The following is a 144,179-nucleotide window of genomic DNA, read 5'->3' as shown; positions in this document are numbered from 1 at the left end:
GAGGGGTAGTGATGTGGTGTGGTGGTGATGGGGGGGTGGTGGGGGGTGGTGATGGGGGAGGGGTGGTGATGGGGGAGGGGTGGTGATGTGGTGTGGTGGTGGGGGGGGGTGATGGGGGAGGGGTGGTGATGGGGGTTGTGGTGATGGGGGAGGGGTAGTGATGTGGTGTGGTGGTGATGGGGGGGTGGTGGGGGGGGGGTAGTGATGTGGTGTGGTGGTGATGGGGGGGGTGATGGGGGGTGGTGATGGGGGGGGGTAATGGGGAGGGGTAGTGATGTGGTGTGGTGGTGATGGGGGGGTGATGGGGGAGGGGTGGTGATGGGGGGGTGGTGGGGGGGGTGATGGGGGAGGGGTAGTGATGTGGTGTGGTGGTGATGGGGGGGTGGTGGGGGGGTGATGGGGGAGGGGTAGTGATGTGGTGTGGTGGTGATGGGGGGGTGGTGGGGGGGGGTGATGGGGGAGGGGTGGTGATGGGGGGATACAGCAACTTGCTCTATTACCATAGTACTACAGTATTCCACCTTCGACTTTTACGAACGACTGGGTGTTTAAGGTTAGCGATTTGTCGTATTATCTGGGCCGTATAGCAAATGAAAAAATGCAATTACTTTACGATGCAAGTAAAAAATTTGTGTTTTAATATTTACGTGTTTTTATTTTTTTGTATTATTTAGGGCCCCTTTATAACATCATGCTATAGGCCCCACACTAGCTTCATCCGGCACTGGGAGAGGAGAACACGGCTGCCAGGTGGCCAGGTGTTTGCAGAATAATCGTCGTGACGATTTCCATCGCGACGTTCGTCACAAAAGCCCCTAACCTCCCCCCACACGCGCCGAGAGTTGTCCATCGACTCATTTCACCTCGCCTGCGTGGCACGAGTAGATCGATCGGTGATGTCGATAACAAACCGTCGTGAAGAGTAGGCGAGGGGGGGGCCTTGGGCAGGTCTTGTCGCGAGAACGGAGGATGACTGATGGTGAAGAAGGTTTTGGAGTGGCGGCCAAGAGAATGGAAACCCGCCTGATAGGAAAATCGTCCGCCAAGGAGATGGAGCGATTGAAATCAGCTCGTGTGCAGATGCTGTGCGCATTGTTACCATCACTAGAGATGGTGGTGGTGAACATTTACACTATGAGATCTCTTTTACCAGTGGCAAAATATAATGGTAGGTTTTTACCCTTTTAACTGGTACAAAACTGACACCTTTATTCAAGGCATCATGTTTGCAATGACCACAACACAAGTAGTCAATATAGCAAACAAAAAGAAGCAACTCTGATAAGGATAATAATATGCACTGTCCTTGAAGTTGATTGGCCCACACCCGAGACGGCTTTCTTTAGAGCCTAGTCCCCATTGGTGTAGGGCAAGTGCATATTATTATTCTTATCAGAGTTTCTTCTTTTTGTTTGCTTTATTGACTACTTGTGTTGTGGTCATTGCAAACATGATACCTTGAATAAAGGTGTCAGTTTTGTACCAGTTAAAAGGGTAAAAACCTACCATTATATTTTGCCACTGGTAAAAGAGATCTCATAGAGTAAATGTTTACCCCGAACTCTCAATACTCTGATATTGCACTGTTTTTGAGTTGTACGCCTTCTGGTGTCATCTGACCCTACACCAATGGGGACTAGGCTCTAAAGAAAGCCGTCTCGGGTGTGGGCCAATCAACTTCAAGGACAGTGGATATTATTATCCTTATCAGAGTTGCTTCTTTTTGTTTGCTTTATTGACTACTTGTGTTGTGGTCATTGCAAACATGATGCCTTGAATAAAGGTGTCAGTTTTGTACCAGTTAAAAGGGTAAAAACCTACCATTATATTTTGCCACTGGTAAAAGAGATTTCATAGTGTAAATGTTTACCCCGAACTCTCAATACTCTGATATTGCACTGTTTTTGAGTTGTACGCCTTCTGGTGTCATCTGGCCCTACACCAATGGGGACTAGGCTCTAAAGAAAGCCGTCTCGGGTGTGGGCCAATCAACTTCAAGGACAGTGCATATTATTATCCTTATCAGAGTTGCTTCTTTTTGTTTGCTTTATTGACTACTTGTGTTGTGGTCATTGCAAACATGATGCCTTGAATAAAGGTGTCAGTTTTGTACCAGTTAAAAGGGTAAAAACCTACCATTATGGTGGTGGTGGTGATGATAGTGCTGGTGGCATGGGAAAACTTTCATTCAACAATCGATTGACCATGGCTGACAATTATGATAGTCGATCCACTGCTGAATGAAAGCCTTCCCAGCAGTGGATGGACCCTGACCGGCAATGGTCAATCCGCTGCCCACTTCCACGCAGCAGTGGATGGACCATGACCACCGCAAGCGTCCACGCAGCAGTGGATGGACCATGACCACCGCCAGCTTCCACGCAGCAGTAGAAGGACCATGACCACTGCTAGCTTCCACGCAGCAGTGGATGGACCATGACCACCGCCAGCTTCCACGCAGCAGTAGATGGACCATGACCACCGCCAGCTTCCACGCAGCAGTAGATGGACCATGACCACCGCTCGCTTCCACGCAGCAGTGGATGGACCATGACCACCGCCAGCTTCCACGCAGCAGTAGATGGACCATGACCACCGCTCGCTTCCACGCAGCAGTGGATGGACCATGACCACCGCCAGCTTCCACGCAGCAGTAGATGGACCATGACCACTGCTAGCTTCCACGCAGCAGTGGATGGACCATGACCACCGCCAGCTTCCACGCAGCAGTGGATGGACCATGACCACCGCCAGCTTCCACGCAGCAGTGGATGGACCACGACCACCGCCAGCTTCCACGCAGCAGTGGATGGGCCATGACCACCGCTAGCTTCCACGCAGCAGTGGATTGACTGTGGCTGCTGCTACTGCTGCGGACGAAATTGATTAAACGAATAACTTTTGGCTCCATTTTCTAATGAACGTCGTGTAGTTTTGTGTGTGTGTGCGCTACGGACGTTACATTTCCTTGCGCTATGACGAACGCTGTTCTGCAACAACCTCGGAGCCAAACGGCCACTCGCGCGAGCTGCGTCGCTCTCCGCTGGAGCGCGGCCCTCTGCGAGTCAGGCGCGAGTCAGGTTGGGTCCGGTCGGTCGGGTGGACTTCGCTGTGACTCAGCCACAATTTCCGTCTCGTTTGGGCGAGAGCGGTGAGAGGAGGGTGGGGGCCCGCGGTGGCTGCGAGATGTCAACTCCCTCGCCTGGTACGCAGCAGGTGGTGGGTTCGATCCCGACCCTGACGCCTGCTGCTGTATGTTTGGACGTAGGATTTTTGTGACCGATATTATACATTTTTGTTGTATATTTTGTGGGTTTACGCTCCAACACACCGGTGTGCTATACTAGTAATTAATTGGCACGTTTTGTTTACGTGACAAAACTTACTGATTGTGAATTACAGTATGTATATTTAGAGGTTGCATGTTCTCCCCGTGGTCGTGTGGATTTTATCTCCGGGTCCTCCGGTTTCTCCCCTCCACACTTAGAATAAACATCACCACCCGTTTAGAGCATTAAGATTTCCACGTGATGATAAGCCACTTCGATGAGCTATCATTTGTGGCCGGGTCGCTTGTGGAAGAAGAAAAAAACCCAGTATCGCTCAGTATGCCTTAGCTGGTAAAATAAAAAAAATTGTTTGGTTAAATATATCACGGGACGGGGGTGGGATGGAGAAGGGGGCAATTAAGGAGAGAGAGCGAGAGAGAGCGAGAGAGTGGGAGCAACGGAGAGTGCGGCAGAACGAGCTCTTTTTATTTAGAAATTTCAGGGGCTCATTAAATACAGCCGAGCAGTTGAGCATCATCGAGAAATGACCTTCAAAGGCAATCAAAATCAGATGCTGAAGTGATTTCCCACCGAGAGTACATTGTGTTTTAGTTATCCCGTGTTACCAGCAATCACCAGACAGCATTCCATCACAATCGTAGCTCACAGAGTATAATAATAATAAGAATGATGATGATGATAATAATAGCCAGTCACGGGAGACGTGTTACCAACCTTCAACAAGACTGGCACGGAGTGTGCGTGCTGGGTTACCCAAGACCGGTTCCAGATCTACCTCGCCGTAGATTGTTAGCCGTCGCCAGGAATCGAACTCGGGTTGCCGGAGTCATGCATGTACGTATGTATGTATGCATGTTGTATGTATGCATGTTGTATGTATGCATGTTGAACTTCTTTCGCGCTGTACCTAAGCCAACCGTGCTAATCGGAGGTCTGGGGACAGTGTGGGTTCGCGAACCGTTGCGCATGGGTCTTCAACCAGAGTGTATTTATATTCTTAGGTTTTTTCGGTAAAGTCACGTAGGTAAAAAATTAAAATTAATAAAAGTAAAATAAAAATAAAATAAAAATCACGACGTTTCGGAGGCAACACAAGCTTCCGAAGACGGAAGAAGACGGAAGCTTGTGTTGCCTCCGAAACGTCGTGATTTTTATTTGATTTTTTATTTTACTTTTATTTTATTAATTTAAATTTACATTTTTTACCTACGTGACTTTACCGAAAAAAAAACCTAAGAATATGAATCATTGCAGTCACGAAAGCTTCAAATCTAGAACAGAGTGTATTTGTATAATTTGGGATTGGACCGAAGAAAATGGTAACAAAACAACTTTTTTTTTAATGTATATGAAATGTTTTTTTTTGTGCGGCTATTGTCGGCTGGGTGTTCCACGCCGCCGCCGCCGCTTGCACGGGAAACTCTGATTAGCTCTCATTCTGTTCGTGTTTTTTTTTCTCGGAGCCTGCGAAAAAAACGAAGCCGGGACCTTTCCTTGGTTCCGGCTCGGTGCCGTAGCGCACCAACAGTCGGCTCACGTCATTGAGTCAGCAGCCAGTCGTTGTGTCTATTCTACACAATCACAGTGCAGTGGTATTCATCTCAGACAACCTGGGGGAGAGGACGGGTGGGGGTGGGCGGTGTCGCAGGCGAACTTCACAGCTAATATTTGCAAGCTAAGCGATAGGCACCGCGGGCAGCATTCGCTCGAGGGACACCGGCATCTTCCAAAGCTCGGCCTCGTCCCTTCCCCGAGACGAACTCACGCAGCGCACTGTTGGCACGGCACGGCATCCCCCCCCCCACCCCCCCATGGTGCCAACCAACCAACACAACAGGGCGACTCCCCGTCCAATTCCCCCCCCCACCCCTCTTCGTATCCCCCACCCCTCAGGCCCTCGGGCCCCGATGCAGTTGCACCTCCTGGCACGCTCTCCCCGCACCCAGCTCTAGTGCCTCCGTTGCATCGGAGGATCGCGAAGCACTCGCGATCGATGCCCCCCCCACGACCCCCTCCCGCCCCCCGCTCGCGACGGCTGCCGGCGGCGCACCGAGCGTCGACCCCCGGACACGAAGGGCGGTGACGCAGCCCGTGCGCTTTGATCCTCGCCACGCCGGCGTGGCGCTCACCGCCGCGGCTGCGTTCGTCCCCGATGCATCGTGAGCCTCATGCGGCACCGGGCAGAGCTTCAAGTGAAAAGCCCTGCTGGTGTTCTTCACGTACGTGGCCTGGCCGCGTGTCTGGTCGCCGTGGCCTAAGGCGGCTAGGAGATGTTAACTGCCTCGCCTGGTGTGCAGGACGTCGTGGGTTCGATCCCGGACTCGACCCTGACGTCTGCTGTAATATTTAAGTTTGCGAGTCTCATACTCTTAGTTCTTTCGGTAAAGTCACGTAGGTAAAAATTAATAAAAAAGAAAATATTGTTTTATTTTTTTTTATTTTAATTTCATTTTTTTACCTACGTGACTTTACCGAAAGAACTAAGAGTATGAATCCTTGCAGTCACGAAAACTTCAAATCTAGAATTTGCGAGTCTCCTTCCCGGTGGTCGCGTGGAATTTTCTACGGGTCCCCTCCGGGTTTTCCCATCCACATTGAGAATCAATGCGCGTTTAAAAATAGTTGGCTGCTGTACATTTCCGCGTAATGATAAGCCACTTCGTTGAGCCATCATCTGTGATAGCCAGGTCGCTTCTTAAAAAGAGCTAGATAGCTCAGTGGGCCGTACCTTGTAAAATAAATCTATTTTATCGTTTAAACATATAGTCGTGAGGTTTGTATCCGTGGATACGGGAGCCACCGACCTGTAGGGTCATTGGAGACGTGGGTTCCGGGGAGCATGAGGACGACGATGCTACGCGTCTTCAATATGATTTGGGGTGGATCCTCGTTCCAGGACCATTATCTGAGAGCGCGGTTCCTTGGCCCCGGAGATGAGGGCCTTCGTCACGGTGGCTTGGGTCGCTACCCTGCAGACCGGGAGAACGTCGATCGATCTTCACTCGTCGGGTCGATGATGCCATCGAACCCGAGTGGGGGGGGGGGCACGTGCAAGCTGACATATTCCACTCCAGGATGCGCTCTGAAGAAGGGCCATTTTCCGAAACGTCGCCGGTTTTATCTATATTTTGTTCCTTTAAAGGTCACGGTGCGATTAACAACTGTATTGAGGTCATCGTTGTTCTGATTGTGATTCGTGCAGCGGTAGCATCGCCAACGTAACGTGCCATCCTATCCCGAGTGAAGCGCTCTAACCGCAGTGCCGCCCGGCCAGGCCTCTACAGCATTCCTCATCACAGCTGTAATCGAGGCAACTAATCTTGATAGTAAATCTGCTGGGTACACATCGCTACCGCTCGCAAATTGATCCCAGCAGCAGCGCACACTCGCACGTCAGTCCGGCTAATGCGTCGAGGCATTGCCCCGAGGTTGACATTGAGCGATAATTATTTTTTTGTTCTTCAATTATTTCCAATTATCGCGTGAAACGATTGGCAGGGAATCACCGTGGGTTTCCAAATTCGACCGAACGCGACTCGAGCGAGCCTCCCCCACCGCGTGTCCCTGGGCCTGTGAGGGGCATCTCACCGGGACGTTGTGACGTTGGCTGGTGAGGTGGATGCCTGTACAGTGGTGGCCTGACCAGGCAGGCGCGTGGGTGCTAGTGGCCTGACCAGGTGGGCATCTGCGCAGTGGTGGCCAGACCAGGTATGACCTCTGCGTGGTGGTGGTCTGGCCAGGTGGGACCTCTGCGTGGTGGTGGTCTGGCCAGGTGTGTGCCTGCGCAGTCGTGGCACGGGGCTCAAGCAAACCAAGTAAATGCCCCGGAGGGCCCAAGCAGCTCAAGGGGCCCTGATTTCATGAAAGAAAAGAAAAGATATGGTTGCGAAGCAAATATCAGCTGTAATTTAAATCCTCATAAAGATAGCAGGGAAATTAACATAAAACTGCAAATGTATCTCTCTCATCCCTCACTTGTCCGTATCTCTTCAGTCGTCTAACTCCGCGTGTGTCCCTTGTCTGGCATCTCTCTCATCATTTCACCGAATCTCTCAGCCTCACCTGAATCTCTCTTCTTTTACATCCTTCTTGTCTCGCCACATCTCAAATCTCGCGTCGAGATCTCTTCTGTCAGCTCGCTAGGGGTTTATAAAGCAAAAGTGGGGGGTGGAGGGGGAGGGGGGAGCTAAAGCCCCTCCCCCCCTCCCACCTCAATAGGCCAGCACCACCACTTCGCCTTACGGGACATGGGGAAGCAAAATGAGCAGCACTTAACATTCCCCAGCTGCGAAGCGATGCCACCCACGCCAACTGCGCTGGGGCAAAGCCATCGGACAATGGTATCTGGCATTAGGTTCCAACAGCCTGCGCTTAATGCACATTAAAGCCATTAGCTCTGCACGTAATAACGCAGTAATAGCAACAATGTTGCTCTCCCCCACCACCACCACCCCAAAGTTGTATTCCAAATGGCACACCCGTAGTAATGTCGCAGATTGCTAGCTGGCAGTGCACTACCCTGTGGTAGAGAAGAGCCCCGGAAGATGACGTACCAAAAAAAAGACGCCCTTTTGAAGTCATATGAATCAGCCTGCTCATTCGCCACACATGGGGGTACCCTTATGATGTGTTTATTGTGTGTAAAATATCAGTCAAACCTTTATAATTGAACTTTCATGTTTTATTTTTTGATGCACTGATTTGTAACCAGACTGAGGGTGGTCATCTACTCTCTGAAGTTCAGACCTCAGTTGAGTCAGGAAGGCTGATACCTGAATTCGATCCCAGGATCTTGGTAGTGCTCACTGTTATAAAATCGTATTAGTGATCCATCATTCATTGTGGCGAGATGTCAACTCCCTCGCCTCGTATACAGGAGGTCGTGGTTTTGATCCCGACCCTGACGCCTGCTGTATATTTGTAGTTTGCGTGTCTCTCTCTCTGTGGTTGCGTGGACTTTTCTCCGGGTCCTCTGGTTTTTCCCTCCACATTTAGAATCGTGCGTTTAGAATATTTTGCTGCTATAAATGTCCACATCATAAGCCACTTCGTTGCGCTATCATTTGTGGCCAGGTCGCTTCTGAAAAATACCTACCATAGCTTAGTCAGCCTTACCTGGTAATTTTTTTTTAAGTTTAGTTTTTATTTAGTTTAGCTGGATTATGGCCTCCCCAAGCCAGTGACATTTCTCACGGTCTTGCGGTGCAACGACCCATCCGGCTGCTGCACATGTGTTGAATGTATATTTTATGTACGTTGAACTCCTTTCGCACCGTACGTAGCCAACCGTCCTAATCGGCGGTGCGTTCCCTCCTTTGACTGCCACTCTGTCATGAGCCGCGACCGTCACTGCTACGATCATTGCGACTGCGTGAAACTACACACGCACTCTATTGTAAGTAATATACGCCTGCAGATAGATGTGTTTCATTACAATAATGTATTCGGAACAGCTGGGAAGGTCTTCTGCCAATTGTGGACGATTAACTTGGTCATGATATCAGCATGCAGCTCGGTGTTCCGTCGATGGGTGCACATCTGTTGGGGTCTTTAATGCCAAGCAGTGGCTCGTGAAGCTGCATCACTGACTTCTATTACAGATGGCTCACGTCTTTAAGATAGCTCTGAGTGGCTCAACGGGTCAGAGACCCTGAGCCGGTGTGCACCGCTGGGAACCTGGGTTGGAGCCCAGACCGTCATCCGCGATTAACCGCACGCGTTCCCAAGTGCAAAGTGATTTGATGGTCTGAGGCCCGGTAAGCAAATGGCTGTACAACAAAAAAAAACACCTTCACTTATTTGACTTCATTGGGATAAATTCCAGCTCGAGACACCTTTTTTTTGGTTGGCACGATTGACATTCTGAAGGCGCTTCTTTGAGTTGTCGTTATTCACACTCTTTGCGGGGGGAAATGAAAGTGTGGCTACATGGGCCGATTACAATTCCTTCGGAACAAGCCCCGTGATTTCATATTCACGATGGGGCCGTTCTCTGACACACGGTGATGCACTGCTAGCTCACAAAGAGTGCCTGAGGGAAGACTATTCGACTTAGGCCCAAGACGCCAGTCGTATCATTGATGTTGGTGAGTGGGGGAGAAGCGTTTTGTGGGTTCGAATCCAGGTTTCAGCCACCCAATGACTGAACTGGGTTCTGAAGTTCACAGAGTAGATGGCCACCCTCAGTCTGCTCGCAAATGACTTGCAGACAAAAAAAACACGTTTTTAAGTTTGATTGATCGCTCACTTCGAACTTATTACGGTTTTAAGGCTTGACTGATAATTCTACGGCAAGTGTACGCCCCTATGTATGGTGAACAAGCAGGACTACATATCCAAATGACTTCACAATTACGTCGGTTTTTTTTATCAACTCCATCTTCTAAGGCAGGGGTGGGGAACCTTTTTTCTGCCAAGGGCCATTTGGATATTTAAACATCATTCGCGGGCCATACAAAATGATCAACTTAAAAATTTGCCCGTTATATTTGGTCAAACATTTAATTAACCCGCCCCTAATGTGATGGCTGGAACTGCTTCTCTCTGGTGAGGCGTGTGATGTTAGCTGGTATTGATGATGATGTTGCTACTTGCAACTGCTTTTCCAGGTTTGCTCCTTGGCAGGGCCAGACCAAATGATTTCGCGGGCCTTATACGGCCCGCGGGCCGGACGTTCCCCACCCCTGTTCTAAGGGCTGTTGCCCAACACAGGGTGGTGCACTGCTCGCTCGCAAGAGTCGTTTGAAGGGACAACGTCTTCGACTCGTGTGACACAACGCCAGTCGTGCAAGTGGCATTGGGGGGAGGGTTGCAAGAAGCGATTTTTTTTTTTGCTCGAGCATTAACGAAAGAATGGCTCGTGTTTAGACACGCTGCTTCGAGGCCACAGATACAAACCTGCCACCGCAGGTTCTGCAGGGAGTGGCCCCTTCAGACCGCAGCGGCACGGCCAGGAGCTGGGATAGTGTCGTGGAGTCAGCGGCCACATTCGTTGCATCGTTGCGGCGATCGAAAACGCGAGATTCGTGTTGCTTTTAAGATTCAACGCGACGAATTGTCGCAGAGGCTTCAAAAACAACGTGCGGCCGATTCGAGAGTTTGAAAAATATCGGTCCTCTGCACGTGTGCTTGGAGCCTCGAATTGGCTCGTGAGTTACAGTACAATCGGAATCTTTCTTGAGACTGGAGGAGGAGAAACCCGATGAGCTATGAAGCTCTTTTTCACAGCTGTCCAGTCGGGGCGGCTCAGCGAGTGACAACAGCAGATCCAAAACAAACGCGAGAGGAGTGCAACACAGAGAATGGGGCAGGAAAGTCACTAAATATAAATAATGAATACATTACTCTTTGGTTCTTTCGGTAAAGTCACGTCGGTATAAAACACCGAAAGAACCAAAGAGTATGGATCCCTGCAGTCACGAAAACTTCAAATCTAGAATGAATACATTCATTATATGAGTCCGATTTATCAAGCCTGGGCAAGGCAGCAAAAACAACAACAGTCCCAGACCTCATTCTTTGGTTCTTTTCGGTTAAGTCACGTCTAAAAATAAAATAATAAATTAAAATAACTTGTTTTTTTTAGTTATTTTAATTTATTATTTTATTTTTAGACGTGACTTAACCGAAAAGAACCAAAGAATAATTCCTGCAGTCACGAAAGATCCTAAATTAAGATTAGTCCCAGACCTCACCAAGACGGGGGGGGGGGGGGTGCCTGAAGAGACCTCGGTTCTGCTGTTGCTCACACGTGGATCGACTTCTGAGCCGCGATCACCAGCAGCCGGTGCCTCGAGAGGAGTGCGCCAAGACGCGCCGCATCCTGGCCATGCTTCCGCTAACACCGGGGACAAAGTAGGGCCTTCTTCGCAAGCTACGAACGTGAATGCGCGTTGAGATTCTTTCGCGCCAGTACGTGGCCGAGCAGCGTGCTCATCGGTGAGACCCACTGAGCTACGTAGATATTTTTCTGAGACGCGACCTGGCAAACAAATGATAAGCTCAATCACGTGGAAACGTACAGCGGCAAAATACTCGTAACGCACGTTGATTCTGCAGGGAGAGAGACACGCAAACTGCAAATATACAGCAGCAGGCGCTAGAGTCGGGATCGAACCCACGACCTCCTGCATGGCAGGCGAGGTAGTTGACATCTCCTAGCCACCGCGGTGGGATGTTACCCCACACTGCCCAAAACGTTTACCACGTGTTGTTTAATCGTCACCCATGGCTGAGATTCACTGGCTAGTGATATCTGGACCGATCATGTGCTCCTCCACCGCCATCACAAAATCAGAATCTTTATTCATACCGGAGGTATCCGATGAGCTATAAAGCAATTTTTCACAGACATCCAGTCGAAAAGGTGCAGCCCTGCGAATTGCTTTAACTCGCTCCACCTGCTGGTGGAAGGGCCGCCACTATAGAGAGAGCTCCAGAGAGCCCCTCGAGAGATTAATTCGGCCTTCTCTTCCACGTGAAAGAGGTAGGAGCGCCCACACTTTATCCCACCCACACGATACCTGCCCAGATCTCCAGCAGGGGCGGGTCAGAAAGTTACAACAATAAACGATACAAAAACACGATAGGAGAGTGTAAAGTATAGGCAAGGTCAACAGATAATCTAGATTTGAAGTTTTCGTGACTGCAGGGATCCATACTCTTTGGTTCTTTCGGTAAAGTCACGTAGGTATAAAATAAAATAAATTAAATCACGACGTTTCGGGCGCAACACAAGTGCCCGTCATCAGGTGGGACAACCACAGCAAGAAACAATTGCTGAAGTGGGCTAAAGGACTGCTTGTAACACGAGGCTATATAAGTAAGAGAGGGGGGGGGAGGAGCCAGGGAGGAGAGATAGAGAGGGTGGGGGTGGGGTGTGGGGTAGGAGGAGTGGAGAAGTGCAAGAACCAGCAAGTTACTTTGCCGAAAGAACCAAAGAGTATGTAAACAAATAACTTAAAATAAATATAAATAAAACCTTTTTTTTAGGTAAAGCCCAACTGAGCGATGAGCTTATTTTTCCGAAGCAATCTGGCCACAAATGATAGCTCCACCACCACCACCACCACCCACCAACCCTGCTTCGCTAACTCCGCATTATAATCAGGGTGCTTAAAACATATTCTCGCGTGCCTCATGGGATGATGGGTGGGTCACGCAACAAATCAGCTCGCAGTGACAGTCGCCACTCAAACCTGTTGGGCTGCGAGGTGGTCAGAGGTACAGCAAGAGTGGGTTTCCTCTACATATGCACAGACGTACGCGACCTTTCTTGTCCCTTCAATAATTAAACATTTCCCCCCGCGATGTAAAAAAAAAAATTCCATCAACAAAAATTCATTCTCAACAATTTAGACAAACATCCTCCCCCTTGAGTGACCCCCGCCGTGGAAGAAGCCTTCATCTCAGCAGTGGACTGACACACATGCGTCGAATATTTATTCTAAAATGTGCATGCTGTTCACACGCAACGTGGATATCTCAGCATTGGCGACGCTCGCCGCGAGCGACGACACGGGCTGGAGGCCAACGCAAAGAGCGGTGCACCGTGCGTTGCGACAGTGCGGGTACAGTGCTTCTATGGCCTCTGGAGGATTATTCCGTCAGCCGGAGGAGGAGGAAGGAGAGACGAGAGAGGGGCCGTGGCCCCCTGCTCTCACTCGCACCGCCGTGCCTCCTCAATTCCCACGTGGATGTCACTGCTAGGCAAGGGTGCTGCATCATGTCCGGGATCATCATCCCCTACCTCCCCCCTCTCTCTCATCTTGCTACATCTCCTCGTCCCTCAGGGCACTCTTACGAGATCACAGAGGCTTTAAGCGCGAATAACGACAATGATCGTAATAATAATGACGATAGTTTAATGTTCCGGAAAGTAATACGGTATATTTTTTTCGGGGGGAGGGGTTTAATTTTTTTTTAAATCATAAAAAAAATCATTTTCATAACGACGTCTCCCATTATGTTCGGCCATCGTAACATTTTTTTGTTCCCTGTGCGACCGAATGGAGGTGGGGGTGGTTGTTGGCTCATGCCACCGCAGGGGTTTCCTGAGCTTGTTGCTCTCCCGAGGGCGTTTTTTCTGCTGCTTCTTGTTTTCCTTTCGGGCTGCTACCAAACCGCGTGCTTTGCCGAACGATTCCCCGATGTTTCTCGCCGAGATTCTTCAGCAACTGAGCCTGTCGGCTCTTTCTCTCTCTCCGTTTGTGCAAGGATGGGTTTGTCGTTGTTTAAAGAGCATTTTTTGATTACGGGAAAGGCTTGCCCAACGCGGTTGTATCGAACGCGTGTTTTGGCTAGACACGGGTTTACCTAATGAGGTCTGTTTTATGGAACACGGGGATGATGCTTCGGCTATACGCGATTTGATGCTGCTAGGATTTTCATCTCTGTGCCGTGAGTGCTGCGTCCGTTGGAAGGTGTGAAATTATCCGACTGTGAGAGCGATTTATTTTGCATGTTTTTTGTGTGTATGCGCATGTCATAATGCGCCTGTGCCAACGGTGACATTAGTAGGGGGCACAGTTGGTGCATCTGCCAGTCATCTCAGTCAGCCAACCCATGGCACCTGCTGAGTCTGTCCCGTGACCTCCTCCTGCCAGCAGCGAGCCTTCGACACTTCACGTGGCCTCAAAGTGCACCTAGCCTGGCACAGGCGCCGCGGTTGACGCCGCCGTCACTTTCGGTAAAGTCTACGTGACTTTACCGAAAGACCCAAAGAACACTCGAGCAGGCAACGGCGCAAGGCAACCGTCCACACGCTGCCGCACTCAACTAGCCGTACAGCTGTCGAGGACGTCACTCAGACGGGCTCCCAGTTGGCGAATCATCAACGCGCTCGCGGACGACGGCACAAAGCCAACGTGCAATTGCCGCACGCATCTAGCCAGCCGTCCACTCGTCGACGGAGATGGACGGAGGGGGAGACGGCGAACCGTGAACGTTCAAGTGGCAGGGCCAGGGGCGCACCGTCGGGCGTTAGCGCCGCGGTGTGGGAAGACGAATGGAGACGTGGGGTGGCTTTGTGCGGAGGTGGAATTGTAAAATAAAGACATGGAGGGCTACTCCGGCATCCTTTAGTACAATAACAAGGGTGGAATAATGTAGGTTTAGTTAAACAAAGAGGGCGACTCGGGCATCCTTTAGTACAATAACAAGGGTGGAATAATGTAGGTTTAGTTAAACAAAGAGGGCGACTCGGCATCCTTTAGTACAATAACAAGGGTGTAGATATTGTAGATTTAGTTATACAAAGAGGGAGGGGGGGTGGTCATTTCTGACCCAGGAAGGCAACGCCGATGTTCTCCCGTGGCTGTGAACCACGTGACCGAAAGCACGTGGCCTACCACGCCCGCAGACGTTCAATACAAAAGTCTAAATATTAACAGAAGACATAAACGTTGATGTATGTAAATACATCATAAAAAGGCAATCTATGTCACATTCATGAATAATATATTTCTAAGTTCATGAATATATTTGTTGTGTTTATATTTAGTCTTTTGTACTGTACGTCGATCGTTGCCTTTGGTAGGCCACGTGCGTATGGTCACGTGGGACACGTAGCTCCTGCATGTGTGTGAAGACAAGAGCTTTAGTCGGAGGAATGTGACCCCATAGCTGTCAATCTATATGGTTTACACCAAGGCGTGATTATAATATATATTGGGGGGGACACATCCTCCCCAATATTCAAATATTCTCAAAATGTCCCCCCCAATACATTGCTATAAAATAGATTTATGTTTATATGGTTATGGTTGTACTTTATGAATCCCTAATCTCTGCCATTACACACAATGAAACAAGAAAAGGTAAAAAAAAACAGAGCCATCTAATACAATACACTATTATACATTATTGTAAAAAATAAATAAAAAGTCCATCCTATGCGTTAGTGATTTTTTTTTATTTTAGGCAGGAAATGGCAGGAAATTAGTTTTCAAATTTAGATTTTTTTTTTTTGGGGGGGGGGACCCCCAGACCCCCTGGAAATTGTGCCCCCCCCCCCCCAATGTTGACTCCATGGCTACGGCCTTGGTTTACACCGTATTCTTGTACAGGTAAATTGAGTTTTCAGGTCCATACGGCGTAACAGCCATTTTAATAATAGCAAAAATATATATTTGCGTTTCTCCCTTGCGATGGGACTTTGTAGGATGAACGTTGAGATTTATAAGAGCACGGGGTGACCAATAAGGGGCCATCCATTTAGTCCGTACGCATGGAGGGGGGAGGGGGGTTAACCCAAATGCGTATGCTTGCGTATGGGGAGTCTACTGACAATGTACGCATAGGAAACGGCGAGGGGGGGTGGAGCCTCGATAAGAATTTGTCTACATTGGCCTTCAAATGAGCCACAGTTCAGTTTCTTCAGCTGTCAGACAACAAGTCCTGCCGGGAGAAGTGGGACTGTGGGAGAGGTGTCACTCGTGTGCCACCGTGCCCCTGACTGCAGCTATCACGCAGCTCAGCAACAACAGCGGCCAAGGTACGCGACTTAATTATTTAATGCAGCCGGCGGTGACTATCTGTCTGCTTAAACACGTTAATATTACCAATCCTTGATCGTTTCTGCGTGGATTAAATATCGGCCGTTCTATAGGATTCGGGGGGGGGGGGGGGTGCGTCAGGCGAACGTACGCAGGTGGAGGGGTCAAGTTTTGACAGATTTTTGCGTACCTACTAAATGGATGGCCGCTAAGGTCTGAATTGGTCTGTAATAAGGTATGAGCCCCAGTTAGTTCCAGTGCAAGTCGCCAGCGAAAATCGGCCCCCCTTCAGTGCAAGCGGAGACGGCATTCCGCAGAAGTTACCAACTCCGAACTGTGGCTCCAGAATTCTTCCATCGCAACGATGATCAAGGGATGCTTCCGTGGTCCGTAACGTTTAGCACACTGGCCTTGCAATCCAGAGGGAGCCAGTTCGATCTTCCCGTGCGGCAGTTAAAGCGGTGATGCAAGTTTCCTAAATCTCCTCCAATGCCTCTGTGCACCCAGCAACATCAACTAGTTCATATTCTTAGGTTTTTTCGGTAACGTCACGTAGGTAAAACATCAAAATTAATGAAAATAAAATAAAAACAAAAATCACGACGTTTCGGAGGCAACACAAGTCTCCGTCATCAGGTGGGACCGTCATAGCCGAATTAGCTGCATCAAGTGATGTTTTACCTACGTGACTTTACCGAAAAAACCTAAGAATATGATTCCTTGCAGTCACGAAAGCTTCAAATCTAGAATCAACTAGTTCACCAGAGAACAGTTCGTCGAGTGCGGCTTGTATGTATGGTGAACTTCTTTCGCACCGTGCATAGCCAACCGTGACAATCGGAGGTGCGGGGGAAAGACAACACACTGAACGCTCAAAGGAGTTCAAAAAAAAATCATTTTCAATCGAGAGAATTTAAAAGCGCATTTGCTCCCAGTGGCTTCCTAACATCGGAACGGAAGAGCGTTCCAGACGGCCGCAGAAGCGCATCTGAAAGCGCGCGATGCGGTGACCGCCGCCCTTGTTCGATGGTCAGCCAGAAGCCTCCGCCGCTGCGACGATGAGCGGAGTTCCCGTGATGGGTTATGCCCCGTGGTGAGATCAGCAGCGATCCACCTTGATCTATTTGCCTCGGGGTGATAACAGTTCTACGAAACTGATCCTACGGTGGTCGCTGTCTAGAAACAACAACGGAAACATCACCTTGCTAGCGTTCCACATCACCTCTCTCCTGCGTTTCTCGTGAATGCTAACGCCCTGATATTTCATTTCGAGTTGTTGACTGTCGTAGAGAGAGAGAGACGAGAGAGGTTTTATCCTTCGGATTCTGGCACCAGTGGCTTCGGGGTGGTGCCTGTCTTAATCCCCCCCACATCACAATGATCAATGACCACCCCCCCCCACCATCTCCTCCCACCACTCCCCCCACCACCACCACCCCCCACCCGCTGTTCTGCGCGTGCGCCCGAGGAGCTCGGGACGGTGCCGAGGAGACGACAGCGCAAAATAAATAAATAAACAAACCCTCTCCCTTCAATCTGCGCGCTCCATCCTGCGCGAACAGCGAACGGAAACATTTAAATCGCACACGAACACGCCAGGACGGCATCGTCATCCAATCGCCTCTGGCTCGGAAGCCGTCGGACGTGGCGGCCTGCGCATTGACGACGTTGCCGCAGCGTGATCATTGACGGTGGTGACGATTAAATGAAAGCGGGGTGGTGGTGGTGGTTCTTGGGGGGGTAGGGTTGAGGAGTGCTGCTGGTGGTGGTGGGGCGGGTGAATAGACGGAGGCTTTCATGTGAAGGGAAGAGAGGAGAGAGAGAGGAGAGGGAAGGGAGGGAGGGAGCATCTCTCCGCTGGCTTTACGTTGCGCGGTCCCGTCGTGCCGCGCTCCTCCCCGAACGGTGCACTGCACGGGCAGGGAGACAGCGGAGTCTGCCGCCGTGTCCGCGTGCCGCCCAAGGATGGTGCGGCAGGGTGCCGGTGGAGGCCGCTACGAGGTGAGAGATGTTCATCATCATTATTATTATTACGACGACGACGATGATGTTGTTGTTTGCTCGCTGATCGATAGCTCGGCTCGTTCCGTTCGCCTGGGCAATCTTCTTCGTGCCGTCGTTGCGTCTCGTGGCGTAGGTGGGCGGATGAGGATGTCGGAGGGGATTGCAGGGTGGGGATAGCCGTGCATGAGTGTGGGCCCCTCAACTGCGTTCGCGCTAATCGATTGCAAATTACAATGCACGGGAGAGGGTGAAGGCGCAGCCCCTGCAATGTCCTTGATCACGCCACTGCTTGCACCGTGCCCACCACTAGAGGGAGCTCTAGAGAGCACGTATACCCCACCACACGTGACCTGCCCATTGTCTAACTGGTGTGCCATTGTTCTGCTGCTGGGTGGACACGGGGGGGAGGGATTTTTTCAGCTGCCGCGCCGGGACATCGTGCGGACAACGTTTCCATTAGGAGCCAAGTTGCGCTGTTATACAACTACAGCATTGCCCAGCAACAATAAGTAAATTCATTCTTGATTTGAAGTTTTCGTGACTGCAAGGATCCATACTCTTTGGTTCTTTCGGTAAAGTCACGTAGGTGAAAAAATATATATATAAAATAAGTCAATTAAGTCACGACGTTTCGATTGCAACACAAGCAATCATCATCAGGTGTGACAACCACAGCTTGTGTTGCTTATGAAACGTCGTGATTACATTTATTTATTTTTATTTTATTTTTTTCACCTACGTGACTTTACCGAAAGAACCAAAGAGCAATAAGTAAATTATGATTATTCTGACACGTGGTGGTTGCGTGCGTTGACAAGTTTCTGGAACTTTTGCATGCTTGATGCCAATGAGTGGTCCGATCTTTGGAATGCACCGTTACATCGAGGTGTTAACTCCCTCACCTGGTATACAAGTGGTCGTCGGTTCGATCCTGACGCCTGCATATTTGAAGTTTGCATGTTCTCCCCGGGGTCGCGTGGAATTTTCCCCCGGGTTCATCCGGTTTTTCGCTCCACATTTAGAATCAACAACACTTGTTTCGAGTGTTTGGCGGCTGTACATTTCCACGTGATAAGCCACTTCGTTGAGCTATCATTTGTGATTGCCAGGTCGCTTCTGAAAAAGATCTATATAGCTCAGGGTGGGCCTTACCTGGTGAAAATAAAAAATAGTTTAGTTTTTGTGACCTGGCCGCGTGTGATGAGCCCAACGAAGTGGCTTATCATCATGTGGACATTTATAGCAGCCAAATACAGGTAGTCCTCTACTTACGATGGAGATGCGTTACGACGACTCCATCGTAAGTCAAAAATATCATAAGTCGAAGATGGCCTCGCCTACCCAGGAGTCTTAAAGAATGTTGATAATTTAGCAAAACAGAGCAATTTACAGTACCGTACTGTATGTAGTTATTAATTACAATACTGTATTGCACAGTTAAAGTACAAAAAAACAAGGTACATTTTTAGCCTACCTATATGAACTGCAATTTAATAGAAAGTTTTTTTCAGGAAACAATCCTATCTGCTATAAAAAAAAAACGTTTAACATGCATTGAACGTATCATATCGTGGTAACCATGAAATGAAATCGCTAAAGCTACGTATCATACATGCATTGGACGTATCGTAACGTATCATATTGTACTGTACTCACCAAGATTCTGTCCGTCGTCTGTATACTTGAACGATGTTAGGTTGTTGATGGCAATTTTGTCGTATCGCTATCACCATCGTAAGATCGGACCATCGTAAGTAGAGGACTGAGGTCTACCTACCTGGTACTCTAAAAGCATGTTGATAATTGTGGAGGGGGAAAACGTGAGGACCCAGAGAAAAATCCACGCGACCACGGGCGTCAGTGTCGGGATCGAGCCCCCTTGTTGATTTCATCATGCTCCATAGAGAGGGCGCGTGGATACGTTCACTTTTAGGTGATTTGGCTCGTATGCACGGAGATTTCCAGGGGACACGTTTGGTTTATTGTAAGCAGATCTGCACGATGGTGTAGCTTTACTCTGCTCTCTGGCCTTGCATGAGTACCTGCTGTGGTGCACTAACATCAGCACTGGGAAGACAAAGGTGGCCGAGCGTGGTACGCCGGTCACACCCATCCCATCATGCGCCGTGCTGGCATCCATAGCAGCTCGCTTACAGCACTTGCCCCAACAGACTATGCAGGATATACAGGTGACCTTTTGTCATAGTTTGTATATACCGTACTGTACCGGCATTGGGGAGCGGTGGTGCATCGGTTGGCGCACTGCGCTACGAACTCAACCGCCCTGCGTTCACATTGCCAGCCACGTCTGTCATTACTATCAGTGGCAAGTGGTATCAGAACCATTTCTCGGCCTCCCTTATGTACAGTGCCGGACTAAGCTAATGCGGGGCCTGTAGTATATGTTATGAAGGTGCCCTAAATAAATAAATAAACACGTAAATATTAAAACACATTAATTCATACCTTGCGTAGTAAAGTAATTGCATTTTTTTATTTGCTATACAACCAGATAATACAATACATCGCTAACCTTAAATACTCAGTCGTTCATAAAAGTTGAAGGCAGTATAGTGCTATAGTAATAACGCAAGTGCAGAATCACTGAATCGGAATTGATAGCTTGAAAGCGTTTAGCGAGAGGCCCTTGAAAGTCCGGGGCCCGTAGCCTATGTTACTTGTGCTACTAGGATAATCCAGCACTGCTTAGGTAAACTCAGCCTTAAATGAGTCCCTGATGCGGTGTGTAAACAGCATCTAAATAGGTGCTCGCTAAGAGCAATTTCCGCAGCGGGCAATTGCTGTTATACTGTGTATATGTCTGTGTCATTTCTAAATATGTGCCTATGCACGCACTTCCATCGACAATGCTCGTGGTACAGTGGACATCATCATTAACCTTGGCTCTCTCCAAAGTCTAATCGGCTCAACCACGCGTGCGTGCGTGTGTGAATGCGCGCATGTGTGCATGAGCTCGCGCATTCATCCGTTCGTTCACCGGCGCCGATGAACAGAGGGGAACACCCATTTCCAGATGCACGCTTCCGAGAGGACGGACCGACGGGGTAGAGATGGAGCGGTGAAATCGGCGCGCATCGCGGCGGCTCGGCTCGGTTTCCACCCGGCAGTGGATCGACCTCAACTGCCGACGGTAGCGGCACGGCGCAACTTGGTTTAGCGCTGGGGAGCGATGCTGGCGGTGCGGTCCTGAAACCCCCAGACTCCGGACCCTCCTTGCCCCCCGCCATAGATGGGCTGCCGAGCAGACCGAGCGGTGGGTGGCGATTGCACCACCGTGCTAGTCGGAGCGTGCGAAACGGTGGCTTAGGAGATGTTAACTACCTCGCTTGGTGTTCGTGGGTTCGATCCCAACCCTGCTGGGCAGACCGAGCGGGTGGGTGGTGGGGTGGGTGGTGGGCACCGCCGCTTATCTGTGGAGGGGATTTGTGGTTTAGAGCCGTCCCGGTGAGCACTCTCGAACCGAGGATGACCCGCCCGAGAACATCGGCGTGGGGCTTCGTCAGGAATTGCCAGAAATGAAATCCGTGTGAAGACGCGTGCGTGCGATGGGCGTGCTGCGTTGCAGTTCTAGCCACGCTGTGCCACGGGCCTGCTCCTTGCAGCATTTTTTTGGTGATTGGGTCATCGATGCCCGGGATGGTGCCGTGGTCGTAGTGGTTAGCAAACGCTGGACTCGCAACGCAGAGGTTTTGCCCGTTCGATCTCCCGGCACGGCAATGAAATTGATCAGCCGCCGCGTTAAATCCCCAACACCACCTCGGCCCAGCCAGCAGTGTCAATGGGTTGCATCGCAGTGAGTCGATGGGCAGGTCGCGTGCAGTGGTGTGAAGTGTGGGTGCTCACACCTCTTCCGGGACGCCTGGCCACCGTGGAAGAGTAGGCCAAAATACACTCAAGGTGGGGGGCTTATCCAGAGCTGCTTCTAGAAGAGGGCCTTTGCAGGGCTGTGCCTTTATTTAAAAAAAACCCAGCCTATGTGCAATATACGGTCGAGATAATGCGATGGAATCAAAGCGTGTGACCTCTGGATTGCAAGTCGGGTGGTGCCGCCCGTTAACACCGCGGCAGGCAGTGGCAGCGTTGGGCCTGTAAACAGCCACTGCCCTTGGCCTCGTGAGGGAGGGAGGGTGGGGGTAGGGGACCGATGGAGAGAGAGAGAGGTGTGACAGAGAGAGGAGTGAGTGAACGCGTGGTGAGGCGGACGTGGGGAACGGGGCGTTTCGCGCTTCGCTGCGCTATGAACCCAGCGGGCCCCGAGTCCGATTCCTGCTCACGGCCAACAACACCAGTAGCGATGATCTGAACCGGTCCTCGGCCTCCCTTAGGTTGACTCGGCACTCAAAAGGAGTGTCTGGCGCGGTGTGTAAACATCGCCGCGCAGGGAGACAAAGGCGGCCGGGCGTGGTGCTGTCCACCCACCCCCTTCCTGTGCCGTATCGGCCTTCATAGGGGTTGCTCTCTTACAGCACTTGCCCCGACAGTCTGTTAAGGCTATACGGGGGATCTTTGTCTTTGTTGGGAGGGGGTGGGCATGAGTCTGTTTGGGTGCTGCTGATGCTGCAATGGGGTCTGGCTCAGAATCAGAAAATGTATTGATAGTGGAGGAATCCGATGAGCTATAAAGCTCTTTATCACATGTCCAGTGGGGGCAGTTAAGAACGTCACAACAACAAACAAAACAGAAACACGATGGGAATGCAAAGTACAAGAAAGGTAAACAAATCACCCACTAATCCATCCCCATCCTACCAGGCAAAGCCCACTGAGGTGGTAACTTCTTTTTCAGAAGCTACCTGGCCACAAATGATAGCTCAACGAAATGACCCGTCATTTGGATATTAATAGCACCAAAATAATCTTAAATAATGTCAATTCATGTTCCTAAATGAGGAGGGAAAATCCACGCGACCACGGGCAGAGAGACGCAGACTCCAAATATACAGCGGTTGTCAGGGTCGGGATCGAACCCACAACCTCCTGTAGACCAAGCGAGGTAGTTAAAATCTCCTAGCCACCGTGATGATGAGAGAGAGAGAGACGCAAATTCCAAATCTACAGCAAGTGTCAGGGTCGGGATCGAACCCACGACCTCCTGTAGACCAGGCGAGGTAGTTAACATCTCCTAGCCACCGTGATGATGAGAGAGAGCAACGCAAACTCCAAATCTACAGCAGACGTCAGGGTCGGGATCGAACTCACTATCCTCATGTATACCAGGCGAGGTAGTCAACATCTCCTAGCCACTGTGATGATGATGAAAGAGAGACACGTAAACTCCAAATATACAGCAGGCGTCAGGGTCGGGATCGTACCCACGACCTCCTGTAGACCAGGCGAGATAGTTAGCATCTCCTAGCCACCGTGGTGATGATGATGAGAGAGAAACACGCAAACCACAAATATACAACAGGCGTCAGGGTCGGGATCGAACCCACGATCCTCCTGTAGACCAGGCGAGGTAGTTAACAATTCCTAGCTATCGTGATGATGAGAGAGAGAGAGAGACGCAATATCCAAATCTACAGCAGGTGTCAGGGTCGGGATCTAACCCACGACCTCCTGTAGACCAGGCCAGGTAGTTAACATCTAGCCACCATGATGATGATGAGAGAGAGACACGCAAAATACAACTATACAGCAGGCGTCAGGGTCGGGATCGAACCCACGACCTCCTGTATACCAGCCGAGGTAGTTAACATATCCTAGCCACCGTGATGATGATGAGAGAGAGACACGCAAACTCCAAATATACAGCAGTTGTCAGGGTCGGGATCGAACCCACGACCTCCTGTAGACCAGGCGAGGTAGTTATCGTCTCCCCACCACAGCAACATCCTAGGGCTGGTGGTAGACAGCACGGCTCTCTCTCGATTGCATCTCCACCGCAGCAGCCTGTACACCATGCGGGGAAGAGACAATCACACCACCGTGGCGCCCCTTAAACAAGTAAAGTAATCAAGTCCCTCTTTGACGCACCCGGGCAGGGAGCTCGCTCTCCATCGCTCCGCTTCATAAAGGGGGTCCCAGGCGGAGGATGCGGCAGTCCGGGTGGGTGGGCTGCCGAGTCTTGGGGGTCACGCCATGGGATGGGAGGCTCGCTGGGAAGTGGGGGGGGGCGGGGTACGGTGGGTGGCTGGAGCCAAGCTGGACAATGAGCCTCTAACAAGGATGTTGCTGGGCAACGTGCTTCGCCTGCCCGTGGGTTTTGTGCTCAGCCAAAACAGTGTCGTTATTCTTAGCCTGTCTGGTGGCCTGCAGGAAGGAAATGTATCGCGCGGTGTTATGTAAGAACGGTGGAGAGGTTGCGGCGGCAGTGGCTGTTGGCTCGCTGCGCTATGAACCGGGCAACTCGAGTTCGATTCCTGCCCGGGGCTAACGTCAGTGCAGGGTGATTACATGAACAGGTCCTGGTTAGCAAGGCCGTCATTATAATATATATTGGGGGACACATCCCCCCCAATATTCAAATATGCTAAAATTAAATAATTGCTATGCTATGTGAATAAAAACAACAATTTGCTAAGCCTTGGCCACAATATCTGGACTTCTCTTCATATAAATCAATGCATAGATTTATGTTTATATGATAGTGGTTATGGTTGTACTTTATTAATCCCTAATCTCTGCCATTACATACAATGAAACAATAAATGGTAAAAAAGTTCAAACAGAGCAATGTAATACAATACACTATTAGACATTATTGTAAAAAATAAATAAAAAGTCCATCCCATGTGTTGGTCAATTTTTTTATATTTTAGGCAGGAAATTCTTTTAAAATTCGATTTTTTTTCTGGGTTGGAACCCCCCAACACCCTGGAAGATTTGGTCTCCCCCAATGCTGGTTAGCAACATTCATTCCCACTTCATCGACCGGCACGGTGAAGCACTGTACGGTCAAAAAAATTCCCCATGACCGCACAACTGTCGGGAGACTTTCATCCAGCGGTAGAGCCAGGCGCGATGTCCCCCACCTTATCGACACCGTGTTCATTCACAGCACTCTCATCTCTCTTCGCACTGCTCTGTCCCTTCATTGCCCCAAGTTCCCGCAACGTTGCCCGCTGCGAGAGGCGCCACAGACTCGTGTCCGTGCTTGCTCCGTGCTACGATGGCCGCTCGACGTTTTTGGCGCCGCTGTGGCCTCCGTGCTCCGCAACAGCCATCTGAGAGAGGTTGACAAACTTGGACATAGCGCTCACGTTTTTTTATTTCTGGTTCTGTTTGGTTACATTATTCCCCCCCCCCCCCACCAAATCCCCTTTCGTCTATTTTCTTCCTCTCTTTTCTTAAATGCACCGCTCCCGATCGTTACCCCTTCCCGTGGTAGGGCAGCGACTCCGGACGCCCACCGGTCGACCCCTCGCTTTCAGGGCGGATTGCGCCGATCTTTATCGCGCGTCATACCGGCCGTTTCTTTTTCCCTTCCCCCTTTTTGAAATCTACTATGTATTCTGGTTCCTGAATGACGAAACTTTTTTCCCAACGGCGATAAACGGCGCGAGTGGTGACTGGAGCCCGATGAGCGCCGTGCCCGGCACGACGACCTCCCCCCCCCACCCCAACACCGTCGAGTTCACCGTGGTCACGTGGGGCACCTCTCGACGTTTTCTGTTTGCGTGTGCGACGTAAAAAACTTGAATCGCGTCATTGGAGGTGCGCGCTGGTGGGAACCGTGCGCGACGCGGCCGCCGAGAGCTCAGCGCGTGCGGCCACGCGACCCCCCCGCCCCCCCCCCCCCCTAGCGCTTGGCCTCACCACCAGGCCTCACCACCAAGATCCTCGCGCGTCCCTTGCGCGGTGAAATCCCGCGAAACGGCGCGGAGTTTTACGGGTCCGAAATCTGCCTTGGCACAGCCCTCGACCACCTCGCAAGCTTTGCCAGTGCCTCCCGCCGCGTCCTCCGCCTGCTCATGAGTTCCATCGGGTCCCGGGGTCCCTGTAATTGAATTGGCATCGCCTCCCAATAGGCTCTGTTTGGTCGTGCGCTGGCAGCTGGCTGCGCGGATCGTCCGTGGAGCTCCCGAGGTGCTCGCTTGAGCCGCGCAGGCTGCTGAGGTAGAGATGCAATCAAGAGAGAGCCGTGCTCCGTTTGGCTTTACGATGGCTGTCCACCACCAGCCCTAGGATGTTCCCGTGATGGAGAGATGTTAACTACCTCGCCTGGTATTCGGGAGGTCATGGGTTTGATCCCGACCCTGACGCCTGCTGTGTATTTGGAGTTTGCGTGCTCTCCCCGTCGTCGCGTGGATTTTGACCCGGATTTTCCACTTTTTCTCTCCCCATTGAGAATCAACGTGCGTTAAGGGTGTTTGGCTACTGCTCTGCATTTCGACGTGATAATAAGCCACCGCGTTGAGCTATCATTTGTGGCCAGGTCGCTTCTGAAAAAGAGCAAATATCGCTCAGTAAAATAAAAAATGGCTTAGTGTAGAAACCAACACCACTGCGGGGTTCGTATTGTTGTGTGCATGGCCACAGCCGTGCCACGCTCGGGGTGCCTGCCGCCGCAACGTCGTCCTGCCCGGGCCGCCCTCTCCGCACGCCCGTTGTGGCCTCCCACCGCTGGGCAGTACAGCCACAGGGCGACGCAACCCAGTGGTCGTTGCAGGAACTTGCGGTTCGAGTCCAGCGACCAGCCCCCCCCCTCACCCGGTTGATGGTGCGGGACGTGTTAACCGTAATCAGGCGGCGCCATGTGCTTCACGGCGGACGGCAAACTTTGAACAAGAGTAGCCCCCCCCCCCTCGCCGCGTATTGGCGTCACGGTTCGAAACTTTCCCGAATTTCCTAAAATCCCCGCAAATGATTTAATGGGGTTGAAACCACACCGCAGCATCGCCCCCCCTACCCCCCCCCCCCTGTACTCGTCTGTGAAATGCAGCACCTACACCAAAATCGTCGCGCTCTACGAACGGCACGGATGCCAAAATCTGCTAAATTAATGTCACGGCGTGCGCTTTGCGTACAGAGGTCTTCAGGGACACGGCGTCAGACAGAGCCGCAGCGAGTCCGGCCTCACTACGAGCCGGTGAAGGGGTGGCCACTCCCTCTTCGGTGTTCAGTGTTCCCTTCCTACTCCTCGCGCCCCCCTTCCCCCAGCCCCCCACCCCCCGCGTCTCGCGGTAGCTTTGCGTTTTAACCTCGGCAGGGAATAGAGTGGTGCGAGATTGAAGCACTCGAACGGGGAGCATCGCAACCGTCGCCACAAATCTGCGCCGCCTTGGCCGCCGCGACAGGTCCTCACTTGTCACCATGACACAAGACCCACCACCCCACCACCCACCGCCGCTTCACCCCGCGTGCGTCCATAATACGTGACACGGCTCTCAACGCTCGGCGCCACCACGGGAGGACACGCGCCGACTCGATGGTGGTGGGGGGGCAGTGGCATCGGTGATGACGAGCAAGGTTGCAGAGGTCGTAGGGATGAGCTCAGTAGTAAACTTTCTGCAACGTATTCTTGGTTCTTTCGGTAAAGTCACGTAGAAGGGAAATAATAAAATAATATAAATATAAAGAAAAATTTCTTGCTGTGGATTTCACACCTGATGATGATTGCTTGTGTTGCAGTCGAAACGTCGTGATAATTTTTATTGTTTTATATTTTAATATTTATATTATTTTATCATTTCCCTTCTACGTGACTTTACCGAAAAAACCAAGAATATGAATCCCTGCAGTCACGAAAGCTTTAAATCAAACTTTCTGCAACTTGATACGTGTAAATGATCGTTTAAAAGATTTGTTTGAGAATGACGCGCGTGACCCCGCCACCCCCCCACTACTGTCGGGACCGCCGCTGCATTTGCAGGCGATCAAAACGAGGGTCGTACGGCGGAACTCCGGATGCCCACGGCGATATTGGGAACCAACGCGGGTTCTGTGCGATCCTCATTACACCGACGTGGAGGTTATTTTTGTGATCCGCGTAAAAATGTATATCTGCGCCGATCACGGTATGTGCCGTGGATTATTGGAGGAACGATCCGCGCAAATCCATTAATCCCTCAAAAGTGGCGGAATTCGGCGGAAGCACGACATCGTGGCTCGCGGCAAAATAAACCATTTTGAGGATTACGCGATCGCGACATTTGCTCAGACGCAAATGGCGCAAAACTTTTGCCGTTTTTAGACGTCACGCGCAAGTCTTACAAGTTAAAATAATATCTATTTTCCACTAAACTAGCAGCCACGCATGCCCTTTGGACGTGAACGTCGTCCGTCCGCCCGCCCGACCGACCGACGTGGTTGAGGAGGAAACGCAGCTGGGCGCACTGGGACGCGCAGCAACCCAAGGAGGTAATCCAGGCAGGAATCCAGCCAGCAAAGCTTTTTTCTCACTAAATTAGCATAACAAAAGTACGTCGAAATAAAATTGGGAAGTAAAATCGTTCGCGGTTTGCATTGCAGGCGCGACTTATTCGAACGGAAAATTTTGGCCATGCGAGCAGTTCGACACGCATATGGAGAGTGTAAAAAACCGAATTTAATCGGTGAATGGACGCATCGTTTTTTTTTGCCCACATCATCATCATCACGGTAATCGCCACCCCCATCGCTGTTAGTCCATCGCAGTAGAATAACCATGGCGACAAGATGTACATTTACATACAAATTGTCAACTCAGACTTGTTCCCCTTCTCAGTTTAAAATTTTTCTTCTCTCGGAGTGAACGGAGTGGAACGATTTGCTATAAAACACCAGCTGGCTTGGGTAATGAAAGGTAATGAAAGATGATAACAATAACTACCAACAACGTCTCAAACGGTGGAAATTAAATTAACCTCTCGGTCGTTGTTCAATGCGGCGTGGTTCCGTTTCATCTTCGCGGGGGGAGAACGTTTTGAATATTTGATGTTGTTTGCTAGTTTCTGGAGACATGTGCCCGCCAAGGGGCACTTGGCAGGGCAGAAGCAGCAGCCAGGGCGCCACGGTGGCGAGATGTTAACTATCTCTCCTGGTATACAGGAGGTCGTGGGGGTCAATCGCGACCCTAACGACGCCCGTATATTTGAAGTTTGTGCGTCTCTCTCCCCGTGGTCGGGTGGATTTTTCACCGGGTCCTCCCGTCCACATTTAGACTCGACGTGCGTTTCGAGTTACTTGGCTGCTGTACATTTCCACACGGCGATAAGCCATTTCTCAGTGGGACCTTACCCGGTAAAATAAACTTTAAAAAAAATAGTTGTAAAGAGTAAATAGAGCATCATCCCGGCACTCCGTCACCTCGCACCTCCCTATCACCCATCGCTGGCACGGCTTGCCCGTTATGTCAAGCACGTTGCGACCGCTACACGAGCTCGTGACCGCCCCCGCCGCTCCGCGTGCATCCCCTTCCCCCAGCCCCCGTGTTGTCGCGCCACCACCGTGCGGGCGAGTCCGTCTTGGCGGGGCAGGATCGTTCGGCGGCTCCGGCGGCGCCGACTCATCGCGCGACAGGGCCGTGGTCGGTCGCCGCGTCGCGGGCGTGCTTTCAGATGCGCTGCTCCTGCGGCCGTCCTTATGATATTTATGAATCCACTGGGTGCTTTTAGATCCAAATTGAAAATTCATTTTTTTAGAACTGCTTTTTGTGTTGAGTTTTGTTGTCATCCCCCCCCCCCCAAGTCCGCACCTCCGATTAGCACGGTTGGCTACGTACGGTGGTGCGGAAGACGTTCAACGTACGTACGTGCGGGTGGGGGGGGTGCGGGGGGGGACCGCCGTGACAGATGTTGTGCCGCGACGAGACGCTGGCGCCGCTGGTCGCGCGCTAGAGCCGGATACGGCTGCTGATGGAGCGCAGTGCCGGGGAGGAGATGGTGGGCCATAAAACGAAGGGTGCTCTCAAGGCGAGGCTGCCCGTCAATCATCGCAAGGTGACGTCGAGTTTGCCGGAAATGTTAACGGAATTTTTTATTTTTTACGGAGGGCGGTCGGGTGGGGGGGGGGAAGCATAAATCTGAGCGGGATGCTGGAGCGGTGTTCTGGGCCTGGGCAAAGGGTTGAGATGGCTCCGCTGGGACGATGCGATGGACATAACGTGGTATCGTTGATAACGATGATAGGTGTGCCTGGAAAGGTATAATAAGCTTGTTAGTCGTTGTGTTTTTTGATATACGAATATTTTTTTTGGTTTAACATGTAGGCTTTCGCGACCAATATCATCCATAAGAACGTGCCAATTCGTCACTAGTACAGCACACCGGTGTGTTGGAGAGCCAAGCCACAACATTTACATTGTAAAATTTACATTCTCAGAATTAGGGTTCGAATGGGGTGGGGTGGAGGTGGGGTGGAGGTGGGGCGTCCGGGCTCGCTGCCCTCCCTCGGTACGGGGTCACGATCGGGAGCAGTTTATATAAGGGGGGAGTGAAAGTATCGTTGTATTTTGTAGGTGTCTTGCAGGTATATTGCGTATCATCACCCAGACGGAATGCTGCCGCTGTGGTGGTGTTGTTCATGGTTTGAGCACTGAACGAGCCGAGGGACCACTGCTTTCATTCGAGTGAAACAAAAATGTAACAAACAATACATATTTGTATTTTACCAGGTAAGACCCGCTGAGCTGTGTATAGCTCTTTTGCAGAAGCGACCTGGCCACAAATGATAGCTCAGTGAAGAAGCTTTTGTGGAAATTTACAGCAGCCAAACACTCTCAACGCGCGATGTCGATTCTTCGTGGGGAGCGATAAACCGGAGGACCCCGGAGAAAAATCCACGCGAGAGAGAGAGAGATGCGCAAACTCCAAATATACAGCAGCAGGCATCAGGGTCTGGATCGAATCCACGACCTCCTGTATACCAGGCGAGGGAGTTAACATTTCACTACCGTGGCACCCTTTCCCCACCTGTCCACCAAGCAATACGAAGTGCGCGGTGGGGTAAAGTATGGATAATCCCACTTCATCCAAGATTTCTGAACAGTGTGGAAAAGTAGGCCAAAGCACTCCTCCAACAAGGGGTTCTCCCGTCAGGTCCCAGGGGAGGGACTCCCTTCCGCCAGCAGTGGCGTGAGCAAGCGATCGATCGCAGGGCTGCACCTCGACCCGTTTGTCTGTACGGTAATCTGTACAGTCCTCGTTTTTCTCTACGGTAATTGCCGTATTTATAAAAAAAAAAACGTCTCACCGCTGCCTCTACGAAAAAGCGGTGGCTTGCTCCAGCGTGGCGGTGGCACCTGATGCATTTATTTTTTACGGCTCCGAATTTGCCAGCTGCCTTGGCGGCAGAACAAACCGTTTTTATTGGTAATTGCCGCCTCGACCGATACACGCGGCCGTGAATTATTTAGCGCTTGGCTGCGCTCTCCCGGGGCTGCGCTAACTTTTAAGGATAACAAAAAAATAAGTAGATAAAAAAAAAATATTCTCTCCCGGGGAAAAATAAATGGACGTCGCCTCCTTTGCACCGCGCGACCAATTTGAGTTGTTGACGCCAGGCCGAGCGTTGCAACCCCCCCGCGAAGCTCGAGAGGAGCTCGGTAGATTTTTCCACTGCGGAAGCCGAGCCGAGCCGTGCCCAAGACGGACACCAGGAGTTTTGTGGCAAGACAGAAGAGTCTCTGTCTTTGTCTTTCCGACAGACCTGTTCTTCACCTGAGGACGGCTGCTTGTATTGTGGCCGAAACGTCGTCGTGAGAATTGTATTTTATTGTTTTATGTTTATTATTGTATTATTTCCCTTCTACGTGACACTACCGAAAGAACCAAGAAGATGAATCCCTGCAGTCACGAAAGCTTTACATCGATAGACAGAAGAGGTTAGGGCTTATGTCCGAGTGCAGGGCCGCCGACAACCGTACGCTTGTTGAACTTGTGTTGCGCCACCCTACGCAGCCAACCGTGCCAATCGGAGGTGCGGGGTGGGAAGGGCAGCAGACTAAACACGAAAAGCAGTGCTCAAGAAATTAGTTTTCATTCTTGATGATTTAAAAGTGCGTAGCTACCAGTGGCTTCCTAACACTGTAACGGAAGGAAGAGCATTCCACATGGCCACAAAGCGGCGGTGCTGCAGCTGCTGCCGCTCAATGAAGAGCCGCGGAAGTCGCGCGCGACGACCGAGCTGGAGTCTCGTGCATGACCAGAATCAGCTGCTGTATATTTGGAGTTTGCGTGTCTCTCTCTGTCTCCCCGTGGTCGCGTGTATTTTTCCTGCAGGTCCTCTGGTTTTTTCCTCCACATTTAGAATTAATATCATGGGTTTAGGAATATTTGGCTGCTGTACATTTACACATAGGCTTCTTCGCTGAGCTATCATTTATGGCCAGCTCGCTTCTGAAAACGAGCTATATATCGTATTCTTTGGGTCTTTCGTTTATTTATTTTTACCAAAAGACCCAAAGAGTATGAATGCCTGAGGTCACGGAAGCTTTAAGTGAGCTATATATAGCTTAGTGAGTCTTCCCTGGTAAAATACAATTAGGTTTTTTTGTGTCTTAGTTTAAATCGAATGCTGCTTTCAATTTTCGCACGATGGATGAGCCGCTTCGTCGAGCTATCATTTGTGATTGAGTTACATAGCTCAGTGGACCTCACACCTGGTATGGAAAAACAATAGTTTAGTTTTAGATGTCTTCTTGTGAGGTCATCAGGATCACAAATTGGGTTTGGCTCGGCTCCGGCAAATAGCCGGTGAGGAAAAAAAAATCCCCTACCGTGAGTTCCCGTCGCTAGTGAAGCTCGCGGTGTACCAGAGGCTGCCGGTACGTGCAGCGAAACGTCGGACATCGTGCCGAACAACACCACGGCACAGCCCAAATGATAGCGATAACGAAACTTATTAATTCCGCAAGCTTTTCCTTTAAGTGCGCGCGAATTGGTGGCTGGGGCACGTTTTCAGCACGAATTAAATCCATTAAAAAGTAGCGGCAGGAGAAATAACAATAATCGTCAAAACGACAAAACGCGCCACGCGTAACTTCCCACAGATGCCGTGTGCCTTGCCCCGTAGCAGGAGACGTGGGGGGGGCGGGGGGTGGGGCGAGTGAATGGCAGCGGTGGAACGGGAAGGAAGCTACAGTTTAGGACCGGCCTAATTAAGAACCATCTGCTTAAACGTGTGCGTACATCAAAGATGCCCTGCAGGAGATGAGCTAATGAGCAGGGAGGGCTATCGGGAGCCTCTCACGCTCTCCTAGCGCACTGCTTTGTTTACACAGTTGCGGGGGGGGCGGGGGGGTGTAAACAAATCGAGGGACGGCACGAGGACCCCCGCAGCCTCGCCCAGAGGCCCTCCGTGCCGCGGGTCAGAGGGCCTTTGCTGGGCGGGGCACCGTTATCCAACGCCGCTCCGACATCAACTTGTGGGACCACCCGCACTTTACCCCACCGCGCACGTTGTATTGCTGCTGGGTGGGCAGGTGGGCAAAGGGCGCCACGGTGGCGAGATGTTGACCACCTCGCCTGGTATACAGGAGGTCGTGGGTTCGATCCCGACCCTGACGCCTGCTGCTGTGTATTTGGAGTTTGCGTGTCTCTCTCCCCGTGGTCGCGTGGATTCTTCTCCAGGTTCTCCGGTTTTTTCCTCCGCATTGAGAAACACGTGTTTAGGGTGTTCGGCTGATATAAATTTCCTTGATTGAGATATCATTTGTGGCCGTGTCGCTTCTTAACAAAGAGCTGTATAGCTCAGTGGGCCTTACCTGGTAAAATAATTTTAAAAAAATTGGTTTAATATAACGGGACTGGGGGTGGGGCAGCGGGGGCGATGAAAGAGAGAGACCGAGAGAGTGGGAGCGACGGAGAGCCGCTTTTATTTAGAAATTTCCGGAACTCATTAAATACAGCCTTTGAGCATCGTCGAGAAATTACCTTGAAAGTCAACCAGAATCAGATGCTGAAGTGATTCCCACCAAGAGCACATTTTAGTTACCCCGTGCTGTTAAATAAAAAAAAATTGTTTAGTTTAAATAAGGCCCCCCCCCCCCCCCCTGCTTTGAGCCTGAACTTGCCCCGTCGTCGCGCGGATCGTCGCGACCTCGGCGGCACTGACGGCGACGACGAGGGGGGCCTGGGGGGAGCGCCGTACGGACCGCGGATCATGCCGGACGCGTCGCGCCGAGGGGGTGTGGCGGATTTTTGCGCAGGCGTCAGACATTGGACCCCCACTCTGAAGTTATTGTCGGCGTTTGGGGTGGCGCAATCCGTGCCACCTTCCACCAATATCATCAGGTCAGCCAATCCGTGAACTCGGACAATATTTTTCGATACGTGTATATATAGCCACTGTTTGCTTCATTGTGCCACTGTGTATGTATATTTGTTGAACTTTTTTTGCACCACCGCACGTAGCCAACCGGTGCGGGGGGAGGACAACACACTAAACAGAAAAAGCAATACGAAATAAATGAGTTTTCAATTAAGACGACCTAAAAGTGCGTAGTTCCAGTGGTTTCCTAACATCGGAAGGAAGAGCGTTCCAGACGGCCGCAGAAGTGCGTCTGCAAGCGCGCGATGCGGTGAGCACCGCCTTTGTTCGACGGCCAACTACAAGCCTCTGCGACTGAGAGGATGGCCGGCGTTCTCGTGATAGGGGCCGTCCATAAATGACGTCACGCACCTGGGGGGGGGGGTCAGACATTTGTGACGATGTGTGACGAGGGGGGAGGGGGGTTTGAGAAATGTGACGTCACATCAAAATGCGCAACTTTAAATAAATGTAGACAACACGTTCTACTTAATTAAATAAACTTTTAAATAAATGTTTTCTCCTACAACAGCATAGTGCAGCGCCACATTAAATACGCACTACAATGACAATAGTTGAAAGCGATTTAAAGCATGTTTCAAAAAAAATTGGGGGGGGGGGGGCAGAGCTTTGTGACGTCATATTTGAGGGGGGGGGGGGTCTGACTTTTTGTGATGCCGTGTGACGATGGAGGGGGGGGGGTCAAAATCGTCCAAAATCGCGTGACGTCATTTATGGACGGCCCCATGGTGGTTCACGCTCCTCGGTGAGATCGGCGAGCCACTGCGGTTCGCTTGGGTGAGGCGAGCGCTTTGTGCGCAGTGAGCGCGACCTCAAACCGGCGGCGGAGGCGGTGGCAAGGGCCTTCGCGGCCTTGAGGGGAGTCCTATGGGACGAGGCCACCCTGCATCAGCGAGAAGCAGGCGTCGGGGCCGGCGGGCAGAGGCGGAGCGAGTGCTCCTCGCTGGGGTACGAGGGACCTGCTCAACTAACGGGGCTACGGAGACCGAGGCGTCGCTTAGTTGTTAATATTATTATCATGTTTAATGCTGTAAGGCACAAGGTGGATTACGCGGGAAATTTATCAGACAGCAGCGGGGGGGAGGGAATGTAGAGGGGAGGGGCACCATTTCACTCGGGGGGGGGGAAGGGTTCTGGTGTCGAGTGGCCGGGCGTTGTTAAACGGAGCGACTGTGGGTCATCTGAGACACCAGCGATGCCTCCAGCGGTTCCACCACCGTTACACTCTTACGGGAGCAGCGCAGTGCAAAGCAGAGGTGGAGAACCCTCTCCGTAAGAATTCAAATCTCGGGCCATGCCAAACGGAGTTGTGGGTGGTATCTGGCTCGCAGGCCGTAGGTTCCCCGCTGCGTAAAGAGGCAGCTGCGGCAGGAGGCGGCGGTAGGGGTGGCCACCTCCGAGGTACGAACGTACGTACGTTGAACTGTTTTTTCGCCTTCCCGCGCCTACTCATCGGATGTGCGGGAAGGACGACAAGCTAACACTACCGGGAGGACTTTCAAGTAAATGCATCGGCTCGAGCGGTGCATTTATCACGCAAAGCCATACCGAACCGGGTCGTTCATACGTTCATATCCCAGCATGACTTGGACGGCGACATCGACGAGAGGACAATCGTGGGAAAGCCACGACAGTGGCAGCCCTCGGCGACAGTGACAAGGTCGTAGTCTCCGTCTCATCTTCCCTCCTGGCTTCCTCCGATTGCCCCACGCCCCCCCCTCCCCCAGTAATTTTTTTCAGCGATCCGGCACGGGGCGGCACTTGCGGCGGCCTTGCCGTGATGGAGGGAAACAGCTGCGTGACCCGCGGACAGGGCCCTAGGAATACTCTGCTGACGTGCCCCCCCCCCCCCAAAACACCCCCCCCATCCCGTCCGTCCTGCGGCCCTCCCCCTTCCTTCAACCGCATCACCGGGCCTCGCACTCTCGGCTTCACCGGAGACTCGACCCGCTTCGAGCCGTCACCGGCCGTTTCTTAACCTCCACCCTCCGCGCTCGAGGCGTGAAGCGGGATCCCCTAGGGCCCTGCGCTCCCTTCTCTTTCCGATTGCATTCATCCGCAAACGTTTCCACCACCCCCCCCCCAACCCGCTAGAGTAGAGATATGACCTACTACAAGGTAAGGAGGGATTGCGAAGCGCGGTGATTAATGCTGGTGTCGCCGACGCGTTACCGCAGTGGGGCTTTTTGTAGAGGGGGTTGTGAGTGGTGGGGGGGGGGGTGTGGGGTGGTGACCACGTGCAGATTTTGAATGTAAAGCGTCAAAAGAAAAAGCCCTCCGCGTTCATCGCTTCCTCTCTCGCCTCTCCCCGCCGCCTTTGGGAGCGTGGCCCATCGTTTTACCTGTTCGCTCACGAGGCCTCGGGAATTGCGATGGGCGAATGTGTCGCGCGGCGAACGTACGATCTGCTTTTTATGAATAAGACCCTGTGGAAATCCGGGTTCTGCTCCGTATTTGAAGTGCACTAATAATAATAATGCATTGGCGTGCGTGCTCCTCTGATTAACGAGGTCGGCCACGTACGGCGCGAAAGAGCGCTGCCCACCATAGGCACGTATCGTACTGCCGCGGCGTAACGGGTCCGCGCACACCGGACCTGCGATCCAGAGGTCTGCGGTTCCCGTCGATCTCTTGGCGCGGCAGATTGACACGGTGGGTTACTCCCTAAAATCCCACCCCCCCCCCCACCCCCGACCTACCACCTGTGTCCACCCAGAAGTATAGATCGGTACAAACGCGGTCAGTCGATCGGCAGGGAGAGTGCGGTGGGGCAAAGTGTGGGCACTGCCCATCTCTTCCAAGACGCCTGGCCAACGTGGAAGAGGAGGCTCAGTCGCCTGCCTGGAGCGGTGGCGTTTCTGCCGAAAGTGGCGAGCGAGCAAGTGATTGCAGCGCCGCGCCTTCACCGGATATCGAGCGTGTTTATTGTTTTGTGGGGGGGGGGGGAAGGTGTTTCAACGTCGATCGCAAAGTTACTTCTCTCGCGTCTTCCTTTCCAGTTGCCGCCGACTCACTTCGCCATTAATAACAAAACGCGTCCTTTGTTATAGACCCCCTCATTGGTTTTTCTAACGCAAAAATCCATTACGAAATTACCCATTAGGCTCACGAGCCATGATGGCGGCAGAATTGTGTGCGGCGCCCGCTCGCCGTCCGCACGGTTGCTCTCCTCGCAGCGGTGCGTCGTTCAGGTTCCGGGCGCCACCGTGGCGAGATGTTAACGGCAGGAGGTCGTGGGTTCGATCCCGACCCTGACGCCTGCTGTGTATTTGGAGTTTGCGTGTCTCTCTCTCTCATCATCATCACGGTGGCTAAGATATGTTAACTACCTCGCCTGGTCTACAGGAGGTCGTGGGTTCGATCCCGACCCTGACGCCTGCTGTGTATTTGGAGTTTGCGTGTCTCTCTCTCTCGTCATCATCACGGTGGCTAAGAGATGTTAACTACCTCGCCTGGTCTACAGGAGGTCGTGGGTTCGATCCCGACCCTGACGCCTGTTGTATATTTGGAGTTTGCGTGTCTCTCTCTCTCATCATCATCACGGTGGCTTAGAGATGTTAACTACCTCGCCTGGTCTACAGGAGGTCGTGGGTTCGATCCCGACCCTGACGCCTGTTGTATATTTGGAGTTTGCGTGTCTCTCTCTCTCATCATCATCACGGTGGCTAAGATATGTTAACTACCTCGCCTGGTCTACAGGAGGTCGTGGGTTCGATCCCGACCCTGACGCCTGCTGTGTATTTGGAGTTTGCGGTGTCTCTCGCCCCGTGGTCGCGTGGATTTTTTTCTCCCGAGAACTCCGGTTTTTCCCTCCACATTTAGAAACGTGCGTTCAGAGTGTTTGGCTACTGATATAAATATTTCCACATTATGATAAGCCACTTTGTTGTTGAGCTATCATTTGTGGCCAGGTAGCTTCTGAACAAGAGCTTAGTGGCTATAGTAAAAAAAAAATACCCACAGCAAAGCATTTTTTGTACTTTGCTGTGCTGCATTATGAAGAGAGATTACTAAACCATTTGATGGGTAATATGTATTTAATGAGAACTCATATAGGTCAGTGGACCTTACTTTATTTGTGCGTCGTGTGTATTTCTCGGTAAAAAAAAAAATGCTAAACATTATTTGGCGATGCTGCTGCCGCTGCGGCGTTTGTGGCCGTGCACAAGCACAAACAACAAAGCACATGGCTTCAGCACGTGTGTCGGTCACACTGTGTGTGGCCTTTCAAGGAAAACAATAGAAAAATTATATTTGTATACAATAGGTGACGTTTGAATTTGTGTGTTCTGAAGCAGGGCCATTGCCCGAAACGTCGGTCGATTGCATCGAGAAAAGAAAAGAAAAACAAGAAAATTGGTTGCTGTTAAAATAAAATTATTCGGAGAGAAATGCAGACGCAACAGCGTATTGTGTAACATCCTGACGTGCACTTGTCCTCCGGGTGTGTGAATTGTCAGGGAAGCAGACAGGGCAAAACACGTGAATATTTTCACATTTCCATGTTGCCCTGGTTTGTGTCTCTAAGGCTTGGGCCACAACCAACCCTTTGATAAATGTGCCTCTTTTTTTTCCTCGTGGGAGAATCCCAGATGGCAAAGCAACTTTATTTTATAAAAACAAAAGAGTAACTTTATATTCACAATTCAGAATGTAATATTGTAGGAATCTCGATTAAATGACAGTACCGGTGTAAACTTGCATAATGCACACGGACTGACATATGCCCGTGTAGCCTCATGGAGCTCCAATGAAGGGCGGAAACTATGCGCACCAGGCATTGAACTCTGTATCAGGCTGAGTCAACCTAGGGGAAGCCCAGGACCAGTTTATATATCACTTGCCGGCTTTGGTGCGCTAAGCACTGGTCCCATCACTCCCCGCACTCTGTACACACACACACACGTGTCAATTAAGTGCAAGGTTTTAACGATTTTTGGCCACGGTGATTCTTTTCATAAAATTCAACAGCAGAGGTTCGGGTAAAAAAAAAAACCCAATCATTAACGGTGAGCTCACGGAATAAAGTGGTGGGTGTCCCATCGCCCCCCCACCTCTCGCCTCCCCCAATGTATCGTATTTTTGCAATGACACAGAGCGAAGCACCGCACAGAACACATTAAGCATCTGCAGCCATCTCCCAAGATTTCGCTGAATGTATGCAAATTTGACGATTCGCGTGACCTGCCCCCCCCACCCGGGGCGCGCGTTCACGATTCCCGGCACTCGGGGGGGCGAGGGGGGGGGGCGCGGGGGGAGGGGGGGGCGGGGGGGGAGGGCTCGTGTGACAGCAGCAGCACCACGTGGCGGCTTGTCCCCAGATGCCCCCCACGCTTGGCCGTGGATGTTGAATCCCGTTGTCAATAACCCGCCGAGGAGTTTAACCACCGCCCCCCCCTCATTGTCCCCCCGCTCCCCCCCCCCCTCCTCCACGCTCGGCCCCCCCCACCCCCGGCCTTGCCTCTTAACAGGCGCAGAGGAACGAGCGCGAGTCCATCCGCCAGAAGCTCGCCCTGGGAGGCTTCTTCGACGATGGGCCCGGCATCTACACGAACTGCAGCAAGAGCGGCAAGCCGAGCCTCTCGTCCAGGTGATGGGACATCCACCTGTGTGTTGTGTGTGTGTGTGGTGTGTGTGTGTGGTGTTTGTGGGGTGGTGTGTGTGGTGTGTGGTGTGTGTGTGTGGTGTTTGTGGGGTGTGTGTGGTGTGTGTACTGTGTGTGTGTGGTGTGGGGTGTTTGGTGTGTGTGTGTGGTGTGTGCGGTGTGTGGTGTGTGTAGTGTGGTGTGTGTAGTGTGGTGTGTTTGGTGTGTGTGGTGTGTGTGTGTGGTGTGTGTGTGGTGTGTGTGGTATGTGTGTGGTGTGGGGTGTTTGGTGTGTGTGTGTGGTGTGTGTGTGGTGTGCGGTGTGCGGTGTGTGCGGTGTGTGGTGTGTGTGGTGTGTGTGATGTATGTGGTGTGTGTGCGGTGTATGTGTGTGGTGTGTGTGCGTGGTGTGTGTGCGATGTGTGGTGGTGTGTGTGGTGTGTGCGGTGTGTGTGTGTGGTGTGTGTGTGTGTGTGTGCGGTGTGTGTGTGCGGTGTGTGGTGTGTGTGTGTGGTGTGTGCGGTGTGTGGTGAGTGTGGTGTGTGGTATGTGTGTGTGCGGTGTGTGTGTGGTGTGTGTGTGTGTGGTGTGTGTGCGGTGTGTGTGGTAGACTGGCCTAAATGTTTCTCAACGGTGAACATGTTCCATTAGGGGGGGGGAGGTCCACGTTTCGCAAGTAAAGAGTAGGGAGGGCACGATTGTGGCCGAGAAGACCCGAAGCTACGTGTGGTGCGACAGACGAGGTAGCTTCATTGATACCGACTCCAATTGCCTGATTTCAAGTGGCAAGGCATTCCGCAGTTTGGGTGCCACGCTCACCAAAAGTGCTGAGCAGTTTGAGATCAGAAGATATTAAGGACCTTGATAATGGAATATATAAATGTATCAGTTCCTGCAGGTAATCTGCGGTAAGCCCTTTTAAAGCTTTATAGGTCAATAGCATCAGTTTATCTTCCGATTTCCATCCCGATGAATCGGAAGAAAAACTAAAATAAAATACATTTACCGGTACGTCTTCCGGTCGGAGGCAGCCAGGAAGGAGGCCGCCACGAGACGGAGACATTCGTTGGCCAAGTTGGGAATTCTGCCCTCGTGCTCCCACAAGGCCACGCGGGACGGCGTGTGGCACGGTTTGGCGCCACCAATCGTAGGGTGTGGCCGTGTCGCCGCTGCTGCGGTTCTCCGCGTGCGAGCACAAGGTCTTAAATAAAATAAAACGGCTCAGCCGTGTGGGGGGGGGGGGGTTAATTCCACGCAGCGGGACCCCGTGCCGGCCACGCCGCGGCGCCGGAGGCTCTCGCCGGTCGGCGCGAGCGCGGCGGTGGCGCCACGGCAGAGCGAGTGGCTGCGCGTGTCCGTCACGCGTGGCAGATAGAGGGCCTCGCGGAGGGATGCCTATAAAGAGAAGTGCATTGGCAGACACGCAGGAGACCGGCAGACAGAGGGAGGGAGGCGTAGACTTTGGCACGGCTGACGCACGCAGCATGCCGCACATGGACAGAGAGAGAGAGGATACAGCTGCAGTTGCGCGCAGACTGACATTGATGCGTAGTGTTAATAATACTTTCATTTTAAACACAACGCTGCACATCAATTGTACGCAAGGAGCAAATCCCATCTACGTGGCTGGCTACGCATGGCGCGAAAGAAGCCCAGCACACAGGCAGACACACACACACCAAGCGTATGGAAACCCTGCTGCCGAGCAAAATGAATAAACAAATTAAGAATTCGCACCCAAAACACGAACCTCGGACTGACGTTGGCTCTCACTGAACCTCAACGCCACGGTGCGGCCCCCAAGAGAACACGCTGCCCTGTGGTGTCGCTGTCGCGAGTGCAGGTGGTGCAACTGCACGGGGGCCCTACGGTTCGGGAGGGAGTCGGATGCCGGCCAACGCAACCGATGCCCCCCCTCCCCCCCCCCATTGAATTCCTTGCACCAGATGGACAGACGAATGAACAGACAATAACAACAACCGCCATTCGCCACTAAGTGGCGGTGACGTCACCACGACGCTTGTGCCAGGCCATGTGCACCTTGAGGCCACGTGAAGTGTCGAACGCCCGCTGGCAGGAGGTCACGGCGCAGACCCAGCAGGTGCCACGGGTCGACTGACTGAGATGTCTGAGACGACTGGCTGATGCACCACCTATGCCCCCTACTGTGCCAACCACAGTGGCTAAACGGGGGCTCTGGACAGGTGCGAGGGACTGGTAACCCCTCCACCCTCAATTTATTACCACGAAACTACGAATTAAACATAAATATGAACAGACAATAAACATTGACACACAGACATAGGAACAAACTAACGGGCAGGCAGAGGAACAAACTAACAAACGGACAGACAGACATGCTGACGACGGTCTGGTGCGCTGCTGTGCCGCAGGCTGCAGAGCGGCATGAACCTGCAGATCTGCTTCGTCAACGACAGCGGCAGTGACAAGGACAGCGACGCCGATGACAGCAGCAAGACCGACGCGAGCCCCGACACCCCCCTCTCCCCGGTGGTACGTCCCCGTCGCGCGCACACGACGCCGCATGTGGGACAGACTGTTGTCGCTTTCGGGGTGGGGTCACTCGGGTTTGGCACGGTTTCTCCGTTTCGCTAAACGCGCACACACGCGCACACACGCGCACACACGCGGACGGCGTTGTCTCGCGAGGTTCAGGTTAATCGCAACCTAGCGGCCGTAAAGGCGTCGTATTTCTTCTTCCGCGTAAGATTATTCCAAAATGATCGGTTCAACGGCAGTAGCGGTGGAATGCGAGTTAAGCTGAATAATTATTCTACACGCAGGCTTTAACGACCATTATTATGATTCATCATTCGTTTATTTTGGGGTACGATGCACATTTCTACTCGACATAACGCGAAAGGAAGCGATTATGAATCTTAATGATAATAATGAGAGTAAATGAATGTGGCTGCGTAGGTTTTCGTGGTTGTGCCGTAGAGATGCTTGCGGCTTGCGCCCCGCGTTGTCAGGAATGATGTCCGGCGTGTCACTCCACGCTCTGGAAGCTTCTTCAGGAACTTGACCACCACAACGAGACGTCGGTAACGAGACGGATACCTCTCGGCGGCCGATCAAACCGCTCGCACGCGACCATTGTCCTTCCCCCGCGCCTCCGATCGGCACGGTTGGCTACGTGTGGCGCGGAAAAAGTTCAACGTGCATTGAGGGAAAAAATGTTGCCCGGCGGAATATTATGCAAATGTTCGAGTGGCAGCGTCGCTGTTCTCGTCAAGGTGCACGAACCATCATCACGAGGACGCTGGTCATCCTCGCAAGCAGCGGCTTCTGGCTCGCCGTCGAACAAAGACGGTCATCGCATCGCGCCCTTTCAGACGCGCTTCTGCGGCCGTCTGGAACGCTCTTCCGATATTAGGAAGCCACTGGAGCGGTGCACTTTCAAATCGAGAACGAAAACGAATTTCTTTAGAACTGCATTTAGTGTTTGGTTTGTTGTCCTTCCCCCGCACCTCCGATCAGCATGGTTGGCTACGTGCGGTGGTGCAAAAAAAGTTCAACAAACATACATACACAGTGGCACAATGAAGCAAACAGTGGCTATATTTATACACGTATCGAAATATATTGGCCAAGTTCACGGATTGGCTGACCTGATGATATTGGTAGAAGGTGGCTCGGATTGCGCCACCCCTAACCCCGACAATAACTTCAGAGTGGGGGTCCAATGTCTGCCGGCTTTAGTCGACTCAGGCCCGAAGAGAGATGTCTGCACAAAAATCCACCAGCGGTGAGGGATCGGACCAAAGACCTCCCAGCGGGTCGGTCTCGTCTGACCGGGCCCGAGGATGGAGACTCAGAATAAACCCATCGCCCGGTCGAGATTACCATCGCACACCGTCACCGCTCGCCGAGCCTCCGCAGCCTCCATTCAAACCGCGGGCGGCAAGCACGGGGCCCGGTTCGCTCTCACGCCGACGCCTCCTGGAAAGTGGAATATCAAACGCCGACCGGCGTTTTCACCGAACTACGAGAGTGCAACGGCACCGACGGCGGTCGCGGTGGCACGCTCCGTCGTGCTCGCGCGCCCGGAGCGATGCGGCTCGGGATGACGCGCGTGGGAGGAGGGGGTGGGGGGGTATGGGAGGGGGGTGGTGAGCCGAGGGTAGAAGGCATCGTCAATAACGGCCGCATAATCGGACCGTATGTCACGGGACCCTGCGTTTAATCAGTGCCATTATTCGAATGCTTTGTTTTATTACCGTGTGTTAAACGCCACCGGGACGTGAGTGCGTGTGTGTGTGCGTGCGCGTCTGTGTCTGCCACGCAATGTTGTTGTTGTTGCCGTGCATACATTATCCTGGTATTATTTGTGGCCATTCGTGGCTCGAATTCCCTTTGCGAAAAACAAAAATGAACTCGCCAAGCCCTCGTCTAGATTTAAATGCAGGCGGCGAATTAGGTGTGAAAATGCGTTCGTAATAATTGTTACTTTACAGCCATTTATGGTCAATCCGCAGCTGGATGAAGACTGCCCCACACCATATCAGTCACGGGTGTTGCTTGACCATACTTCACCATACTGGGTCAAGTGAATTGGTGATGGGCGGAGAGGTAAGGAGCCCAGCGGGGAATCGGACGTTACTCATCGCCGATGTTAGCCGTGTGGCTGGGAGTCAAACAGAGGTCACCAGGTTCGTTATCGCAGTGCGCTGACCGCTGCGCCACCGCTCCACCGCCGGCCGACGGCGACAGGATACAACGACAGCTCGCGGCCCGGCCAGCGGTCGCCGGCTCGGGTCTCTCCGTGCGGCGGTTGCAATCGAGTTTCATTTCACCAGGTGAGAATTTCAAAGAGACGGGGAGAATCTCATTTGCGAGGCTGAGCCGGGTGTCAACGGAGCAACTTTCTTCAATTTCCCCCCACACCCCCCCACCACCTCCCGTCCACCCAGCTGCAATGTCTGTGCGGCACGATGACGGTTACCGCCACCCACGCCCACGGAGCGACCGGCACGGCAGGCAGGGAGAGAGAAGGGAGCGGTGAGCGGGAAGCGAAATTGCGGGAAAAATAAAATCCAAACGGGCACGATGGCGGCGGCGGCGGTGTCTGTCTGTGGCGCGATGCCGCGTCCCCGTCGCTCATTAATCTGCCGCTCGTTTGAAGCGTTCCGCGTCGTGACTCGGTGGCGTGGGGGGCCGATTGAAGTGGCGGGCGGGCCGCTCGCTCGCTCTGATGGACGCGGGCGGCTGTGGTGGGGGGCGAGGGAAAAGTGACGCGCTAATGGGATTCACGCCGTCGCCTCCCTTGCGGTGCGTGTACGCGCGCGCCGCATCGCAAGCGACATCTTAAAACGAATCCCACCGTGAGCCGCGGAGATTATGGGGGGGGGGGGGGGGGGGGGGGGGGTGGGGGGGGGGCGCTTGCTTTTATTATTATCAACAAAGCGGACGCTGCCGCGGTGTGATGGTCAGTGCACCGCGCTTGCAGTCCACAGGTAGCCAGTTCGATCTGCCCCTAGCGGCGATTGAATATCATCGCTGCATCTGTCCACCAATCAACGTAAATGAGTTAGTCGGGGTGCGACAGGTCGCGTGCGGTTGAGAGAGGCGGTGGGTGCCCTCACTTCTTAGAAGAGGTCCGGCCAGCGTGGGAGGCTCGGACAAAAGACTCGCTAGACGGGGGCCCACTACAGCGCTCCGTTCCGGCTCGCAATCCGGAGGTCGCCGGCTCGATTGGATCTCCCGGCGCGGCGCTTGAGGCTACGGTTGCAGGTTGCTTAAATCCACACTAATCCCCCCCGATCCCCACCGGCCTCTGTCCACCGAGCATCATGAGCGGGTTCACCACAGTCGATTGGCTGGTGGCCTGTGGTGGGGTAAAGTGTGGCCACACTCGCCTCGTTCAGGACGTTTGGCCGGCGCGGAAGAGCGCTCTCTAATGGAGGCCCTCAAGTCAGCAGTGGAGTGAGGGCGGCGCCTTTACCTTTCTTTACTTACCCGTTACTACTTGCTGTGCGTGTTCGCATCACAACTGACGTCTCAAAGAAATCCCACGGTGAGCCCGAGAGATTATCGGTGGTGTCTCAAGTTACAAATGTTCTCGTGAATATTCTAAATATTTTTCTTATTATTATTTCGTTGCACTCTTGACGATGCTCTCTGAACGTCGTCGCCACAGCCGGTAGGTTCCTGGCCCCTTGCTGACGGACGCCCGTTGGCTTCATCACCGTTAAACACGTGAAAAGGATTTCACAAAAACCTGGCACGGACTATGTGGCGTTGGAGTAGTTTTTCAAATGTTGTCACCGGCTAGACCTTGGAGTCTGCGCACTCGATGTTGTTCAAAGCAAGCGGCCGACGGGCTTTTCGTGCCGCTATGGGGTGGGGGGGGGGTTGGGGGGTATCTGAACTTTCCAGCCTGGGCCCTCTGCAGCCGTCGTTCCGAGTTAGAATGCGGTCCGTGTCTTTTTGTCGTGGCCGGTAACTGGTTGGTCTCGGTGGGGGAGGGGGGTGGGTGGCGAGGGGGGGCTGGGAGGGGGGGCTGGGAGGGGGGGAGGGCGATCTCACGAAGGGTTTTTAATCCGGCAGGGCGGTCGTCGTGAGTCGAGCCAACACGAACGGCGCACAAAAAAAATGGTTCGCCGTTTACCGCGTTCGTCGTCGCAACGCGGCGGTCGCTAATCACGGCGGAGCGCGACGGAAGGATACGGGGCTGGGCAGGCCGTGGCGCACGAGCCGGTCGCAGCCGACAGTTGAAACCGTGAGTGAGTGAGTGAAATTACTTCGGTGAAAAATTGACTGAGGGCTCTTGGTCAACCGATGAACACGACTTTCAAAAGTTGCGCGGATGTTGGGCGGCCACAAAGAGCACGGCACCGACGATGACCAAACGAACGCTGCTGCCGCCGCTGCGTTAGTAGCGGTGCACAAGCACGGCCAACGCAAACACCAAACACGGTCGTCAGTTGGCACTGCCGTGAAGAGGGAAACAAAACTCAAGAGGCAACGCCGCGGGCGACGGGGTAGCAGAGAGATACAGGCCACAGGGATTGCGTAAATAACCGTTGGAGACTGCACTATACATCACGGGGCCCTAACGTCGTGACATTTTAACAATCAATTAAAACATTTTATATGCTTTAACAATCACTGCTTGGTGAGGTTTTCTCGAGCTTGCTTGCACGGGCTATTCTCCAGCCATTGCCTCCGACGAGTCCATCTTCTGGGATGATGAACCCTTTCCGATGACGTACACGTACGTACGTCATTGGAACGGAAAAAATAAAATAACTTTATCGGTACGTCTTCAGGTAGGAAGACGTGCCGAGGCTCCCACAAGGCCGTGCGGGAGGGCGTGTGGTGCAGTTAGGCACCAGCTGTGATAGTGCGGTCGTGTCGCTACAGTTCTTTGCGGTGAGTACAATGTCTTTAAAAACAACGGCGCTGCTTCGCCTCTCTAAATAAAATGAACGCTGAACCGCTCACGCGTTCTGAGATTCAGCGGTGAACGGGAACCCCCACACCCTGCAACTTGCAGACGTCTCGGAACGGTGAAGGGTTAAACACTGGAAAGCAGAACCCTGGTGACCGAGGATCTTGACACCGAAGGACGATTTTTGTTGTTGTTGCCAACTTTATGGCAGCGCCGTCTCGCGAGTCACAGTGAGACGGCGCCCGTGGCAAAGAGCTTCGTGGCTTATCGGATTCCTCCATACTCTTAGGTTTTTTCGGTCAAGTCACGTAGGTAAAAAAATAAATAAAAAATAAAATTTGAAATCATAATAATAAAAATATTTCATACTATTAAATATTATTAGAAAGATAGAAATACATATTATTTATTTTTATTTTTAACCTACGTGACTATACCGAAAAAACCTAAGAGTATGAATCCTTGCAGTCACGAAAGCTTCAAATCTAGAACGGATTCCTCCAGTCCAAATATCCTGATTCTGAACGTCGCGATTCGGAACTCTCGCAGCGCAGCTCACCGCTCGTGTTGGAGAATGGACATCACAGAACTACCTCCGACATCTCGTCAAGTGGATTCTTTACTCTTTGGTTCTTTCGGTAAAGTTACGTAGGTAGAAATAAAAACAAAATAAATCACGACGTTTCGAACGCAACACAAGCGCCCGTCTTCAGGTGAAAATCGCGATGGCCGCGATGTCTGCTGCTCGCAAGAGACATCGCCTACGTGACTTTACCAACAGAAGAATGGATTCCTGCAGTCACGAAAGCTTCAAATCAAGTGGATTCTCTTTTTCTGAACACGAGCGGTGCACTTTTTCACATGCCCTGCTCCTCTGAGAAATGGTCATTGCATGTACAGTATGTGTGTGTGTGCAGTATGTTGAACTTCTTTCGCACTTCACGTAGCCAACCGTGCTAACCGGAGTGGCAATGAGAAGAATATTCTTTAATCTCGGAGCTGGAATTTAGCCAAACCAAGTGCCACACTGACCTTAAAGTGTTTTTTTATGGCAGCATCATCATCACGTGTTATCCTACCGCCACATTTCCACCACACTCATCATCACCACCACCACGCTCACCACGACCAAAGACAAAGATTCCCCGTATAGCTTTAACATACTGTAGGCGAAAGTGCTGTTAGCGAGCACCTATGAAAGCCAGAACGGTACACAAGGGGGTGGGTGGCCAGCACCACGCCCGACCGCATTTGTCTCCCCAGTGGCAATGTTTACACACCGCACCAGGTACTCATTTGAGGCTGAATCGACCTAGGGGAGGTCCAGGACCGGTCCAGATAATCGTCACCGTTGATGGCCGTGAACGCTAACCGCTACACCATCTCGCCCCCCCCCCCCCCCCCCTTCTGGTGTTTCCCGCGCAGAGCAAGCAGAGCTCGTCGTATTCAGAGCGCGACTCTGCCGACTCGGAGGCTGGCACGGACTCGGAGTCCGAGTCCCTCGATGGGCTCGACTTCTCAGCGTGCCAGCGCAAGCTGCAGGCCGAGGCCAAGCTGGCGCTCGCCATGGCACGGCCGATGGCGCGCATGCAGGTGGAGGTGGAGAAGCAGAACCGCAAGAAGTCGCCCGTCGCCGACCTGGTGAGTGAGTGAGCGAGCGAGCGAGCGCAGGCGCGGCACCACCGCAACCCTCGGTCGAGGGGCAACAGCTGTCCCCCCTGGGGCCGGCCACAACACTGGCTTGGCCACGGGGGAGACACCGAACCTAGGGGGTCTGCAAACCAAAGTAACACAGAAGAAGCCTGGTTTGTTTTCTTCGAACAGACAACAACAAAAACAACTCAATATTTAAAGAGCCGCAATGCACGCGAATGAGTCACGTGCGGCTCCGCTGCCGCAGCTTGCCGACCCCTGACCTCGCCCATCCTCAACACGTGCTGAGCTATGGAACAGCGCTGCCTGTGACCCCCCCACCCCCCACCAGAATGCCGGATTAGGCGCAAGGACAACACTTGACCTGGCCCAACCCAAAGATAGAGTAGCGAAAGGATGACACTGATACCTAGCCCCCCATCCCCAATGCTAGATTAAAAATGGAACAGAATTGTTCCGAGCCTAACCACACAACCCTAACATAACCATGGCACTAGTGGTATAGCTATGAAGTGGTGCAACAGCAATTGCCATGAGCTCAAAGCCAACACTTAATTGGCCATAGGATAACACTCCTCCGAGCCAAACCACACTGCTCGCTTTGCTATCAGACAGCACTGCGACTAGCCAAAGCCGACAGCCAGATGCGACAAGTGGCATATACAGGGCGCTTCAAAACAACTGTTAACACTTCTGAGAATTTGCAACAATTCTGCAAGAAAAGTGCTGCCTCCAGGCTCTGGAGACCACCTGGAGAAGATTCCAGGCACGTGTTGACAATGATGGATAACAAGTGGTGACCCTTTGACTTTATTAAGCTATTAACGTACATTTGTTATTATGTTACAGTGTAGTATACGTTCTTTTTCCAATAAAAACGATAGTCCCATTTAAGTGTTAACATTTTTTTAAGAACCCATTAAAAACGATAGTCCCATTTAATTTTCGATTTAAAGCTTTCGTGACTGCAGGGATTCATCTTCTTGGTTCTTTCGGTAAAGTCACGTAGAAGGGACAGACCTGTTCTTCACCTGAGGACGGCTGCTTGCGTTGTGGCCGAAACGTCGTGAGAATTGTATTTTATTATGTTTTATTTTGTTATGTTTATTTTACTATGTTTTCTTTTTATTATTTTATTATTTCCCTTCTACGTGACTTTACCGAAAGAACCAAGAAGATGAGTCCCATTTAAGTGGTAACATTTTTTAAGCACCCTGTATATATTCAATGTGCAGGCAGTGCAACTGCGCAGAATGGGGGGAGCCCAGGTGTCTGGGCTAAAGATTGAGGAACTCCCAATGCTTTCCATGCTTTTAGGGCCCATGCCAACCACACCGTGCCCACCACATGGGCACTACCCCACCACTAGCTTAGCCATCGGACAAAGACGGTCACCGCGTCGCGTGCTTTCGGATGTGCTTCCGCAGCTGTCTGGAATGCTCTTCCTTCCGATATTAGTTTCAGTTTTCAGTTTTAATTATTAGGTATAGCCCTGCGAGCCATTCGGCTCTTGAATCGGGTACAACCGCAACAAACAAAAAAAACATTAGGAAGCCACTGGAAGCTGTGCACTTTTAAATCATCATCTAGATGGAAAACTCATTTCTTTCCTACCCCCGTACCTCAGATTAGCGCGGTTGGCTACGTACGGTACGAAAGAAGTTCAAACAAGCACGCGTACAAGAAAGCACTGCTCTTAACCCAACCCAGAAGCAATCTTAGCCACGCACTGAGGACCAGGCTGGCAGTGTTCGTCCAGATCCTGTCAGCAATTGCTTGTGCTGCTCTGGGCAGGGCTGTGTTGTAGCATCGGTTCCTGTGCTCGGAAAGGGGATGTCAGAGCTAATGCAGACCCGCCGCCTTGGTGCTTTGCGGTCGGTACGAGTACTCGTGCAACCTTTCAAAGTCTGGCGCAACGATCGTGCGTGAACGCGCGGGTTTCCGGGGGTCACTGAAAGGGGATTATGAGGCCGAGCGCTCACACTCGAGCGTGCTGCTCAGCGAGCCCTAATGAATCCGGAACGATGACACAAAGGCAACAGTGAGCCGTTGGGGCTGCTATTTATTACGCGGGCCCATTTGGTTGCAGAAGGCCAATTTACGGGAGTGCATAATGCGCTTGCACGGGGGCAAGGTCCAGGCAGCCATTACGTCGAAAACCCACCGGAGCACATCCGGTGATCAGATTAAACCATTACTCTGCGGCGTCTCGCGGCGTATAAATGCGGCGTAATATACGAGCCGAATAAACGATCGCGCACGCCGCGCAGGGCTCTCGCAGATAACGCCGCCGGTGGGCGGCCCGACGATTCCGTTCGTTGAAATTGAGGGGGCCGGGCGCAAGGGGAACGAACGGCCGCACCCGCCCCCCACCCCCGAGGGACCACGGCGCTCGTGTCGTTTGGCGGCGCCGTGGGATCTATCGTCCCGCGCTCCCTCTTGAGCTCTTGAGCTCGCTGGCGCCGTGCCTCTGCACGGCTCGCAGGTGGTCAACGGGAGCACGGCCGGTGCCGGTCGGGACAAGGTGATCCATTTGTAGATACCCCGCCAGAACGCCTCTAAGGATTAGTTTGTGTGCGTTGGACTTTTACGATCATCTGAACCGGTCCTGGGCCTCCGCTTGGTTCGACTCGGCTTTGAATGAGTACCTGTTGCTGTGTGGAAATTGTCATCACTGGGGAGACAAAGGTGGCCGGGCGTGGTGCTGGCCACCCAACCTCTCGTGGGCCGTGCCGACCTTCATCGGTGCTCACTAACAGCACTTGCCCCCCCATACCTCCAAGCCCCCTCCCCCGATACCCCCTAGCCCCCCCGATACCCCCTAGCCCCCCCGCTGCCCCCTAGCCCCCCCATACCCTAGCCCCCCCCGCCCCCTAGCCCCCCCGCTGCCCCTAGCCCACAATGGACACGGTGCTCCCCTGGTTCTCGTCAATGGGCACGGCCACCGGGCAACCCCCGCCGTCGTCGTCCCCGTAGATTACCGCGAGCCGCGGAGATAACGGCGCGGGCGTGAATCAGCCGGCAAACGGGGCCGCCCGCCACTTGGCACCTAATTGGCGTATCGCCGCTGGAGAGCGCCCGTTCTGTTTATTTGGTCGCTTGTTTTTATCGCCGGGGGGGTGACAATTTTACTCTCGGCCGGCGATGCGTTGCCGAGTGCCGCTTTCGAACACCACCACCACCGCAACCGCAACCGCCAGCACCACTGGCGGAGGCTAAATTTCACTCGCTGAGCGCGATCGCCGCGCTAAAAAGAGAGAGCATCTCTGAGAACGGTAGTGGCACGACCACCATTGTGGAGACACGACCACCATTTAACACGTAGGCTTTCGCGGCCAGTATTATTAGGAATAAAGGTTTTGGATTTGATCGCGTTATTTATAAATGTGTCGCAACCCTCCACCACCCGACACGGCCAATCAATAAAAAATGTGTCATGTTGACAAAATGAAAATAGTTTGCTACTTTATCCCACCAGTGTGTTGAAGAGTGAATCCACAACAATTCGAATTTGAGTAGTACGACGTTTCGCTGGAAATTACATCCAGTAGTGCAGCCATCCCCCTGCTTCCGGTCTTAAATAGTGCAGGATGACGCCATCATTGTTGAACCCCATCACGTTTCGAGATCAGAGGTGGGGCTGTGGGTGTATGCAATTATGTAATAGATCAGTTATCAGCCACTTAGCATGTGACTCACCTGTAAGGAATTGCAATATGTGCTGTATATTACTTAATAATACGCTTCAAGGCTGTGCTGATTCTATAGCTATCACAGCAGTTGAAATTATTTGAATTCTTCTCAGTTTCAATTGATTCTCTAACTAATCTTAGCCAGTAATAATTATTTCTGCATAACACTTCAACGTTATCAAAACCAATTGAATGTCCTTGCTGGCAAGCATGCTCTGCCACTGCTGACAGCTGACATTGGGAGAAGTTAATGTTCCTTTGGTGTTCTTTTAGTCTTATTCTAATGCTACATCCCGCAGCCTGGAAGCGTATAATTAAGACAACACATATTGCAATTCCTTACAGGTGAGTCACATGCTAAGTGGCTGATTACTGATCTATTACATAATTGCATTCACCCCCACCTCCGCCTCTGATTTCTAATCCTGATGGGGTTCAACAATGATGACGTCATACTGCACTATTTAAGACCAGAAGCAGGTGGATGGCTTCACTATTCTGGCAATTCGCCCGAATATGCTGGATGTAATTTCCAGCGAAACGTCGGACTCAAATTGTAAATGTTGTGGATTCACTCTTCAACACACCAGTGGGCTAAAGTGGTGAACTATTTATGTTTTGTCAACGTGACACATTTTTTACTGATTGGCCGTGTCGGGTGGTGGAGGGTTGCGACATGTTTATAAATAACGCGATCTAACCCAAAAACTTTTATTGTGAATGACCACCACTGTAGTGACACGACCACCATTGTGCGAATGCCTCTGGATGGATTCCGCCTGCCACCACCTTAAATACGCACCAGCCGCGTGCCACTGTTGTTCCTTCCCTTCTTCATTTGTATCCAGTCGTGGCCTCCGGACTGTGCGATTTGAATCTCGCTGTCTTCCTCGGCTTGTCTTCCCTTCAGAAGACCCTTGGGTCTCCGCTGCCGGAGTCGGGTTCGCCATTCATCTCTCGTCAGTGGTTGCCATTGACGCGACCTGCCCAGTTCCGCTTGATTTCTGCCGCTTTAACAGTGGCAGCAGCACCAGCGGCGTCGATGTGACGCCTCTCCCTTGATGTTTATTTCTTCACTCCATAAACCTGTCCTTTTGAACGCCGGTGAAGGGGATTCTGCGATGGGTAGACTAGAAGGGGTCTCGTGGGAGTCTCGGCACGTCTTCCGACCTGAAGACGTGCCGATCAATTGATTTTAATTCCAGATTTCCTTCTCATTCCGTTCCGATGCAAATCGCTCGATTGGGGGGGATGCTGCCGTGGCGTAACGGTGCACGGTGCGCCGTACTCGCAATCCGGAGGAGATCGATTCGATTTGATCTCCCGAAACAACGGGACATGTAGCCAGCCTGCGACGACGAGGCCGAACTGCCCCCCCCCCCCCCGCGTAGAGGGGGCTCTGTAGAGCTCCCTCTCGTGGAGGTCCTTTCAACAGCAGCGGTGTGAGCTACGGTGGCGAGATGTTAACTACCTCGCCTGGTATGCAGGAAGTCGTGGGTTCGATCCAGACCCTGACACCTGCTGTTCATTTGGAGTTTGCGTGTTTCTCTCTCCTCGTGGTCGCGTGGATTTTTTTCTGGGTCCCCCGGTTATTCCCTCCAAATTTCGAAACATGCATTGGTTTAAATTCGCGCACAATGATAACCCAGAATGAAGATGAATTTCGAGTGTTTGGCTGCTATGAATGTCCACGTTATAAGCCACCTCGTCGAGCTCTCATTCGTGGCCAGGTCGCTTCTGAAAAAGAGCTGCATAGCTCAGTGGGCCTTAGCTGGCAAAATAAAAATAGTCGCTTGACTTTATGGAGCCAGACATTGCGAGCCTTCACCTTTGCCCTTCGCCACGTTTTAATATTCACAATTCCGGTTATAACACGGGCAAGGCGTTAGCCGTTCGAACGTCTTATCATTTCGACGCTGGGTCGTCATCTATTGAGTGCGTGCATGTGTGTGCGTGTCTGCGTGTGCGTGCGTGTCTGCGTGTGCGTGCGTGTCTGCGTGTCCTGCAGCTGCCACATTTGCCGCACATCAGCGAGAGCCTGATGAAGAGGAGCCTCAAGCCGGCCGACATGCAGGAGATGACCCTGGGCCAGCTGCAGGTCATCGTCAACGATCTGCACTCCCAGATCGAGAGTAAGGTCGCTCGCTGGGCAGCGACGCCCACGGGGGACTCGGGGGGCGGGGGGGGGGGCCGTGGCTCCGAGGGTGGGGGCTGCAGCAGTAGAAGTCCACCACTGTTTATGATCGTCGTCATCGTCATCACCGTCGTCATCATTGTATCACATCTGCTGCTGATGCTTCATTGCCAACACTCTCCGCTCTCGTGCCATCTCCTCCTCCATTCCATCTTTCCAACTCATCCTCTCTCTCTCTTTGCCTTCCTCTCGCGCTGCCGCTGCTCTTTGCCGCAACGCTGTTTGGTGGCACCTCGCCGCCACGACCACGTCGTAGCCGTCGGCGTTCCTCGGATCCACCTCCTGCTGTTGTTCCTTCCCTTCTACGGGTGTTCGTGCGATCATTAAGGGGCCTTTAATGGTCAATGTAATTCCATTGAAGGCACTGTCAGTGCCAAGGTGAAGTTAATGTATTATAGCACGGGGGAAAGGTCTTATTGTGGGTCAGACATCTCGATGGTGTAAGTTCACCTTTAAGCTCTAAATTATAGCAGCAGTCAAAGCGTATCTGGGCAGAACTCCATTCTGTGCCTCTACTTGTAAACAAACGGATTTCTTTCGTCCATCAGACAAATTGTCTTTCCAAACATTAGTTAAGCAAGCAGCCTGACTCTGCGGATGAGACCAAGGCGGTTAAAATCTTTCTTGCTCGAACGAATGCTACTGAATAGCATTGATACACAAAAATGTTTGTTTATGTCGACACCCAGAGCCGGAGATCTGCTCACATTGGCTCTTTACCCATACTGCTCTGCAGAAGCACACAGCGAGTTCATTTGCAATCATACAGACGGGCTCATTTCATTTTATAAGTAGCGTAATTATAATGCAGGCCCGCTGGTCGTCGTTGTAAAGGAGATGATTAGCTCAATGGGCCTTGGCGGCTGAAATGAAGTCTCGAGTCTGAAGTGCGATTCCAGGCTGTGGGAGACAGAAGCAGCGGCACCTGCGTGCGCATCAGTGACAAAGGGCGCCACGGTGGCGAGATGTTAACCACCTCGCCTGGTATTGGTATTCAGGCGGTCGTGAATTCGATCCCCGACCCTGACGCCTGCTGTATATTTGGTGCCTCTCTGGCCGTGGTCTCGTGTCCTCCGGTTTTTCCCTCCCATATTTAGAATCAACGTCGCGGAGTATTTGGCCGCTATAAATTTCCACGCGATGATAAGCCACTTCGTTGAGCTATCATTTGTGATAAGCCAGGTCACTTTTGAAAGAAAGAGCCACGGAGCTCAATGGGGCCTTTACCTGGTGAAGTGAAACGTTTAGCTTAGGGGGTCGGAGTGCAAAGGCAAAATAAACGACGGACGTTTGGTTTTCTTTTTTTACCACGCTCGTGCTATTATGGTGCGGAGTGGGAGTGGAAGTGCCCTTGTTCATCAGCAATTGCAGGGTCATTAAGTCCATTTCGCCAATCGTGGAGGGGGGATGTGGGGCGCTCCTATTGTGGCGCCCAAACGCGCTCTCTGAATTTCACTTCCGTTTGAACCCGAAGCGTAATTGGATTTCTTTTTCATTTTTTACCGTGGCAAAAGCCGTAATTGTCGTCCAAATGAATTTGTGTGTTCTTATAACTGTTTCCAAATTCTTAATAATAATCTCGTTAACGTAGAAAGCTTTTGTTAGTGTTATCATCAGACACTGCTTCAATGTTGTTAATTAAGCGTAAAATACATGCCCCGCAACTTTGCGCAATATTGCGCCCATTGCTCGTGATTAATAATTCAAACATTTTAGCGCCACGCTTAAAAATCAAAATTTATTATTTTATTTCTCTTTTTACTTCAGAGCATCTGTTATTTTATTTTTTCATTCTGTAACCAACAATCGTCCCCCCCCCCCCCTCCCTCACCATTAAAGGCAAGAATTGCAGCTCCATTGGTTTCAGCCACTTGCAATTTATTGTCGCCATTAAACCTGGGAATTTCTGTGAGCACACGGACGGACAGATTTGACAGATTTAACGGACGCGCCGGTGACATAAAACGTCCGCCGTTGCCGGTGCCTGCAATGAGGTGGCGGACGCCCGGTAAATCTCAAGAGGCTGCCCATGCCTGTCGGTGATTCCGTCGTTTAGACTGGCAAACAGTCTCGGTGGCAGGTTCACGCCCTGTCGCAACGCTCGCAGCTCACGGCGAGGGACGGCCGGGGTTCGATTCCCGACTCGGGCGCCTCTCTGCGTGCGGTTTGTAAGTTCTCCCCCTGTCCTGCACGGCTTTCTTCTGGGTTCTCCATTTTCCTCGCGATAGCTTTAAAGCAAATAAATATAGGATAAAAACAATAATGAATAATAAAGCATGCGTGTTACGGGAGTTGGTCAAAATATCCCAATGTTGAAGAATAAAAAAAAAACCCGCAAGGTAACGCAATTGAGATTCCACATCGGCATCCGCTGCCCACGGCTGCGGAACCCCCCCCCAGGTGAAGAGTCGAGAGTCTCAGCGAAGCTTCCCTTTGCAAACAAGCAACATAATAATATAAACTATAAACCTTTTTTTTTTTACAGAAGTGACCTGGCTGGCCACATATGATCGCTCAACAAAGTGACTTATCATCGTGTGGATATTTGTAGCAGCCAAATACGATAAACGCATGTTGATTCTGAATGTGGATAGGGAAAAACCAGAAGATCCTGAGAAAACCGTCGAGGAGGAAGGGGTACAGCAGAGTGTGTATGGGATAGAGCGTTGCTCCTTTGCACGTGTGAGTTTTCTCCGGGGAACTCCCCGTTTCCCCTAACCTGTATGAGTGCCCCTTAATTAGCTGATTGTGCAGCGTTGCGTGATGCGGGTACATAAATAACACGATATAAAAACTAAATATTACAAATATAGTTATCTCGCCAGCATGGTAGAGTAGGCAAAATACCCTTTAGAGAGAGCTCACGAGATCTGCCTCTCCGGGAGTCCCTTCCCCCAGTGGCGGCAGCATGAGCAATTCATCCCAGGGCCGCACCTTCTTACTTATTCTTTTTGAATAAAATATTTAAAAGCGTGTGCTGTGGGCCTGGATTTGAGAGCCACCAATTTCCCAAAGGCCCAGCAGCACGACACAGCGCTTCCATCATCATGGCCACGGCCAGGCCTCCGCGAAGGAGGAACGGTGGAATAAATACACGGCGCTCTTCATCGCCGTGGCTCACGAATGCAGCGACACTGCTCCCCCCCCCGCCCTCTCTGCCTCGTGAGCTTTATTGACTCTGCTGCTGTGCTCACTTTTAGTTTGGTGCCGTGGGCGCAGTGGTTGGTTGGGTCGTGAGAGGAGAGTGTGCGAGCCCAGCCGCCGGATCGCGCCGTTGGTTTTTGACCGCCGAGTCACGGCCAGAGCTTGGTCTCGGCTGTGCCGAGCGGCCGCAAACAAAACGCCGTGACGCACTCGCCTACGCGAGACATCTGAATCTGGCTTGGAGGGGTGGGGGGGGCAGCCAAGCAGGGCCAGGGGCGGGGATAATGACGCGTCCGACGCGTGTGGGTGACGTCGGTCGGCTCGCCGTGAGGTCCGCGGCGTCGCCGCGTCCGTCAGCGGTGCGGATCGGCTTCTGCAGTGGAAAAAAAGCAACCCAGGGCCACGCCGGGCTGGCCTGGTTGCGCTGTGGGAAAAAGAGGGTCCGTGTGCGGGCGCGTGCGTGTGTGTCATGTGTGTGTGTGTGTGTGTCGCGTGTGTGTGTGTCGCGTGCGTGTGTGTCACGTGTGTGTGTCGCGTGCGGTGCGTGTTTGTCACGTTCCAGGCCTGAACGAGGAGCTGGTGCAGCTGCTGCTGGTGAGGGATGAGCTGCACATGGAGCAGGATGCCATGCTGGTGGACATCGAGGACCTCACCAGGGCGGTGTGACCGTCGCCGCGGCCGCAACCGGTAACCCGCTGCTTCTCCTCGCCCACGCGGCTGCCCGCCGGGGGGGGGGGGGGGGGAGACGTAGCGGCGATTGAGCGCGCAGGCGGTTCCCGGAGGGGCCCCACCAAAGCGTAGGGTGGGTGGGGACCCACCCCCCCCCCCCCCTTTTATTCCCCGCGGCCGAGGTTCGTGCCGAGATCGCTAGGCCCCCTGCCGCTGCACAAAGAGTGTCGCGGTTGTTAACGTCGCGGGCGCCTGCGTTGAGTCGGGTAAGAATCTGACCGTGTCGTGTTGTACGTGATCGGTTCATGCCACCACCGCGGCCGGTAACCTCGAGGTACAACCGGGGATTAGCTTCAAGCCGGGTCTACCCGGAGATCAGCGACCCCGAAAATATTTTTTCCCTCCCCCCCCCCCCCTCCTACTGCACAGCGTTGCACCTAACTGAGGCCTCGTGTTTCTCGTCTGCCGTCCTGTCTCGAGGCATACTTGTGGCCCAAACTCTTGTTTTGTCAGTGAGAGATCAAGCCCTGGGTGTTTACCATTCACTGAAACGTGACGTAATTGTCGATTCTCAAAAACCGGCTGGAACCCTCGACCCTGATGGTCGACCAGGAGGGTGAGACGCTCCACTCGTAAGTCGCCCAGCGCACCTCGTTCGGGGCGACACGATGGCGGAATCCCCAACTTGGCCAACGAATCAGAATCAGGATATTTGTTTATACTGGAGGAATCCGATGCGCTATAAAGCTCTTTTACACAGATGTCCAGTAAAATGTCTCAGTCTCATGGTGGCCTCCTTCCTTGTTGCCTGCCGCCAGGACAGAGAATTCAACTCTTGTCCGCTCACCCGCATTGCCCTTTGTGGGAGCCTCGGTACTTCTTGCGACCTGAAGATGTGCCGATGACGTACACACGGGCACGTCATTGGCATGAGAATGGGATAAAAGTGTTTCTTTCTCAAGGTGGCTTTTGTTGCAGAAAAGAAACAACAACAACAACCTTTTCATGCATTACACGCAGCAGCCAGTTTTGTTACCGTGCCTTGTTACGCAATGAACATCATTTTCTAATAATCGTTTAGATTTATTACAGCGTCCCAGTGCCTCGTCTCAGGCGGCGTGCAGGTTGTGCGCGTGCGGCGGGGGGGGGGGGCGTGAGACGTTAAGGCTGAGTGAACGACAATCTTTCCATGTCACGCGACGTGGGCCTGTCGAGCACTCCCCACGGGTGACCGTCATTAGTCTGGAAACCCAAGGCTGGCTCATTTGGCTAATTGAGGTGACGTCCGCCAAGATGAATAGGAGTCACAAATTACATCTCGCTGAATCTGCGCGCGAGTGTGCACGTGCGTGTGTGCGTGGAGCGGTGTTGTAGCGGTTAGCGCACTGCGCTACAAACCCGGTCGCCCGAGTTCGGTTCCTGCTCGCGGCCAACACCAGTGACGGATTATCTGATACGGTCCTGGGCCTCCTATCAATCTACTCAGCCTCAAGCGAGTGCCTGGTGCGGTGTGTAAATATCGCCACTAGGGAGACAAAGGCGGCCGGGCGAGGTGTTGGGCGCCCACCTCCGACCTCCATAGGTGATCGCTGACAGCAGTGGTTACCGTGCTGAGCTCTGAACCTGGCAACCTGAGCTCGATTCCTGCTCGTCGCTAACATCAGTAACAATTATCTCCGTCGGTCCTGGGCCTGTGTAAACATCAGCGCTCGGGAGACAACATTACAGCATCACAGTCACGGCCACACCACCCCCTCGTGTGCTGTGCCGGCCTTCATAGGTGCATGTTCACTGCACTGGCCCCAACAGCCCATCAAAGGCTGTGAGTTTGCGTATATGTCACATTTACATAATTATCAATGCTGCATTTGCCCCCGGGGCAGTGTTGGCTCAAAGGGATTCTCACCAGCTCAGCACCGACACTGTTTTCCCCTTGCAACTGCTTAGGAAAGGCAATTAAGTGATTTAATAATAGCTCGTATTTATAATTCCCATCATCACATTCGCCATGCGAAATATTTTTTCTTTCATATGCTCTCCATTCTGGCCTCATTCATTCCATGCGGTACCTGCTCACCTCCAGGGCATAGTATCTTAGCCATTGCACATTTGAGCACAGTTATATATTCGGGGACGCTGCCCCAGGTGTCACGGTCAGCACGCTGGACTTGCAATGCGGGGGTTCCGCGACTTCGGTTCCATCTCCTGTGCGGCAGTTGATACGGTGGGGCAGGTTTCTTTAATCGCCGTCTTTGCCTCTGTCCGTCCAGCGGTATAAATCGGCACACCACAGTCAGCTGATCGGGAGATCCGCGTGTGGTGCGGGAGGGTAAAGTGTTTTGGGTACTCCCCTCCGCTTACAACATTTCTGGCCAGTGTGGAAGAGTAGGCCAAAACACCCTCGGGAGGGGCTCTCTGGAGCTCTCGCTATTGGGGAGGCCCTTCCGCCAGCAGTGGCATGAGTAGGCAATTTCAGGGCTGCACCTTTACCTTATACTCTGCGCACTTTATCACTGCGCTATCTCTTTGTCTGCTCACTGCTAGGAACGTTTTCGTAGCTGTTGCACATTTAAGTACAGTTTTAGATGCATATACATTAAATTAATCATCATCATCACAATCCAGGTGTGCACTGCACATTTCGTCATTTGTTTCCACTTTCCTCTCCTCTGTCTTGTGCCAATACGCTCAAGTAGTGCCACATCGTTCTGGCACCAATCGCAAAATGCATTCCTAAATCTTTACCACCTGCAAGTCTCTGACACTCCGCTGTGCATATAACGATGCCCATACTCCAGACGTTTGGCCATTAAAATTAAAGAACAAGGCTCCCGACTGACAATTGCCTCAATTTCTAATAACATAAACTGCAATTGGGAATAACTAATGGCTTCACCCCGTTGGCAATGGATTGCCAATTACGGAAAGGAAATCAGCTTCGTGCTCTGTTGTGATTCCGATGCCAGGTGGCCGAGAGGGTGCGTGAGGCTCCCTTTGGTCCTCGTCTTGATGTTGCGTTTCAAACCGGGCCCTCGCTCGCATATAAATAAAACACACACTTGGGCCCCCCTGTGCTTTATGCAAAAACTGAAAGCCCATCGCCGTTTCCCGCAGGTGCTGCTGCATTGTTGTCTGCTTGTCTTAGATCACCATCAAAATAAATTGGAGCAAATGTGACCAACTGACAGGCAGCAGTGATGCGGTGACAGGTCAACTGTGGACCAGTTTCACCCTAATTCGGACTCATGAGCGCGGCATCGTCACCAAGGCTCAACGCTGATGGGTTTTCGTTGTCATTTACAGGTTCGATTTTTGAACTCGACCGTAAAATCCCTGCGGGAGGCATCCTTGAGCTATCGGGGGTTTGGCAGCACGAGATAAATGTGTTACCCCCAAATCACCGCTGATGTGTTTCATTTGTCGCCAACTCGGACGTGGCACACGAGTTGAATATCGCTGAGAAGAGGTGCCCATTGATTGATGAAGCTCAACTGGCCGCTCAGTGACGCACGCACAGCCACACTTGCACGCGAGGGCTGCAGGATTTGCCTTGGGATTTGGCAGGCCCACGGCTGGATAGCTCGCAAGGCTGTGTGTGTTTTTTTTGTAGGGTTGTCGTGATATGGCGGTGCCATGATATTTTGTGCGATATAAGGTCAATGATAATCCCCTTGTCCATTTGGTAAAATATCATTATATCTTGGTGGGGAGTGGAAATCCCACGATGTTATTAACTTCCCTTGTGCATGAAGCAGTCCCCCTCCTTAACCGCCTTCCATTTCTCTCTCAAAGCCTCGCCTCTTATCTACTGCCCATTCCCTTCCTCTTCCCTCCACTCCTTCCCGTCCCTCCCCTTCACTTTAGTGATCCATAAGTACCCCTTTATCACTGTCACTCAATCCTTGCACCCCCTCCCCAACTGCCATCTAAATCATTCTATCGTGTGTCATCGTTTTGTAAGCTGTGTCAAGCGCCTTGAGTGAAAGCACTCTTTGTAAATATACAATTAGATTCGATAGAACAAGAAAAAAATTAACCCGTAAAAACAAAGTTTTTCACTATAAATCCTTTATATGCGTGTCCAATGGGCCACAACCCAGCCCACATTGGTCTTTGAAACGGGCGGCTAGAGTCCTCTCGTCCTCTGGCTTGAGATGGCTGCCACCTATGGGTCAGATGATTGTCTGCCACCATTAAGCAATTGGTAATTAAATAGAATAAAAAAAAAAATTCCTAAAAGGTGTAAAATTTTTGGAAAATTTTTTTCACGAAAATACATTGTCACGCACAATGAGTCTGTGTGCAAAATGTCAGCTCGATTGGATCACGGGAAGTGGGTTAATAAACGATCGAAAGATTTGCACGGTCGCAAGCAAGCAAGTGAACTTAATATAAAGGATTTAAAGAGGAGGCCACGTTTGCTGGCGTCACGGTCCCAGTTTTTCCAAATTGTCAAATCGCTCGCAAGGTGACAAATTTGGGTGAAGCTAAGCGGCGACATCACCCAGCCCTCGCGCTTGCTGCGTCACGACTGCAGGCGATACTCGTCGGCGACGCACAGCACCTCCGTGACAGCGTCGCGCGACCACACATGTGCGTGCTTATGGGATCAATGTAAGACGCACAGAAAATCGAACCGTCCGTTTTGCGGAGTATCGCCGTGTCGCCAATTACCGTTGCTAATTTTCTCTTTCCCGCGTATTTCTTTTTCTGACAAAATGTTCACGAAGCAACGGACTCGGCTGTTAAAGCTGAAAATGTATAGCTGCTCATTGAACGGCTGCTTTGGCAAACTGATTCCCGGAGTAATTGATGGCACGGTGGTTGAACATCATCATCATTGCGTTTGTTTTCGTAAATATATTTCACCAGGAAGTCGATGTCTTAGAAAAATGCAACGAGCGACGAAAAGCACCGTGTGATGTTGATTCCATATCGCGTTGTGCGATATTTCGTGGCATCGTGGTATCATAGTATCGCCATCTGGTGGCGACACACCGACGCCGTGGCGGATACCAGGAGGGGGCGATGTGGGCTCTAGCTCCCCCCCCCGCCCACCCGAAATGTGGTATTTTATTGATATCTACCAGAGGAAATACTTGGAACGTTTTTTAAAATTGATTATCTTTCATGCAGGGCCCTATTTAAATAGGATTGCACTTTGGGGCTGTTCAGCCTCCCCCTTGGGATGTTTATAGATCCACTCATCTAAACAAGAAATTTAACTATTTTTATTTAACCAGGTAAGACCACACTGAGCTGTACAGCTCTTTTTCAGAAGCGACCTGGCTGTCACAAATGATAGCTGAACGAAGTGGCCCATCACGTGGAAATATATAGCAGCCAAATACCCTTAAAAGCGTGATGTTGATTCTGAACGTTGAGGGAAAAATCGGGGCACCCGGAGAAAAATCCACACGACCACGGGGAGAGAGAGACATGCAAACTCCAAATAAACAGGGGTCATGAGCGAGCGCACGACTTCCTGCATACCAGGCGAGGCAGTTAACATCTCTCCGCCGCAGCGCCCTGTTAGCGCAGGCAGACAAACGTTACTTAAGGTCGTGAGCAGATTCCCATTGGCCCTGAAGAATAGACGCGGTCCGTTTTAACGTCCACCGTGCGGGATTTTGATAGCAGATCAATTACCCAACATTAGCCCGTGAAACGCCATGCCTGCACGCACCGGGGTATGCAGGATTGGCAGAAGAAATTGGATTTCCAGTTGACGCGATCGACCGAGCAGGCAACTTGGCGGCCGCTGCGATTGATTTTAAATTCCACGTCTTAATCCATTTTTTAATTACTATTATTATTATAATGCTCCGCGTGGATATTGACCCGCGTAATCATTTGTACGTGAAGGTAAATTACCCAGCCCCTGACCAAATCATCCGGAACGCGTCCAAGTCTCATCACGGCTCAGCAGCTGAGCAGCGTTTAGCCTGGATTGTTTTGTGGGTCGGCGACCACCGTTGCATGAAACACGTGCTATAGGCAACAGGGGCCATTGCAGTACAATGCACAGTTGTACCATACTTCTATGCTCCCACGTCTGTGCTCCCTACCTTGGCCATCCCGCGCTGGCCAGTGTGGTGAAGTATGGGAAAATGACTCGCACGACCCGCACAGGGTGGGGAGGAGTCCCTCATCCGGCAGTGGATCGACAACAATGGCCGTACACGAACGAGAATAATTTTGCCATCATAATCGGCCATGATCGATCCACTGCTGGACAAAAGGCCTCTCCCCAAGCCATCGCCATTTATCACAGTTTCCGCGACGGGACCAATCCGACCGTCGCCCGTCGACCTCGGCGAGCAGTCCTTGCCCAGTCCCGTTAACTTCTCCCGTCGGTGTGCACGATGTCTCTCGCCTTCACCCCCGTGGGTTGTTCTCTCGGCCCTCGCGTTCAATAACTCGAGGGAGATGCCTGCGCAGCGCGACTCACGACCTCCTCTTGATACCAAGATCCAGGATGGTCACGTCTGTTGCGCCGCTTCTCGGTGGCAGCCCCAACAGTCTGGAACGCCATCCCTCTGCACATTCGCAGCATCACCTCAATTGCCTCCTTCAAGAGACACTTAAAAACTCACCTCTATAACCGCGCTTTCGAGCGACTCTGAGCTTGGCTCCGCACCTCTGAGTTGCGGCCGTTAGGTCCGCAAATTTGCGCGTTATAAATTGCATTATTACTATTGTGACGGAATATGTTTCTGGAGATGCTCGCGAATAGAAAATTTCGCCGATAATGAAATTGGCCTTTTTCACGAATTACCTTAAATGAATATGTAAATAAGCTTTCTCTCTCATCACTTTATCCCATCACTTTAGCTCATAATTTTCTCACATCACATTCTCTTTCTTCACTTTGTCTCATAATTTTCTCACATCACATTCTCTCTCAACACTTTATCTCCCATCACTCGATCTCATCACTTTCGATGCAGTCGTGTAGAACTCCCCATTCGATTCGCGGATGGGTGGCAAGCTCGTGAATAACGAGGGAATACCGTACGCGGTGATGAACGCGTACGCACGTGTGTTTGTTGAACTTCTTTCGCACCGCACGTATCCAACCGTGCTAATCGAAGGTGCAGTGTTGAGTCTATGGGCAGTGCTGAGTCTATGGGCAGTGCTGAGTCTATGGGCAGTGCTGAGTCTATGGGCAGTGCTGAGTCTATGGGCAGTATGTATGTTGAACTTATTTCGCGCCGCGCGTAGCCAACCGTGCTAATCGGAGGTGCCCGTGTTTCTTTTGTGTCTCGTTGCAGGCACGACGGCGGCGGGCAGGAGGAGCGAGGCATGTAAATAGCATGTGGAAGGTGAACCGTGGCGTGACGTCCTTACCTAGGCACGGGTTACGGGAAAGCCCTAACACTTAGATCTAGCGATGAGAGAAAAACGAATATTCATCACGAAAGGTCACAAATTAACGATCGCGTAATTGCACCGTCCAGCGCGTTTGCGCGCGGCATTCGGCGCGTCCGTTGCGTCGTCGTCGCGGGGCGCTGTCGTTGGCCATCGAAAGGGGTGGGGGGGGGGAGGGGGGGGGCGGGGGGGAGAGGGGGGCGGGGGCAGGGGGGGGGCACCTCGCACCGGGGGGGTCGTCCATTGGAGCATTCGGCGCTCGTCCCGCGGAGCGAGAAACGCATTACCGAGCCTCGCTCGGATCCGCATTCGCTCCCGCGACGCGTCGACGTCACAGATACTAATTTTTTTTCCACCCGACCCCTCCCCGCCCCGACCAACGTTCACCACGCAGTTGTCGTTCGAAATCCCAACGGTCCGCCGCTTTTCGATCCGACGCGACGGTTGAGACGCCGGTGGCTAATTTCGTAAATCCCCTCCGCTGCCACTGCCGCCGTCCACCCAGCCGTATGAATGGGGTGGTGAGTGGCAGTTTAGTCGCGCCGGCGAGGGGTGAGGCGTGGGTGCTCTTAACCTCTTCTCCGAAGACGTCTGGCAAGCGTGGAAGAAGAGCGTCGGCCGAAACGCCCTCCAGGTGGTGCTCCCTGCTGGAGCGCCCTCTGGTGGAGGCACCTTCCGGCAGCAGCGGCGTGGGCGAGGAAATTGCAGGGCTGCGCCGTTACCCGTGCAGTTGTGTCACGTGGCAAATGACACCCACGCGCACACGTACACGACATGTGTGGCCTGGTTTATGTAACAACTTATAAGAAAACCATCTGTTTTGCTTTTAAAGTATCGCGATAAAACGTTACAATTTATTAACAAAAATGAATTGGTGAAGGATTCTTAAACATGTAATTGTATGATAAATACTACTATAGTCGGAATCAATTGATTTTCTTTCGTAAAAATATTTTTGAGGAATGTCATTGTTGTTGTTTTACGGTACATATACAAACCTCTTCTGTATGTTTTACTTCTTTCGCACCGTACATAGCCAACCATGCTAATCGGAGGTGCACGGGAAGGACAACAAACTAAACACAAAAAGTGGTTCAAAATAAATGAGTTTTCAATTTGGACGTTTCAAAAGTGCATAGCTCCGGTGGCTTCCTAATGTCGGAAGGAAGAGCGTTCCAGACGGCCACAGAAGTGCGTCCGGAAGCGCACGACGCAAGTTACCGTCTATGTTTGATGGCTTCTGTGCCATATCCACACCACTTCTGTGCCATACTTCCTCTTCCTGTCACACGGGGTCACTGCTCGGGGCTTCCCTATCCACACGCTTCTCCTCTGCACCTCTTCTCCAGTCAACTCCACCCTCCTCGTGTCTCGCGGCACCGCAATCCCCCGTCTCGCCCCTCGGTTTCCTACCGGCTCTTGCAGTCCTGCATCGGTAGCCGACGCATCTCTGTGAGTCAATGGGTTTCTGTGTGAGTCTATGGGTTTGTGTGTGTGTCTATGAGTTTGTGCGAGTCGACGGGTTTATGTGCGGGTCGGTTTCTGTGTGAGTCTTTGGGTTTCTCTGTGAGTATGTGCTTCTGAGTGAGTCTATGGGTTTTATGTGACACTATGGGTTTCTATGTGACACTATGGGTTTGTGTGTAAATCTGGATTTCTGTGATTCTTTGGGGTTTCTGTGTGAGGCTGTGGGTTTATGTGTGAGGCTACGGGCTTCTAATCTGCATAGCCCTTCCCATTGCATCCTCTTTGTCTCTTTTCAACACACGGCCAAACCATCTAAGTCTTGACCCCCCCCCCCATTCCTTCTCTAGAACCTTCCGCTGAGGTTCTAACTTCTTCATTCCGGCACCTATCTCTTCAAAAGTTTCCCAACAGCTATCTCGGCATTCTTATCTTTGTCCTTCGAAGCTTCTTCTTCCTATCTTCCTTAGTGCCCTCTCTCTCAAGCGGTCATATCACTGCCTCATATCATTTCCTTTTAAATTTGACTGGCATCACGTAAAATTCCATAAATCTCTCTCCGTGCGTTCACCGAGAGGTGCTGAATACAGCCCCTGCTTTTAAAAGCCACCTCTGAAGCCACATGCGCCGCAGCAATAATCGTTGCCACCGTTAAAACGAAAATTAAACGTGCGCATTGCGCGTCCCGTAAAATCAAGGCATTATTAGTATTATTCGTATTTAAATGGAATATTTTCATGTATGTGAATGATACATGTGTACATGTTCAACAACAAAAACACACGTTCAAGTATAAGAAGTTATAGTTCGAAGAAAAAAATACACAATGCAATGTGGATTTCTGTAGCGTCGAAATGTGACCGCGCCATTTCATTGCACATTTATTCTTGAGAGGCAGTCAGTGGTGGGCCGAGGCAAAGAGGAAGGGAGGAAGGCCTTGAGCCTGGGCTTGAATGGGGCAGGGGGGAGCAGGGAGTCGCCAGCACGGACGTCTGGGGGGTTGGGAGCTCCAGCCAATGTGGGCAGCAAAGGAGAATGATCGACCGATATAGTCAGTTTAACACGTAGGCTTTTCGCGACCAATACTATCCATAGTGAAGTTTTTTTTTTGGGGGGGGGGTGGTTAGATCACGTAAATAGTGAGGTTTGTCTCTTCAACAAAACGTGCCAATTAGTTGTGCTGAAGTAAGTAATTGCCAAATTTTATTTACGTGACAACCCTTACTAATCAGCTGTATCGGACGGTGGCGGGTTTAACGACACATTCATATTCACGCGATCTAACCCAAAAACGAACCTTCATGGATATACACTCACATAACAGATACGTGCAAGCTCGTGACTGCAGCCATTGGTGGATTGCCACGTGCGCTGCCCGTCGCACCTTATAGCAGCCCCAGAACAACATTGGATTCACACTGCAGAGCGAGGGCAGGCCAGGGAACATAGCCTATAGCCATGTTTACTGGCGGCGTAGCGTGCGTCACACGGGCACTGGCACAAGGATTGAAATAGAGGCCCCCTGTCTCAGTCCCATAAGCCCATAGGCCCTAGTGCAGTTGGCACTGCCGACCAACTCGATTGCTACTCCACTGCTTGTTATTGTCAGAGCAGCCTTGCGTCGATGGCAGATCTTGAGCATGCGTTTTAAGACTTTCTTTGGGCTGCTATAAAGTTGCCACGTGATGGATGATAAGCCACTTTTGTCCGAGCCGTTATTTGTGGCCGGGTCGCTTCTTAAAAAAGAGCTGCATCGCTCAGTCGGCTGTTACCTGGTCAAATAAAAAAAAAATTGTTTCGTTTTTAGTTTAGATGAATGCTTCCGGTGGGAGATGAGCTGCGAAGGGCGTCGTAGTGAATTCCCGCAAGCCCCGCGCGTCTTCTCCCTCCGTGGAGCCGAAGCGCGCGTGGCAGGGCAGGGCACTAAAAGCAACATTGCAGCACATGCCGTGGGAACAAGGTGGCGCCTTTGTCGAACACAAACGCCGCAGTGAGCTTCGTATGTAATTCCAGCGGGCCCCCTTCAACTGCCAAAATAGGAAGCTGCGGTTCGCGTGCGGCTGGAAGAAAATGAAAATGCTTTGAAAATCGCGCGTTCACTTGGCGTTCTAAAATTGGCTCCTTCAGCGATGAGAGGCAGAACTTTGTCAAGTAAAATAATCAGGATCAAATCTTCCCCCCACGGCGACAGGTGGCAACTCGGCTTTGTATAAACACGCGCGACGTGTCTTCAGAGAGCACGCGCGGGTCAAAGGCATCGTTCCAGTTGCTGACAAAAGTAAGAAAGCGAGGCTTGGGCAGGAGATGTTGGTCACCCCGAAGGCACGATGACCGACGGCAGGGAATCGGTGGGGCCGAGTGGCGGCGGAGGTCGTGGAACGCGCGTCGGTGGAGACTTCCGCCGAAGGAGATGGAGCGATTCGATCAGTTTGCACGTCGATGTTAGGTGGATTGTGAAATCGCAGGACCGTGAGAGATGGTGGCTTTGGTGGGGGGCGGATTAGACCTTTGTCCAGCAGTAGAATGATCGCTGATGATGATTATGATGATGATCATATTGTGTGTGTGTATATATAAGCACACTGCTAATTTAAAAAAATCAATATCCACACCCAAGCTGTGATGTATTTTTTACTTCTCTTGCAACGCACACACACATACTTTGCGTCCGTGTCGGGCACAATCGAGTGTCCCAACGATCGAGCGTGTCCCAATCGATGCGAAACTGGAATTTGCTGGCACCGCACCAGCGAACAACCGGGAGATGTTTGTCGTCGTCGTCGTTGTTGATAAGCCACGCTGTGTCACACGCGCGAGCCCCTCGCGCCCTCCGCTATGGACAGAGGGCTTCGTGCGGTAAACACACATTTTGTCGTGTCCTGAGAACACGCGTACCGACGGGGAGCCCCCACCACCGCAGATTAACACGCGATCCTAACACTGCCAACGTGTCCATAATGCACGTCCATAGCCGCGGTTATTTCCACCAAGACGTGGCACCGCGAGATGCTCCAACGTTGGGGGGCGGAATGGTTAAATGCCGCACGCTGGATTTCCTTTCTGTTTGCACCGCGTGTTATTCGCTCGGCGTGACGTTCCGACGTTTCGCCCACGTGCTGGAAAACTACTTCTTCGGGCACGCAATATTCCTCAAGGAGGTGCGGGCACGTGGAGGAGAAACGTCGGGACAGAGTGCCGAGGAAACGCGCTGGAACAAATCGAAAAGCACGCGGAGAGCTGTGTGGCAACGCCCGCAAACAGCTGCACGGTGTTGTGGTGTCCATAGGGCCCAAAAGAAAACATTCTGGCAATTTAAAAGCCTGCGGTCATTTCGCCAGATTCCCCCCCCCCCTCTTCTATATCTATACACAGACGTTATATTTACAAAGTTGTCTCAAAAACCCCCCGTCACGCACATAAGAGTGGCGTGTCGCGTCTGGTATTCGTGTCACCGCGTGGTGGCATTTAGAGGAGCCGTCGGATTCAAAGTTGAAGTCTTCTCGTTGTTGACGTTGCGTTTGAACTGCACGCTACATCGCATCTCAAATCCACTACCCCCCCCCTCACTGCCTCTGTCCACCCAGCAATATAAATGGGTTCACCGTAAATAGATCATTCGCAGGATGCGGCCGTGGTTGAGGTAAATTGTGGCTACTCCCACATTTCCCAGGACGTCTGGCCTGAGTGGAAGAGTAGGCCAAAACACACCCCAGAGAGGGGCTCTCTCCTCCAGCCTTTCTCCAGCGAAAGGCACTTCCTCTTGGCAGGCGCGCTGAGCGGGACATTGCAGGGCTGCGCCTTTCACCACCAGCGTCCACCATTCACAGTGTGCATGTGGCAATGGCTCTTGGTACGGCACTACCATTGTGTGCTTTTGTCGTGCAGTTTTCAATACTTGTAAATCGCTATCTGAGTGGGGTGGGGGGGTGAAGAGTATACGTAAATAAAGCGAAATTTAATCATGAAAAAGGATACTCATGTTGTTCTGTGCTGGACGTTTTTTTATATATATAAAAAGGTAACAACAGACTTTGACGTGAGATGAAATGTTCCATTGTTTTGTTGCTTGTTCATGTTGCCTTCATACATGAGGTGTCTGCTTGGTTGAAGATCACACGGATTTAGAAAATATCCAATTCACAAGCTCTGTAATTCCATATTCTCTATTGTTCAATGTAATTTCGTCTCATAACTAAGCAACTGTGTTTTGACATTCGGGCAGCGTTTCGCAGTCTGTTAACTCAACAAGTGCTGTATTAAACGAATAGATAACATACAATTGCATTAACATAAATTCTTTTTTTTTAATACGTAGAAATAAAATGATACGTTAACTTAATTCCGTTAACCAAAAAATAAAAACGTGTCCTACTAAATTAAGTCGCAAAACTTCCCCCAGCGCGCCTGCTCTCCCACACACACACGGCGGAATCATTTGCAGGCGAGGCTCCTTGTTCCCTAGCAACGGTCCGTATCATCTCATCTGCCATTTGCCGTCGCCTGGTAACGGACCCGCATCATTGCAACCCATGTGGAGAAATCCGGCCGAGCGCAAACCTCGAAGCATGCCAGCCCACACTGCTCGAGCCCAAAGGCAGCAGCAGTCAGCGATGGGTTACCCCACCACGTTCGGGCCCCGAAGTTGTCAAACGTTTCATTCTGTGGGTGATGGAAAACGCAATTGTAGATGTTGGAATGCACGAGTCGTAACACCACTTGGTTTTCATCTTCTTGGTTCTTTCGGTAAAGTCACGTAGAAGGGAAATAATAAAAATAAAACATAATAAAATAATTCTCACGACGTTTCGGCCACAACGCAAGCAGCCGTCATCATTCTTCACCTGAGGACGGCTGCTTGCGTTGTGGCCGAAACGTCGTGAGCATTATTTTATTATGTTTTATTTTTATTATTTTATTATTTCCCTTCTACGTGACTTTACCTAAAGAACCAAGAAGATGAATGCCTGCAGTCACGAAAGCTTTGAATCGAAACCACTTGGTTTATCCCACAAAATCATGCCGATTCACTTATTGTCACCCACGGATGTTTGCGATTTAAACGACGTTTGTAATAGTTCGCCGGGACGTTTTAAGGGTTCGACCGCGTGTTGTTGGGCACGATGTCCGACGTTTTGCGCCACGTGCTGGGAGCTTCTGAAGAACTTCATCTGAGCAATCCGTAGGGCATGCGGAATAACCTGTAAACGCTTTTGGATCGCTATACAGCACGACCGCGAAGACATACACGGCAGCAAGTGCATGGTGTGCATCCCGAGGTTCTCAGCTGCTTAAATTCATGCAAAAGTGTTACAAACAAAATCTTGACATTATTGCCTGCCATCTGAACGCGTGCCCCACAGGGACGGCCATCCCTCCACACACTGGCAATTTGGAGAAGAAAAAAAACCCCGCGTCTTGACTGGACATCACGCTGAGAGACCCCCATGTGCGTATGTCAGGACGTGTGTCCGTCTCGCTGTGTCCACGTACACAACCCCTGCTGCTTCGCTTTGCTGAGAAACTGCCGCCGGGTTTGGAAGCCGCAACGCGCAGCTCGATTGAGTCTTGGGGCCACGCGCAGACGAGAATCACGTTGCCTCGAACACGCACGTGTCAGTAAACCACGTGGCCACTGTTAACCTGTGGCTGAGAGGGCTTCTTGAAACCCGATCATTAATGGATTTGTTGATTTAACAGTCATTTATTCGTAACGAGTGAATGCATATTTGATGAGATGGTCACCCATGGAATTTTAGGAATCCGATGTTAATAATGCATAGACCCGGTGGTTATTTTTCAAACCCATTTAATGACCCGTAATATCAATTTGAATTCCCTATGAACGTGGCGAACGGAGTTAAATTTCCGGTCACGGCATAAATTAGTGGTGAGTGATATCTGAACTAGGCCTGGGCAGCACCCTTCACCAACCTGAACTGACCAGCGTGGTGAAGTATGGTCAAACATACCCCATAACTGACACGGTGTAGGAAGGCCTTCAAAAGATCGATAAGGGGCTGTGAATTCAATATCGATGCATTAATTCCATTGTAAGATTATATTGTGCGTTTGGCCTTTTCATGATCTCACAGAATATTGATAGAGAGTTATGCCCAAGATAACAACAACATTCATGAACATGAGCTGAAAACAGCTCATCAGAAGGAGCATGCAAAAGCACCGCTAAATCTATCGCTCTAAATGCGGTCTCAATCCATCTTGACAATTGAAGGTTACGGCCATGGAATTGAACACCGTCTAAATGTTGGCTGCCATGGCAAGGAAGTGCATCAGGCTTGCTGTATGTATGTCCAATGAGGTTCACCATTTGAGGCCCCCTTAGTGGCACATGCAAGCCGTGCGTGGAAACAACGGGTGGCGTTTCATCGTGCGCTGTCAGGGTGCCCGTTTGCGTGTTGTAGGTTGTGTACTGAAGCCAGTCGGACTGTGTGGTTCACATCACGCGGTTGCCGTTATTGTTGTCGTTATCATGAATGCATTAATGTTGCACATTTTCCCGGAACAACATGTACTGATCTTTGACTAAATACACGAGGTATTTATTTAATAATAATAAAAAGGTCCTGCCGTAAGCCGTCGATTGGGTTAGCGAGTTTGTTTTTTCCTCGTCAAAGGCTGGTGAGTGTGGTTTGCATTCAGGGCGATCACATTCATAGACACCCCCAACTGATGTCTAATGACCCGCTTACTTTCACCTCAACAGGCGATTGAATACTGTACAGTCTTGTCAAATTGATGGATTTACATCCCACGAAATGTGTGGGGGGAGGGGGAGGAATGTGCAAAAATGTAATGTTTAAAATCATTTCTCCAGATTGTTTTAGTGGGGTATCTATAAATGGACCCTTGACTGCATTATCTCGTAAATATAAATTGCTGTTGGCATGTTCTCAAATACATCAATTACAATGTTGGTATGCTGCTATGCAGCCTCATACTAATTAACATTTGTATTTTGTTTTCATGTTTAGTGTCCTAAATAATTATTGTTCTTATCGACACTGCCCTATAATTGTATTAAAAAAATAATTATTATCACCACCACAGCTACCACCACATTATAAATGCCATTCCTTTTTGAAGCAATTGCACCACCTAGCGTAGCGTTGACACTGCCATTCGTTTTCAGAAGCAGGTGCCCTCACTGACGTAAACACAGCCAATTACATCACTCGAACAGAGCGATCAATACTGTCGCGTTATAAACCCTCTCGTCTGAATTCCAGACATCAACTATTTTAGTTACGTGCCTCGACTCTGCTGTCATCACCATTGTGGGGGGCGGTGGGGTAGGCGAATGGCGCAAGACGTCCGGGCGAAATAAACAGTTGCTCCCCAAACGCTTTGGTTATTTCGGTAAAGTCACGTAGGTATAAAATAAAACAAAACAAAAGAACCAAAGAATATGAATTCCTGTAGTGACGAAAGCTTCAAATCAAGTTGCTTCCCAAACTAAAAACGATTAATATAAAAACTATTTTTTTTACTATTTTCTATTTTACCGACTAAGGCCCACTGAGCTATGTAACTATTTTTTTGAAACGACCAAGCCACAGATGATAGCTCAACGAAGTGGCTCACCATGTGGACATTTATAGCAGCCACATACTCTTAAACGCGTGATGTTGATTCTAAACGTGGAGGGGAAAAACCGGAAGACCCGGAGATAAATCCACGCGACCTCGGGGAGAGAGAAAACTCCAAATATACACACGTGAGGGTCGGGATCGAACCTCCTGCATACTAGGTAAGGTAGTTAATGCCTCGCTTCACTTGGAATGGGCCAATAGATTAACTCTTGTACATGCTTTGGAATAAAATAAAATTAGCAAGCAGACAAATACCGCCTTCTACATGTGTGTATCGACATTAAAACGTATAAGTAACGTTTTTTTTTACAAACGCCATCAGTCACCCAGCATTACTGTGTGGGAGTGCGTAATTTCAGCAGCATTGATACAGAACTGTACAAGCTTTTTTTTTGTACAAGCATTACTCTGGACAGGCTTTTGAAATCCAGTGTTGCTCCAACAGCTGCTTGAACCAATGTTGCTGAACTGCTAGATGATGATCGGCAAGGGCTAACCTCGCTGTAAAATGTGCATCATGGTTCGACGCGAAACTATGAAATTACGTGTTTACACAGCAGTCAACCCACACGGCTAACCCCGTATTCTTGTACAGGGAAATTTTAGTTTTCAGGTCCACACAGCGTACAGCCGTTTTAATAAGGACCAAAAAATGCGTATATTTATTCTTGTTTTGAAGCTTTCGTGACTGCAGGAATCCATACTCTTTGCTTCTTTCGGTAAAGTCACGTAGAAACAGAGAGTACTATTTGTTTGTGTTTCTCCCTTGTGATGGGACTTTGTAGGGTGAACGTTGAGATTTATGAGGGACACGGGGTGACCAATAAAGTCTGAATGGGTCTGTAATAGGGTAGGGGCACTGATAAGGGATTGACAGGTACATGAACACGCTTTGAATGACTCCAATTTAGCCACTCGACTGCTCACGATGCTCGCGGGCCGCGAGGTAGCGCTGCCGCGCCGAGCCAGGGACTAAAACTCGAAACTCTTCACGCGTTCGTCTCAATACCAAAACAATTGGTCCCGATGTACAGTGCGGCACTTTTGTAGGCACATTGTGCCAACGTTGGCGTGCCACGGGTTGTAAACCGTTCGACCCAGGGGTCGGCAATAGAATTAACAGGGGCCATAGTTTTTTTTCTTTCTTTCTAATTCGCTAAAAAACCAAAACCAACTCAACATTTCAAGAGCCGCAATACACGTGAATACGAGACGGGCGGTCCCGAATAAAGAACTTCTCACGAAGCAGCGGTCCTTAAAAAGCCTCATGCGACCCCCTGCGTTAAACCACCATCGGTTGTGTGTAGTACGTTGAACTTCTTTCGCACCGTACCTAGCCAACCGTGCTAATCGCCGCTGCGGGGGGTGGGGGGGCAGCAGACTAAAGGCAACAAGCAGTTGGCCCAACTTCCCCATGCTTATTGATGTTGTCGCTTCACATTCACAGAGCCAAAACAACATTGTTGGCCAAAGTAAAGTCACACAAGAGACGCAGCCATTCCATTTTGGGATCGCCGGGGTGGTTGCGGGAGGGGGATTGCATCGTATACAGTGCAGCAACATTCACTGTTGTACTCTACTAATATGCACATAATTCTCATCTCTTACAGAGAGCGGTGCAAACACATCGTTCTAGAGAACGGCCCGCGGTGGTGGATATCACAGAGCTACATCTGAGATGTCTTCATGAGACTTATTTTTTCACACAGCGGTAGGGGGCAGCACTTTACCATCGGCCGTGCCACCGAGAAAAATGTTCATTAATTGTCACAGCCGGAATGTTGCCAAATTAAGTGTAAAACCAAATTAAATGTGACGGGGTTGTTTTTTTGTACAGTTATCGATCTATCAACTCACTAGAATTGAGAGCACTTTTTAATCACAGACAAGCTGCCTAGGAATCGACGAATCCAGGCTCTCTGGGGTACCATAACAGTGCGCCTGTCTGTAGCCACTGATGGAAAATAGAATACAAATCCGATTGCTATTCAATGCTGGTGCATTTATTTTATCTACTCCACACCAGCAAAGCCTCTCTGAGTCTCAAGGCTTTTGTTTCACGAGGGTCCTGCCATGGTTTTATTTTATTTTCCGCGGTAATTTTCAGCATTGGAATAATTGGCCCAACGCCAGTTCGTTACGACATCGTGTGGACGTTTCTTCCTGACCCATGACGTGCAAGCTATGTTTTTATTTAACACAAACCGAGCATTCAGCCACGGTCGAAAGTTGTTGTTTTTTTGTTTTAAAGCGATTTTGATTCATGCAGCCATTACACAACTCTAATACGTAAAGTCAAGCCTGTAACCGAGGCAAGTTACCTCTGTGCTACTTGATTCATAATAACCGTACCAACACGCAGCTTATGCAACAGCAGGCAACACTCGATCATGTATAAACACATTATCGGTAGCCTAAAGCTACCAATAAGAAACACGTTATTGAAAAAAAATACTTACACAAAACAAATTAAATCTAGAGAGTAAGATTGAGTATATCTGATATTAGTTTTGATCTATGTTGGAAGAAGAGGAAAATGAAAACATATAGTAGCATCTGGGCTGAAATGAAACCATGTTTTGTACACGGCACACCACAATCAGTATGAAACACATTCCTGCGGAGGGAGCTGGTAGGAACGTTGGGTTGCTCGGTCAATGGCCAGGGTCAACGGCGGCGTGGTGTATTCCGCAAATATTCCCGACTGTGAGGGCGGGCACAAGCCGGCGTGAGTAGGCTAAACGTTGAGTTTTATAAGGGCACCACGGGGTGACCAGCCCCTCCCCACCCTCCCCACCCTCCCCACCCAGCCCCTCCCCTCCCTCCCCACCCAGCCCTTCCCTGCACGACGGACGGACACAATAATCCCCTGTGGGCTGGTGGAACCAGTGGGTTCCTACCAGTAATATCGTTCTAGCTGTGGCATCTAAAGTAATCACGTGTCTCTCGGTCTACCCCAGTCTACCAATATTCAGCGAGAGTCCCAGCTAATCAGACACGCGCATGGCTAAGCAGGTTTGAGCCTGGCAAAGTGTGACTATGGGTGATCGAGGCAGTCCGCTTCGGTTATTACGTTGTGGGGAGCAGAGGTTTTGGCGCAGCGCGATCTATTGTTGGACTGTAGTCAGTGCCGGATTATCCTTGTAGCAGAAGTAGCTACATATGTAATAGCTACGGGCCCCGCACTTTCAAGGGCCCCGCGCTAAACGCTTTCAAGATATAAATTCCGGTTCAGCGATTCTGCACTTGCTCTATTACTATAGTACTATACCGCCTTCGACTTTTATGAACGACTTGGTGTTTAAGGTTAGCGATTAATCGTATTATCCGGCTGTATAGCAAATGAAAAAATACAATTACTTTACTGTACAAGTAAAAAATGTATGTGTTTTAATATTTGTGTTTTTTTTCTTCAAATTTAGGGCCCCTTTATAGCATACGCTACACGCCCCGCACCAGCTTCATCCGGCACCGCCTGTTGTACTGCTTCGATGGTCGCTGACAGTGCCAATACACAACCAGCCACGCAGTGTGGCTCAAGGTTACGGCCAAGTAGCTCCCACGACCGCCAGGGCCCTTGGGTGTAGAGGTCCTCCATGCAGCGGGTGGATCGTCAAAAGGGCTGTACGGTGTAAGTCAATCAACCCCCTTAACGGTGCCTAACCTTATTACCCCGTGCCCTTGGTCATCCTACAAAATCCCATCACAATGGAGAAACACGACCAAATTGACAAACACGTGTAGATTTTGAAACGGATGTACGCCGTATTGACCTGACAACCCAATTTCCCCTTTCCTCCTGATGACGATCGCTTGTGTTGTGATCGAAACGTCGTGGGTTTTTTTGTTATTTTTTTTTACCATCTCCGTGACTTTACCGAAAGACCCAAGAATATCAATTGCCCTGTACAAGAAGATTAGGGGGGTTTAAACCGTTTGGGTTGACAGCTATGAAGTCCAACTCCTCTGCTGTGACTGCAGCAGTATGTAACCCCGGTGGAAGAATGTCTATCATGAGCTTGTATTGGCCACGGTATTTATTAAAGGCAACGTTTCAAAAGGGTCCCTTCCACTTAATCGCCTCTGTAAATAAAACTCGACAACCAAAGGCTGTTTTCATCTTGATGATGATAGCCAACTGGATTAAGCTATTGCGGGGCCTGTAGCATATGTCATTAAAAAAAAACACATAAACATTAAAACACACACATGTTTAACTTGCACAGTAAAGTCATTGTACTTTTTCATTTGCTATACAGCCAGAAAATACGACAAATCGCTAACCTTAAACACCCGGTCGTTCGTAAAAGTCGAAGGCGGTATAGTACTATAGTAATAGAGCAAGTGCAGAATCACTAAAGCTGTGTTGATAGCTTGAAAGCATTTAGCGCGGGTCCCTTGAAAGTGCGGGGCCCGTAGTAGCTGCTACTACACGTGTAGCTACTACTACACGTGTAGTGGCAGCTACTACTACACATGTAGTAGCTACTACGTATGTAGCTACTTTTGGTACGAGGATAATCAGGCACTGCCCCCAAACCCCCCCGTATCTCTTCTCTCAGTTGAGTGATCCTCATAACCACACGTGGCTTCAAGTTAAGTACAAAACTCTACTTAGTTTTTTTAAATTGCTGACGCCACTGCTGGAGTTCTGGAGGCGGTGTACCACGAGAGGGAGCTCTAGAGAAAGAGAGAGCCCCTCTAGACCTAGACGGTACTTGGCCTACTCTTCCACGCTGACCGGCCGTCTCGGAAGCGGCGAGAGTTTCCCCATCACACGCGACCTGTCGCTACTTGCTACTGTGTTGGTGGTGGTGGTGGTGTTGATGGTGGTGGTATAACCCCCACAACAACAGGCGACTTTGTGCGGCCAGCAGAGGGGAGGGGGGATGAGACGAGCGATAATCAAATGCCACGTCCCAGAGATCGAACCATGGACCCCCCTATAGCCGGTATGCGGTGTTATAACCAGAGCGAGAGAGAGACACACACAAATACAGTGTTATACTATGAATAATATTAATGAATTAGCGTTTGTTCGGACATGTGATTAAGGAGGAGCCGAGCGTCGACGGAGGTGGAGCGAAGCGAGTTGTTGGGGGCTGCCGTGTTTACATCTGGCGCGCCGTGCCTGGCCCGCGGATACAATAGCAGAGAGAGGCGAGCATCACCATCTTCATCACCACCATCAGCAGCAGCAACATCATCACCACCTTCATCACCATCAGCAGTAGCAGCGGCGAGCATCACCACCACCATCATCAGCAGTAGCATCAGCAACGGCGAGCATCATCACCATCAGCAGTAGCATCAGCAACAGTATCAGCGGCGAGCATCACCACCATCATCACCACCATCATCACCACCTTCATCACCATCAGCATCATCATCAGCAGCACCATCAGCACCATCACCACCATCATCATCACCATCATCACCACCATCATCACCACCTTCATCACCATCAGCATCATCATCAGCAGCACCATCAGCACCATCACCACCATCATCATCACCATCATCACCACCATCATCAGCGGCTTCTCTCGCTCCACGCGCGTCTCCCTTTGTTTACCCCCCGCCTGCAGCTCCCTCCTCCTCCAGCCCCTCCAGCGAAGACAATGCCGAGCTCGTGACCGTGATTAAGGTGCCTCCTTACACACACAACACGTGTTGTGTGTGTGTGTGCCCCACCCCCCATTGTTATCATCATCATCGTCATCAGCCTTCGTAAGGACCACACCGACGCGCACAGAGAGACAGACAGACAGAGATGGTGATGTTGCTCTACCGCGGCGTGTAGAGTGGTCGCTCCCGAGTCTAGAGGGGGGGGAGCGTTAGGGGCAGAGTGGCTCACGCACGATGCCACCTCCTCGTGTGTGAAGAAGGGGAGGAGGTCTGACTGATCGACAAGAGAAGAGTTGAAGACAACAACAACCAACACCACCACCACAGAGAGACGCATTGACGACTCCGACTAAGCGAGACGCACCGAGCCCGGCTCGCCGTGACGGGGAGCACGACCTTCTTCTGTGTGTGTCTCTCTCGTCGTCGTCGGTGTTGCGGATACACAACAACAACAACATCAACAACAGCAGCAGGAGACGGATCGCCCGCTCGACACCGAAGGTTAGTGGTGGTGGTGGTGGTTGCTGCCAAACGGGGCCATCACCGTGCGTGTTGCTGAAACGACATTCCTCCTACAGCCTGATCGCGTGTTGGTGCTGGTGGGGTTATCATTCACAGCGATATTCAGCCATCCTTTTACATGCCCAAGTGAAGTACCGGGGGTGTTCACGTGTAGCCTCCCTGCCCGTGCGCTGCCGGTTAAAGGGTGGGGGAGTTGCTTGACCATACTTCACCACGCTGGTCAATGTGTCACGTCAATTGAGGCACTGCTGTGTTTGTACCCTTTAATAAACGCCCCCCCCCACACACTCACCCACTCACTCCAGTGCTTCAGTCTATAGCGATGGGTACTGCTACATGCCATGTGTCACACGGGTGACATGTCCAGACAGAGATGGGGCCTTTAACACACGCACAGTAAATATACACACATGCCACACACATGCCAACTTGCACACACACACAGCACATATATATATACCCCATACACATGCCACACACACACAGTATATATACACATGCCACACACGCACCAACTTGCACACACACGGTATATACCCCCATACACATGCCAACTTGCACCCACACACAGTATATATATACCCATACACATGCTACATACATACCAACTTGCACACACACAGTATATACCCCCATACACATGCCACACACACACAGTATATCCATACACATTCCATAGACGTGCCAACTTGCACACACCGTATATATATACCCATACACATGCTACATACATACCAACTTGCGCACACACACACAGTATATATATCCATACACATGCCACACATGCCAACTTGCACACACACACAGTATATCCATACACATGCCATAGACGTACCAACTTGCACACACACACAGTATATATACCCATACACATGCTACACACATACTGTAAACACTCGTCCAGTAGCTGAGTGATTGTAATACGATGCTCTGCTGTCGTGATACAATTAATCATTCACATCCCTTTATCAATCCACTGCTGGATGAGGTCTCCCCCCACACACAGTTGTCGGGTTATCGGCATCATCATTTGACCATACTTCACCACGCCGGTCGCAGTGCGGCTTTGTGAAAGGTTTTGGTATTCGGCATGGACACAGAGCAGTCTGCGTGTCCAACAAAGCGTCTCTGTGCGTCTGGTGTGGCGTGGAGCGGTGGCGCAGTGGTTAGCGCACTCCTCGATGGAACTCCCGGCCTATACCAGTGGCGAGCCGTATCCGACCCTGTGCCGGGCATCCCCTATGTCGACTCGGCCTCAAATGAGTCCGTGGCGCGGCGTATAAACCGTCAGGCTCTGGGAAGACAAAGGCGGCCGGGAACGGTGTTTGCCGCAGCAACCCGTGCCGGCATGAAGGCTATTCGCTCACAGCGCTTGTCCCACCGTTGAAGGCGATACGCGGAATCGTATTTGCACATCAATTTTTATTTGACCAGGTAAGGCCCACTTGAGCTGCATAGCTCTTGTCCAGAAGGGGCTCATCAGGTGGAAATTCGCTGCAGCCAAATACTCCCAAGCGCACGGCCACATGCCACGGCTCAAATACACGTACATGTGACCAAAAGTGCACGTGTGTGTTCTGTGCGTGTGGGCTTGTCCGTGCATATGTGATCACCACTCAGGGGTGTGAGCCCAAGGGTTATATATAGAGGGCAATGAATCCCGGGCACGCACTGCATGCAGGATTCTGCTATGTGCCAGGGCTGCGAGTTGCCAATTAAAAATCTTCAGTACGTGGAAAAGCCGGGGCTTGTCCATGATACTGACAATCCGACCCAGGGGCCCCCTCTGTTGTGCTCTTGCAATTCTCTGTTCTTGAGAATGTACCGCATGTTGAACTTCCTTCGCACCGTACGTAGTAGCCAACCGTTGCTAGCCGGAGGTGCCATGGGCAAGGACAACAAACTAAACACGCAAAATGATGGTAGCGGCAGCAATATCTTCAGCATCTCGATGTCAGTGTTGAGGTCTGCTGCTGCTGGCCACGATGAGAGGGCTTCAGCAGAGAGAGAGTTGGTGTCGTTTTGCTGTTCCTCTTTGCTATGCATGGTCCATAGGTTGGTAGATTTGAGAAGGGGGCCCTTCCATATTATGTAGAGCAACTACGTACAGTCATCCACTTACGAACGAGTCCTGGGAACGAATTGTGCTCATAAGTCGGGTACTGTCCTACTAATTATGGGCAGTGGTCGAGATGAGCTACCGAGTAGCAGCGAAGTGCCGGACCCCACCAGAGAGATCGTCCGCCGTAGGAGACGGAGCGATGGGATCGACTCGTGTGCAGGTGCTGGGTGGTTTGTGGCATTGCGAGCTCGTGGGAGGAGGCGTTCACCCAGCGGTGGATCGATCATGGCCGATAATGTTTATAACGGGTCATCATCATTGTCACTCCTCCGGCAGCTGGAGGAGCAGTGGTTGAGGCACCGCGGTCTGACCTGCACCGTGTGATGACTCCTTGGTTTGGGGATTTTTCAGGGTCTTCCCCCACCCCCCTGCCTTCTATCAAAGACCACGTTTCTGAACCATTACCTCGAAGCTCGTCTAACAATGATCTGGTACAAAAATGAGTAGATGAACCAGACTTCACTTCGGCTGGTGAGGCCCACCGAGTTAAACCGCTCTTTTGCAAGGGCGGCCTTGAACGGCTGTGGTCTCCTGCAACGCAAAAAAAAACAAGCGAGCATTGGAAATTCCACATCCCTATGGTGCTGCCAGTATTCCTCTAGAACCACACATTTCATTTGCTACAGCGTGGAACTCATTTTAGAGACCGCCTGAGTGATGATGAGCCGAGCACAAGGGCTGTATTTAAGGAAGCATGTACAGTGCTGTTCTCAAGACTGTTACACGGCAAAACAAAGTGCACTGTTTTTTTTCCTTTAGCTACCACCAACTTCCCATATCCTAGAGCGATAGTGGATTGCACACAGCGTGTATGTCTATAAATAATGCACAGCCCACACTGAACAGCCCACTGTGCATTAACATAGCGAAGGCGGTGGTGCCCAGGACCTGTTCAGACCCCACTGATGCTAGCCGTGGATTCGAACTCGGCCCTCCCGAGTTGACGGTGCGTCGTGTTAACCGCTGCGCCACCGCTCCACCCCATGTATGTACCACGCGTAACTCCTGTCCTGCGTGATCCGAGTGCGTGACGAATGTGCGGTCGCTGGCTTGGCTGCGCTGTTTGCACTGTACACGCCTGCGATTCGCGTGGTTGGCTACGTACGGCGCAAAAGAAGTTCAACGTACAACCGGCCGGCTACCCGGGAGGAATCTTCGCCCCCTGATTCCGGCCCTTTTTGTTTCCCCCACAAGCCCCTTGCCCCGTCTAAGGTACATCGATCCACAGATGGACCCTGGCGGTCATTGGTTGAGAATTCGTGGAGTCGGTCTCCAAGTGTATTTTTAGACCGACGCGAATTTTTTTTTCTCTCGGTGACCCATTTTCTTCCCCATTGTTCACCAGGCTTGTGGCGGGCGCAGTGCCCTGCGCCGCGCGCTCCGTTACGAGCGGTGTTCCCAGCCCGCTTGACGGCGAGCTGTTTGGTGAGACGCGCGGTCGCACACAAAACGTACGTCCAGTGTTAATTTAGCCAGCGTTCATCTTCTTGGTTCTTTCGGTAAAGTCACGTAGAATGGAAATAATAAAATAATAAAAATTAAACATGATATTATGTAATATTATTCGGTAAAGTCACGTAGAATGGAAATCATAATATAATAAAAATATGTTTTGGAAATAATAAAATAATAGAAATTAAACACTTATGTTTTATTTTTATTACTTTATTATGTCCATTCTGCGTGACTTTACCGAAAGAACCAAGAAGATGAATCCCTGCAGTCACGAAAGCTTTAAATCGAAATTTTGCCAGCCTTGCTCATTTTGTGGGAAGATTTTATTTCGGTCGACGATAACCGACGTCTGTTCCCCATGACCTGCCAGCGACGGCCCTCCTTCGACACTTCACGTGGCCTCGGGGTTGCACCTAGCCTGGCACATGTGCCGCTGCGAGTGATGTCACCATCTCTCGGTGGCGAAAGGCGGGCTGTTGTTGTGAGCAGTTTTAAATTTAGTGCATTTTTCTTACGTTCGTCGTAGTCTTAGTGGAGTCGATGACGACCAGTGGAATTCTGGTCAAGCCTGCAGATGTCATGTAGGCAGTCATTCTGTTGGTATAGTCGGCTACAGGATTTCAACACTTTTGGTGATTAAACGTTGGTGTGTGGGGTTTGCAATTCCTCTCGCCCCAACCCTTAACCTTTTCATGTTGTCCAATCTGCGAACTCGGTAAATATTCATATGCAGCATTGCCTCGTTATTCGCGAGGGAGACATTCCGGAGATGCGCGTGAATGACAAAGTTTGTAAATAATGATTTTGGCCTCTGAAAGCATATCTTTTATCGATCTTAATTTTTAGAACTTTCGTGACTGCAGGAATTATTATTTGTTTCTTTGATATCTGTCTGCTAATATGTCTGTCTATAGTTTTCTGGTTAGATTTTATGTCGCTATTTCATTATACCTGATGATGATGATTGCTTGTGTTGCAATCGAAACGTCGTATTCTATTATTTAATTTAATTTATTATTTTATCTTTAGACGTGACTTAACCGAAAGAAACAAATAATAATCTTTTATCGAATTACCTTAAATGAATATATCACTTTATCTCTCATCTCATCGCTTTCTTACTCTCTATCTCTCTCGATGCAGCATTCGTGTAGAGTTTCAGATGCGATTCGCGGATAGCCAAAATCGCAGACAGCCAAGTTCGTGAATAATTTGGTCTTCCTCGGTCCACTGCGGTCTCAAATAACGTCGCCAAATCATCATAAGTCTACGTCTCCGTCCAGACTCGGGTGTTTAGGCGTTTTTTGGGCGGCGAAATCTCCGGCCGTTGGTGGGTAGACGTGGCCGTGGCAATGCTTGGCAAAATTTTCTCCGCTCGTAAAATAAACAAAAGTCTGGATATTTTTCATTCGTTCGCCCCTCCACCACCCCCCGTGCCGTTGACATCGTGAACAACTGCTGTCCAGCGCTGCGTCCCCACTAACGCAGTCACTTCCACCCCTCGATGGGACGGGAGGGGGGATTTCGGCGTTGCTCGTAAAGCTTAAGAGACTCCTTGTCCGGATGAGTTCTTCGATAATTAATTAACAAGACCCCCTCTGTCGATCCGCATGCTGCGCCTGTGTGGTCCCTGGGGAGGGGTTGTCTTTGACCTGGCCTCGCTACGCTTTGTCTCCGCGCACAACGGTGAAGTGGCTGGAACAGACGGGGTGTGGGGCGCGCGGGGCGGGTGGGGGTTCGGATTTCACTCGCCACTGATGGTAGCCGGGGGGGCCCGGGAATCGAACTCGGTCGTGCTGGACGCGCATTTGCGCTGAGCACTGCGCCAATGCTCCCCCCAGTAGGTTGTTCATAATAACAATAGTTACGGCCATTCTCGATTTGAAGTTTTCGTGACTGCAAGGATCCATACTCTTTGGTTCTTTCGGTAAAGTCACGTAGGTAGAAAAAATAATTATAAAAAATGAAAACAAGAATAAAAGAAAAAAGAAAATCAAGAATAAAATAAAAATAAGAATACAATTTAAAATACAATAAAAAAAATAGAAATAACTAAATTAAATCACGACGTTTCGATTGCAACACAAGCAATCATCATCAGGTGTGGAAATCACAGCTAGAATTTTTTTTATTTTTTCACCTACGTGACTTTACCGAAAGAACCAAAGAGTAGGAATAGTTACGGCCCTTTGTCGGCACACTGCTGGGTGAGGGCCTCTCTCCCCAGACTGTGTCGGCCATGGGAGGTTGCATAGGCAGACCTCACCACGCCGTTCAGTGCGATTTGATAAAGATAGAGGCCCTGAACTAGTCCAGATGTCGCTCACCGCTGGTGTTAGCTGTGGCTGGGAATCTCACTCGGGTCGCTAGACAGTGCTAAACACTATATGTATGTATGTATGTTGAACTTCTTTCGCACGTAGTCAACCACGCAAGTCGGAGGTGCGGAGGAAGGACAACGAACTAAGCGAGCCAATAACCCAGTGAGTTATTGGCTGGCGATCAGGAAAGGTCATCCAATCCATTTGTCCATCAGCTGAGTGCTTCATTATTTAAGAGCCCAGCGATATAAATACCGTGGCGTCGGACATGTTTATAAGCCCCACTGCTTGTGTGATAATTGTAGGGTACAATACATTGGGGGGTGGAGGTCTTCATTTTTAGAAGCGACTGATTTCCCAACAGTACTGGGAGGATGCCTGAGCTGCCCTTGGGCCTTGTTGGTGCTGCCACGGCTGTCCCAGCTGCCGTGCGTGGTGCTGTCCACCCACCGCCGCTCTCGTGTGCCGTGTCGGCCTTCATAGGTGCGGGCTCGCCAACAGCGCTTGCCCCAACAGTCTGCTGTAGGCAATACGGGGGATCTTTTGTCTTGGTCCCAGCCGCCCTGTCTGTCCCTGGCTACCCCTGGGGATCGTTGGTTCTGCTGCGGCTGTCACAGCTGCCCTGGTTGCCCCTGGGGCTCGTTGTTTTTGTTGGTGCCGGGCCCTGGTTGCTGCTTCCCGTGCTATTATTTTCTTGCCCTGACCACCCTCCACTAGGATTCCCATGATTATTTGTGTTCTTTGTTGTAGTTCTTTGTTATATTTATAATTTCTACTGGAGATCTGTGAAAAAAGGAGCTTTGTTGTAGCTCATCGGATTCCTCCAGTATGAATAAATATTCGGATTCGGATAGTTTTACGACCTTTGCGTCAACCTGGGACCCACAGCTTTAGATATCTGGCCGACTGTGTCCTTGCCTGTAAATGTTTGACAGTTCACCAGCATTGGCTCAAGCAAGCTTGGCTCTCTTGATGAGACCCTGAATGCTGAAACCGATCCAGAGTTTTGCTCACGTTGCTTATAATATGCACTCCCAGAAGGCCCTGTGGCTGATGGGTTGTGTCAAATAGTACGGACGGTCTACGGTTTGCGACGGTCCGAGTGACTAAATCCACATTTACGACGTTAATATAATGCCACAATGGATCGATTTACCATACAGAAACTTTGATTTCACGACGCATCTTCCAAACACGACTCCGAACACATTTGAACAGTCGGTCCGGTTTCCGATGTGACCTGGCGTGGAACTTTTGTTCTTCTCGAATGTTTTATTCGTATTCTTGCCTATTATAAACCCTGTTAAATACGGCCGATTAAAAGGAAAGCCACATCAGCAAGTGATGTATCTACTCTATCTACTGCCTGTGGGAAAATCGGGTCTGATTTATGTCGATCCTATTTACGATCGGGTTTCCAGGAAACACGTTGTGTGTAAAAGCAGGGGGACCGCCTGTACTTAGTATCCTTTACGGATATGTAAAAAGAGGCAAATTGTCCGCTTTTTCATCTTGTTGCTACCTCCCCGAGCACAGTGATTGTCTCCTGAAGCGTCTCCAGGCGAGATGGCATTCACACGCCGTATAAATTAACAAAGTTGTCGCGCGTACGTTGAACTTCTTTCGCACCGCACGTAACCAACCGTGGGCGAATCGGAGGTGCTGCTGTTGTTGTTGTCGCCGTCGTTGCAGTGCAGCGACGAGATTTTTTGTTGCTGTTGCAGGAATGTACGCCGCTACGTTGGCAACCCCGTCGGGCGAATTGCCATGTCACTCCTCGACAGTCTCGCGGACGGACGGACGGACGGATGGACCGACGCTTGCAAGGATAACGTTTGAACGCTGCGCGAAATGCACTAAGCGGGGCGTCCCCTGCCTGGTTGAGTTATGGTCCCCCGCGTAAATTACCGTGACCTTACCCGTCTCGAAGCGGGGCAGTGTTTTGGTGCTGCTGCTGCTGCTGACGCGTGCGCGATTCCCAATGCCGTGATGGTTGCGCGTGTGTTTGTGATGGTGGTGTGGGGAGCGGGAGTGTAGCAGTTAGCGCGCTGTGCTACGAACCTGGCGTCCCGGGTTCGATTCCCGCTCACGGCCAACTTCAGTGACGATTATCTGAATCGGTCCTGGGCCTTCTCCTAGGTCGGCTCAGCCTCAAATGAGTACCTGGTGCGGTGTGTAAACATCGCCACTGGGGAGACAAAGGCGGCCGGTCGTGGTGTTGACCACCCACCCCCTCGTGTGCTGGGCTGGCCCTTATAGGTGCTACTCGCTAACAGTACTTTCCACAACAGTCTGTTGAGGCTATACGGGGGTCTTTGTTTTTTGTGATGGTGGCGATAGTTACAGAGGTGTGCTGAAGTAGTAACTAATTGGCGCGTTTTGTTCACGTGACAAAAAGCGCAGATGTTCTTGCATTTAAATTGAGGCCGGAATCAGGAAGTCTTCTTCACAATTCTGACAAGCTGCCTGATGAAGCGGGTTGTTGCTGTAATCACCGGCGAAATGTCGCGGTACTCTCATTATACACGTTGTGGGTTCACTCTCCAACACACCGGTGTGCTGAAGTCGTAACTAATTGGCACGTTTTAGTTTACGTGACAAACCTCATTGATTGGCTGTGCCGGGTGGTGGTGGTTGGTTAACGACGCATTTACTTTTACCCGATCTAACCCAAAATCACTTCTATTGTGAGTAACATTGGTCGCGAATGCCTCCGTGTCACAATTCCACAGGTGCTCCTTGCTAACAGCTCTCGTCCCCCTTGAGCCTGTTAAGGCTGTACGGGGGATCCTTGTCTTTGATGGTTCCAACAAGCCCTTATTCGATCCTTGCGTGCGATGGCAACATGTTCAGGAGCTAATTAACAGTGGACGTCTGGTAGCTACCACAGGACTTCAGGGGAGCGTCGGGATGTAGTTTCGTGCACTATGGTTGTTTACCGTATGGCCCCGTAGTTTGGGTTGCATTGCCACAATCGCACCGCTGTGGCTCGTGCCCTTACTTTATTTGCGTTCGTGAAGGCGATGCGCGCATCGGCCCGTTGGCGTTCTGCTGCGGTTGATCCTTCCACCAGCGTCTTCGAGGAATGCCAAAGCCACGCGGTGTCCGATGTTTGACTCTCGAATGAGAGCCCCTTATGAATGGCGATGTTGTAATAAAAAAAACGGTGCACAAAATAATGAAATAAATGCGCACTTTATGTTTTTTCCACGAATGATGGAAAACAAGAGATCAGTGTCGAGAAATGTTCGGCCCGACTGTTTTTGTATGAATCATTCAGTGGAAGTCTGGCGTTGTGACTGACTTGCACTCGTACCTAGTGGATGCAACAGTAACGCAGGAGAACTCGTATCGGCCATTAATCACGGGGGGACTCAATATCACAGGTCCTATTATCTGCTGGGGTTATCTCCAAATTTGACTCCACCAAATCCACGAAGGGGGGGGAAGGATCGAAGTCCGCAGACAATTATAATGCCGCGCGCGACTCCACTCGTCTGTGAACATGAAACCGTGGGTCGTTGTACTCGGCTGCGCAAACGAACTTCGGGAAAGTCACGTAGAATGCAAATAATAAAATAATAAAAATAAACATAATAAAATAATTCTCACGACGTTTCGGCCACAACGCAAGTAACCGTCCTCAGGTGGAGACAGAGTCTGACTCCTGAGGACGGTTACTTGCGTTGTGGCCGAAACGTCGTGAAAAATATTTTATTATGTTTTATTTTTATTATTTTATTATTTGCATTCTACGTGACTTTACCGAAAGAACCAAGAAGATGAATCCCTGCAGTCACGAAAGCTTTAAATCGAAATTTAAATCGGAACTTCGGGAACTTTGTCCAGATGACGCCGGATGCGACGGTTGAGAAGAGGGCCACGGGTAACGGGGGAGATAAGAGTTCGGTACTTTACGCCGTATGGATCCAAATCGCCCCGGGAATGCGACTTTATCTCGTCAAGTTTCCGAAACTATGCCGGCTTGAGCCCGGGCAGCGCTGGGATGGTGGGCGACCGCCATGCGCCAACGCAGGTTGCTATCGACTGCAGCGAGACGGCGTTGTCAGCAGCGCGCAGCGCAGCAGAGTCCGTTGTTGTACTGCACTACGCTCCCAGCGTTTGTGCCCTCCCACCCCGCCCACCTTTACCAACACGCACCGACCAAAGGTGAAGAATCGTGAGCAAACGACCCCCCACGACCCCCCACTACCCGCAAGCTGTGTGTGCAGGAACGTCGGCTCAGCCTCAAATGAGTAGCCGGTGCGGTTTGTGTAAACATCGCCACTGGGGAGACAAAGGCGGCCGGGCGTGGTGTTGGCCACCCACCCCTTCGCGTGCCGTGCCGGCCTTCAAAGGTGCTCGCGAACAGCACTTGCCCTAACAATCTGTTAAAGGCTACACGAGGGATCTTCGACTTCTAGTGTTGCGTGCGTGTAGTGTATGTCGCACTGAGGAAAGGTTACTTACCATTTTGGCTAAAAATAAATACGTCTTTGAATGTATGTTGCGCAATTCCTAACCAGGTCAATTCCACCAGAGGAGGGGGCGTTTACTGGAACTGTTTAAACAAAAAAAAATCCCCCTCCTTTTTTACAAGCAGGTGTGTGACGGACATCGTCAAGACAAAGTAATGAAAGGACGTTATCAAGATTAAATAATGAAAGTAACACCGTGTTATTCAGAATTAGATTTTTTTATATATATGTACTCGTTGGAATTCGATGAGCTATGAAGGTCAAATTTCGCAGATTCCCGGTAGCTTCACAGATGTCCAGTCGTATTTGCACATCGGCAATAACATTTGTAGGTGTACAAGGCATTTGCACATCTATGGGAACGGGTGCGGCACTGGACTTGCAAGCCAGAGGTCGCAGGCTCCATCCCCCAGAGCGGCATTTGGTGTCAGGATTTTCTAAAATCCGCCACGCTCACCTCGCCCAATCAACACCACCCGGCGTCTGTCAGCGGTGTAATTGCGTGCGGTAGGTCGCATGTGGTGGGGTCAAGTGTGGGTACTCCCAATCTTCCAAGAGATCTGCGCCAGTGTGGAAGAGTGGTCCCAATACCCTTCGGAGGGGGCCTCCTAGACCTCTGTCTCTTGCGGAGGGCGGTGGTGCCAGCGGCGGCGAGGGCAAGCAGTTGCAGGGCTGCGCCTTTACCTTCCACGTTACGATGCGGTTTTAAAAATAATAGCGTAGGATAGAATTTTGGTTTTCGTGTCCATCGTGGTATCGGCTCCGTCCTGACGAACGTGGTGTGACGCGAACGTTGCCCGGACGTCGTCGGTGCCGCCTCTCGTTGCTGTAATCCGCCTGCACCGACGCGCGCCACAGCGTTACGCACTTTGCGGATTCAAACCTTCAAAGCGCTGTGCTGCGTTTCCGCCGTCTCTCGTTGTCTATGAAGGGATACTGTGGCCTTCGGCTTGGAGCGCCAGGGGGGCTCTCCTTTTGGCATCTTGGAGACGCTCCAGACGCGGTCGCCGCGCGAAACGACGCGAGCAAATTCGTTGTTCATTGGCTGTGGCCACGGACGCCGCACGTGCCGCTTTGTTGAAGTGAGAGAGGAGCGGCCGCTCGCCGGTGCTTCGGACCGGTCAGGTGCGCGTGTGAGCGTGCGTGCGTGTGAGCGTGCGTGCGTGCGTTCGTTCATGCGTGCACGAGCTTCTGAGACAGTTTCGCTTTTGATTTTGACTGAGACGAATGCTTCGCCCTGTGCCAGCGACGATTGCACAGGTGTTTTGATGTGTTGGCGCTCTCCGATGCTTTCCTGAAAAAGCTCCCGGCACGTTGAACGAAACGTCGGACATCATGCCGAACAACGAGCATGCAGTGTGCGACCCGATAACCAAAGTCATCGGAGAGAAAGTCTTAGGTTTCTACTGTTCCTAACAAGATAACAACAACCCTAATCCCTAACACTAAACCCAATCCTAAACCCTACCCCCTAAAACTAAACCCTAATCTTAAACGCCTACCATAATCCCTAATTCCTAACCCTAATCCCCAACTAATCCTGACCTATAACTCTGAACCCTACACCACAACCAAAAGACGCAGCATCCTCTTAATATTTCCCCAACTGAAAGCCGATGAAGGCCTGAGGCTTGGACAGTACATGCAGCCCAAGGGAGGCCCGCTTCTACCGGGATAGAATTCCCAACCTCTGTATGTGTGTGTACGTTGAACTTCTTTCGCGCCGCCGTACGTAGCCAACCGTGCTAATCGGAGGCACGGGGGGAAAGACAACAACAACAAAAAACCCTAAAAGCAGTTATTTAAAAGTGCATAGCTCCCAGTGGCTTCCTAATATCGGAAGGAAGAGCGTCCCAGACGGCCGCAGAAGCGCGTCTGAAAGTGCGCGTTGCGGTGACCGTCTTTGTTCGACGGCCAGCCAGAAGCCGCTGCTGCGAGGACGACCAGCGTCCTCGTGATGATGGTTCGTGCACCTTGACGAGAACAGCGACGCTGCCACTCGAACATTTGCATAATATTCCGCCGGGCAACATTTTTTCCCTCAATGCACGTTGAACTTTTTTCACGCCACACGTAGCCAACCGTGCTGATCGGAGGCGCGGGGGAAGGACAATGGTCGCGTGCGAGCGGTTTGATCGGCCGCCGAGAGGTATCCGTCTCGTTACCGACGTCTCGTTGTGGTGGTCAAGTTCCCGAAGAAGCTTCCAGAGCGTGGAGCGACACGCCGGACATCATTCCTGACAACGCGGGGCGCAAGCCGCAAGCATCTCTACAGCACAACCGCGAAAACCTTACACAGTCGCATTTTATTCATGAACGATGCAGACAAGCGATTATTGCCTTGACTTTCTTTTACTATTGACCTATATGTTCTGAAAGGCACGTCACCCTTTTCTTCACTCGTATGACACGTTGCAGAGATAAGCAACTTAGTTTTGCAATGGCAACTAAAGTTAGAAATCATTGCCTGGGTTCTTTAAGCCATTCAAGGGCGCGCTGGCTGTGAGCTGGTGGATTTCTGTGGTGCTGCCACCGCTAAACAGCCTCACTGGGCAGGCAGCAGCTGCCCGTGTGCTCCCATCATTTGTTCTGCTCTCTTGTACGTACGTTCAACTTAATTGGCACGGCATGCAGCCAAGCATGCGAATCGGAGGTGCGGTGGAGGGACAACAAGCTCAACACAAAAAGCATTTGTAAAGAAATTAGTTATCGATCTAGATTTAAAAGAAAGGGTGGCGGGATTTCAGGAGAGTGCTGGGGGTGGGGGGCGGTCAAGGCTGAGGGTGCCACGGTGGCGAGATGTTAACTACCTCGCCTGGTATACAGGAGGTTGTGGGTTAACTTCCATCCCTGACGCCTGTATATTTGGAGATTGCGTGTTCTCCCTATGGTCGCATGGATTTCCCTCCGGGTTTTTCCTTCCACGTTTACATTCCCCTTGCTGAGCACGACCCTTGCCGAGCGCAACGCCGCGCAACGCCGCGAGCGAGAAGCAGCCGCGGGGTGGTGGGACGGTCGGTCGCCCTCCGGAGGACCGGAGCGGTCGCTCGCCATCTCGCACCGGCGACGTCGCGGGACGCCGCTTGTCCTCGAGTTCACTTTGTCGGCCCGTCTTCCGGAACGGTTCCCGGAAAGTCGGCTTCCAGCCGAGCGTGACGCCGGAGGCTCCGCTGGTTTTGTGCTTGCGACGCCTCCGTGCCGTCGGGTGTGGGTTCACGCCTCCGTATCGGAAGGGGACTTTGTGTGTGTTTTGTTTTACCTGCGGGCTGGGACACAGGAGTCAGAACTTGAAATGCCCTTGTCGTGTATTCGGGCGCCGATCACAATGCTGACCAAATCGCCCAGGTGTCATCGTATTTCTCGAAGTCAGCAGGGTAGAGCCTGGAGAGCGCTTGAAAGGGTGACCTCCGCACAAGGGGGTAGTGTTCACGTGCATAGAGATTGGTGGGAGAAAGGGGGAGAGGCTTTTTAAACTACAGCGTCGTTTTCCCTGCGGCAGTGGGGGTCTCTATAAACGTGCCGCCCTGTACCTGATACTCGGCGGTTCGGTCGGCGTTGACCCAGCCATTAATGGCATTTCTGTGAAAAAGAGCTTTATAGCTCATTGGATTCCTCCACTGTAAACATTTTAATGCGGCCCTGTACGTACGTACGTTGAACTTCTTTCGCACCGTACGTAGGCAACCGTGGCCCATCGGAGGTTGCGTGTACAACGACGCTGTGGCTTCGTTGTGCACGGCAGCGTGCGCATGGGGATTGCGCACAGTCAGTAGTTCGGCAGCCGCTTTGCCGAAGTCGCCACGGCGGTGGGGGGGGGGGTGTAATGCGCATCACCGCATCGTGAATTTCAGCCCGAGGCGGTCACTGTCATTCCCAGGTGTTGTCGGCCATGCCTCCCTCGGGGGACCTGCGGCATTTAATGCGAGTCACCCACGCCGCCAGCTGACAGCGAGGCATTACAGAGTGTTGTCGGCGTCTGACTTATTAACGACTCTTGAAATACCCACGTGAGAATGCGCTGCGTTATCAGCCGCTTGGCTCGCTCCGTGCGGCGTGGGGGGGGGGGCGTCCCTCCACGCGTTGTTCATGCGACAATGGGCATCGTTATATACGGCGGTGCCCGTTAAGGTATCGAGGGTCCTCGGAATATCGTTCGTGTGGGGTCTACCGTGCCCCCCCCCCCTAATATAAAAGGGTTTCTCAGGGTGGGAAGAGGCATCATTGCAAAAATAAAGAGAAAAAATATCCTAAAAATTATTCTACAGAAGGAAAAGCGTCATAGGCCCACGAGCACATTGGGATATTAGTGGAAGGCGTCCTACAAATAAATGTTAATTATTATTACGTATGGTTCCCACAGGCAGACTTTCCAGCAGTGGACACTGGTGACTATACCGTGCCGATGAGGACAAAACCGGTCCACAGTTGTCCTTCGCCATATCACAGCTGCCTGTCCGTCGGTCTCAATCGCTCAAATAGTATTTGATGTTGACCTCAGACAAGGGGACCACAATGCAGTTCTCCAGGAAATGCCGATGGGTTTTTTTTGGCGTAGTGCACAGGGGCCCGAGTGGTTTTTCGCGCGTCTTTCTGTGCCTTTTCAAAAAATACGGTCGCGCGTGCAAAAGCAATGCTGTCGGTGCTGTTTGCCGTGTCTCCAAGCGGCGCAGAAACATCACGCACCAGCGTCGTCCCAGTTTAGTCCTGGACTGCGCAGTGACGAATGCAAAAGTGGATTCGTTCTTCCAGAATTCAGTTGTGTTTTTTTGTTTTGGTTGGTTGGTTTTTTAAATAGATTCATTTTTATAGTAAAAAAAAAATGGTACTATATATGGCCTAATTATGGTCTGCATGGAAATAATGAGGGTTTTGCACGGAAAACGGATAGACTGGGGTGTCCCATCCCTTTATTCGCCCAGTATTTCCAGGACTTTCATTCTTAAAAAAATTCAACTCGACAGCACCATGGTTTTGAATGACGTGGTGGAATGTTGGGGTTACGTTTCGGGCATATTCTGATTGAACTAAGTGAGAACGCAAGGTACCAGGGTGGGTCTCATTTGCCAGGGCGGGTGACCTGGGGTCACCCACCAGTGCAGAAAAAGCAGCAATAACACGATACAAAGTACGGCAATAACAGAGCAAAAAGAGAGACGAAAAAATGTCCGCTCTTCCAAAGAAATGCAAAATACTGTCATGTAAAGACAAAGGGTTTTGGGAGGAAAAATATTCATAATCCTCGAAAAAATCTTGAAGCTGTTGAGGTCATGGCAGCCAAGATGGTGGTGAACACCCGGGGCCCTCCTCATCCATCTCGCTGTGACCGACGCTGCGACCGACGCTGCGACGCGCGACGCCAACGCCGTGACGGACACGTGGGGGGTGCAGAGGAGCGAGACTCGCTCGATGTAATCTGCACGTCACCGTGTGCGCGTGTGTGTGCGTGCGTCGTGGTGACGATTATCTGTAACAGGTCCTGGGCCTCCCCTAGGTCGAATCGGCATCAAATGAGTACCTGGTGCTGTGTGTAAATATCGCCACTCGAGAGACAAAGGTGGCCGGGCGTGGCGCTGGCCACCCACCCCCTCGTGTGCAGTATCGGCCTTCATAGGTGCTGGTGAACAGCACTTGCCCCTATATAGGGGATCTTTTTTATGGGCAGTCCTCCACTTGTGAACGGGTTACCTTAGACCCATTCGTAAGTCGATTTCTTTGTATCTGAGAACTCAATCGTCAATTGTATTTATGTATATAAAATGTGTTATGGTTCAACAAAGAAGGAAAGCTTTGTTAAACTCATAAATATGACGAAATATTTTACATTTTCATGCAGTAATGTAGAATATACTGTCTAGTAAGTTAAACATTAAATAAGGTCCTGATGCTGGCTTACGCTGGAACTCATTACACAGGATGATGGGACTAATTACATCTCGCGGAGAATTGCTCCGCCAAACCAAAATAGTTCCGTGGTTCGGTTCGTACGACCGAATGTTTACAAGTCGGATGGTTAAAAATATCATCTTAGGGCACTTCATTCACAAGTGCAGATGTTCGTAAGTCGGATGTCCGTATCTCGGGGACTGCCCATACACACGACGATGGCACGTAGATACACGCGTGACATTGAACGCACGCTGTGCACGTGCAACACGTGAGCCACGTGCGTGCCTCGCTGTCCACCCTCAGGGAGAAGGCCACCGCCACCACTACGACTGCGCGCTCGATCCTGTGCGACGTCCGACGGTGACACTCGCCAGTGGCCGCGAAGATGGTGCTCATCCTGGGCCGGCGCAACGCGCGCGCCGGGGCGGGCGAGAGCGTGCGCGAGTCCCCCGCCAGCAAGCGCAAGGTGCTCAACCTCGAGTCGAAGACGCCCGGCGGCACGGCCGCCAGCGAGCTGCTCGAATTCTCCGCCGGCAGCCCCCACGCCGAGGGAGTTCTCGCCGCCCTCAATGAGTTCCGCCTGAAGGTGAGCGCCGCCATCCTCGTGTCGAGTGTCGACCTCACTTCCTGCCGCGGGGATACGCCGCGGGCGACGTCACTTCCTGTCATGGCCTTAATGAAACGTAAACTAAACTATTTTTATTTTACTAGGTAAGGGTCCTCTTTTTTAGAGGCGAACTGGCCACAGTTGATAGCTCGGCAAAGTGGCTTATCGTGTGGAAATGTATAGCAGCCAAATACTCTGAACACGTGTTGGTTCTAAATGTGAAAGGAAAAACCGGAGAAACCGGAGAAAAATCCACGCGACCACAAGGGGGCAAACACGCAAACTCCAAATATACGGCAGCAGGCGTCAGGGTCGGCATCGAACCCACGACCTCCTGCATACCAGGCGAGGCAGTTAACATCTCCTAGCCACCGTGCGACATCGAGATATCTCGGCCCCGGTAAATTGTCCCGTGGTTGTAGCCAAGCGCCCGTGGCTGAAGCGCAGCTGTGGCGGAGCGTAGTGCGGTTGGCATGGGGACCTGGTGCGAGGAATGAAATGGGGGGGCGAGGGGGGCACTGTGTTTTGTCCCCCCCCCTCCGGCCGATAGCGCGTTCCACACGCGCGCACGCGCACTGGCATCTCCAGCGATGTGGCCGAAGCATCAGCGGTTTGCACGCCCACCGATCACGGCCGCCCGGCCGCAGAACCCGACACCCGCCGCCCCCTCCCGAGCCCCGGCAATCTGTCACCGCCCTCGGCAAATGCCTACGTTGCCGAGGTCTAAAGTCGGCACTGCCCGGGCCCCCCCTGCCCCCTGGTCAACCACCAGGGCTTGTCCCCCACCCACACGCCGCCCTTAATCCCCTTCATAGCCTGGCAACCCGGGTCTCTCTGGGTCGCGTGCTCCGGAGCAACCGCGCAGCACACACGTCCCCAGTGGCTACGATCCCACGCGCCGTTATCGTAGCGCGAAAGCTGTCTTCACGCGAAGGCGCTGTGTTCCGCCGACGGGTGTCGTCCGCAGTATGTTTACGGTACGGGGGGGCGGGGGGGGGCCGACGTTGTTATGTGGCGTTACCCAATGAAATAACCTGCACATGATTTGGGCCGTTACGTCAGCACACGAGTCCCACTCATTTTCTGAAATCACCTCACCGGACCTTTTGAACGCCCCGCTGTGAGGCAACGGGCGTTGCAGGATCCTGAAACGGCCAGGGTAAAGGGCAGCAAACGGCCAGGGTAAAGGGCAGCAAACGGCCAGGGTAAAGGGCAGCGGAGCAACCTGCCCGAGGGAACGTCCGCCGGGGAGGGGTAGGGGGGTGAGAGATGGAGCGATCAAATCGATCGAGATGAGTGGAAGGCTGCGCCGTGGGACCGTCGTGAATTGGCGATGGCTTGGGGAACGCCTTCACCCAGCAGTGGATTGATCATGGCCGACTACGATGACTACGACGGTGAAGCGAATGTGACTAAGAGGGACCCCTCTTCGATGGTCCACCGGTTTTTTTCCCCTCCGCATTTAGAATCAACGTCATGCGTTCAGAGTATTTGGCTGCTATAAATTTCCACGTGGTATGAGCCACTTCGTTGAGCTATCTTTTGACACTTCTGAAAAAGCTACATAGACCAGTGGGCCTTACCTGGTCAAATAAAAAAAAAATGTTTTTTGGTTCTAGTTGAAACTCGTAAATAAAAATAAATATTGAACATTAGCGTGTAATACTGTAATACATACTATATAGTAAATACAACGTATGGTGCGAACAAAGTTCAACCTATCATGGGACCTTTTTGCCAGTATCAAAGTTTGAAAAGTAAGAATAGGTTTTACCCTTTATGGCAATTAAACAGGTGTTCACCACACCTACGTTTGGTTAATGCGAACTTGATTCCTTGCAAAAGGTTTCTATTTGGTGTTTGAACATCTTAACACCTCCTGTTTTATTGCCAGAAAGGGTAAAACTTTATTTTTATGTTTCAAAGTTCTTCGTACATACGTACAAAACGTAAAATAAACTTAACGTGAAAAGAAAACGAAAGTTCTGTTTTATTTTCGCTGGCGGCTTACTTGCCTCACCGTCGTCGAGATAACAGCGGTGCTGCCCCCCCCCCTCCGCCCCTGCCCTCCCTGCGCCGCCCGTAGGATCGCATATTCACCGACGTGATGGTGGCGGTGGAGGGCTGCGAGTTCCCGTGCCACCGCGCCGTCCTCTCCGCCTGCTCCGCCTACTTCCGCGCCATGTTCTGCAACGACCACCGCGAGAGCCGCGCCACAATCGTCGAGATCAACGGCATCCAGGCGTCCGCCATGGAGCAGCTGCTGCAGTACATGTACACGGGCCGCGCACGCATCACCACCGACAACGTGCAGTACCTCTTCGAGACCGCCAGCCTCTTCCAGGTGCAGGTGGCGCCCCCCACACCCCGCCTGCCCCCCTTCCCCCCCAGGCTGGCGCGTTAGCCCCTGCAGAACGGCAGCGGTCGTGACACGGTTATATAACTTGAAAGCTCATTTGTTTACAACTGAGGTGTTGTGTTTGGTTTGTTGTCCTTTCCTCCCACCCACCCACACCTCCGATTACCGCGGAGGTGCAGGGGGTGACGAGAGAAGTTCAACGTGCATACGTACATCGTCAACATTTGTGCAAATTCCGATAAATGACACCGCAAACTACACTGTGTGGATTACACACACAGCAACATCATCTCCTCCTGTGCAACCAAAATAAAAAAAATTTGATTTAAAGCTTTCGTGACTGCAGGGATTCATCTTCTTGGTTCTTTCGGTAAAGTCACGTAAAAGGGACAGACCTGTTCTTCACCTGAGGACGGCTGCTTGCATTGTGGCTGAAACGTCGTGAGAATTGTATTTTATTATGTTTTATTTTGTTATGTTTATTTTACTATGTTTTATTTTTATTATTTTATTATTTCCCTTCTACGTGACTTTACCGAAAGAACCAAGAAGATGAGTCCCATTTAAGTGGTAAAATTTTTTAAGCACCCTGTATATATTCAATGTGCAGGCAGTGCAACTGCACAGAATGGGGGGAGCCCAGGTGTCTGGGCTAAAGATTGAGGAACTCCCAATGCTTTCCATGCTTTTAGAGCCCATGCCAACCACACCGTGCCCACCACATGGGCACTACCCCACCACTAGCTTAGCCATCGGACAAAGACTTCGTCGAGCTATCGTTCGTGGCCGGGTCGCCTCTAAAAAATAGCTCAATGGGCCTTACCTGGTAAGATAAAATAATAGTTTAGTTTTATTTTTCGATTTAAAGCTTTCGTGACTGCAGGGATTCATCTTCTTGGTTCTTTCGGTAAAGTCACGTAGAAGGGAAATAATAAAATAATATTAATATAAAACAATAAAAAAGAAATATAAAAAATTGACAAAAATATAAACAATTTTTTACTTTACCAGGTAAGGCCCACTGAGCTATGTCGATGCCTGTGAAACGTTTTGCCTTCCTGACAGCCATGCCGCCACAAGATCGGCGCTAACACCAAATGCTGCAAGTTATTATCAATCTTTAGTATTTTTATAACCAGTGGGTGCACCCAGATAAGGGGAGCAAATTATTTTCCGACCACCAGTTTGTAAATGCCTTGCAGCGTCGCCGCGTCGTCCGCCGCGCGCGGTGACAGAGCTGAGCGCCTTCCACGGCGGGGAAAAAAAACGACGCGGGCCGGTGGCTCGGCACGGCTCTGTTTGCGCCAGTGGAAAAAAAAAAACGAGTTACGAATTATTAACGGCCGGCCGGCTCCTCGCTCGTGGCAGATCCACGCGCTGCGCTCCGCCTGCGCCAAGTTCCTGGAGGAGCAGCTGGACCCGTGCAACGTGCTGGGACTGCAGCGGTTTGCCGACGCGCACTCCCTGCAGTCGCTGCACAGCAAGTGCGCGGCGTTCGCGCTGCAACGCTTCTGCGAGGTGGTGCAGCACCAGGAGTTCCTCGAGCTGCCCAAGGACGAGCTCGTGGACTACGTCTCCAACGACGAGCTGGTCGTGGACAAGGAGGAGACCGTCTTCGAGGTGACGCTCGCCGCTTGGCCCACTGCGCCGCCGTTCCCCGGCACCCATCGCACGCAACAAAAACACACGCGATGATCGCAAATACGCACGCTATCATCACAAATACACAGGCTTTGATCACAAATACACACACTATGATCACAAATACGCACACTATGATCACAAATACACACCCAAAACACAAAACGCATACTATCATCACAAATACGCACACTATCACAGACTGTTGCGGCAACTGCTGTTAGCGAGTAGCACCTATGAAGGCCGAAATGGTACATTAGTGGGTGGGTAGCCAACATCATGCCCGATCACTTTTGTCTCCCCAGTGGCGATGTTTTCAGACCTCATTTTAAGGCTGAGTTGATCTAGGGTAGGCCCATGACCAGTTCAGATGACCATCACTGGTGTTGGCCATGAATGGAACTCGGCCCTCCAGGTTCAAAGCGCGGCGTGCTAACCGCTGCACCACCGCTCCCCACCACCCGCACAAATGCTATCACAAATCACAAATGATCAGAATCAAAATCTGGAGGAATCCGATGAGCTATGAAGCTCTTTTACACAGATGCCCAGTAGGGGCGGGTCAGCGTTGGCTCTGTATGCCATCCGCCGCCGTCAGCCGTGGTCAATCCACGTGTTGTTTATTTATTCCGCTCATCGACCCAGGAAAGCCTCACACAGAGTCACGTAATTCTTTTACAGGAGGGATCCTGCCAGGTTTTAGGAGTCGCGGCGATGGCTGCTGAGTGCAATTCCAGTTGCGTAATTTGCGGTGCAATGTAGCCAAATTTGACAAACGTGTGTGTACGTACGTACGTTGAACTTCTTTTGTACCGTACGTAGCCAACCGTGCTAATCGGTGGTGCGGGGGAAGGACAACAAACTAACACGCAAAAAGCATTTCTAAAGAAATTATGATAATGATGATGATAACAAATGGTGAGGGTGCCGATGACCACGCGGGACCGCGCCCGCTGACTATCGCACCTCTCTCCCTACCCGTCGTGACGTTGCCCCCTCCGCACGCTCGCGCTCCCGCACGCTCGCTTGCGCGCGCAGGCGGTGATGCGCTGGGTGCAGCACAACGCGGTGGAACGGCGCAGCGCCCTGCGCGATGTCCTCGACAACGTGCGCCTGCCGCTGCTGCAGCCCGACTACTTCGTGCAGACGGTGGAGGGCGAGGAGATGGTGCGCTCGGCGCCCGAGTGCTACGGCCTACTGCACGAGGCGCGGCGCTTCCACGTGCTCGGCAACGAGATGTGCTCGTCACGCACGCGGCCACGCAGGTCTGTGGCCTCTCCCCCCCACCACCCCATCCTCTCCTGATCTCTTCCTCTCCTCCTGATCTTTCTCATCCTCTCCCATCTATGACTCTGGCCCTGATCCTACCCCTGAACCTGACCCTACCTGTGACTTTATCTCTAACCCTACCCCTGACCTTACGCCTGACACTACCTCGTGAAGCCGACCACTTAGCAATGGGCCGCAAATGACATATCTATTCATCCCTCACTGCAAGCGTCTTGGCCGTGCTCATCGGGCATGTGGTGGGGGATACTTTCGACCTGGTGACACGGTGTGCCTACTGTTAGCGCATTCACTCACTTCTGTCAAGGGCCTCTGTCAACGTGGTCATTACACGTGATCCTTCGCCTCGTTGTCGGACAACGCCAAGGGGCGTGTCGATGTGTGGCCCCGCCAAATGTGTTTTATCGAAAGTCCCGGTTCGGCTGTCATTTTGGTTGCGTTTCCACGCGACTCTGCAGCTGTCCGAACGTGCGTGCGACGCTCTGTCTTCATGCCCGACTGCCCTCTTATTTAAATAGCTACGTGTATTAATATGAATGCACACATTTATTCTTGCACACCTCTATTTCGACATCTCAAAGTCCGTGTGGCTGCCTTCGCAAACAAGCACCCATCTCTCGTTTGTTTACAGCCCCGAGCCGGTGGTGGAAATTCCATATTCCTATGCCGGGGGCCAGTTAACCCAATGAACAATCGCTGCTGACGTATCGCAAGGTGGCAGCTCTCCCCCCCCCCCCCCCCCGCGCGCCATCCATTAAATGAATAGACGTCCGCCGTTTGTCGTGTAGTCCGTCGTTTTGCGAGAATCCATCTTTCCGGAGCTTTGCGCGCGAGTTACTCCCTCGTTGAGCCCCGTCCCCTTTACTCCAACAAGCAGAGAGAGAGAGAGAGGGATGCTTGCTGGTTTTTGTTTGGCTTCTGACTCGTATCTCTGCTGAGCTCACACGCGAAACAAAAGCCGGCAGCACCGTTCGCTGGTGCGACGACGGGAATGTCGGTGGCAGAGTCACATCAGAAGGGCCCGATGTTGCCCCCCCTCCCCGCCCTCCTCTTTTAAACCCTGGAGCACCGCCGACCCGGAGCTTTTGTCCGCGGACGTTTCTGTTGCTCCTCCGCCCCTCCACTCTCTCGTCGTGGCCGGTGCTTTGTACTGGGTTGGCGCTGGGTTGTGTAGTAAAGAAAACGAAGAAAGACGGCCCGGTGAAACCCGGTGAGGCTGCGACGTCTCGATTGCAAGGGAGATCAGGGGGGGGTGGGAGACAACTTTGCGAGCAAGTTGCGTAATGCTCGCGGGAACGTTTTTGTTTTACGCGAGCCAAGGCGCCGGACGCCGCCGTGGTGTGACGGACTTGCAATCCAGAGGTCGCCGGCGTGGCGGTTGAAACAGTAGCGCAGGTTGTGTTCATGGCCGCCTCACCACCTCGGTGTAGATGGTTACACCACAGTTAGTCTATGGGCAAGATAGCGTGTGGGTGGGATAAAGCGTGGCCTACGTGGAAGAATAGGCCGCATTAATCTCGAGAGGGGCTCTCTGGAGCTCTCTCTATAGTGGCGGCCCTTCCAACGGCAGGTGGAAAGAGTTAAAGCAATTTGCAAGGCTGCACTTTTCGACTGGACATCTGTGCAAAAGAGCTTTACAACTCATCAGATTCCTCCGGTATGAATTAAGATTCTGATTCGGACCTGTATCAGCACGACCAACATTTCCATCGCACAGAGGCCTCCTCGCTTCACATCGGCCGGCGTTCCCCGGCTTGCGCGCGACGAACAACTCTGCTGCACTCACTGTCCGTCCGTATTCCGTTCCTTTAAAAGGCTCCTGGCACGTGGATCGAAACGTCGGGATACCGTGCCGAGCCACCATGGCGCGACCGCGAAAAAACCTGCGGCGGGCGAATGCACAACGGCGTTTTTTTTGTTTCCCGTTGTTCATTTTAACGGCGCTCGCCATGAGCGCACGTCCCCTCTCCCGCGCCTAGCCCTTGCCCCCCCCCTCCCGCTCTCTCGTGAAACTTGAACCTGGACGCGGCCGTGGTGGCAGAGGCGCCGGCCGTGACCGGCGAGGGGAATCCACGGAGCCGCCGAACGGACGGGGGTGGCCGGCCGCCACCCCCCCGGCAGAGCCTGGCGAGCCGGGACGTTCGAATAACGCCGACGGCGGTAGAGAGCCGAAGCCAGGAGCGCGGGGGAGGGAGGGCAAGGCGGACATCAACCCCGTCGCATCCCCTTGATGCCCCAAAAATTATGTCATTGATATCTAGCTGTGGAAGGACATTGAATGTTTATTTGTATTCATGTAAGGCAGAGCTTGCTGTGGCTCCTATTGATTGGGGGATCGGGTGGGGGGGCACCACAACAGTGAATCATCACTAAGGAGATCAACTCGGGTGGACCAATGGGACGTTTGGTGGTGCAGGGCCCACCCCAAGCACCCCCCCCACCTTGCGCTGGCCCTGCTGTGGGGCCCGATTTAAAACGCATGAAATTTTACAACAGCTCCCACCTTCGCCACGGTGGCAAGATGTTAATTCCCTCACCTGGTGTGGAGGAGGTCGTGGGTTCTTACCGACCCTGACGCCTGCTGTATACAGTATTTGTAGTTTGCATGGTCTCTGTCCCCGTCAACATCGCGTGTTTAGGGTATTTGGCTGCTATACATTTCCACTGAGCTATCATTTGTGGCCAGGTCGCTTCTGAGGAAGCTATAGAGCTCAGTGGGCCTTACCTGTAATAACATTGTTTAGTTTTCGTTTCTTTCATCGATGACAATCTTCCCACCCAACCCCACGAGTGGTGGAATTGTCAAGTTTGGGAGTTGAGATTCGATTCGAGAATTAGTTTCACGTCTCAGTTCTACCGTGCCCGGTGAATTGTGTCACCATTTTTTCCCCTCTGCATTTACAATCAACGTTTGTTCAGAGTATTTCCCTTCCTTGAGCTATCATTTGTGATAGCCAGGTTGCTTTTGAAAAAACAGCTATAAAGCTCAGTGGGCCTTAACTGGTAAAAAAATATTTCGTTAGTTTCTCTATCTCACGGGAAGCTCGCAGATCCGCTTCTGGAGCACACCCGGCCAGAATAACACTGACCCTTCTGGATCTTGCAGTCACGTACGGTTATTGGGTTGAGGCTGTGAGCGATGGGGAAAAATCTAAAAAAAGTTGTATTTCATTTTAGTTTCATGTATGTTGCCAACCGTGCTAATTGGAGGTGCGGGGAACGACGACAAACTATACACAAAAAGCAGTTCTGAAAGGAATTAGTTTTCAATCTCGATTTAAAAGTGCATCGTCGACGGTGATGATGAGTGGGATGAGAATCGTGGGGCGCGTGATGACGGCCACAGGCCACGGCGCGCCACTCGCCGTGACGACGGGAGATTATCGAGACCGAACGAAGATGCAGACTTGGGATCATTTATCGACATTATTTAGAGACAGCAGCGGCGCCGACGAAGACCAATGCCAGCAACCATCATTGGCTATAAAAAGATGCACTGGGTTCACCGATTGGCTGACCTGATGATATTGAATAACTAAGGGGGCGTGACTAAATGTCTGACTGCTTCAGTCGATCAGACGAGGAGAATGACCACATGAAATCCACAGAAATGGACTTGACCGGAATTCGACAGCTATCGTTGATCAGACCGAGACCGTGGATAATTAAAACTCGCGGATAATCCAAAAATAGAACCATTTTCCACGGATCTTTATGCCAAAAACCACTAATATAGGTACAAATTATAAATTATGTTAAGAAAATTGAGTTGCTGAGTGATAACACTTTCCTGCTCCCGCGACGAAGACTCGGCCCACTAAGTGGACAGCAGAGCCACGCCAATCAACATCAACCAAACTCCGCCCACTGCTGTAAAAATAAGCAACTACTGTGCTGTAGGGGCGATCACGTGGATTTCGGATTAACCGGAACACATATTTATTCGGTTTCAGCACGTGACTTGTAATAAACATTTCCAAGAATAACAATGCATAACTGTTTTTAGATTACTGATTTGGGCTTAAGGGAAAATTCATGAGTTATTAATTTATGTAAAAATATTAGGTGCAAATCGGATAAACCGCATGCGGAAAATTAATCGAGAGTCTACTGTAACATTCTTCAATTGCTTCGCAAAAATCCACCAAATAAAACGACAGATACATTTTATAATTGTTCAACTATTTTTTTTTCCAGGTAAGGCCCACTGAGCTATATAACTGGCTTATCATGTGGAAATGTATAGCAGCCAAATACTCTAAACGCATGTTTATAAATACTCTTTGAGCCAGAAATGTCGTGATTTATTTTATTTTCTACCTACATGACTTTACCGAAAAAACCAAAGAGTATGGATTCCTGCAGTGACGAAAGCTTCAAATCAAGAATGTTTATAATTGTTGAGGGAAAAACCGGAGGACCCGGAGAAAAATCAACGTGACCACGCGTCAGGGTAGGGGTCGAACCCCTGACCTCCTGCATACCAGGCGAGGTAGTTAACATCTCCCCACCGTGGCGAGGGACGGTGAACGTGCATTGGTTGTCCCGCAAAGACAATGTCACTATCAGGACATTTATAGCCCGGGGTGAGCAGCTACAAAATGGGAGGCCGTTTGCTGCCTCAAACTGGGAGGATCACGCAGCTCGTTGTTTACCCCTCGCAGTTTGCCAGCGCGCGCGCTTGCCGCGGGGAGGAGGATGGAGCGCTTGTAAACAAATAACCGAAATGTGCCCGTTTTGCTGGCTGTCACTTTGTGTTTGTAAACTCGGTTGGGGTGCTGCGGGATCACACACACGCACACACGCATACACACGCACGCACACGCACGCACACACACACGCACACACGCGCACAAGCACACACGCACACACACACATGCGCGCGTCTCCCATGCGATGGTGCGTGGGGGGGGAGCACCCGACTTGCACGCCTTCAAAGGGGAAGGGGGGGCAAATTGTTTTCCTAGCCACGGGACGTGAGTTTTCCCGACCGTGTGTTTACACTTCGAGTGAACACCCCATTGCCTTTTCGTCGACAGAAGTTTAGACGGCGTGAAATAATTTGCAGCACTTGCATAGATGCGCTGCGGGGGGGAGGGATGGTAGGCCTCACCCAGTTGGCTATGTACTGTGTGAAAGAATTTCAACGTACATACTGCACATACGTAACAGCTGTGGGTTGTACCAACCTCTTCCCGAGACATCAGAATCTTTCTTTTAGACTGGTGGAATTCGACGAGCTATGAAGCCCTCTATCTACAGACGTCCACATCTGCCCAGCCTGGAAGAGCCGGCAAGAACGCCCCGCTACAGGGGGGGCCCGCCTTAGCGCTCCCTCTTCGTGGAGACCATTCCACCAACGGCGCTGCGAGCAGTAAGAAATTGCTGGGGCTGCATCCTTTACCCGTTAGGCCTTTACATACCCGTGATAATGTCGTGCATTTGGACGTATTGCTTTGTAGATAGAGGAAATGAACGCACGAAAGAATGTTGTTTTGCCAAGGTCTGATTTTTTTGCTACCCCCCCCCATGCCAATACTTTCACGCTGATATCATTGCTGCGAAGGAAACCGCACAGCTGAGCTCTCGGCACGACCGTGAAAAACAAAGATTTGACCCCCCCCCCCCGTAGCCGCAACAGACTGCCGGCAAGTAAGGGCCTGTTGGTGAGCCCCTATTGAGACTGGGTGTGGCCAGCACGGCGCCCGGCCGCCTTTGTCTTCCCAGGAGTCACGTTCCATCGTTGCGTTTCAGGAGCCTATAGCAACGCGGCACAAGGAGAGAGCCAGAGAGCGAGCGAGAGAGAGCCAGAGAGCGAGCGAGAGAGAGAGAGGCGGGAGCGCGATCGCCATGCACCCCCCCCCCGCCACTGTTTGTGTTCACAGCGTAAAAGCGCGACATCGGAGATTATTCTCAGCTTGGTTCTGTCTGGGTCGATGGCTCCGGAAAAAAACATTTGCACACCCCAGCGCACCACGTCCAGTACACATCTCGCTGCGGCTGCGAGCACTCGCGGGCCACTCACTCCAGTCGACCCTCGACCCAGAGAATGCTCATTGAGAAAATTAGGCCGTGCGTTCAGCGCTCTCGGTTTTGATTACCAGCGATGCGCAGGGGGGCGGGAGGACCGTTTACGATCAGGTCAACCCCTCCGGCACCCCTGAAAACGTAAACACAACGTCAAGCGGGCTAAAGAAGAGCGCAGTTTGTGTTCAGCCTCTCGTGCGTTTGCAGTCCTCGCTCAGCGAGCGACGCCGCTTATTGACAACACGTTTTTAAAATAATTTTAAACGTTCAAAACAATCTTACACCCCATCCCTCCCCCTCTCAGAGGCACACAAAGACAAAGTTCCCCCCACCCCGTGTAGCCTGTGACAGCCTGTCGGGGCAAGTGCTGTTAGCGAGCGGCACCTGCGACGGCCGTCACGGCACACGGAGGGGTTGGTCGGCCAGCACCACGCCCGGCCGCCTTTGTCTCCTTAAGTGGCGACGTTCTACTACACACCGCACCGGGTACTCATTTGAAGCCGAGTCGACCTCGTGGAGTCCCAGGACCGGTTCAGATAATCGTCACCGGTGTTGGTGGCCGTGAGCGGGAATCGAACTCGTCCGGGTTCGTAGCGCAGCGCAGCGCCGACCGCCGCGCCACCGCTCCCCATCGGTGCGCACGCAGAACCCAACAAGGGCGCGAGGAGGAGTTGGCATCGTAACTCAAGCACCCCGCGTGCCACGCGGATTGTTTACAACGGGCAGCGTAATCTGAAACACGTGTGCCCGACTCAGTCAGGCAGGACATTGTCAGAGCCGCATGGGAGCTGGTGGTCGGTACAAACAACCCCCCACCCCCTGGTCACCACGTGGTCAGGGTGGATGTTTGTTGACCACCTCCCCCTGACCAGCCCACCTGGATCGTGATCAAGACCCGGGGAGGTTTATTTTTCCCGATAACGAGTAAAGCATTCGGCAGGCGCCCTTTGAGCGACCTCGCTCGGTGGTGCGGTATTTAGAGAGAGAAGGAGAGATGGATGTACGTGTGTGCCCATGCCAATTGGTGGTGCGGGGGAAGGACAACAAAATAAACAGGAAAAAAATATTTTAAAGAAATTAGTTTTCCAAATAGAGATTTAAAATAATGTAGCCACACGACCGCACCCACCTCCTCCTGTTCCCACTCCTTTCCCATCGACCTTGTCCAAATTTGAATATCATCCCTCGCATTGCTCCGCAGGGATGACGGATCGCAACGCCGCCTCGTGCTGCGAAACGGCCTCAAGGCCATCGAACACAGCGCCTCCCCACGTGATACGCTCGCACCTTCCCACGTGATACGCTCGCACCTTCCCACGTGATACGCTCGCACCATCAGAATGGCGCGGATATCAGAAAGGCGCGCCACGGTGACTAGGAGATGTTATCTACCTCGATCCCGACTCTGACACCTGTGTGTGTTTGGAGTTTGCTTGTCTCTCTCTCCCCGTGGTCGCGTGGATTTTTCTCTGGGTCCTCCGCTTTTTCCCCTTCACATTTAGAAACGTGCCTTTAGAGTATTTTGCTGCTATAAACGTCCACGTGATAAGCCACTTCGTTGAGCTATCATTTGTGGCCAGGTTGCTTCTGAAAAAGAACTATATAGCTCAGTGGACCTTACCTGGTAAAATTAAAATAGTTGAACCATTATCAAATTTATCTGTGGTTTTATTTGGTGGATTTTCGCGAAGCAATTGAAGAATGTTACAGTAGACTCTCGATTAAGTATCCGCATGCGGTTTATCCGATTTGCGGATTAACCGCGCACCTGATATTTTTACATAAATGAATAACTCATGGATTTTCCCTGAAGCCCAAATCAATAATCTAAAAACAGTTATGCATTGTTGTTTTTGGAAATGTTTATTACAAGTCACGTGCTGAAACCGAACAAATATGTTGCTCCAGTTAATCCGAAATCCACGTGATCGCCTCTACAGCACAGTAGTTGCATATCTTTACAGCAGTGGGCGGATTTTGGTTGATGTCGATTGGCGTGGCTCTGCTGTCCACTTATTGGGCCGAGTATTCGTCGCGGGACTAGGAAAGTGTTATCACTAAGCAACTCAATTTTCTTAACTTAATTTATAATTTGTACCTATATTAGTGATTTTTGGCAGAGATCCGTGGAAAATGGTTCTACTTTTGGATTATCCGCGAGTTTGAATTATCCGCGGGCATCTCCCCATCATTAGCGCGGATAATTGACAGTCGACTGCATTCTCAGTATTATGGAATCGATCATCGCCGTGCCGTATTCTTACGTGACTGGAAGTACCGAGGGGGCATCCACCTAAGAGGCAGTGCGATGAGATCATCTCGTGTGCCGCTGGTGGGATGGATCATTGCATCGCGGGATCGTGGGAGACTGCAGCTTGCGGAAGGAGGCCTTCATCCAGCGGTGGATTGATCACGGCTGCCGATGCTGCTGCTGCTGATGAATTATTTCCGATGATGAACGCACGCTGCAGAGCGTTCCAAATTCCATGACCACGCAAGTGATTGCCCTTCTTTGTTTGTCCTGCCCAGTGTGTGCCAGGATGAGCAGTTTGTGAAAATGCTCATTCTCGCTGGCAAAGACATTCCTGCGAAGGGAGCTGGTAGGAACGTTGGGTTGCTCGGTCAATGGCCAGGGTCAACGGCGGCGTGGTGTATTCCGCAAATATGGCCGATTGTGAAGGTGGGCACAAGCCGGCGTGAGTAGGTAATATGTTGAGTTTTATAAGGGCACCACGGGGTGACCAGCCCCTACCCACCCAGCCCCACCCCTTCCACCCTCCACCCCCAACCCAGCCCCATCCTCCCCACTCAGCCCCTCCCCACCCAGCCCCAATCTCTCCACCCAGCCCCTCCCTACCCAGCCCTCCCCACCCAGCCCTCCCCACCCAGCCCCTCCCCACCCTCCCCTCTCCACCCAACCCCTCCCATTTTTGGATGCAGGATGGACAGACACAATAATCCCCTGTGGGCTGGTGGAACCAGGAGGTTCTTACCAGTATAAACTCAAAGCTAAACTATTTGTTATTTTAGCATGAACAGGCCACACTTAGCTACAACAACCTGGCTGTCACAAGTGACAGCTCAACGTAGAAATGTATAGCAGCAGCCATATGCTTCCAACACGTGGCATTGATTGTAAGTGTGGAGAAAAATCCACGCGACCACAGAGAGAGAGAGAGACACATGCAATGTCCAAATATAGAACAGGCGTCGGGGTTGAACTCACAACCTCCTACACACCAGGCGAGGTAGTTAACATCTCGCCACCGTGGAGAAAAATACACGCGACGCAGCGACGTTGCGTTTGCCGAGAGCGCCGCGTGTGTCGTCTCTGCCCCGTGGCGTCTCTGCCCGCGGGCCTTGTTGAGCCAGCCCCGCGTGGGTAACACGACGACGCGCCAAATCGGAGCGCTCGCCCGTGGCACGCGCTCGCAATCCGCCGTGCCCGTCGCTGGTCAGGGAATGGCCCCGTCGAGAGAGAGAGAGGTTTGGTGGGGTGCCCCAGTGTAAAACTGTATGCGGGGCGGGGGGGTTTGTAGCGTTTTGTTCACGATGACTAAAATATTCGTCGACAGTGGGGTTTTTTTTTAGATGTATTTGCGTGTGCATGTGGGAATTTTTTTCGCACCGTAAGTAGCCAACCGTGCTAATGACAGTCTTCGAACGAGAGGTGATGTCTACGCCGATGACCCTCTGTGCCCACCTGTGAACAGAGCGTGGCTGAGACGAAACTAAGGCGTCGAGTCCCAATGGAGACGCAGTCTTAAGGTCGTCTCGTCACGTGATGGTACGAGGCAGCAGGGCACCCCGGAGGGCCGAACATGGTGATTGGCTGCTTTAATGCACGTCTAATGATTGAACGAGCTCACCGATTGGCTGACCTGATTACCTTCTGTGGAGGGGAAACATTGTGCACCACTCACCAAAGATCTCGTCAAGGAGCGTAAACCGTCACGCAAACTCCAGTCAACCTCGCAGCAGCAGCGGCTTCTGGCTAACCGTCAAACAAAGACGGTCACCACATCGCGAGCTTTTAGACACGCTTCTGTGGCCGTCTGGAACGCTTTTCCTTCTGATATTAGGAAGCCACTGAAGCTATATACACTTTTAAATTTAGATTGAAAACTGATTTCTTTAGATATTGATATAGGAAGCCACTGAAGCTATATACACTTTTAAATTTAGATTGAAAACTGATTTCTTTAGAACTGCTTTTTTTGTTAAGTTTCTTGTCCTTCCCCCGCCCCTCTGAATAGCACAGTTGACTACGTACAGTGCGAAAGAAGTTCAACATACATATATCATCACAGTTTTAGTCAGCTTGACTCGAGCTAAAATGAATGTAAACTTCGATCAAATTAACACGGTTGATGGCAAAGGGGTCTCTTAGTGTATGACTACATTTTCAAAACCAGTTTCAAGAGGTCCTGCTGTGTAGTTCACACCGACGCCGTATTTACCCGTGAAATGACCACGTTTTGTTCTGAACACAGTTTCCGAGCACAAGCCCAATCACCCAAAATGCAAAGTGTGCCAGCAACAAACGGCCACAATCTAAGTTGTCATAGATAAAAGAAAAAGTTTGCTTCGGGAATAAGCAGAAAGATGAGTGTTGTGACATGCAATGTGGCGAGTTGGTGAGTTAATGGGTGAGTGAATGGGTGCGTGTTGTTGTTGTGGTTGAACACAGTGTGATGGATGAGACGAAACGGTGAGTGTCTGGTAGAGACCGAGTCCTCAGCATGAGTGGAGGGATCAAGGAGTGAAGTTCACGGACACAGTGGCCATGGTAGCATTAGTAGTACTAGCGGTAGAGGAGTGATAGGGAGGTGACTGACCGCTGGTGAGTGAGCGAGTGGCTGTGGTGAATTAGGCAGTGCTAAATCACCAACAATGTCACTTTAAATAAATCCCAAAACGTGTGTTCTGGGGTCCCGCTGGGTTTCGGGTCCCTGGCGCTGTACAGTTCTACCCCCTCGCTTGCCTCCTAAACCCCCGTCAGGCGTGGTATAAGCGGGGGGAGGTGGGGGGAGTGGGTGGGTGCCAAATTAACCCAGCCCTTGTCAGCAGCAGTTAAAAAAAAACATGAGAAGATGGCATTGTTGGCGTTGTTTTGGAATATACCAGCAAAGAAAAGCCCCGATCGGGCCCGCTGCCACGGGCTTGGCTCTTGTCAGATCTGTTTGGGGGGCAGCAACGTTTGGACAGCCAACAAATAAATGCGGTTGCCAAGGAAGGCCGAGCGGGCCCATCGCAGGAACGCGTCTTGGAGAGAGCTGGCTCGGGCGCGTGTGGCTCCAAATCTGTTTTGTGGTTTTTTCCGCGGGGCCATTAGTGGGGGGGGGGGCGCGGCCGGTCACGTTGCTTCGCGCCCGAGCTGCCGTTGTAATAATTTCATTTTATATCACGTCATTCATGCAACCGCATCCCACAACGCTGCACATCAGTGAACCAGTCCCTTACGCAGATACAAAAAACAAAACCGCCACTTAGCAAATACAAAACTAAAAGATGAATACGTGAACAACACCAACAACGAGAGAAAAAATGCGCATGACAAGAAAATGATAATCGTGGAGAAAATAAATTAAATAAATAAATGCGTTCGGCCTCCATGCCCCCAGCCCTCTCAGTATGTGAACGTTTGAAGGCGCCGCGCACCCACACGAGGGGGGCTCTCGAATGAGCTCTTTCTGCCCCCTTCGGTCTTCTCCGGGAAGCGATTCGATTCGTTCACAGCCACGGGGAGCTGCCGCGTCGCTGTCGGGGGCAATAATTTGCGCGCGCGTTTATAAACGAACCCGCGCCTCCTGTACAATTAACAATGGTTTGGCTACGTACGTTTCCAAAGGAGTTCGACGTGCGTACGCGCGTACATCGTTCCGACTTGTGTTGCGGACGTGAGAACTTTTATCAACGTGCCCGGTTTTTTCCAGGATCTCTTCCTAATAGCGGCGCGGCTTTAGACGGCGGCTCGGTTCGTATTGCGTCGTCTCTACAAGAACTGTCGTGCCCCCTCCTGTTACAGACCGACGGACGGACGGACGTAGCTGAAACTTAAAGGCTTTCAACCTCCGATGGAAAACCATTCGCAGCGTTTGTCACGAGTTGTAAAAATATGCAGCCGAGCCAATGCAACGGCACAAAGTTGAGTAAGTGTTTCGGAAAATCGCAAACATTCCCAGAGTTTGCCCATTTAAGCAAATTGCTGCTGAAATGCACGTTGCTTCAGAAGGCGCCGGCCTCGGCTGATGGATTGCATGATTGCATTTCTCAGGAATTACTGAATTAATTGCAAACTTGCGGTAATTGGAAGCAGCCGCCGATGGATTGTGGAGACGCGGTCGGTGCGCGTTGTGAATGGCGGGGAGCTCGTAGTATTTGCCAATCGGTAGATCCATCATCATTGTTGCAGAACCAATCGGTAGAGCCGTCGTCATTGTTGTAGAACCTCGGTGGAAGGAGGAGGGAGTGGACCCTCTTGACCCTCTTACGGCAGGTGATGGTTTGCTGGCTTGGATGGGAAGTTTGTTTTCTGGGATGTGTAGTCGACCCCATGGACTCGTTTTGATAACTTTTTTGTCATTTGAGCTTTTTGTTTTGGTGCCATTTTCTTAATTTGTTTTTTTCATTTTTGATTTAGTTTTGGTAGTAGGGTTTCCAATTGCTTGGTGTGTATGTGTGTGTGTTGGGCTTATTTCACGCCGTGCATAACCAACCACGTATATGGGATTTGGTCCTTGTACGTATAATTAACTAGCTTAGCTTCGCCCGAGACTTGGATTCTTGTCTTGGATGAATACACGGCCTAGGCGGAGGGTGGGGGGGCATGCGTGACGTCAGCAGGCACACTGCGTGACGCTGCCGCATGCAGATGACATCACAAATGTGACGTCACCGCTCGCTTGCCATATCCATTATTGCACCCCCCTCCCCCAAAAATACAAAAGTCTATTTTTATACTTTTTGCATTGTGTACAGTCTGGAAGCAACCCACATGCCAAATTTAAAGTTTGTTGCATGTTGGGAAGTATGCTGAACATTTAAAACAGACACAAATATTCACAAATTTCCTTTATATATATAGATATACAGCGTTGTGGGATGCTGTTGGCATGAATGACGCTAAGTATAAAATGTAAGTATTGTTATAAATGACGACGATGGTAATGATCGTCATTTAGTTTTTTGATAAGAGCGTGCGCCCTCCTTTCCGCCCGGGCGTCTCGACAATGCCCTGGACGCGATGAGCGACGGACACCGTATCTCATCCTAAACATCTCATCAGAGGGCACACCCATTGGCAGCTGTCCCAGTGCGGCAACAAAGGTGATTCAGCACTTGGCCCGCAGCCAGGCGTTAAGTCTGCCAGTATGGGGGGGGGGGCGGTGATCGCTTTTTGTGACCCCGATCGAGTAGTGTGTGGAGTAATTTTAGAATGTGGTAAAAATTTGGACTGTGACGTCGGCACACAGTGGCCGATGCATTTCGAACGGGCCACCACGGTGGCTAGGAGATGTTGACTACATCGCCCGGTATGCAGGAGGTCGTGGGTTCCATCCCGACCCTGACACCTGCTGTATATTTTAGTTTGCATGTTTTCTCTCTCTCTCTCCCCGTAGTCGCGTGGATTTTCTTCGGGTCCTGCGGTTTTTCCCTCCATTTAGAATCAACATCATGCGCCTAGAGTATTTGGCTGCTATTAATGTCCACATGATAAGCCACTTCATTGGGCTCTCATTTGTGGCCAGGTCGCTTCTGAAAAGAGCTATGTAGCTCAGGGGGCCTTACCTGGTAAAATAAAATAAATACAAAATAAATTGTTTTAGTTTAGTATTGAATTCCGTCGAACGTGTCCGTCAAGCCAGAGCCAGGCACTGAGAGTGTCAGAGCCAGTGAGATGCCCTTGGGACGTGGCCGGTGTGCGTTATCAGTAATTTATCGCTGCACAGGGCAGTGCCAAAGGGCAGAGGGTTCAGCTCTATGTTGGCCGGTTTGTCATAGAAATATATTTGTTGTTGCTCAATCGTCGCAGCAGCTCTCGGTGAGCGACTCCCCATGGGACGTGGGGGACTCCGCCTTGTCGTGTCGATGGAGGTGACCCCGTGAGGGTCACACGTGTGTGGGACGTGTGTCAGGGAAGAGGTGGCGTGTGGGGCAATGGGTCCGAATTGGAGAGCACTTTTCTAATTGGTGCAGGGGTTCTCGGTTTCGCTCCCAGCCGCCGCCCCGGTTAATACCATGTGGCTCGTTGCCCGTAATTATGCGCCATCTGCTTCAAGGCGGACGTTTGAAGATCCCCGCGATCTTGTTTCACACGGAGCCGGACGTGTGTGCAGGAGTCACGGTCCAAATTTGCCAAATGCGGACGGGTGCAAATTGCTTACTTTGGTAATGTAGCCGAGCCAATGACCCCGATTGGCAGACACGACCCATTTTGGTCAGCATCTTGCGCCAAAATAATGCTGCGAATACCGAATCTACTAAAATGATTATAATTATTATAATGTCCATCATGGAACTTCAGGCACTTCACAGTGCAGGGATATAGGTTCAAGATAGCTGATCTCATCAAGGAGCATAAACCGTCATGCAAACTCAGTCATCCGCGCAGAAACGGCTATTGGCTCTGCATCGAACAAAGGCGGTCGCCGCATCGCGGGCTTTCAGATGCACTTCTGCGGCCGTCTGGAACGCTCTTCCTTCCGATAATAGGAAGCCACTGCAGCTATGCACTTTTAAATCATCTGGAATGAAAACTCATATCTTTAGAACAGTTTTTTGTGTTTAGTTTGTTGTCCTTCCCCCACACTTGCGATTAGGGCGGTTGGCTACATACGGTGTGAAAGAAGTTCAACAAACACACGTGCATACGCGTGTATCGCCATGTATATGGTATTCCCTCGTTATTCACGAACTTGCCCATCCGCGTTCTTGGCTATCCACGAATCGCATTGGGAATTGTACACGACTGCATTGACAGAGAGTGAGAGAAATAAAGTGACGAGAGCTCAAGTGATGAATCGCACCAAGCCAGATTCAGGTGTTTTATGATGCCAACGAAGCACGGTTTGCTTCCAGCTCGGCTCCGCAAATAGCCAGTGGAAAACCACCCGTACCATGCTAGCCCTGCACCGGCTCGGCTTGGTGCGAGTGGAAAATTGTGTATCTGAACCACTGAGCCACCTCCATGATGGCTTCACTAAAATCCACAGCCGCAGGATTTGTTCTCCATATTTCTCCCTCCGTGGTCACATGGAATTTTTCTCCGGTTTCTCCGGTTTTTCCCCCTCCACATTTATAATCAAGATCAAGCATTCGGTGTTTGGCAGCTGCTGTACATTTCCACTCGATGATGGTAAGCCATTTCGTTGACCTTTCATTTGTGATGGTCAGGTCTCTGAACCAGAGCCATAGAGCTTCGTGGGCCTTACCTTGTGAAATTAAAATTCATTTTCGTTTCTATTTAAGCCTCGGTCTCGATCTGATCGATGACAGATGTCGACTTCCAGGTCAAGTCTGTGCCTGTGGATTTCATGTGGTCCTTCTAGTCTGATCCGACTAAAGCAGTCGGACATTTAGTCACACGCTCTTAGTTATTCAATATCATCAGGGCCGCCAATCGGTGAGCCCAGGACATCTTTTTATAACCAACACGTAGCCAATGACAGTTGCTATCATTGGTCTTCGTCGGCGCACCGCTGATTCTACGGTGCGAAAGAAGTTCAACACACATGCATAATGTTGCTGCGGAAAAACTAAAAACTAAACTGAAACTAAAAATAGTTTAGTTTTAGTTTGGCCGTCGCACGCGCCCGCCTTGACCGTGTTTGCCACGCGCATGCCGCAGGTCGACGGGCTGCTCGGAGGTGATCGTGATCGTGGGCGGCTGCGAGCGGGTGGGCGGCTTCAACCTGCCCTACACGGAGTGCTATGACCCCATCACCGGGGAGTGGACATCGCTCTCCAAGCTGCCCGAGTTCACCAAGTCCGAGTACGCCGTGTGCGCACTCCGTAACGACATCCTCGTCTCCGGTACGTGGCGATGGTGGTGGAAGTGTTGGTGGTGGTGATGTTGGCAGTGATGCTGACGACAGGCGTGGTGGTTGTGATCGGGAATGGCAGCGCGTGTGGTGTTGGGGTAAAGTGTGGGTGGTGGTGGTGGTGGTGGTGGGGTAAAGTATGGGTGCTCTCACATTTTCCACACCACTGTCAGCAGTGATGTGTGCAAGCCCTTGCAGGGCTGCACCTTTTCCTTTCTTTCGAGTGGCTAGACACAGCGCTGTGAATCGTTAGCTCTCATCATTATAATTGTCGTGATCGTCCGCACCTCCGATTAGCACAGTTGGCTGCATATGTGCGTGCGTATGTTGGAACTTCTTTTCGCACTGTACGCAACCAACCATGCTAAACCGTAGGTGCGAAATAAGTTCAACGTGCACGGACGACCTCTTTAAAAGAGGCACCCTCGAGCCTGGCGCAGTGCCAGCGGCCCCAGGGGCCGAGTGTCACGTGGGATCTGTGCATCCCATCTGCCGATTGGTAGCGGCGGTGGTCCTGCTGCCACCCATCTGGCTACCGCTTTGCCGCAGGCTGTTGTTGTCGTTGCTGCTGCTGTAGCCGACTCGCCGCACCGTCCCAGGGCGGTGGGTGGGACGCGGCAGGCAGCGAGCGGGCGGGCAGGCGGGCGTTGGGGCGTAAATGATTTCCGCGGGGTGTTCTAAACGACCCCGGCTGACCCCCGGCCTATCTGTGCAGATTAATGTCCGTGCAGGGGCGCCGATTGAAGGCGAACGCCTGGATCGCGCGCGTTTGGCGATTTCCGACGCGCGATTAAGCGTACAGTCATGTGGCTCACGTGAAAAAAATGATCAAACGCCCCTCTACGTTGAAGCGTTTTGTGTCCGTTTGTTATAATGAGATGCTTAATTGCAGTCGGATCGGTCCCGGGTCAGTGGCCCGGAATATATGTCTGCACCCGACACACACCACATGCAGTATGCATCTCACTATGGCTGTGGCTACGAGTCACCACGTGCCCTTCTCCGGTTCGCCAGCGACCCAGAAAAAATTCGGTGAGAATGACAATAGTGATGCTAATGCAATTTAGAACGTGCATAATATTTCCTAAATGACAATAGATCTGATACCCAGATTCATCTTTTCTATCAACGTTCGGTTTGGGGCACAGCTGGCAGGCACGGCAGTGGCCCCAATTATTAATAATTATTTTATTCTTAACTCTCCGGCGTGTTTTCTGGTCGTGCCGCTCATAGCGTCGTTGCAAGACTGCATCTCACAACGCTGTACAAGACAACAGCGAACAATATCTCTATTGCCCCTCGCAAGACACATAGCACACCCAAAACCAAGGTCTGACTCAAAAGCCGTAGTCATCACAGGTTTAAATTTTTTAAATGGGACTTAAATAGCGGAAGGGACATAATTTGGCACAAAATGGAACCCAGTCGGTTCTTGAATTCAGTTTTGTCTAAGAAGCTCCCGGCACGTGGAGCGAAACGTCGGACATTGCGCCGAACGACGCGCGGCAGAACTCAAAAAACGCCGGCCGCGAGCGACTTGCTGGCAATTTCCATAACACGGCTCCTCGTTACCCAGGGGGCACTGGGGCCATAATTCGCATCTGTCTGGCCGCGTGGGGGGAGCAGCTCCTAGCCCTGGGGGTGTGGGGGTGGTGGTGGGGGGCGGGTGCAGTGGCCGTGAGAGCCGGGAGTCGGATTAGGGTGGTGGTGGTGGCGTCGTCGGTGCTTGCCGAGGCGTGATGCAAATTGTCGATCTGTGTCACCGAGGACAACGCAGCGAGTGCGACGGCTCCGCGGGGAGAGAGGCGCTCCCTGCGGCGTCGCGAGCGGGCAGCGATCGATGATGGATCGCGCGGGCGAGGCCAGCGTGGAACCTGGACGTGGAATAAGAGCGCGGTTTTTATTTTTAGCTGTCGCGTACATCCACCCCTCCATTGTTTTTAAAGATCCTGGCGGTGATGAATGAATGTGCAATTGTGTTGTGATTTGTCATGAAAGCAATCGCTTGAACACGTGGCTAAAAATGTATACGACCGAGGATGAAGTGAGGAATTTATAAATTTATATGGCACTTGTTTTTAGACAAAAACAAAACTGATGCTGTAATGAAACTGCAGTTGTGCCGACACTGATGTGTGGCTCCGAACGCTGGAGAATGAGAAAATCCGACGAGCAACAAAACAACAACAACACCACCAGAGAAGAGCGACCAATGGGGGCGAGGGTAACTACTGAATGGCAGTCGAAGGGAAGGCCGCGTCCACCGCGGAGATGGAGCGGTCGGATCGGCTCGTACGCCGTGGCTCGGCGCCGGACGGGATCGTCGCATCGTGGAGGCGTCTGTGGAAACGAGTGTCGTGAGCTGATCGTATTCCTCCGGTCGATAAAAAACATTCTGATGCGGCAGCGGTTTGATCGTGGCCGATGACGATGGCGCACCATCATTTCCCCGAATTCTGTTATTACACGCGTGCAGTTTTTGTTCCAGAGCGGGACCAAAAATGCATGCAACTAAAGGGGGGGGAGGGCCCTTCTTTAAGCAGAAGAGACAAAGGGGGGTGGGGGCCCCGACTGTTGCAAACTGAGAGCTTCAGTGAATGAGATCCGCGCGCTAGTCCGTGGTGGCGGACGCCCGCTCGGCCAGCCCGGCGACTCCAACGGAGCGCGAGCGTCGCCGCCTGACCGGGGCGCCGGGCGTCGGCCGCAGTGAAGGCGATGGTCAGTGGCCGTGCAACTGCCGGCCCCGTGCTCACTTGCCACGCCGTTCCCCGGCAGCTGGTCGCGATCCTGCGTTCGGGGGCGGGAGGGGGGGAGAGTTTATTCCCGAATGGACTTTTGTCATCGCAATGTAACATGGGGCGCCATATTTGCATGAATGGTGAACGATTGGGTCTTCTTGGACGCACGGTTTGACGCGCCGTGGTCAATCCACTGCTGGATGAAGGCCTCCATCCCTCCCTCTCCCCCAAAACCGCCACCAACTCTCGTGTTCCTGCGTTGCATTGTCCCACGTAGCGACCGTGCACACAAACTGATCTCATCGCTCTCGGACGCGTTCTGCTCCTTAACTGCCTCTGTAATTATTATCGACATCTGCTCTCGTGCCATCTAGAGCTAGAGACTTGTCCTGCCCAAACCCACTTAACATAACTGTCTGACGAAGATGCAGACTTGGGATCATTTATCACCGTTATTTAGAGACAGCAAGGGTGTCGACCAAGACCAATTATAGCAACCATCATTGGCTATAAAAAGATGCACTGGGTTCACCGATTGGCTGACCTGATGATATTGAATAACTCGTGGGGTGTGACTAAATGTCTGACTGCTTCAGTCGATCAGACGAGGAGAATGACCACATGAAATCCACAGAAACGGACTTGACCGGAATTCGACAGCGGTCGTCGGTCAGACCGAGACCGTGGCTGAAATAGAAACTAATCTATGAACTAGGTTTTATTTTACCAGGTAAGGCCCAATCAGCCATGGAGCTGTTTTTCAGAAGCGACGTGGCCACAAATGACAGCTCAATGAAGTGGCTTAATTATGTGGAAATTCATAGCAACCAAATACTCCAAACGCATGTTTCTGAATGTGGAGGGACAAACCAGAAGACCTTGATAAAAAAAAAATCCACGGGGAGAACGCGCAAATGAACAGCAGGCGTCAGGGTTAGGATTGAACCCACGACCTCCTGCATACCAGGCGAAGGAGTTAACATCTCACCACCGCCAACCTGCGTGCGTTCTCTTATCAAAGTGATCCTCGATCCACCCTCTCGAGGGGCTCTCTACGAGCCCCTCCCCCTCTCATGGAGGCCCTTCTGCCTGCAGTGGCATGAGCAGGAAGTTTCAGAGCTGCACTGTTACCTTTTGGCTTTTGTTCCACCATGGACGTGCTCCCACTGCCAAAACAATACGTTGAAATTTTTATTTATTTTTGCAACAGAATTAGAGCCCAGCGTAATTATTTTTCTGGACTGTGTAGCTGATTACATTCCTCCCCCCGCCCCCATCCCTGGCTGAGCGTTCCTCGTGCAGCAGAGTCGGAAAGGGGCGCATTGAGGCCGTGACTGCTGCCGCTATCATGCCCGCACCAGCTGCGTCTGCACGGCCTCTTTTGTCGGCGTCCTTATCTCGGTCCGCCAGGAGGCCCAGAGTTCCGCACGTTCGGCCGCAGCCACCGCCGACAGACCTCTGCCACGCTGCTCGCGCTGCTCGTGCCGTGCCGCGCTTACGTATCTGCATCGAGTATGCCGCGCGCTGCATACTCGATGCAAATGCGTGCAGAGGAATAATTGGCTGCTCCTGATTCGGCCTCGATGAAGCTTGGCCGCCTTCCCCTGCCCGCTTCCATGGCGGCGTGTCGTGTGCGTTGTGCGCGCGTGCGTGTGCGTGCGTGTGTTGTGTGTGCGTGTGTGTTTGCTGCCAAAGCGGTGGTTAGCGCTACGAACCCGGCGGCCCGAGTTCGATTCCCGCTCACGGCCAACACCAGTAACGAATATCTGAGCCGGTCCTGGGCCTCCCCTAGGTCGACTCGGCCCCAAATGATGAGTACCCGTTGCGGTAAGCGTGGTTCGGTGGCCACTCACCCCCTCAATGTGCCGTGTCGGCCTCCATAGGTGCTTGATAACAGCACTCGCCTCAACAATCTGTCCCGTGACCCCCCGCCAGTGAGCCCTCGACGCTTGACGTGGCCACGCAGTTGCACCTAGCCCGGCGCAAGCGCCACTGCGATCGTTCACCAGCGGTCGCTTTCACCCACGAGGCTACCGCCCCCTAGGCCGTCCGCCGGCTCGCTCTGCAACCCCGACGCGTACGCACGAACCCTGCTGATCGGCTCCCCCGCCGTCGTACGCAGCGGCGACAAGGAGAAATGGGTCAATCGCTTGAGCCGTGTGTAGTCATCGTGTGCGCTGCTGCTGCTTCTCGGAGCGTTCCATTCGCTCGCCCACTTTCTCTCTGACCCTTCCCCCCCCCCAGCCTTCAGACACTGCTGCTATAAATTGTTGTGTTTGCCGGAGCCCAATTATTGCTGTATAATGAAGCCCTATTTAGCAGCGTGTGCGGAGCATGGGCACACGCCGCTGTGCTTTGTGTGAAGGCTGCGAAGCGGCCGTGCCGATCTCGGCAAGGAGCGTAAACCATCGCCACGCGGACTCCGGTCGTTCTCGTGGCGGCAGCGGCCCCTGCGGCGGCGGCGGCTTTCGGCTGCTCGTCATCGAACAAAGGCGGCGGTCACCGCATCGCGACGCTTTCGGACGCACTTCTGCGGCCGTCTGGAACGTACCTTCCTTCCAATATTTGGAAGACAATGGAGCTGTGCATTTTTTTATCTTTCTGTTTTTTTGTGTTTAGTTTGTTGTCCTTCCCCCCCCCCCGCCGGCACCTCCGATTAGCACGGCTAACTGCGCATGGTGCGAAAGAAGTTCAACATACAACATACATGCGTCGCCTATCGATCCAGCAGGGACTGTGTTTATTGACATGTTGACCTATTGAGAGAAGTAGGTGCATAACAACGCCACCCCTCTCCCATATTTGCGTTTCCATATAAACATTTTTTTTTTAACACGCAACCCATACACCAGTAACAGCCTTTTTTATTGGCAGCACGATTAGTGCACCCACTGTCGACTTGCTCACAACGTGGTTCTGGTTTTGTCCATAGCGAGCCGAGTCAACCCCCCCCCCCTCCCCAAGTTAGGTTTTGACCGCTCAGCCTTCGGGATGCAGGTTTTGTTTCGTGCGCGGTCCGCTGGAAGGTTCCTAATAAACGAAACAAATTTTTATTTTACCAGGCAGGGCCTGCTGAGCTATGCGTATCTCTTTTTCCAGAGCAACCTGGCCACATAAGGTAGCTCAACGAAGTGGCTTATCACGTGGACATTTCTAGCAGCCAAATACTCTTAAACGCATGCCGATTCTTAATGCGGTGGGGGGAGGCGGGGGAACTGGAGGACCCGGAGAAAAATCCACACCACCACGACGAGAGAGACACGCAAACTCCAAGTATACAGCAGCAGGCGTCAGTGTCGGGATCGAACCCACGACCTCCTGCGTACCAGGCGAGGTAGTTAACATCTCCTAGCCACCGTGACGGCTCCCGAACCGGCGACTCACGGGATCTTGTCATGGTGCCGCGGCATCCCCGATTATCAGCCACCTCGTAACCCTCTCTTAAAAAGGAAACTGTAGTTGTTGCCGTTCCTAAACCAAGAGTGTGAAAAACAACGATCGCTGATTCCTTTCCCGTTCCGAGTACGTCTTGCAAGTTGCAGCGTGGGGGTGTCCCGTTCACCGCCGAATCTCGGAACGCGCGAGCGGCGCGACGTTAATTTGATTCGGCGAGGCGTCGCAGCGCCGCTGTTTTTAAGTACGCCGTGCTCGCCGCAAGGAACCGCAGCGGCACGACCGCACTCTACGATGGCCGGCGCCAAACTGCGCCACGCGCCCTCCCGCGTGGCCTTTTACTTCCGATTCCGTTCCGATAACGTCCACGTACGTGGACGTGTACGATGACGTACACACGTCCCCATAACGTACACACGTGCCATGTACGCGTCGTACGCGTCGTACGCGTGTGTCATCGCAATGGGGAGAGGGTTAATCGTTTTGCACGCCCCGGCATCGCTTGACCGCCGGGCGCAAGGCACGCGTCTCCGCGTGCATTATTCACGTCCCCCCCCAGCCTCTCAGTTGCGCCTCGCTCTGCGTTGCCTGGCAACGGACCATTCGAGACCGTGACTGGAGGAAAAGCGAGCGGGGGGTTTTTGTTGTCGTCGACGTGGAGAAGTGGAATAAGAGAGGGGTTTTTTTGCCATGGTTATGAGGGGGAGGGGGGGTACGTTAATAATATGTCATTCCTGTTCCGAATATCGGAAGCCTATTTCATTATTTGGCCAAATCTAAAGAGAACGTATATTTTGAGATGATATTTTGGGTAAACTCGACAGACAATACGGTGACCTTTCTTGTCAGCGTTAAAATATAACAACAGGTTTTACCCTTTCTGGCAATAAAACAGTTGTGTCCAGATGTTAAAACACCAAAACAGAATCCTTATTCTAGGAGTCCTGCCTGCATTACGTACTTGTGGCGAACATGCAAACAAAAAGCCATGCCCTGATAATCAATCGGTTTCAAAGACAATGCATCATCATACACTACCAGAGCATGTTTTTTGTTTGCATGTTCACCACAAGTACTGTGTGTGGTTACTGCAGACCAGGACTCCTTGAATAAGGATTCTGTTTGGCATCTTGACACCAGTTTTATTGCCGGAAATGGTAAAACCCATTGTTATATCGAAAGACACTCTCCGTTTCGCTGTTTCTCAGTGTCTCTCGTCTCCCATGCTCTCTGTGTCTTCCTCTGTCTCCTCTTCTCTGTCTCTCGGTGTCTAATTTTGTCTCTCTCTGTGTCTACCGCCTCTCCAATGAGGCTACCACTGGTTTGTCCGGGACTCTTCTCAGCGGGAGGCAGAGGTGGGACAAAGTCATTGTTATGCAAGTCCAAGTCGAGTCGCAAGTCATCACATTCATGACTCGAGTCTGACTCGAGTCCAAGTCACATGACTCGAGTCCACATCTCATAGGTGGGACAAAGTCATTGTTATGCAAGTCCAAGTCGAGTCGCAAGTCATCAAATTCATGACTCGAGTCTGACTCGAGTCCAAGTCACATGACTCGAGTCCACACCTCTGGCGGGAGGGTTCCCCATTGAGATGATGGAGCACGCTCATTGTTGAATGTCAGGCATGTGAGAGGAAACCGGAGTGCAGAGAAAGTCCACAGAGGGGGTCACACTGCAAGCTCTGCACAGTGGGATTCAATCCATCGCTCGACACAATTCCCTCATTATTCACGAACTTGCTATCCGCAATTTTGGCTATTCGCGAATCGCATCCGGAACTCAATAAGTTAAATAATTTCGTAGCTCAGTGGGCTTTACCTGGTAATATACAAAAAAGATATATAACATAAAATTTACCTTTCCTATACTTTGCACTCCTATCGTGTGTTGTACTGTTTGTTGTTGTAACGTTCTGACCTGGCCCTACTGGACATCTGTGAAAAATAGCTTAATAGCTCATCGGATTCCTCCCGATTCTTCTTTGCAGGTGGGTGCCCTCGTCCGTACATTGCCGCTCGATGCTCCGGTCGCCCCCAAGGTGGGCCCCGTACTCTGCTTGAATTTCGTGTGACCGTCCCTCGTGTGTTGCTCCTGCTCCCCCCCTCGCCTCCCCCCCCCCCCCCCATGCCTCTGTGCAGGTGGACGAATCAACAGCCGCGACGTGTGGATGTACAACTCGCAGCTCAACGTGTGGGTGCGCGTGGCGTCGCTCGCAAAGGGAAGGTGGCGGCACAAGATGGCCGTGCTGCACGGGAAGGTGAGCCGCTCTCCGCGATCGTCGCGGCGCCGTTTGGAATCGTAGTTCCTCATCCAGCGGGGGATTGATCGGCCGTGATCGATCCCGCTGCTGGATGAAGGCCTCCGCCGAGTCGTCTGCGATGACGTAGGCGAGAGAACAAATGAGCAGCCATTATGCCTCCTGTAAAGTCTCCGAGGCGGCGCCAATGATTGTTGTGTGTTACGTATATTCTGTCGGTTTTGCGTTGAATTGGGGCCAGACGTTCATCGGCTCCTTGCCGATGAACGTCTGGCAGTTTGCCACCGCTGGTTCAAGCGAGCCTGGCTCTGCTGGTGAAACCGGTCCAGAGTCTTGCTTGTGCTGAACCACGCCGTTGAAATTTCGCCCCCCCCCCCCCCCAAAGGCTCTGTATGTTCCAATGGGTTGTGTCAAACTTTTATATTTTTTTACGTGAGATGAGACAGATATGGGAAAGAAGCATTTTGTCTTGCTCATTTATCTATTTGCAATACGATGAAACCGGATCTGAAGACACCGTGCGGAAAAAACACATTTATGGGGGCACATTTATTTTGTATAGAGAACGCGGAAGCTGGTCCCATAGGCAGAGGAATTGAGGACGACTTGAGCCCAGACTTGATCAGAGGCAGGAAGTTGACAGCACAGACGGCTGGGGGGAAGGGAGATCCAGGCTATCGGGGACATCTGTGAAAATACTGGACGTCAGTGAAAACTAATGGACATCTGTAAAAATAAATAGAGCTTTATCGCTCATCCGATTCCTCCAGTATATCTACATATTCGGATTTTGAGGAGAAGGAGCGACCTCGCGAACGTAGCTGCACATCAGCGCCCACTCCGCACGTGGAGTCTCTCGATCGTTGCTGTGGGCGGCCGTGACATTTCGTCATGCGCCTGAAGCCATTCTGCACGAACCCGACTGTAGCGTTGTCATCCCTGTGAACCCCTGATCAGTTCTCTACCTTAATACAGACCAAATCAGCCCTTGTTGGTCACCCCGTGCCCTTATAAATATCAACGTTCATCCTACAAAGTCCAATTGCAAGGGAGAAACACAAACAAATAGACACACATTTTTTTTGCCCGTATCGAAACGGCTGAACACCGTATGGACTTTAAAACTCAATTTCCCTGTACAGGAATACGGGGTAAACCATATGGATTGACACGGTATGCGTTTGTGGGCCAGCAAAAGCATTGCAGCGGTGCGGCAATTAATCGAATAACATGGATTCGTACGCTCGCGATGCGTGCATCGAATGCCTCGCGTGGGAATCGATTCTGCCCTTGGTATCTGCTTCGTGTATTTGTGTCACGCAAGTCGAGGCATTCACCACAACATAAAATATATTTTGACAGAAAAATCTCTGTTGTTATCCCATATCTGTCAACCCATATGGTTTACCCGTATTCTTGTACAGGGAAATTTAGTAAAAACAAAAATCCTACATTTTTTTTGTAGATAGATAGTTTCGTATATCTTAGTTAAAATGTAGACTTAAGTTTATTTCTCGAAAAGTTGTATGTGCTCGGAGAATGTGGTGAACTCTCAGTATAACTCTCAGATAACCGGAATGTTTGATTAACCGGCACCCCCCATTCCCCGTGGATGCCGGATAACAGGGCTTTCACGAGTTGAAACACGACACCCCACAATGCGTTGAATCGGAATGAGCGGTGAATCGTTCTTTGTCTATTGCACAGCGGGACGCATGGGGACACAGTGGGACATGGAGACACAGCGGGACACAGGGGGACACAGGGGAGCACAGTGGGACACACGGGGACACACGGGGAGACAGGGCGACACAGAGCCACACAGCGGGGCACAGCGGCACACAGCGGCACCAGTAAGATGAGCCAAGATGCACCTCACACTTGAATAGCAAGCATTTGGTTTCAAAGTTGAGCATTGCGAGTGGATGTTATCGTTGGCATGTGTGGACCGCAAGCGAAAGCGGCATATTTTAACACCCTGTCAATTGCTTCGAGAGCTAAATGGAGTTCAAAAGAACTCGAAAACAAATGCCTTGTAAAATACCCAACGCAGAAGATCGCTGGGTTTGATCTTCCACGAAGCTCATGGTCCACCCTCAACCGCATCCACAGCAGATGATGCAGCTACCTGATGCACAGATGGAAAATGTTTAACTTTCCAGTAGTGTGCAACTGTGGTCACCAAGAACACACCGCACAGTACAGCATATATAACGATGCAATGCCCGCCGATCCACAAACACGAAGGAGACATCGCAGCGATGCTCCTGACGCCGTTATGTGGGCTTGTCCACCTGAATGTGACATTGCAGTTGCTGCTCTGCGTCTACATCAGCAGCAAGAAGAAGAATAAGAATTAGGCAATGCCACGGTTAGACTGTTTTGTGTACAGGTGGATTGAATATGGAAACTGGATCTGTAGAACTAAAGATTGCGAAGAGCAGGAGAGGGGAGAGGGGGGAAATTGAGTGGTAGGGGTGGCTTTAACAGTTATTTTAAAACCTAATCTAAAAAAAGACACACACACACTTGCGTGCGCACACTCCGGCAAGTGTAAATATAGGTTAAAGGCGCAGCCCTGCAATTGCGTCCTCACGCCACTTTCAGTGTAAGGGCCTCCACCAGAGGGAGCTCTATAGAGCCCCCCCCGCCCGCTCGAGGGTGTTTTTGGCCTACTCTTCCTCGCTGGCCGGAAATCTTAGAACAGGCGCAAGTACCCACACTTTCCCCCACCACACGGGACCTGCCGATCGATCGATTGTGGCGAACCCATTCATCATGCTGGGTGAGCGGAGGCACGGGCGGGATGGGTTTAATAAAAGTCGTCCCCTGTTGTTGTAAAAGTGCCGCGCCAGGAGATTGAATTTAACCGGCGACCTCCGGATTGCAAGTCCAGGGCGCCGCTGAGCGTTACACGGACAAATCAAATTTTTTTTTCAAAGGACACGCATATATATGCACGTGCTCACGCACAGTCCGTCAAATGTAAAAATACACGCATTTTCTGACATCCACTCTCTCCCACTCGCACGCCGATTACGCGCATCCTGTTGTCGCAGAGGAGCTCACGCGCTGCACACACGCACACGCCAGCACGCGCGGGGGTCACGTGCCCATCGCGATACGTCCAACGAGCCCCGCAGCCGCGAGCCCGCGTGCGATAGAGCGCGGAGCCGGCTCCTCACAGTGCGCGCGTGGAAAAAACTCCTAAACTCCCGGCAGAGAAGCCCGCTCCACAGACATCAGCTGGACGCAGCGTCGGCGTCTCCCCCGAGGTGCCTCCGGGGCCGTTTGATAACTTGCCGCGGCTCCAGTTCACCGCCTTTAAAGTCCACGCGTCAGGCTGTTTCCCCTTAGTGTGTTAGTTATCTTGCCCCCCTCCCCACCACCCCCCTTTTCCCCCTCAACCCATGTACATTTTCACCCCCTACGCAAGGTCCCCACTTGGCTGCGGCTGCGGGCCCCACACCCCCCCCCTGCCACTACGTCCAGTCTCGTCAAGCCAAATCTGAATTCTTGCGGATTTTCTGTTCCCCACCCCCCCCCCACGGCAACAAACGCCAAAGAAAGTGCTGCCCCCTACTGTGGGCACTAGAGGTTATTCAAGGGCAATCGCTGAAGTAGTTGTGTGATATCCATTTCCGTGGACCGCTCTGCAAGAGGGGAAGGATTGCGGCCGTTCTGCGAGAAATCGGGTTCTTCCTCTCGTAACGTGACGTTAATAGCGCAATCGAGAAAACACGTGAGGATTTTTTTTTTTTACGAAAGTTTGCAAGGAACTAAAATTTCGGTGACCACGGAGATTCGAGCGTGCGGATTTCGGGGGCTCGGGCTTGCAAGCGCGACGAGCGGCTAACGGTGGCGGTAGTGCCGCACTCATTCGTTGGCATGGGGATGCGGCCGCGGCCGCGTCGCAGACAAGCTCCCTGCGTGCGATCTCACGCAACCGCTCTTTATTTCATTAATTTTTTTCCCCAACGAACAAGTGGCGGCTTGTGCAGCCGAACGACGCTCGCGTTTGGCAGATGTTTGCCAAGCCGGCGGTGCTGGTAGCGACGCAGCAAACGCCTCCCCAGCCGCGTCGCGCGACGGCCTTTCTCCCACTCTCCTCCCCCTCACCGCTGTCACCACCCGCCCGGCTGTTGTTTCCAAAAATAAATTTGCACGGCCGTGGTATTATTAAAGTTTTTTTTTATTGTCCGGGAATTTTTCGGTCTGCCTGGGATAAGCTCTGATGCTGCAGCTTTATTTGTGGGGATTTAAAACGTGAAGGTGCAGCCCTTGAATTTGCTTGGCCACGCCACCGCTGGCGGACGGGACTGGAGCTTTGAGAGAGCGTCTCTCTACAGCGGTGTTTCTCAAACTTGTTTGGGCCCGCGGACCCACTCGGCCGATGTAAACATTTCCACGGACCACCCAGCCCACCCACCAAACCCCCCTGGTGATGAAAATCATTCACTTCTCTCTCTACACACCGGTGTGCTGTGCTAGTAACGGATTGGCACGTTCTGTGTACGTGACAGACCTTACTGATGGGCTGCGTCGGGTGGTGGTGGTTTTAACGACGCATTCATATTTATGCGACCTAACCCAAATATCTACGTTATAAAAATGATTAGAGTAGTCTCATCAGGGTAGTTTACCTAACTTAGTCTTTAAATTAAATATCACGACATAAAATATGAATTAATGTCCATAACGAGAGGTATAAACGTTGTCATTATTGTCCGGATCGGCCTGCATTGACATCACAGCCCCGTGCACCCCACCTGGAGGTTCACCATCTGGTGGTCCAGGACTACTAGACTCTTGAGAACCACCGCTCCAGGGGGTATTTCGGACGATGCTTCCACGCTGGCCAGATGTCCTTATTAGAGGTGGGACACCCACACTTTAGCCGACCACAGCGTGCCCTGTCAATCATGTAACTTATACAGTTCTGATGGACAGAGGCGGGGGGGGCGGGGAAAACTCGCGTTGCTTCGACTGCCGCGGCGAGCGACGGTAAAGAACCGGCAACCTCCGGGTTGCAAGCTCAGCGTGCAGACCGTTAAACCACGTCAGCGTCTCGTAGCGCTGCGTGCCACCGTTAAACTTAACGGGGAATTTCAGGAATGGACCCCACGGCTCAGTCCGCTTGAGACGCCCGTAAAAAAATGCTCGCAAACAACGAGGCTGGCCAGCCGGGGCACGGGACTTATTGTGGGCGCCGTCAGGGTTGTCAGCGGCCAGGAGACCACTCGAGGCGATGGCGCGTCCCGGGTCTGAATTCGTGCCACGACTTGCGCTGCCTCGGCACGTGGCGGCGTGCCCGAGGTCGCGATGAGACGGCGTCGTCCCGTGTGGGTACGGACATCGGTCAGCGCTGGGAGATCACTCGCGACAGCCACGGTGTGGGCTGTGCAGTGCTGACCTCTGCCCTCGGCACCGCCACTACTCTTTCAGATTGTGATAGGGTCTGTCACCAAATTAGTTTCACATTTGAGGGTCCTTGCCATGAACATCTCGGTCAAGCAAGGCTGATGAGACACTCTGTGTCAAGCAATCCAAAGTTTGCTTGTACTTGAATCAATGCTTGCTGAAATTGCGCACTCCCGGAAGGCCGTTGTTTACAGACCATTTTTTTTTTACGTGGAGAGATGAACATAGGAAGGAGACGTCTTCTCGTCTGCTTTGTTATTTGTCATTCTCCAGAACAACGTGAATAAAAAATTTGAGTTCTGTTTTTTTCATTTTTTTATTATTTTTCAGTCGGAGCCCAGTACAGAGCACAAACCGCGACGTAGGGGTGGGGTACAGAAACTCCGCGGACATCGGTCCCGAATGATGTGCACGTGAGTTTAGAGGAACTCACTGCTGCCCCACCGAGTGGGGACCGCGAGCGGGGTGTGTGGACTTTTATGTGGGAAGGGGAAGGTGAGAGAAGAAGAACATAACCCCTTTCCCGTTCTGATGACGTATTTACGTGTACGTCATCGATTTTTCTTCCGATTCCGTTCCGATGGCGTACCTGTACATACGTCATCGGACGTGTACGTCACGTACGATTCTCAAACGGTATGGTTAATAAAAGGCCATGCGGGAAGGTGGACGTGTGGCACAGTTTGGCGGCCAGCCATCGTAGAGTGTGGCCGTGGCACTACGGTTCTCTGCGGCGAGCACTATACAATGTCCTTAGAAACAGCGGCGCTACGCTTATATAAATAAAATTAACGGTAAGCGCTCGCGCTTCCCGAGATTCAGCGGTGAACGGGACCCACCACCCTGCAACTTGCAGATGTCTCGGAAACGGGAAAGGGTTAAGTACGGGAGTAGGGGTGGATATTTTGAGTTTGATCATCCAGGATAATACTTCGAATAATAATTCGCATAAAGGAATTCTCACGGCTGGCTGCTGTGAGAGGATATTTGAGTGAAGGCACGGAGGATGACAGGAGGTCGCGGTCGCGCTGAACAAAAAAAAGAGCGCCTCGAGCCTCATGCGGCGTGGATGCCCGTGGCATCACCGAACGCGCCGAATACCGGCGGGCACGCGCCACTCTCACTCCGACACGCGTTTGTTGTTGGCACGGTGGTGCAACCCTGGTCGATCGATATCTGAGGTGCTCCGGAAGAATCCGGAATTGTGTGTGTGTTTTTGCATCAAAGCCTGCATTGGTCAAGTGCTTGATATTTGCAAAACCCCAATACCGAGCGTTGGAATTCCCCTTTTGTTGACAAGTAAAGGTTCAGCCCTGCAATCGCATCCATTTTATGACTAGCCTCAACATATAACTAGCCTCAACATATAACTAGCCTCAACAAATGACTATCCTTAACAGTGGCAAGTGGGTTTGGCATAGCTCCAGTGGCTTCCTATTAGCAGAAAGAAGAGCGTTCCAGACGGCCGCAGTGACGCATCTGAACACGCGCAATGCCGGTGACCGCCTTTGTTCGATGGCCAGCCAAAAGCCGCTACCGAGCATGGCTGGAGTTCGTGTGATGTATGTGTACGTATGTATATTGGACTTCTTTCACACCGTACGTATCCAACCGCGCTACTCGCCGACGCTACTCGGCACGCTTCCCAGCAGCCTGTTAGAAGGCGACTGCGGGGTCAGCGACCCGTTGTGTTTGACTTGCGCTCGCACGCTCGCAGGTGTACGCCGTGGGCGGCTACGACGGGCAGACGCGCCTGAGCAGCGTCGAGTGCTACGACTCGTTCGCCAACCGCTGGACAGACGTGGCGCCGCTCAAGGAGGCCGTGAGCTCGCCGGCCGTGGCCAGCTGCTCGAACCGCCTCTACGTCATTGGCGGAGGCCCCGACGACAACACCTGCTCTGACAAGGTGGGCCGCCGAACGCCGCGGGCGTGCGTTTTGTGCCGCGGTGGCTAGGAGACGTTACCTACCTCGCCTGGTGTGCAGGAGGTCGTGGGTTCGGTCCCGACCCTGACGCCTGCTGTATATTTGGAGTTTGCGGTGTCCCTCTCTCACTGTGGTGGAGGGGATTTTTCCCTACACATTTAGGAAAAATGCATATTGATTGTTTAGATAATTTTGCTGCTCTAAATTTTCACGTGATAAGCCACTTCGTTGAGCTATTATTTGTGGCCAGGTCGCTTCTTAAAAAGAGCTATACAGCTCAGTGGATCTTACCTGGTAAAATAAAAATAGTTTTGTTTGCGCACGGACTGCCACGACTTATATATAGGTATTTTTCATAAGTGACCTGGCAAATGATATTTCTGTGGCTTTTCGCGTGGAAATGTATAGCAGCAAAATACTCTAAACGCGCGATGTTGATTCTAAATGTGGAGGTAAAAACCGGAGGACCCGGAGAAAAATCCACGCGAAAACAGAGAGAGAGAGAGAGAGACACGTAAAGTTAATGCAAATGCAATCCTAATGGTTGGCCAATTTTTGACTCGTGCAGAGAGAACCCGGAGACTCGTATTGAGACCCATAGACTTGCACAGACCCCATAGACTCACACAGAAACCCCTAGACTCCTATAGAGACCCATAGGTTTACAGAGAGACCCATAAACTGCCCTTGAATTTCACAGCACCGTAGTAGGCAACACGTGTACGGATACAAAGTGAAGCCGGCTTGCTCCTCCTGATATTCCGATGGCCGAGCACGGCGCATCACCTGCATCACCCGTCTCCTCCTCCTCGCTGTTAAATCCAGGTGCAGTGCTACGACCCGGCGACCAACACCTGGCTACTGCGCTCCTCCATCCCCATCGCCAAGCGCTGCATCAGCGCCGTGTGCCTCAACAACCTCATCTACGTCTCCGGAGGGCTCACCAACAACATCTTCTGCTACGACCCCCTGGAGGACTACTGGATGAACGTGGCCACCACCTTCAGCAAGCAGGTAGGGTGACCCTCCCCCCCGCCCAACCCGGAGCGCCCAGAAGAGGGGGAAACGCTCGATCCCGCGCGGACAGAACGGTTGGCGTTCTCATTTTTGTCACCCGGGGGCCTGCTACCGGGGGATGGCTCTGACACGAGTTGCCTCCCTCCCTCCCTGCTCCCCGCCCCACCCCCAGGAGAGCTGCGGCATGACGGTGTGCAACGGCAAGATCTTCATCCTGGGCGGGAAGAGCGAGAGCGGGGAGGCCATGGACACGGTGCTGTGCTACGACCCCGGCTCGGGCATCCTGACCGGCGTGGCCGCCATGCCGCGGCCCATCTGCTACCACGGTTGCGTCTCTATCCACCGCCACCACAAGCACTGAGGCCCCCGCCCCACACGCCCCGCCCCCCCCCCCGCCCTCCCTCGCCTTCCCGACGCGTGGCCGCTGCCGCCCGGCCCCCTCACCGCAGCCCCGCTGCCGCCCCTCTCCTCCATCCGGCGCCGCCGGCGTCACCGTGCGTCGCGACCCCACGGCCGTCGATCTCGTGTGCGGCCGCTTACGAGCGCCCCTCTTCCGCTGGTGCATCCGAGGGGGGCTACGGCACGGAGCCCTCGTGGGACTGATTCGGGAGAGGGGGGGGGGGTAAGCAGGGCCAGGTGCGGGGTTAATGACCCCCCCGTTGCACGTGACTCGAGTTGGTACAAATCAAGCGCAGCGTCGCCACGCCGTCTACACGCGGCCTCAAGCCGTGCACGTCATTGGCGCGGCTCCATTTGGAGGACCAGGGCAGCAAGGGCGAAATTCTTCCGCGCAACTTGTCGCATCCGCTCATCGGTCAGCCAAGTGAGGCCAAGCTGCGCGCACACCGAGCAGACGCTGCCGAGGCGAAGTCCATCGATGGGCGGCACACTCAATGGAGAAGCAGCCCGATTAAAAAACACACTGTGCACACGCACACACGACACGCGCGCGCCTGGAGACGATCTCACCGAGCGAGCGCTGCGGCGGCCGCACCGGAACTTAACGCCTAGACCACGCAAACAAACAAAAAAAACTCGGCTGCACGTGGAGATGCCGTGCTGTTGTTTTGGCATGGACAATTACGCACGTGTCAGGCGACGCCGGAGAGCCAGGCTCTCTCTCTCTCTCTCCCCTGCGAGTCTGTGAACCGTGGCCGTTGCGTTCGACGGCAGCTCTGAGCGCCGCTCTCACGTTAACCTGATTATGCAGTCCAGTGGCGCTGTGGGGGGGTGCTGTGCCACGTCCCTGCGGGGCTGCCTTATTGCCTGGCATTAGCATCCTGCTGTCAGGTCGTGTGAGCGCCACGTGGCAAGAGCTGCGAGCTCTCTGCTGTGTGTGCGTGCGTGTGTCAGGGTCTCCCGTTAGCGCGTGGCCTTAGGTCTGGGAATCGTTTCTGTGGCTGGTTTTTGGGTGGGCATTAGTCAAATGCGTATTTATAACGCATTTATAATATAAAAATCTCTGTGTATATTTAAGTTGGGGAAAATGTTGCGTTCGAAAAACGACGGTCGATATGGAGATTTTTTTCATTTTAGTTTCTACCCCAACACAAACCCGAATTCTTGAACATTTCTATTTGTTGAAAAAAATATTTGAAAAGAAAAATATACCACCAAGTATGTATTAACATGTACCACCAAGAACTAAATAAGCAGTCAATGATAGCAGATCAAAAACAATACCATCCACGAACATGCCTTTTACTGTCACTTGATGCACTTGAAGGCAATGCTCTTTCTGATTGCCTGCGTTCAGCATTTTTCAAAAATCGCTTCTGGCAATGGGGCATCAACCCTTTCCCGTTCCGATGACGTGCGTGTACGTCCACGTATGTCATCAGTTTTTCTTTTGATTCCGTTCCGATGACGTATGATTAACACGGTTTGCTACGTACGGTGCGAAACTAGTTCAACATGCATACAAATACTAAAATAAAATAACTTAATCGGTACCGAAGCTCCCACAAGGTGTGTGACAGAGTTTGGCACCAGCTATCGTAGAGTGCGTTCGTGACGCGACAGTTCTTTGCGGCGAGTGCAATTTCTTTAAAAGCCACGGTGCTACGCCGCTCTAAATAAATTAAAACGCTGAACCGCTTGCGTGTTCCGAGATTCAACGGTGAGCGGGACACCCCACCCTGCAACTTGCAGTCCTCTCGGAACGGGAAAGGGTTAAGATTTATCGCTGGGGATGAGAACGGAGGCCGTTGAAGTGCTCGCGGGGAGATCTCGTGCAGCAGCCCTTGGTCCGAGGTACGCTGTGGGCTTCTCTGAGCGGACATGTGCTGGGGTCGAAGGCCCCTTTCAACATCGACAATAACCCATTGTTTTTATAGTTGAAGAGGATTGATTCAATTAGTGGATTATATTTTGATGGCACGGGAGCAGTTGGCGCACTGAAATCTAATTTTTTTATTGAAACCTAGTTTCTTTAGAACGGCTTTTTGTGTCAAGTTGTTGTGGTCCTTCCCCGGCGCCTCTGAATAGCACGGTTGGCTATGTACGGCGCGAAAGAAGTTCAGTGTACACACATACTGCATTGCGAACCCGGCGATTCCTGGCCACGCTCTGACAAATGTCACCGATAACAGCCTATGATGTGTGTGTTTGTGTATAGCTGTGGGGAGCGGTGGTGCAGCGGTTAGCACACTGTGCTATGGACCTAGCGACCCGAGTTCGATTCCCGCTCACGGCCAACACCGGTGACGATTATCTGAACCGGTCCTGGGCCTCCCCTCGGTTGACTCGGCCTCAAATGAGTACCTGGAGCCGGTGCGTAAACATCGCCACCAGGGAGACAAAGGCGGCCGGGCGTGGTGCTGGCCACCCACCCCTTCGTGTGCCGTGCCGGCCTTCATAGGTGCTGCTCGCTAACGGCACTTGCCCCAACAGTCCGTTAAGGCTACACAGGGGGGGAGGGGGGTCTTTGCCATCTATCGCAGTGGCTGTACGTGCACGCAGAGACACGTGGCCCGTTGCGGTCTGCGTGCTCGTCACTTGGTATACGCAAGCGCTGCTGTGCTGCAGCCGTGCTATTTGATAGGATTTGCATAAAAGCACTCGCTCTCTCTGCAAGGCGGGGCTTGCTGGGATCACAATCCTGGCCCCTCCTAGTGACCTTGTTTAAACGGGAGCGGCGGCGGGGTGCACGACGGTCAATGTTAAATGTAAAAAAAAATGTTGAATGGGGAAAAAAAGATTGCTGACGCCCGGGGAAACTCTGTGGTGCCCATTGTTTAAATGTGCCCATTTTTTGCACCGACGTTTTTGTTGACGACTATAAGGAGTTCTGCAGCAGGGAGCGGTCGGCCCTTCTTTGACCTCTGCGATGCCGCTCGGTTGTGTTTTCGTCGCCATCGTCGCCATCGTCGCCGTCGTCGTTTGGAACGAGTCCTGTGCGTCTCCCGGGGAAGGTTGCCGTGCGGCGTCCACCGATGGTACCGAACCGCCGCTGCGGTGCCGTAACTGGCGCCGTCATCGTGAAAAGCGATCAGCCGAACACGTAGGGCGCTTCGTGAGTGGGTGCGCGAGATTCGGTGCTGTGGATTATGTCGATGCCGCGCCGAGTGGTGGACCCAGTCGATGAACGTTACGGGAGCAGTGTTTTGTTCTTGGAAAGTAAAGGTGAAGCCTTGCAATGCCCGATCGTGCCACCGCGGTGACCGATCGCACCACTGCCGGCAGGGAAGGTCCTGTACGAGAGGGAGCTCGAGTGAGCCCCTGCAGCGGTGCATGTGGCCTACTCTTACAAACTGGCCACACACCTTGACCCCCACCACACGAGACCTGCCGATGGATAAACTGCCGTGTGTCCGTTTACACCGCTGGCTGATCAGAGGTGGTGGCGAGTTCAGAAACGTTGCCGTCGTTTCGACTGCCGCACCAGAAGAACAAAGCGGTGACCTTTTGATTGTCCAGTGTGCCAATCGTGGCATTTTCAAAAAAAAATTCATTAAAAAAATCATAATATTACACCTTGGTGCTTTGTCCACCAAAGTTTAGTGTTGTCCTTCCGCCGCACCTCCGATTAGCACGGTTGGCTACGTACGGTGCTAAGGAAGTTCAACATACCTCTATACAGAATCCGGATATTTATTTTTACTGGAGGAATTCGATGAGCTAAAAAGCTCTTTTTCACAGATGTCCAGTAGGGACGGATAAGAACGTTACAACTACAAACAATACATAAACAGGATAGTAGTGCAATGTACAATAAAAGTAAACAAATCACCCAAACACATACAAATCCAAGACTAAATCATCTGCATCCTTCCAGGCAAAGCCCACCGAGGTGTTAACTTATTTTTCTAAAGCGACCTGGCCACAAATGATAGCTCAACAAAGTGTCTTTTAATTTGGACATTTATAGCAGCAAAATAATCTCAAAAGTCGAAGGCCATCAGCATAATTCTCGGTTTGTCTCCGTGGTACACATTTTGCACAGGGGCGTGGGAGGGGGGGGAGGGGCTTGCGCCTCGTGACCGTCGGACGAGTCGACGTCACACAGAGGTCGCCTTGCGCGTGACGCTGGATGCGCAGCCAATGGAAGGCCACGAGCGAGCCGGCGTGGAGGGCCCGAGGTTGAAGGCAACGGGGAGAGAAGCGGGTGTGGCCGGAGCTGCGCCCGTGTCGGCAGAATCGCACGCAAATGTGGACCGCTACGTGGACCGCTTGCTTGCCAGTAACCCCCCCCCCCCCAAGGCGTTTGCGAGCGGTACCCACGCGGCGTTCGAAGCGACGTCTCGCGTTCGGCTCGTTGCGGCCTGCGTACATTGAACTTCTTTCGCACCGCCGTACGTAGCCGACCGTGCTAATCGGAGGTGCGTGGGACGGACAACAACCTAAATGCACGAAAGGCAGTTCTAAAGCAGCAGTGAGTTGTCAATCTTGATGATTTCAAAGTGCACAGCTCCCAGTGGCCGCAGAAGTGCACCTGGAAGGGCTGCGATGCGGTGACCGCATTTTTGCATGCACCTGGAATGAAGCGTCCGACGTGAAGGTAAAACCCAAAAAACTGTACAGCACAACTTGAAACACCGTCGCCGACACACCACTTATGTCCTTGCGGTGAAGCTTGCCGATAGGAAACTTGGTCGACGTGAATGGGAACCCACAGAGGTGTTTTGAGCAAAGTGTATGGAGTTTAGAAAACTTAAATAAGCTTTTATTAACCGGTGCTTTGGCGTTTGTTCATGTGTTTTTTTCTCCTTACTAATTTAACAAGGTTACAGGATGAGCTTAGCTGTGTGTCGTCGCGTATAAAATACAACGATAACTGTACATTTTAACTTTTTGAAAATGCGTTGGTTTTTGCCGGCATTCTGAATGCATTGTAAACCATACGAAATTATATTGTACATAGAACAACAAAGATTTACTATCCTATGAATAACAGTTTGCTTTCGAACACATTGCACACACACACACACAACATCCTACCCTTTATGACAGTACGTTTCAAATGGAGTTTTTGTAATTGTAAAAGTTTATCAATTCTGCACGAACTAACACATTGAAAAGTACAAACGGTGATTGAAAGTGTGTAAAACAACCCCTAAAAAATATTATAAATATGTTGGATCGCTGGAGCTGGTCGAACGATCTTGTTCATGAGGCAATCGGCGTGGCCCTGAGTGGAAGTAGATTTATTTACCATTCTTGCTGATGATAACAGAACATTTACATTGTGATATTTATCATAGATTTTGTATAATTAATATAATATTGCTCTTTTTTTTTCAAATACAGTATGTGTCTGACTTAAGTTGAAATGTTGATAATATAAATGAGATAGTTGTTTTTTTTTCTCCTGAGGATCCTTCTGGGTACATTTGAGCCCAGGGTTAAACATAATGCGAGACTTTTGGTGTCCGCAGTGTCAATGTCGGTTAAACTCGTGACATTTACCTTTGGTCGTGTTGCTCAGACAATTGGAGTGGCTTTCCTGACGAGTCGTTACATTTTAAAACTCATTTTTTTAAGGCCAGAGAATTAAACTGGCTCAAGTTATTAAATTTGAATGGTTTTATTTTGCTGACATTTTTTTCTCTCCCATTTTATACATTTTATTAATTGCATTTTGTGTCTAAGAAAGCGTGCGTGTCAAAATAGTGGTGTAAATTGACATGTGGATTTTCTCTAATTGTTAATGTGAATTTCGTTGTTTCTACCAATTAAAGAAATAAATATATATCGTAATGGAGCCATAAGTTTTGCCTCAGGTGAGAGTTGTAAAGATTAATCACAGATGGTTTATTGTTGGTGGTGTATCCAGTGATGGTGATGTGTTTTTTTTGGTGGACCTCCCCATTCGCTGTTATTGACTGGCATTACAATTTTGCCCATTTTCCACTGACATATTCGAGCCAAGCCAGCCCGGAGCACCTCACAGTTCGGGTGATTTCTCAACTGTTTGCTGAGCCGAACCGAACCAGGACCAAACCACGAGGCTCTGGTCTCACGAGACATCTGAATATGACTTGGGGCCAAGCAGGGCCAGGGGCAACCTGGTTTCATCATCTTTGTCGTTCATTGCGCCGGTCACATAGTCGACGCGCGTTCGACTTATCAGCGGCACGGCTCGGGTTGTGGAGTGGAAAAGAGCTATTTTGAGAAGCAATACGAGCATAATACAGATCGGAGATTCTTAATTACCCCCCCACCACACTTTTCATTTTCAAACACGTGGGACCGACCTGTGATCAACTTAATGGCCAAAGTGAGCAAATCGCGTTGAATGTGTTGTTGACTTTCCGCACGTTCATGGCTCCAGCAAGTTGCATCTGGTGCCAAGAGCACCACCATAACATAGGGCACTCGGCATTCACCGATGCGTGTTACGGTTTACGACGTATCATCAAATATGACTGTCAAAACAAGCGCGGTGTGCATGCAGTGCATTCGTCCACTTCCTTCCCAAGGCGGTGATGCATCTCGTATGTCACCTGCGAAATCGTATATGGGTGGACACCTGCAAGGAATTTAGTCGTGCCGAGTGCTATGGATCGGCACCAGGGATACATAGTATTTTTGTAACGTTAAATTGTAATGAGCAAAATATTTAAACAGTCATATGATGAATATCTATCATGACTTAAAGCTTTCGTGAATGCAGGAGTTCATACTATTTGGGTCTTTCGGTGAAGTCACGTAGATATAAAAAAATCAAAAAAATCACGACGTTTCGATCGCAACACAAGCAATCATCTTCAGGTGAAAAAATACAGCTGTCTTTTTATTGTTCTATTTACGTGACTTTACCGAAAGACCCAAAGAGAATGTCTATCATGTCAGCCACGAGAGGTTAGTGGATTGGCGTAGCAGCTATTCGGCCGCTGGGGAGGTTTCCCAGTGGGGGCGAATGTGTATTTGCGTTAACTGTGGCAATGAAGATTATGTAATATTTGTGTTCTCGGTTTGTTGAAAAGCTGTTTCAAGAGGGCCGCTCGGTTGTTTTTTGACTTTCGATAAAGGTTGCATTGTGTATCTTTAAGGGGTTAAGGTTTTTTTTAATCTTTCACGTAGTTATTCATAATCTACCACATATGCATTGCCCGTTGTGTAATACTGTTGTTGTTGGCTTTGTGGGAAAAAAACGACGGTTTCCGTTTTTAAAGCGTTTGCGCCGGGTGATTTTTTTTGTTGTTGCTGTAAAAATGCAAAGTATTTAATTAATAAATAGCTCAAAACAATGTCAACTCCGCGTGTATATTTCTTAATCACCTGCCCACCATGCATCGTTTATTATTTGTTTTACTCGACACCCAAGGACATGTTTAGTCAATTCATTGATTTTGTTGTCAATGAATTGAATAGGCAGTGCAATTAGCTCTGACTTTTGACCATGTGTTAGTCAAAGTCTCCTACAAAAAAAGGAATAAAAAAATATATGTGCATATATTTTGTTGTGTCTCTGTCCAGCATGTGTTTGTTCTTGGAAAGTATTTCAATAGCAACGATAGCAAGACATGTGACATCACATGGCACATTTCGAGAATTACCCGCTAAACTACTTAAATTTAGACGAACCTGGTCTCTCGAGTTCTCACCTGGTTAAACAATATAAACTTGAAACGTGATCATCGATCGAGAGGAAAAGGAGTGGCGCACTTGCTATTAACTTTTTTTTTTGGTGCGAATTATTTTAGTGCTAGGTTTTGTCTCCCAAGTTTTGGGCAACTCTTCGAACGATTTGGCCGGTTTTCTTTCCGCTAAGTCGCTAAGAGCAATACTTTCTCGATAGTAAAGTTGAATTC

The 144,179-nt window shown here is 51.4% G+C and overlaps 2 protein-coding genes across 9 annotated transcripts in view; both read left to right on the top strand.

The window, feature by feature from the left end:
- Window positions 1–65,744, top strand: part of SCHIP1 (schwannomin interacting protein 1) — a 272,191-nt gene extending 206,447 nt beyond the window's left edge. For 2 of the 3 annotated variants that reach the window (XM_078878559.1, XM_078878560.1), the window contains 6 exons: window positions 39,472–39,590; window positions 41,978–42,098; window positions 48,424–48,639; window positions 54,352–54,475; window positions 58,244–58,368; window positions 65,625–65,744. In XM_078878559.1, coding sequence (XP_078734685.1) covers window positions 39,472–39,590; window positions 41,978–42,098; window positions 48,424–48,639; window positions 54,352–54,475; window positions 58,244–58,347 — 684 coding nt within the window. In that variant the 3' untranslated portion in view covers window positions 58,348–58,368; window positions 65,625–65,744. Of the gene's footprint in view, window positions 1–17,611; window positions 17,786–39,471; window positions 39,591–41,977; window positions 42,099–48,423; window positions 48,640–54,351; window positions 54,476–58,243; window positions 58,369–65,624 lie in introns of those variants that run through there. The other variant, XM_078878561.1, reaches the window with a different exon arrangement.
- Window positions 65,745–79,569: 13,825 nt separating this feature from the next.
- On the top strand, window positions 79,570–143,615 carry KLHL24 (kelch like family member 24). 6 transcript variants are annotated; one of them, XM_078878555.1, is made up of 11 exons: window positions 79,570–80,924; window positions 84,413–84,492; window positions 97,511–97,793; window positions 99,901–100,158; window positions 101,542–101,793; window positions 102,853–103,079; window positions 118,979–119,163; window positions 127,444–127,562; window positions 134,701–134,889; window positions 135,733–135,921; window positions 136,097–143,615. In XM_078878555.1, exons 3-11 carry the CDS (start codon window positions 97,593–97,595, stop codon window positions 136,283–136,285), a joined length of 1,809 nt encoding a protein of 602 aa, XP_078734681.1. In that variant the 5' UTR covers window positions 79,570–80,924; window positions 84,413–84,492; window positions 97,511–97,592; the 3' UTR covers window positions 136,286–143,615. The 6 variants fall into 6 exon arrangements, with proteins under 6 accessions (XP_078734681.1, XP_078734679.1, XP_078734680.1 ...); XM_078878554.1 differs by lacking the exon at window positions 79,570–80,924 and adding an exon at window positions 83,955–84,052; XM_078878556.1 differs by lacking the exon at window positions 79,570–80,924 and adding an exon at window positions 83,969–84,013.
- Window positions 143,616–144,179: the final 564 nt, after the last annotated feature.

This window comes from Lampetra fluviatilis, chromosome 51 (assembly GCF_964198595.1).
Source record: "Lampetra fluviatilis chromosome 51, kcLamFluv1.1, whole genome shotgun sequence".
NCBI lineage: Eukaryota > Metazoa > Chordata > Hyperoartia > Petromyzontiformes > Petromyzontidae > Lampetra > Lampetra fluviatilis.
This window is presented reverse-complemented; position numbering and strand designations above follow the sequence as displayed.

Coding starts and splice junctions, on each gene's coding strand:
- KLHL24 (XM_078878553.1), top strand. CDS start 97,593: ATGGTGCTCATCCTGGGCCGGCGCAACGCGCGCGCCGGGGCGGGCGAG. Junction 100,159..101,541: donor AGACCGCCAGCCTCTTCCAG/GTGCAGGTGGCG, acceptor CGCTCGTGGCAG/ATCCACGCGCTGCGCTCCGC. Junction 134,890..135,732: donor ACAACACCTGCTCTGACAAG/GTGGGCCGCCGA, acceptor TGTTAAATCCAG/GTGCAGTGCTACGACCCGGC.